This window comes from Scomber scombrus, chromosome 4, assembly GCF_963691925.1.
Source record: "Scomber scombrus chromosome 4, fScoSco1.1, whole genome shotgun sequence".
Lineage (NCBI taxonomy): Eukaryota > Metazoa > Chordata > Actinopteri > Scombriformes > Scombridae > Scomber > Scomber scombrus.
In genome coordinates this window covers 13,726,148-13,870,326 of record NC_084973.1, presented here as the reverse complement: position 1 = coordinate 13,870,326, position 144,179 = coordinate 13,726,148, and the positions used below count along the sequence as shown (strand labels likewise).

Below are 144,179 nucleotides of genomic sequence, written 5' to 3'. Positions count from 1 at the left end.
TTAAATCGTGCTACTTTTAAAACTCTACACACATCCTTGTGATGCATTGTATAATACTGTAACACTGGGAAACTGCTATGGTTTTCAGATCTTCAGAAGGAATAACCAGAGAGTTAAACATGTATATGTACATGTAAGGTAGTTTCAGTAAGACCTCATTTTTCTCATTGTGAAGTTTCCAGACTTGGAGTTCTGTATCTTGTCGTCTGTTGGGATCATGGGGCGGATAGTACTTGTGAATCCTCTCCCAAACAAAATAAGATAACACCAAGTCCTGCTATCTGTAGATAAAAGTGAAATACTGTGCCGTCTAGTGGAAAAAAGAGGAGAGAGACAAAGAAAGGAGCAAAAGAGAAAAAAAGTTATATCACATAATGGAGTTTAGAAGTTTCATTCTTTACTTTTCCTCGCCAGCAGCTACCAAGGTCATGTTCCTGGGCCAAAAAACACTTTAATGTAGACCAAAGGTTTTTTTTCAAAGCTATGTGTCAATAGTTGAATTCCTACATTTATTTTTTTACTGCCTTCAGAAGATCAAGTAAGTGCTGCGTAGAGGCATCTGAGATCTTTGTGGTTTCCAAGTGCTACTGGCTCAATCCAACTGTTCTGAAGGATGTCGACAGCTGCATTATGATTCCAGGAAGACTAGATTAGATTTTCCTTGACATTAATACACAAGCCAATACAAAATAATTCATGGTGACCATTCTTTTTCAAACATAATGCATACAAACGTTGTTTTTTTTTTTATTTTGTTTTTTTTTCAGCACATTTAGTTTGATGCTGGAACCTAGGCTAATTTAAAAGATATTAATATTGTCATCATGTCAGGAGAAACAGGCTTGCATCTTATTTTGGGTTCTGATTAAGATGTAAACAGAACATGATCCTAACCATTTTTAGCAGCTTAGAGAACAGCGAGTGAATAAATTACATTAATTAAGCATGATGGAAGCTTGGCATACATTATAAAATGTTTCATCTCTACTATTAGCATGTTATGTATCTTAAGGATTTGAAAAATGTGTTAAAACCGACAAGAAAACTCAATCCAGTGTGAGTCTGTGTTAACAAACACTTACATTATAACACACACTTTGTTTGCACATGGCACTATATTTGGACCAATATCTCACAGCTGATGTGAGTGATGTATAGTATGGAGGAAACTATGAGACACAGACTTTTCAATTGTGTACTCTGCTTTTCTGGAAGGAAAGTTAGCTCATCATTTATATGCAGTAACAGAAGAATTTAAGCATTTGTGAGGGAAAAAGTATATTCAAAGCAAGGCTCCAGCAGCTTTGTTATTGTGTAGATAGCATTTACCAGTGTATTCCAGTGTGTGTGAAAAATACTACCCTAAATAAAACAACATTTGCATACACAAAGATCAGGATCTACTTTTGAGTATGCAAGCATTTTGTCATTTGTTTTCAAAACTTCAGATCCCCATAGCGACACAATGTATATACACAAAAGTGAATACAGGGGCAACCATAAACACTGTGTGTGTGTGTGTGTGTGTGTGTGTGTGTGTGTGTGTGTGTGTGTGTGTGTGTGTGTGTGTGTGTGTGTGTGCCATCACAATATGACACTTTCTTTCACTTTTCTTTAATCTTTGCTTCTTCATTGTTGAATAGTGAACAGTTTCAGTTTTGCCTCCTCAGGCCTCCAAAAAGGATTCATATTAACCAGTCACTCTCACCAGTTAGATATCACTTCACATTAAATGGTTACAAATGAATTAGTTTAGGAACCACTTCTCTATTACATTACATACATAAAGGCTTGGTCAGCTGTATGATCACCATTACTCTGTAGTCGGTAACTGCTGTTTATATATCAGACCACACTACACAAGAGTCACTAAACATTAACCGTTTCTGTGCTCTAGTAATTATTTGACAAGTATGTTGTGTGAACATTTGCCCTTCCACAATTACATGATCATTAAGATTTAATTAAATGCAAGTGACAAAATGCTAACACAACTCATCAGCCAAAAATTAGGTTTGTTTGCAATTTGAGACTGTGAGAGAAAAGAAATTAAGATTGCGCAGATGTGTGGCAGTTGTAAAAGGCCTGTAAGCAAATACTCACACCATATGCTTGTCGATATGGATTCAGTTTTACATTGCACTTTTTAGGTGCGGCCTAATCTATGTCTTTGCCACCTATCTGGATGGAAGAGGTCATTGGAAAAGATGAACACAATATAAAACAGACGCATGATTGTATGGTTAACTGCATTTTGCCTCAGCATTTCGCACTTTGCCTCAGCAACTGGGATGTCTGGATAGTTCGCTTAAGATTTCATGTTGCATCCTTCAAATTGATGTAGAGACATGTTGTAGCTATTTCAGCACTCCTGAGACACTTTTTTTGTTGATGTTTCCTTTATTTTGCTGGTTACCTGTAGATGTGACACCGCTGGCTCCAGGGCATCCTTTGTCTCATCACAAAAGCCACCAGCAGTTGATACAAACATCATTGGACACTGCTGGAATACACACCATCTCACCTGTCACACTGTAACAATCACATCGACAACTTGGTGCAAACATGAGGTGTAAAAACGCACACAGACACAGCCATCAGGTTGGATTCCTGTCCCATACGACCACTGATGTGCGTGTTTCTGCAGTACACGTGTGTCTGTCTGTCTGTCTGTGAAGGAATAGGTGGAGGCCATCTTTCATCTCTTGCTGTGATCAGGTATTCTACATGATATGATGATACAGGCCCAATTATGGGATGGGGTTGTGTGAAAAATGTGATGACAGGGCAAGCTGAAGACTAGACTGTGATCTGACATCTGAGAGGGAGAGGAAGACAAGGGAGAGAGAGAGAAAAAGAGAGAGAAAGGTGGCAAGAGAATGAGTAAGGGCGGGGAAGGACGAGGGAAAGATGCAGGAAAGAAGGGAAGAGTGATGCTGGTAAAGGAAATGAAGACAGGGCAAGCGTGAGAAAAATGGTGAGACTGAATGTTAAGTAGAGAGAGATGGAGAAAATTAATATGATTAAGGAGGAGAGGGGAAGATGGAGATGTACATAAAGATGAATGGAGAGAAAATGGAAAAAAAAGCTTCTTTCTCATAAGAAACAATTTGTCGGAGGGAGATATGGATCCTACTTTTTATCCTTCTAGTAGACTCAACATATATATTTTTTATTTCAAAAACATAAACCTGACATGAAGTATACAATAAAAGTGAATGGAATTTGCTTCTATGTATCAACAATCTGTAGAAAATAAGCACAGAATAATCCTAGTTTTATATTTTACAAATGCAGGTACATTTGATTTTACAGATGCGGAGTAGTGCAGCACACAACAGTGGACAGAGTTGATTTTACACAGTGAGGCTGAAATGTTTCCCTACATTTCGTAAGTCTTTCCGGATAAACTACAACCGTGTCAGGTGTATGATTTTGATCGGGACACGTGGTGCTTTGATCACCCTGCCAGCTTTTATCATCACACACGCTCTTCTCATAACCAAATAGGACCCAATTATGTCAAGCACATTGTTCTTTACCTGGAGTGCCAAAGCACTGCTTAGAATGGAGGAAATAACTCACACTAAAACATCACTTAAAGGGAAAAAAATCTTTTATTTAGCTGTCAAATAATGTACTAGTTAGACTCAATCTATTACATGAAATAAATAAGTTTGAGTGTGTAGAATATTTTTAGCTTACTTTGGGAAGTATTCTCTAAAATAAAAATAAATAGATACATTGATGCTTATCACTTTAGGGTAACAATAAATGTTGGAATTACTATTTGCATATCATAGTGAAGAATACAATTTTCCAACCACATGACATTAATACAGAGATAAAGTAGAGCAGACTGCAGGTCCAAGCCTCACAGAGGGTACTGCACAGCTCTCACTTCAAGCCCCTTTCTCGATAAAATCCAGCCTCATATCCAGTTGATCGGGAACAATACACCTGAAAAGAGAAATATGAAAATGATTAAAACAATTAAAATATATTCCAGAAATATCAGCTTTACACTGGGTTACATATTAATACACTAGAGCACTGGAATACACTGGAAGCCTTTTTAGCATTTTTTCCTGTATAACACAACATTTCCAACATCAAATATTCAGAAACGTCAGTTTAAATTTGAGACTAATCCATCATTACAAGCCAGAGGGGATCTTACAGCAACCTGTTAGCTACAGTTCATACACAGCAAACACATAACCTCTGTGTGTACAGTTTGTTATTGCAAAAGCATGAGGGATAGCACTTGTTGTGGAGTTTCATCACATCCCAAAGAAAGATTCTTGAATGAAAGAAGTTCAGTGAGCTGTGAGTTCCGGGTGTACTTGAGGGCAACAAAGGCTTCGACAATAGCCGCTGACATTAGTCCCCCTCATATCACACTGCACTTTCCTCCCTTTGTTCCCCCTGCACTTCTCACATGTATTGTCTTACATGATATCCTTAGAACCTGATAAGATGCCCGATGAAGGTTTTTGTAGCTGAGGACACAGGCCTGGGAGTGTCTCAGGGTTACAGCTGCTTATTATTCTCTCATAGAGGAGACTGGGAGACTGTAGGGTCTGGGGAACGCCTTATCGGATCCCCTTTACACCCCGCCTAACCTGGGTTACCTGCACCTCCAGCCCTTCCACCATTACTCCCGCCATACCTGACACTCCCTTCCTCCAGAAAGACATTATGGTATCACATTTCCCCGAAACTATAGAGGTCGTTGACAAGCATGGGAGGTATTCTGGAGGCCAATATGAATGTGTAGGCTGAACAGAACAGCTGGGGTTATATGAGATCGATGTAAGGGTGACTGACTGGCTCAGTTAAATCTCTGATGTATGGTGTCATTGTCTGCATCAGACAACAAAGACAGAATAATACGTCATTTTAGGATCAAATGATTTCAACAGGGGTGTTTCCTAATGGTTTACTCAAAATGAAGTTCCCGTGATTTATCTTGTTAGATGCTTAAAATGTCTTGGAAGTCCCTTGCAAGTTGCTATACGTCAGCTACTCCCCTCAGTTGTTTTCCAGGAATTCAGAATGTATAAAAATAACGTTTTGGCCAGGCTGCCTTCTTCAACAAATTTCTCTGATGTTTGGCTGACAGTACAGAACAGTTCAGGGTTGGCAGGGGGTCCCTGGGCCATCAACAGCCAACTCAGCCCAACTCCAAAAGATGAAGGGAGGTGAATTCAGACAACTCATGCGCACCACCCTGCCTGCTCAGAGCACCTCAAGGGCAAACGCTGCCTGCCTGGCCTGCCTGTCTATCTGTGGCAGCTGATCTTAGTCAAAGCTACATGTGCCTCTCTCTGCATCCTCCTCATCCTCTCTGCTGACATTGCAGTTTAATGCCTATATATAAGGATGATGTCCGCAGTGTGTGAGTGTATGCATGCAGGTCCTGGGCCTCACTGATGGTTTTCAATATGTCTGATGTTTTAGGTACATCAGACAAAGCCTTTGACCATCACTAACTGAACAGAGAGATTAGAGTTGGGTGTGTATAAGGTACATTGAAATAACTGCAACACTAATCTTTGGAAGTTGAAACTCTAAAGCAAGCAGGGAAAAGGTATTTTCATGAAGTCAATTTGCTGTCTTTGTTCAAAGACCCTTTGCTCGTCTTCACACAGTCATTCTCAGTTATAATATAGTATTATCTTTCATTTTGTTTCTGTTTACATGGTCACATGTCAAACGTCACCTAAAGCCTGCTGACCAGGCTCCTCACTGACTGCATTGCTTTCTATAAGCTGCCAACATCACAACACCAGCTTTGGCATTACTAATTAATTCACCATTCTCATTTAAAATGACTTAAATATGGCTTATAAAACTTGTATTCTACAAGTTAGTAGTACAAAACTAGATGATCACCCATTTTTGCTTTGCTAGAAACTGTGTACTGAGATGTGTCTTAATCCTGGGGCCTGTGCAATCAAACTGGCAAAGATATATTATTACCAATGTCATCACCAATAGCAACAATAGCCAAAACATGGGGGAAAAAACACAAGCTGTAAAGAAAACTTAAAAAATCCTTAAAGAACAAATATTATGCAAAATTCACTTTTCATGTCTTTCCAACATACATTTGTGTCCCTGGTCCACGTAGAGACCCCCAGACTATGAAAAAAGATCATCCTCTCTATTTTTCTGAACATAGACTTCCCAGCAGGCTTACATAGTGACTGTGACTGACCAACCTCAAACTTAGAAGCTGTAAGTTTATGGTGACGAGACGTCCTGGTTTGTTTGGGATTGTCCTGATTTCAAGCTTGATGTCCTGAGTCCTGACAAATATCTTTGAAACACTAAAATGTCCTGGTTTTCAGCATTGACTACCAAATTTTCCAAGTTTTCACTACAAATTTAATATAATTATAATATTGTATTGGTTTTCAGTGCTTACACATTTATCATGTTCTGTCTCATTCATTATTACTTTACCCAATAAAAAACATTAACAATGCACCACATGTCTGAATTCAACAGTGATTCATCTATATGTGTGTCAATCAATGTTGTTATCAAAGCTATTGCTAGTCTATGACACTTGTAGCTCTTTCTGACATAACCTGCCACAATACTAATGGTTAGCTATCATGCTGAAGAGAAAGTCAGTCTTTTCTAAAGGACTCCAGGAGATTTACTCCTTCCAACGTAAAGTACCCAGCAATGAAAATGTTGCGTTCTCCATATACTGCAAGAGTACATTTTCAGTCGTGCATGGTGGAAATGCAGACAAAAAAGATCATATTAAGACAAACAAACATAAGCGGTGCCTACAGCAGGAAGTAGCACTGTTGCAACCTACTTCAGCAGGGCAAATGCAGGTGATAGCCATCTGAATACTTCTAGAAGGTATGCTAAACACTAACATAGTTGTCCCGCTCACATAGGTTGACAACTGTTTTACTGTTTATTTAGCAGGTTAGCCTGTTGAACTTGGTGTTATCATGTTGCACAGCTAATATGTTGGACTAACGTTATTGAGAGACAGTCAAGAGAAACTGTGTGAACGTCAAGGCTGAAGTAGGTTTGATGGTGGTAATTGTTTTTTCATGTTGCTTTTTGTAGACTGCTAGCTTTGTTGTTACATGTTAGCCCGTTCTGCTCTGTGATCCTACCTGGTGTACGCATGTTGCTGCTGTAAAGTTATATAAATGTAATAGACATGCTATGAAGGTAATGATGCACGTGTGAAAAGAAAAACAATTTAACTGCGGGAATTCCTTTGCAATGCTGTGTAACTTGGATTAGCATCCAACGGCTAACTTGCTCAGACCATAAAGCTGTAGCGGCCCACTACAGTGTGTAAAGTGTGTGTAAAGTCAAGTCACATCTGCAGCTCCGTTGCAGTTCCAGTATGAATATGAATGCTGTCATCAGCTCTTGGTCTCTCCTGTTGCAGTCATATAATCTTACCAAAAAAAAGTCACACCCAGGGGTGTGGGGAGTAGCAGCTTATTTGCATAGGCACACTAGAATGCATAATGTCAGTGCTATATTCAGCAAAAAACTTCAAAGTTTTGGGGACCTCATAGACTATTAGAGACTATATACAGACTATATAGAGACTATATTAAATTGTTGAAAAGGAGTATGATATGTGACCTCACTTTACAGTTCACCTCACTTTACATTATTTTTGTGGCACCCAGTAGCCATGTAATTGTCTGTAATGAAAAAGAAAAAAATAGTATAGTCTATTTTTTTCATTCTATGCTTGGGAATTCTTTATTGCCAGTATATTTTCCCAAACCAGATCTGCAAATTTGGATAGTTGTCATGCTCACTATCACAATGTGCATTTATGTGGAAAAATACAGGAATTTTTGGGAGTTGTCACCAGTCATCCACTAAAAAAGATTTCATGTCAGAGTGTCTCTTGAGAGATTGACAAAGGCAAAAAGTAGTGTCTGGTGTTGCCTTAAGTCTGATAACAGTGTGGATGAGTTGTACACCTTGCTCTCCTCCTACTAACTACTCCCTGTAGACTGCATTCAGATGCCTCCTCTCCCCATGAGGAGGAAACTGATGCTGCTGCTGATATGCAGAGAATACGACTCATCTAAAGCCTATCGGAACTGGAAGAGACTATACTTACATAGACACAGCGCAGGACAAATATTCTGCATACACATGCAGACAGTGGTAAAAACATGTGCTTGCACTATATAATCTAAATCTGAGGTGTGGACACATACTACTGTACATACAGATGCCAACAAACAGTCTGAGGGCAATAAATAGACACACATATGTAAAAAAAAAAAAAAATGCATAGACATGAATAGCAAACATACACAAATATATGAACAAACACAACACATCTCTCCACAGTTCGACTCTCTCTCCTTCTTTCTCTGTCTATCTGTCCATGCTTCTGAACCTTAGGGAGATATATTCTTTTTCATCTGTCAGTATGGATGGAAACAGACATGTTCAAAAAACACAACAATGGCCTTGCCAGCACCGAGGAGGCTCTATGTTTTGTATGCTTGAAGCACTGCATTATCTCCTAAGTGTCTAGCAACCCAGTATAGTAAATAATGGATGCTCCTCTTCCTTCTGAAAAAACCCTCTTTCACTTCAGGGACCAGTCATGGTTTACCTGTATAAATGCCCTTTCTGTGTCTTTGGAGAAATGGATAGCACTAAAGGATGTGGGTCAGACGATTTCATTAGCACAGCATTTCTCTCTGTGTCTCCTTCAATCAGCTGTTTGACAAAAACAATGTCACTCAAAATGTCTTACAGACACTTTTCATATAGAATTTTCTGAGAAAAAAAGATGCAGAGACCGCTGATCCATAGCAGGGAATTTGTGAAATATAGCCCATATAAGAAGAGGGCAGAAACATTAAGGCTTAGAGAGCGCAGTCACCTCTGAGAAAATCAGCTGAATATCCTTGAAGCCTGGAGACTCCAGTCATTATGCCATTTGTTTCTGGGTCACCATCTAGGAGGTCTTCACCCAACCTAAAAACACAGGAAAGACATAATGATTGGTGCTGTAGACGTATACACAAAAACGCACAGATAATACATGAGCATAAAAGGTATACATATGGCTGTATACATTTTACTAATGCTACAAGAACTGCTAATTACACTTTGATGGAGCATCTGAGTCATGTCTGACTGTTTTCTGCTTTTTTACCCACTTGTTTTTCTATAGTTTTGTACAGTTAATTACAATTGGACAGGACTGTAGTGTGCCACTGTGTTACTAAGTCTCTTTGGTCTCCTTCCCCCATTCACTCTGAGGTTACATCGAAAGAGTTTCAGCTATTGTGAATTATTTACTTGATTCACCATTCGGCCCTTTAACCCCTCAGCAAATGCACAGGCAGTTGGGGTTAAAAATACACCCCCACAGGATCTGTGTTTGACTCTACATGTGTGTGTGTGTGTGTGTGTGTGTGTGTGTGCGCGCGCGCACGAGGGCAAGGATGTGGGTTTAAAATATAAAACAGTTTATAACCCATGACACATAAAGTACCTTCCATTCCCTCTCTCTGTCTGTCTCAAACACACTCTCACACAGGACCTCATCAGAGCATCATTATGTGGGTACTTTCAGAGTGAAAATCCAGGCCGTCCCAGATGGGATTATTATAACACAGCTTGATCTGTGCAAGAGCTACGAGTGTGTCTTGTGTGTGTGTGTGTGTGTGTGTGTGTGTGTGTGTGTGTGTGTGTGTGTGTGTGTGTGTGTGTGTGTGTGTGTGTGTGTGTGTGTGTGTGTGTGTGTGTGTGTGTAAGAGAGTGTGTGTTAGTTTGTGTGCATGTTTGTCATAGAGTAAGGCAGCCCTGACCTGTGCTATATGACCTCAGTGAATGTGAGGGTGCACCTTTCTGTGTCTGTGAAAGTATAAACTGTATAGTACAAGCATAAAACTGTGCCATGCTGAACCATTAGCATGAAGGCATTTTCCTCGACAACTGTGTCAAACTACAGAAACTGACTTACATTCACTTATAAGAGGGTATGTATGCAGCTGACATATTGTTGACCAACGAGTCAAAGGCTGAAATGTGTCTTAGATACATGCCTGTCTAACAGCAAACTGATTGAGGCTGAGTTTGTCTGACAGGGTGACTATTAATGTCACTGAGAGACGTGGGCCTTAATGGATCCACACACACACACACACACACACACACACACACACACACACACACACACACACACACACACACACACACACACACACACACACACACACACACACACACACACACACACACACACACTGACACCAACTCTACTTGGCCATGTTGCCGTGGTATGTCCCTGGCATGCAGCAGTGTTGTCATGGATACTCCCAGACACATCCGCCATCCCATAAGCGGGTGGATGCTGAGCGCCTCAGAGGGGCTGGCGCCGAGGCCTCCCTCCCCTTCTGTCCCAAACCCTCAACCCCCATTCTCTACCCCTTCCCCCCAAAACTGAATCCTTATCCTTGTTCCTATTCTCCCCGAAAACCCGGCTCAGCCTCAAAAAGGCTCTGTGTGATTTGCTTGTCAACCGGGTAGGCCTGGAAGCACGCAGCACCTCCTTTGCTTCTAACTGGAAAGGGTTGTAATGTAATTGGAATATAATGGAACAATGGAGAGTAAGATATAGACAGAGAAAAATATGCTAGTGCCAGTTTAATTCTTGTCTGAAAAAAGCTAAAATAGATGTCGAACAGGGAAAATGAATGACATTTTATGTGTGTGTGTGTGTGTGTGTGTGTGTGTGTGTGTGTGTGTGTGTGTGTGTGTGTGTGTGTGTGTGTGTGTGTGTGTGTGTTAGCCTCGGGGCTCTGGTTAAGCCTGTAGTTCATCCTGAACTGATCCTTTTCATTAGCCATTATCAATAATTCAACATTGCACTTGCTTTAATGGTTTAATGTGGGCAAACCCTCAATCCACACACACACATCCATGCTGACACACACACATACACTCTACTAAATAGCACTCACCCTCTTGGCCTGCACCCAATGCCATTGAGGTGAATATAGATGTGTAAACGTGCACATAACCTAGTTAGAACACCTAAAGCTTTCAAAGGTAAAGTACCTATCAATCAGACACACCGTTTTGTTCCACCAGGCAGTCATTGGATCCCTTGATTTAGAGAAGAAATCATTTATTATTTTCCTACAAAAGTCTGTTTTAAGTTATATTTGCAATAAAAAGGCACATGAAATCCTCTTCTCTGAGATGAGGATATGAAAGGGTTAAGCTTTTATGACGTGTCCCCTCTTGTGCTCTCTTTTGCCCTCTTTTTCATATTCTCCAATATGGCAGTGCTCACTGCCTGCACATATGCTGAAAAAAATAATCCTCTTTGATTGGAAGGCTAATTTGAAGTGTCAATTATTCTTATGCAAATGAGGGTACAGTTTCTCACGTCTGAAATGGGTTGGGGGCACAGATGGGTGTGTGTGTGTGTGCGCACAAATACAGAAATCTCCCTGCAAAAACATACAGCGCCATTCCATCCCCCCGCCAACTCTTCATCTATACCTCTTAGAGAAGAAAGCTGACGTACAAAGACAGCCGGCATAATGGGACGAGGATATTTGCATGCACATTGTCCGCACTGAACGCCAAACAGATCATAAATTGAGAATACAATGCCAAAACAGTAACAAAGGCATAGAAGTGCAAGTCAGCGCCCGAAAAATTCGACAATACAGCGGCATAGTTCTATGTTGTAATGTAAATAATAAAATGATGCTGGGTAAACAGGAACACAACAAGACGTTGGATGTATCGCGGGAAGTATTGTGGGCGAACAAAACTATTTACTAAAGCTTTTGTCATCTAAACACTTTCCAGTAACATTTTCTTCTGCTATTACTATACCAGAGGTGCAAGTGAGAAATATAATCCCAGTGTCTGTGCAGAGGGAGAGGCACAAACAGATCCTGTTCAGAGCAAAAAGGGAGAGAGAAAGAGGCATAAATTGAGAGCAACAGCATGTGCCTGAAAGCATACATTTGTGTCTAAGTATAGTATGTGAACGAGTACACGCTCCTATTTATGGTAATTAAAGCTCTGTGCTCAAACTTAATCTGGATGAGAGATTTAGTCTGACAAAGAGAGACAAACTGAGGATGAAAAAGGAATTTAAAAAAAGAGGTAGACAGACAGAAGACTCTACAAATAGAGTCTGTTGTCTGACTCTCTCAGCTGATGTGGTGGTTCAAGTAAAAAAATAGGCTTTTCAGACCCAAAACAGGATCAAACAACCTGCTGTAGAGTCCGGTTACACCGTAACAATGGCTTACATTCACTCTCTGCCTCAACAGACAAGCTTTCACCTCAAAGGGTGTATAGGGAGAGAGTAAGTCTGGTTTGGAGGGTGGGTGCATGCAGGGTATGGAGGGGGAGTATAGCGATATCTTAGACGATAATGGTGTTCAACAGATTAGATGGTATCAGCCTACCATGTTTGTTTTCAACCGTCGACTTCTGCAGCTCTACTGAGATCTATGGTCAACCCCGCAGGCACTCTCAATCTCAAGGAAACCTTTAGATATTGACAGAGAAGGTGAAGTACTATGATAGATATCATTCAAAACTCTAAGATATAGTGGTGAAGAGAGAGAGCTGAGGACAGACCATCATCTATAAAGTGAAATACTGAGACGTCTCTGAAACCTGCCATTGTCAGAATCAGTTATTGTCTCCCTGATCAAATTAAACATTTGATAGACTTTTAATAGACTGTCGAATGAATACGTTGGTCTTCTACACTTCCTTTCATCAGCTCAGGATTTAAAACTCAGACATATTGACAGATTCCTAAAGATATCATATAGCCAACTACAACAGCTGTCTCCGTAAGCTTCTCTGTACACAGCAGACAATCTGATTAATCAGAGACACACAATAGACAACTGCTATCTGCTGACCACGTAAAACCCTGCTTCTCAAGCAATGAAGAGCAGCCCTGGCAATTTGTATTTGTTTTGCACTGGTTCAGTAGTTCTGGAGGAATTAGTATGCAGTCAGGGATGGGAGAGCTTGTCAAGATCAGGGGGGAACCTTTACCCACCCACTGGGTGGATCTACATTCATGAACAAAGTTTACAAGAAAGCTGACTAGTGTAAAGACAAGGAGCAAATAAAATGACAGTGAACAGCCTGAATATTCCTTTTCATATGAGTGCACTGAGAACACCTTCATAGACAGGACCTGTTCTCTATCTTGTCTGTCTTGTATGTCTGTTCATCTGTCAAGACACTCACTGTCTCTTTTTCTTTCTCACACCCTCCAGCCCCTTTCCTCTTTTCCAAAACTATGTGTCATGCACGTCAAAATGCTAAGGCCAGTCCTTTTGAGGGTGTTCTGCTGGACCATAGAGCGAATAAACATCCATGTCAGGAGAAAGCGATCTGGGGCCCTTCTCTCACTGAGCCCGAGCTCTCCTGGGAAACACACAGCTCGTACAATGGATAGAGGAGGCCTTTTGTTGAGTCTCTGGGAGCTGCAGGGCTAGCTCTGGATCAAACACGGGTGTGTGTGTACACACGCACGTACATACTCAAACACACATTGACACACACGATTGGGCACACACCTTCGTCTACACAGAGACACACACACACACACACACACACACACACACACACACACACACACACACACACACACACACACACACACACACACACACATCAAATCACATACTTTCCTCATCTCCCTCAACTCAGTGTGACTAAGTAAACTTCTTCACTCTTTTGCAGTAGTTACCGAGGGCAGTAGGACTGATTTAGACTGGTTTAGTGTCAGTCTAAAGGGGCTTGCTGTTGCACTATATACAAATCACAGTTCAAAGCCCTTGGCTGGGCTCCCTGCTGGGGTTCAGGCCAGGGAAATCCTGCAGGGAAGTGTCTAATGCTTGTGGGTAGCCTGTGTATGTGGCACAGTTATTTATTGCACAGGCTTGAGATGTTTCACAGATATATAATCCAATATTGGCATGTGATAGTGGAAGACAAAACAGAACTAACCAAAGCTTTATGGCTACACTATGCACATCAGCGTAATATATTACATTAGCAGTTCTTATGTGACCTGTGTCTATCATGGCTGAATAGTATGGGAAAATCTTGTGACAATAAAGACACTAAAATAAGTGGTACAGTTCCTCCACTCTTCAGAGAATGCATTTTAATACATTTCCATTCGAGCCACTGCCTTGCTTCTGGCCGTCTGGCCCTCGTGTTGGATCTATGGGAATTCTCCTCACTGAAATGAACTCACACCGTCTGACCCTATTCATCCCCAAGACTGCACTTTCTCTGGGACTCCCCCTTTTCCAGTCCCCCGGTTTCCCACAGACCCCCTCTTTCCTCTGTCCTTCTCTCCCGGCATCCTCCCTTATTTCTCCTTACCTTCCCACTGCCCCCTCCCCTCCCAAGTCTCTGCCTTGCTTTCAACTCCAATTTTGGGCACAATGAAGTTGTTCTGGCTGACAGTTTGGCCAGTAGAATAAGTTTTGTTTGAGCCTGCTGTGTGGCCCTGCAGTGGGCCCATTCTCCCCCTTGCCGGCTCAGTTACCGAGAGCCTTGTTGGTGGGACACGAAAGCCATCCGTCCCCACGCTCCCACCCTGACCCAAACGCCTCCTCTTTACATGCATCGGCAGATGTGCACACAAACACACAAAATTAGCTGCCCACAGCAATTAAATAGCACTTTTGCAACATGAGATTTGAGAAGTTTTGTCTTTCGTATTCTTCTCTATGTTGTGAGTTTGTCGTGAAACCATGTGGTCCTCTGCTACATTGCATCTGTTATGGCACTGTGTGCAGTGACACCAAAACCAGGTTGGCCTGATTTACTCAGTTACTCCATGTCTTGTAGGACGTGTCAGAAAGGATTCTGTATTGGGGTCAGCTGGAAAGACAAAGCCTGGAGCCCTCTCTCCTCTGTCGCTTTCAGTAAGTATCAGCCGGCCTCTCTTTCTATCTCCCCCTTTCACCTCCCCTCACCCCCTCTGTTTCTTTTCCAGTTTTCTGTTTCTTTGTTCCAATGAGTTATCAAGCAACTATAAAAATTCACATTATAAATATTCTTATTGTGTGTTTCGCCTCCGACACAGGCACACAAACACACAGACACACAGACACACACACGCACGCACAGAAGCCAGGACATGAGAAAGTGGCTGGGAGAGGCCCTGATGGGGGGACCATATGTCCAGGCGTTGTATATCAGTCAGCTCGCCCCCAGCGCTCTGCCAGACCACCATAACTTAGTTTGTCTTCAGCACAAAGTTTGGTCCAAGCTTGGCTGGGTTCATTAGGAACCTATTCTCTGGAGCCAATGAAGCTCAACAGACCTCCAACAAAGGAGCTAATCACACCCACTGCTGCTCTCTCTCTCTTCCTCACCTTTACTCTGTTTCTTAAGAAAAAAAAATGTATATATGTGTGTGTGTGTGTGTGTGTGTATCTGTATATAAGTATCTATCTATCTGTCTATCTCTATATCTATATCTATCTCTATCTCTCTCTCTCTCTCTCTCTCTCTCTCTCTCTCTCTCTCTCTCTCTCTCTCTCTCTTCTGTATATATATATGTTTGTATGTATGTATGTACGTATGTATATGTATACAATTTCTTCACAGTCTCACTCTATACTAAATAGAAACCAAATGTTGTTGCCTTCAATGGTACCTGCCAACCAGATTTTAGACAATAAAGCGCAATCTGTAAACTGCAGAGCATGAAGAATAAACCATTATGACAAAAAAAATAATGACTTGCAGGGTGGCTAAATGATGACAGAAAATAACAATTGCCCAGTAGTCATACCTTTCTTTTTCGGTAGTGAAATAAACATGGATAATTGTGTCTCCATTGAAGATTCACACCTGCGACTGTTTGTGTGTGTAAGTGGACTTACTAAGTGTCATGTTCTCACCTGACAGACACTTCACTGTCTCGGATGTGAGTGTTAGTGAGATGTGGTTTGTAGAATATTTGCCTACCTACAATGTGTTGTGCGTGCATTTCACTGTGGGTGCGTTTGAGTGCATGTGTGAGCAAAGGATGTGCTGCATTGACAATGGAAAGCCCCAGGCAGCTGAATACTTGAAATGACCTTGAACCCCAGCGTTCTCCATTCCCATGGCTGCAGGGACGGTGAGCATGTCTAGGTTTCTGCATGCGTGTGTGTATTTGGGAAGAAGAACAATGAGGCTTTGCACTTTGTCTGTGCACACAATTCAGTTACAGAAACAAAATATTCTATAGTGAATAATGAAGCTAGGATTTTATGGCCAATAAATGTATAAAAAAGTAGTGTTCTTTAAAAAAAGGACATTTTTGACAAAAGCAAGAAATATATTTTCAGATTATTATCCTCATTAGGATAGACTTTGTGTATTTGTATCATCTTATCACATCAGTGTAAGCTATCCACTATCACATGTGTGCTCCACTACCTCCCAGCATGCAATGGCTGTATTTGTTCACCCTGCATCCAGCAGAGAAAGAGGCTTACTCCATACCGTGTCCCCTACTGTGCACACAGGTTACTGGCAGGCATAAACGTGGCTGATCTGGACATGGCTTAAACACACAGACACTGTACACACAGGATGGTCCCACAGCACACACATACACACACTAACAAACACACATAAACGGGCACACTGATGAAGAGGACTTTGTGGGTTAACAGTGGCAGTAGGGGGTAGGGGTGGTGAAGGGAGACCCAGCGAGTTGTGGTAAAGGCCATGTCACCAGGCTCTGCTTGGACACAAATGTCACCAGCATGACTACCTGTACATGGAGACCCAGCGGTGTGAGAGTACAGGAAATGATCAAGGAGAAACAAGAAAAGGACAAGAATAGACATTACAGCCCAAAACCAACAAAGGTACGCAATGTACAGAAAACATTATGAAACCAATTGTCTTTTTATTTAAGATAATTCAGGATTTTAAAAAGTGAAGACCTAGCTGAAAGACATATTACAGTGCAGAAAACATGTTGCCTTTTAATCTTATATATTTTGTGTGATTTCTAAATTATTTCAGAAAACAGACAAACAGCAGGTGATTTTTTTATCATTAACTTCTTTTAACACTAATGGAATATTAATTGATCTGACTTTACTCATCAAAGCAAAGCTCTTTTCATATATCTCAACAAGAGATATTTCCCCAGCCCTCACCCGTTGTGTTGCATTACTCAGATGGATGCAACACTTGTGTGCTGTCCTCCCTCTCATGCCTTATGTTACCGTTCCTGCTCCCCATCCATTAGATGCTGAACATTTCAACTTTCAAGGTGGAGAGAGAACACAATAACCTCTGCAGCCTAAAAACACACACATATATATATATATATATATGGTTATAATACATTATAACCACCATAAATTATAACCATCATATATATATATATATATATATATATATATATATATATATATATATATATATATATATATATATATATATATATGGTTATAATACATTATAACCATTTTGCACTTGCACCTAAATGTTACAGCAGATACAAACATGCAAGCTCACATACAGTATACACTAAGCTTTAGAGGAAATTTCAGGGTTTTTTTCCCTCTCTTTGTGATAGGTCAAAACGTTACCCTGTACCATCCTGAGGCTCTTTGAAGACCAACAAAACACTTCTACACATGCACTCAATGTTAAAATAGATCAGTTCCACTTTACAGCTCCTCAGCTAACAACAGAACGTATGTATATTTTGATGCATTTTCTATCCACCCATGCATTAGCGAAAAGGCTCTTATAGACATTGCATGTGGACAATAAAACCAGGAGCCTTGTACTTCAAGTGCAATATAATCAATTTGTGTGTGTTTTTTTTTGTATAAGTACAAACAGCAAACAGTGAAGTGGGACTTAACTTGAAAATTGAATAAACAAACACACATATTCAAAGGCACACAACACATACACGCATGTGTTTTTTACTATTTATGAAGGTCTCTATGTTTTTATGAGACAATGTTTTGCATACAAGGTGAGAGGTGAAGGTAACTCTCCAGTAAGTCTTTCACTAAACATCACAGTATATGCTCTGTTATCAAAGTAAGCACATGTTGAGAAATATCCTGAAATTGCACTTTTCATTAAAAAAAAAGTTAATAGTGTCCACTATACACATCTTGTTGTTGAGAGCATAATTGTGTCTCATTATTGACAACACAGTCATTGCAAACGCTTTATTTCCAGCTTTTAGGTGAGAAAGGTTAAAACACTGAAAAATCATCATATCTATCATTTAGGAGGAAATGTGTACACTGATTATATAATAGATTGTGTTCAACACTACATTTTGTTCCATAGCATGGAGAGAAATGTGATTGAAATACATGGACACACACACACGCACACACACACACACACACACACACACACACACACACACACACACACACACACACACACACACACACACACACACACACACACACACACACACACACACACACACAATCTCCAGATGGCTATTGAGTGTGAATGCCCTGGAAAACACAGCGACAACAGATTTCCTGATCCAAAACCCAAGGCCATCTTCCTCTTGGCACAAACTGTCTTCTGAAAAAAATAAAAATAAAAAGAGAAAGTCCTACATCCTGACTCTTAATACATTTTCACCCCCTGTTCCTTAATTTCCCTTAGTTTTTCCCATTTCCAACCTCTATTTGAATCACAGCAAACTTCCTCAGTGAAAGCAGTGTGTTCTACTCATCACCAGCACTTTTACAGATCCTCAGCCAGACAGTGGTGATTTGTGCCTGTGTTAAGGCAGAACTACTCCTTCATTCTTTCACAATATAGATTGCTACCATTATCTAGAGCTATTCCTCTAGCTGACACAAAAGAAGAAGAAAACATGGGGGGGAAGGATGAAGGAATTTCACCCAACTGCTGTATGAATTGCTGATGGGACCTGAGTGACAATTTGGTATGCAATTGTCAGTGTCAGTCACAGAGATGGTGTCATGTCTGATTCCGGTCTTGTGAAGCCAAACTTTACTGGGTAGTGTTTTGTCAGGGGACAGTTTTCCATTGAGGAAGTCCAATCAGCATCACATGGCTTTTGATGGGGACTAAATGCAATTGGGGGACTAACCTTGGTTAACATATATATATACTTTTTACAGCATACACACATTCAAACACACACATTTTACATTGAGCCAGGACCTTTGACTGTCATGGAACTTGACTAATATTTCAACTAACATGGAGTGAATGTGGCGGAAATGCAAATTCAACGGTCCCCTTTCAAATTGAGGAATGAAATCAAATCTTTTGTGGCCGCTGCGCATTGAGGGTGGGAAAAAACGGTGAGGCGAGGGGGTTCCTTGGGTCACTCGTTTGGGTTGTGAATGAGCCAGTGCCCAAGCGGGAAAGATGGTGTGCCAATGGTGTGCTCCCTGCTAATTGATTGCCTCTACTAACAAGAGCATAATGTATTCTATTGTGATCATCCTTTGCCCATGTTCATTAAGGCAGGAAGCAGCGTGATCTTTTCTTTTTGTCTTGCTCCTGCCCCCCCACAACACACGCACACACAGACACACACACTCCCTTCTCCTTTCACCCCCCCTCCCAATCCTCTCTTTCTTTCTTGCTCCTTTTCTCTCTGCCCCTCTCTTCCGCACTCGATAGGAAAAGGTGATGCAAAGGTGGTATGACAGGCAAAGCATCCCTTACCATCCCGAATGCAAAAACAAAGAGGAACAAAGGACAGATGGAAGAAGTATGAGTAGGTGGCTCGTAGGATGCTGATATAAAGAAGTATGGATGAGAGGATGAGGGGAAAAGACAAGGAAGAGGTATGATGACTGGGAAGAAAGAAGGATATGGACACAGGAGGATGATGGTGGGAAAGTAAGATAAAATGAAAGTGAGAAAAAAATAAAGATCGGGATCAGAGAAGCACCTCTCCCCATTTCTCTCCATCCATCTGTTTTTTTTTTCCACCTCCACCTCCCCCTCCCCCTCCCCCTCCCACCCCATCTTCTGTTCCTGTCAGGTTCCCACTCGCTCCTGCACTCCCCCACACCTCTTCTTTTTTACCCCCCTTCTTTCCTCTTGCCCCTTTCTCCCCTCCCTGTTTCTCCTCCTCACCCCATCTCTGGTTCGCCTCTTAATGAGGGGTGGCGGGACAATGGTACCATTGTTGCCCATGTTTGGGAACCCTGGACTGAAACAATCGCTGTTTACCCAACCAGTGGCACAGCCTGGACCCTCTCCTTCATTACAGCCGGGCCAAGTCTGATTAAGTCTGTTCCACAAGTGCTACAATAAGCTACTGAGCCAGCCACTACGACTCATTCCCTCTCCTCTCCCTCAATCTCCTTCTCCAACACTATCTCCCTTGTCTCTCTTCTAGAGCCATAACTTCATTTAGATTATCTCTGTCTGTGCCTCATCCCTGCTTCCAGCTCCAGTCCCCCGCTTATTTACATATAGTTTATCACCAGTGACCAGGAGAATTGTATTTACTAGGAAGAGCATAAAAGAGAGGAAGATAAACATACACAGAGGAAAAAAAGATAGACACGAGATGGAGTATAAATGACAAATCTGATCTATTTTCAAAATGACCTTCATAATCTAGGACGAGGCTAATTTCTTTATTAAAAATTCCCACTAGGTTAGAACATGCTGCAGGCAGTAGCACTATGACTGACTGCAAGAAATAAGGGAAAACTCTCTTTCCATAATGGTCTCAGATCATAAAAAAAAAAATTGGCATGGCGGTAGTGTTATCAAGCTGATGCTTGTGGCGGAGACATACTGAATCAGTGGATTGAAAGCCTTTTCACTCAACCACATCCCTCAGCTCTGTGGCTTGTAACAGAAGTATGCTACCAGCACTATTCAAAACAGCATCATGAATATGCGTAATTAGGTGGGACTGGTGTAATTTTTCTGGGTTATGGGATGTGACATTTGTGGGGCAGGAGCATACATCAGCGTAAGCACGGCTGACAAATGCATAATCCCCTTCTCCGCAATAAGGCATTTTACACTTACAATACAAAATATACAGTTTGCCTTCATACACTTAACAGCTGCATGCAAAAGTGCACAAAATCATTCAGGTAAACATATATATATGGAGGCATGCATCTACACAATCACGCATGCATGCACATGCACTGTTAGACACATATGCTTTAAAGGAAAAAGCTAAAGGAAATCTGTGCATTTGAACTTAGATTACAAACTCAGTTTTTTTAAAAAGCCGACACATAAGAGAACAAAAGAGAGATTTGTGCATACTATGGAAAAAGGAGAAACTACTCTAACAGTAGAAGACTATAAGCGCACAATTACTCCGTAATAATGGAAACCTGAAATAAATACAAATAATAATAAAATATTGCCCAGCCTTAGAAGGCAGACGGATATAAAAGAGTGTCATTGCCAAGCAACAAGGTTAAAAGAGGGCCTATACACGTGGATGTTTATCATAATATGCTACTAGATTTCCGTTGGTAATGAGCTTTAGACATTGTTGTTGGTGACCAGGAAGTGCAACACAGCTGATGCGAGTCAGAACAAAATTCTCGACACGCTTAATTATATTGTTGAGAAATACCTGGAAGTCTAGGAAGATTTTCTGCTTTTTATGTTGAATTACTAAGCATCTATTATAATGTATGATTTTTTCTCTTCTGGCATTGGGACTCAATTTAGATGAACCTTCAAAGGAACTGAACATGTGAATGCACAAATAAGGACAGGCACATGGGCATAGGGATACTGACAAAAGCATCTATTAATAACTGGATCATATTCTTATACAACCAGACACACATGCACACACCTCACACACACATATGCATGCACACTTTCAACACACCTCTCTAGCTCTTCAGAGAGAGCCAATTTATAGACACTGTAGTGAACCCCCCCCCCCCCCCCCCCCCCCCCTGCCCCCACACCACCACCTCTCTCTTTGCCTTGCCATGCCCCTTTCCCTTTCCCCATTCACCCATACAGACACAGGCGCACACACACACACACACACACATATACACACCGGCGTGCACAGCACCCTGCCACAATCCACCGCCCTGCCACACATACCGAAGGGGAGGACACATCCCTCATAGCACCCAGGAAATTAACTTGACATTTGATGCAGACAGAAAAAATATATTTCGGTGGGGGGAGGAAAAAAAACAAAGTGTACCAAAGCAGAGATAGCATAAACCCATCCCTTGTTCATCCTTCCCCACCCCACCCCCCTTAAGCCCAGGGACGCATTCGAGGGGGATTTCAGCGATCTGCAATGCAGACGCCACTGGGTGCCCACGGAAAAATGAGCTTCATCTTTTGCCTGTCCTTCTCAGTGTATGCTGTCTGTCCCCCTTTGTTTCCATCTTTTATGATGCCTGCACTCCATTTTCATATTCACTTCCCCTCCCTTCGTGTTTGTGTCTCTCTATTTGGGAGGGAATGGGAAAAAAAAGAGAGTATTGAAGGATCACTTGATGGTGCTTGCCTTTGAAATTAAGGCAAACCCTTAAAGCCTTACTACTTGTAAAAACAATTAGTGAGGGTGAGGCTGTTTTAAATGTTTGTTGCAATGCCATTTCTTACCATTTAGCATTTGACTTGCTTGCTATTTTGTAGCAAGCAATAACAACAGCCCTTTTTGCTCTACATATTGCAGTGCGTATACAATTTCATGCGAGCAGACGAGAAAATGAAGTGCAGTGTGATCTTGCATATGTTTGATAAGATTAACGATGGCATCAAAGACCCTGTAGTAACCTCGGGAAGGAGCCCAAACACTACGAGCGCGAGCAGGCCACAATTAATACATCATTATGCACCACTTCAGTTTATACCCGTGAACACACACAACATGCAGCACGACCGCCAACCAGCTAGTGTCTGTCTCAATATCCTCTGCATTAGACATGCAGGAATGTTAACATCATTATGCACAATTGTGAATGTCTGTCTGTGCCCCCCCGCCCCGCCCCCCCCACCACCATATTGTGTCTGCGGGTAAGCCCACTTGTGTGTGCATGTGTGGTGTCTCAAAGAGGGCGGCATTATTTAAATATGATTTTGTGTATGCAACTTGAAACCAATTACCAATTGTTGTATGAAAGCCTCTGAATGTAATATTGTTAAACCATGTCTACATTAATATCAGCATTTTGTCAAGGGAAGAGTTACTGTAGAAATTAATTTCATGATAAAAAAACGTGCATTAGAAAATGATTCCATTTTGGTTCATTACAAATTTATTACAGGATTTTATGACACAATACTAGGATTTATCTAGTGATGAAACACATTTTAATCATTGTGTAACACTGTGTTGTATTATGAATGATATAAATGAAGATTATTTAGAATGGAAACAGTGATTTTTAACAAGCGTGCAAACAAATTTATTTTGCACATTCTGTGCTGATGCATCTGTAATATTTGCAGGTAACCCTACTAGTGTTTTAAATATTGATGGTGAGAACCAAAACACATCCCGGAAAATAAATGCAAACTTGTTTTTGTCTTTTTAGGGCTCGAGGAAAATGGAGACTGACATGGGTTGTCATCAGCAAATCCTCCCATTATTTAACACACTCGTGAAAATGTCACGTTTGATGCAGTTGAAGTGTTTACTGGAAAGGTGAGGAGGAAAGTTTCATTAGTGTCGGTGTTACTAATATCTGCTCTGCATTTCTCTGAGGTGGTACCGTCATACTATTGCATCATCCAAACACACATAGGCACGTTCATTTGCATTTTAGCATTGCCTCCTCAATGAACACAGTGCATTTTGTTGCACCATGAAAAAGAATAGAAGAAAAGAATAAAATAAAAGAATCAACACAAAGCTTCATATTATTTAAGCATTGTTTGTAAATAGACACATCCAGTCTTTATAAGCAAAGGAAACTATTTAAAGTCTTACATTTATGCCGAACACTGCAAGAAGAGATTTGAAATCAGATTCAAAACCAATACATTTTTAGTTAATAAGATTGTCCAGCAAGTGTTATATACAAAGTCCTTGGCATCCTTTTCTGCTTATACAAACTCCCCCTCTGCCACCTCGCTATTCCTTGCTGCCAGCGATTTGCATTCATTTGCATGATTTTACGATGTGCATATCCTTTGTTCTGACTGTATGATGATGCAGAGGAAACCCTCCCTACGCAGCGCTATTACACAGTCCACTGAAAGCTACTTGGATATTACTTTTTTTTTTTTTTTTGAACCCTGTAGTTTTATCTGTTTTAATTATAAATTGATAAGAGGAGATTTTCACAAATACCAGACTCATCCCCTGGTGGACCAATGATAATGTAGTGCATTAGAATGAGGGGGAAAAAAGGATATGTTCTAGTTTTGTGGAATTTTTGCAAAACCATGGAAAGGACATTGTGCCATCGCTAAAAGGCATGAGCATCGGCAATATATAGCATGGGGAAAGGATTGCATCCAAGCTTGAAATATGGAATTACTTGACAAATAGAAAATAGGAAAAAATTATAGATGGAAACTAAATCATTGGAAATAAAAAAAAAAAACCCTTTCATATATTTTCATAAATAAGGCACTATTTTCTCCCTCAGTTTACTCCCTGGTTTTAGAAAACATTTTTTCTAATTGGTTGCTACTGTATTACCTGATTGTATTGAATTAAACCTTTGCATTTAAGGTGCTGTCTATACTATGGAAATTGTTTATTTTGATGTTTGTGAATGGACCTACTGCAAAGTATTCCTGTATGCTGGCATATTTTGTTCTCTTTTGTTGTTTTATCTATGTAGACAACATGCGTGCACACACACACACACACACACACACACTAATGCTTTTGCGCTCCTTAATCATGCAGACACATGCAGACGACTTCATTAATCGCTGTGGGCTAGCATTGATGATACAGAAGCCGAGCTACAGGACTGGAGGGTTTATCTTTACAAATGCGGGTACAACATTATAAATACTTACTCCTGCTGTCAGCCTAATAGTAAGCAGCTGTACTGCAAATATCCATGTCTGATAGATGATTATGAGTATAGAATAAGCAATGAGGCGATGCAATGTACATAGACTATACTGTATAGTAAACAATCTGTGTTTTCTTAATATTCAGAAAAATGGTACTTAGTCAAAATGTACAGTGTAAATGTTTTGCCTGAGAAGAGAAAAATACTAATCATGATCATAGAAATTGTACTATTAAGAGAAAGCGAAAGAAAAATAATAATATTGTCCTCCAAAAAAAAAAAAAAAGAAAAGCACTTGCTCTCATTTCAAATGGGAACATTTCCTTATATTGTCAAAGTAAATCAGTATCTGTAAGGACAGAAATCTCCTAGTTTCCCGTTTCAGCTTCAATCCAGTGACCCTGTCATGCTTTGCACACATGCAGTGGCTGATGGTGAATTAGATGTTACTTGTAAAAATAAAAAAAAATAAAAAAAGCCCACCTTTCTAACTAAATAATGCAAAGTCAGATATAGGCGTTCAATGACCCTGACATAATTTAAGGGTTGGGCTTTTAGCTTAGAGAGTGAGGTCTACCTACTATAAGGTTTTGTATGTATAGAAAATGCTTGACATTGTTGCTGCATAGATATGTTTACTGTCTCTCATTGGGTCATCCAGTAAAAATTCAGACCATTGAAACTGATTAAACAAGATGTTTTTGAACCCAAAATGTTATCTTTTTAATACTGTTAAACAAAGTGTTGGCCCATCTGTATTATGCAGCGTAAGCGTGATTAACACTATCAACATCCTGGCCACACTCAATATGACCTATCACCGATAATGCAGCAATTCCTAAAGGCTTAGATGAAATGAATAACATAATATATACTTTTAATTCAGAAAAACACCAATGTTAAAGTTAAAATATATTCAATTTAAAGCACTTTTTAAGGTATTAAAGGTTTTAATTTTATACCAAAGATAATTTGCTATTTTATTCTATTCTGTGTTATAGTCAAGATGGCTACAGATTTGAGCACTGACTTTTCCTACCCAGTGACTTGCCCTTCCCTTCTAATTGGCCCTTCTGAGCAGCCCACCAAACATGTGTGAGTATTGGGAGTAATTAGGATCAGTAACACCATCGCACACTGAGGCCCATGGGTGCTGACATACCACCTTGTACCACTTCAATCCCTTTTTCTTTTTTTTTTCTTTTTTTTAAGCATCACCAAGAAATAAACTTTTGATTTTGAGAACTTTCATCACAGAACATGTAGAGTCACCGTAGTATTTTCATTTGTTTTTTTTGTTTTTTTCATACCATATGTGCCACTGTTTGGTATTGTTTCTTACCATCAGGAGAATAAGCATGGCACAGGCACCATAGTACAGTGATTGTGTCAATCATAGTTGCTAGCTGTGCACACTGTGTGCACCTAATATCCCTCCACTTTTACATGACCTCAGCCTCTCCAGAGGTCACTTAGTTGTAAGAAACATGGGGTCAAAGTTGAAATAAAGCATACACAGATGGAAATCAGTTGCTGCTGCCAGCTAATATAATAAGCATTTCCTTGCCATGAGAGCAGGATCAGCTCATTAAAATGTGTGTCTCTCTTCAATAACATAAAATGCCACATGTAATAATGCCTGGAGGTCTTATTGACAGAGCAAGATGTTCTCCATGCAACGCAAACAATGCCAGGGCCACGGGCAATTAGTGTTACTGCATGGGTTTCAATGGCTAGAGGAAATTGTTGAAATCACTTCCTGGTTGTAGCTACTCTTACATGTGTGTGTGTTGTGTGTTGTTGTTACGATGAACAGTGAACAGTAACCTCTGTTTCCTCTGTTCTTCTTGTCTTTGGTATGGACCACAGGGCAAAGAATAGGTCATGGGATTTGATATTGCCCACGATCACATCGCCTGAGCTCCCTTCAAACCACTGTTATTCTGTTTACTGTGTCCTCTGGACCACTACTAACATCTCTGCCTTTATCCAACACATACATGGGCTAACTTTGCTGCAGGCAAATAGACACACACAGACACAGACTCACACATCAGCAGAGATGGGCGCAGAGGGGAAACACAGTCAGTCAAAAACCTCATGCCAACAAAGAAATGGAGATGTTTTTGACAATTATCTGCAATGCTGAGTTTTTTTTCTTCTTTCCTTTAGATAATTACTAAAAGCTTCAAGAGACCATGACATGTATCCAGTAAATTATTCTGAGTTAAGTGATTCTGAATTGTGAATTTGCAAAGAAAAATATCATCACCTGCCAGCAAAAAAATCTTACTATGAGTTACAGTTAAATGATTTGTCCTTGAATTACCAGAGGTCACAGTAAACCCACAAATACCTAATAATACGGTTTAGGATTATGCTAACTCAGGGTAGTTTCTGCTGGATATAAAAATGGATAATAGGCAAATACTAAATATTGACATGGTGTTGCACTTGTGCACATTTATCCTGTATAGGCTAATACACATACACTGAGGGACACACACATTTTGGTTTATCAACCCAAGCTTACCTCATGTGGGTCCAGTGGAGAGCAAAATCTTAGAGATCTCGCATTGACCTCTACTTCCTGCTGCCTGCCGTCCTCCACAGCTCCTTTTCTCCATCACTGCAGCAGAGAGACACACACACACACACGCACGCACGCATGCACACACACACACACACACACACACACACACACACACACACACACACACAGTCAGGGTGTGAATACATTTTCCAAGAGGTAACCTTTACATGTTGAATAACCCTTCTTGAGCAAATCACAATTAACATGTATCCACTCAAAAGAAGGGAAAGCAAACGCACATTTATATGGTGGGAGAAGGAAACAGAGGTAGCATTTACCATAGCTAGGTTTACCTGCAGAATTTCAAATTGGCAATAACTTTGTGCAAATGTCTTCACAACCCTCTACACTTTGCCACAAATAGCAAGTCAAACATCACCTGAGACCTTCAGATCTATTTTACAGATCATTTGAAGGTCATGGCTTTTTCATACTTTCAAATATCAATATGAAACTTTGTTCATTTAGAAGGGTGAAGTTGGATTATTGAGATTATATTATAGGTAAATGTAAATTATAGATATTTAAACATTTCACATTGAAAATGAAAAGAGTTGTGATTATTTTAGTCTTAGAAATAAAGTCTTCCAGGCTTATTCTGGTGAATTCTGAAACTGTTTCAACAGCCATGTTGTTGAACCCAACCGCCCTTGACCTGTGCCTCCTCTCACTGGAGGGTGAGCGGGTCAAATGTCAAGGCTAAAGGACAAGTCCATTTGAGGTCAAAGGCAACCATAATAGATTGTAGCAGCCTGTAAGACCTGAAAGAACACTGGAACGTGCCGATGAACTTGAAGCAATGAATGTATCCTTCAACAATTGCAGGGTTATTTTTTCTTTTCTCTCTTTTTTTCATTTTGATTCTTTATCTCTGTAAATAGATGTGACTGCTGACATTCTCTTCATGTGAAGATAGGTCTAAAATTATCCAGGCAAAAACTGGTCAGATGTCAAAATACTATATTGTGATAAAAAAGTGCACTTTTGACATTACAAAAAATATTATTTAAATGTTTTTTCTTTGCTTTTTATCCGAAGTCACATTCGGGGGTGATTGAGGATATATGAAATACACAGTGTATGTAGTCCCTTTACTATGGATTTCTTTCCTTTTTGTGTTCCCAAGTGATCATGAGGCTCCTCTGACATGTCAATATGAAACCGACAGATGTCACGTTCTATTAGAGTTCCATATCAAAGCACACATGCACATACACAACCATATACTTGCACTCTTACACACACACACTGTCAGGATGCTAGCAAGAATTAAAAATGCAACCACACAAGAGTGTTATGATTTAGTTCTCTGTTTTATTCATGTTTTAGATCATCAAATACAAACTGCAAAAATGCATTAAAACATCAATCCTGGAAAAAAAAGGCATGAAGGCCAGACAGCTAAGACCTTTAAATTCAATGAACACATCATGAAAAATAAGAGTAACCAATACAAACAATTAGGATGTCTTAATCTAGGGCATATTCTCCTATTCCCAATTGCAATGTTCTACACAGTTTTAAGTGTGTCTTGTGGTTGTGTGGCAAACCAATGTGTGTGTACATGTGTGTGTTTCTAGCCCTACGGCAGGGTTTAGGGTAACTATACAACTCTCCCCCTCCACCTTCACCCCGTTCCCTTTGCGGCTTGTGTGGCTTGTCTCATCCCATCTCCCTCCTGCTTCTCTATCTCCCTCCTCCGCAGCGCTCCCTCCACCTTTCCCCACCACTACCCTGCTTCTAGCCTACATGTGTGGGGGATGGGGGTGGGGGTGGGGGACAACATCGGCAACGACAGTGCCAGGAATCAACTTCTGCTCTCCCCAAAGCATCAGCGTGGTGAGGCAGAGGATGCTAAACCTAATGCAAATTGCGCTCATGTATACAGTCAGACATAGACAGCCAATATTAGAGGAAAGAAGAAAAGAGGAATATATACAAATGTTAGACACCAAAAATAAAATTGGAAAAACCACACATATCTTGACCAATGTGGTACTGACTCTGCCTTTCTCACATTATGCGACTTCTCACCAATTGCACCTGATAAAATATGACAAAAAGAAATAGTCATAGAACAAAAGCGTTCCCTTTTACGAGAGGTTTGTCTACTCTCCACCCCAGTGGTTTACTGTGTTTCATTATCCAAAGTCAAGGTCTGCTTTGCCACCCAGCTCCCCCATGCTGCCTGTCTCATTTCCTCCCGGTAACAATCCATTAGCCAACGCCAGGCTCAAACACGCAGCCGTTTAATTATTCTCACTTCTTTGGCAGCACGCCGGAGCGTACCACTCATCAGAGGAAATGGGTAGGTAGGGAAGAGGAACAGCTGATATTGTATATGTACTTAATGCATCTAAAAAAGAAAACAGGTTGACTATGCAAGGACGCACAGCCCACGCAGACATATTTTACACATACACAGTCACACACTTCTATTATACGAAGTATAAATATAAATATAATTTTAACATCCATGTATGCAAACAAACAAATGTACACATCAACAACCAACATAAACAATCAGTCTAATTGTTACTGTATCAAATACATCCAATAACATAATAACAGGTGAACCACGTACATGTGTATAAATATATATATATATATATATATATATATATATATATACGTGTGTGGGTGTGTGTGTGTGTCTAGGTCCAAAAAATGGGGATGATATGTAGTATAATTCATCTTGAATAATTTCCTGCACATTCTTCTTCATGCTATGCCTCAGGAGCACTTCAGGATGAAAGGGAATGCTAATGCTGTGGCTGTATCTCACCGAACAATGTGTGTTCGTACGCTGTATGTGTGTGTATGTGCGTGCATGTATGTCTGTGTGTGTGTGTGTGTATGCTGCCTCACTAAGCACACTTATGATAATTAACAGATAGGAGAGGTCAGCTACAGTGTGTGTATGTGACAGAGTGACAGAGTGAGTAACAGAGAAGGAGACAGAAAATGATGAGGAGAAGAGTATAGTGCTGATTTACATAAATTGTTAATATTGTCACTGGCTTCCTTTCTGTGCTTTATAGAATTTGTATTGTCATTGTTTTGTGTTACAGTTTTAAGAGGGGTGTCATCTGCACTCTCACTAAAAGAAAATGTTTTATGACTAACTGCAAAGTGCTGTACCTTAATCCTTAAGGTATCAGGTAAATACCTATCCGATACATTTTCTTATATGATTTGCATTGCTTCTATGGTGTCAGGAACTTTAAAGTGACAAACTGGTTGAAAATTACAGTAACCAAATAATTTGATGAACAGTTTAAAACTATAAATAAACCCATAAATATATGCAACCTGAAATATTTTGCATTGTGTGCATTGTGTGTCCCATTACAGTGTTTTGTCTAATAATACTCAATAAAAGCCAACCTACAAATGCTCTCTAATTGGCTAAATGAAACCCTCAGAATATTAGAAAATATCAGTTTAGTTCTGATGGCCGTGGTGCAAGTATTAGCGCTGCACACCCAACAACCGGCGTGCATTAGAAAACTAAACACAGGCCGATCTCGTAGGTGACAGTAATCGAGGGCATTAATACATGCAAATGAAATGCTCAGCATGCATAGCTGCCGATGACAGTAATTGAATAATTGACTTTCAAAGCGCCGTATTCCTGTCCACATCCTGCACAGAAATTTGTATGCGTTAATGTGTATGCGTGCGCGTGTCTATGCCAGCGGACATTTTAGGTCTACCCTCCTCACACTCTCACTACTGCCAAACGCCTTAAGATGGTGGCACCTTGAGGCAGAGAGAGACACTCATACAGAAAGTCAACCTCCTCCTCTCTTTCCCCCTTCTTCCACCTCGGGTCCTCACGACAACACAGGACAGGCCCCCCTCCTAACCCTTAGCCCCCCTAATAAATATTTAATTCACCCCTCTCTAATAAGGATATTAGGCGAGTACACCCCAGTCCTTGCGTATATGCATGAATCCTTTCTCATCAAATTTACATAAAAGGGCCAGATGCTAATGTGAGTGTAGTAACTACTACTCACTCTTCTATATGCGCTGGTACTGGCCCCCAAGTCCGAGAGCCCATATAATTTAATTGTCGAACAGCATATATTTTTCAAATGGTCTACCGTATTCAAATTGCATCTAGGCCTCAATACCATATGATTTAAAAACAGCGGAAAGCCTGGCATATCTTAATTGCAGTGGTGAAGCGTCTACAGTATTTATGCTTATTTAATGTTTTCTGAAGCGCTTTCCCTTTTTTAAAAATGACACATAATACAGATGTGTTTATGCATAATGCACAAAAAAAAGAAATCTGGTTAGTAGCACAATAAATACGGAGGGGTTTACAGTCAGAGCTTGTTCACATATTAATTACCTTTTAAACTACAGAAGTCAATTAAGGAATATAAACTGTGTTATGCTTTGAGTACAGTAATGGGAGACTGACTGTGAATTCAGTAAGAGACCATTCGCATTAGAATTTACAACAACTACCTTGATATTGACAGATCATGGACATACACGCAGTATACTGTACCTAAAAAAACAACATCCAGACCACTTAAATGGAGAGTATCGCATGTTGCACATTGAGACTCTGTGCTCCAATGTTTGTAATTAATAGAGGATGAATAATGCAGTGACACGAAATATATTATTTACATCCTTCCATCTTCTAGGAAGATTCAAAGCATATTTCAGATGCAATTATACTAATTTATTTATACTGCATAGTATTTGCATAATCAAAAGTCAGCGGAGCACAGATATCCTAGAAGACAGGCTGACAGCCAGCTTTAGACCTGTAGTGCAAAAATAGCAGTTATACACACAGTCTGATTGTACACTGCTGCTGCCACAGTACTGATATCTCATCTTGCAGCTAAGTAGCTGAAAGTCTATTGTACTACTTGTTAGCATTATTATCATTCACAATAAAGGTAAAAAGTATATAATGTGGCATTTACTTCATATTCTAAATAAAGTTTTACAGTGTCTGCAGTTAAAGACATTTTTATATCAAAATATATGTATATATAAAAATGTTGACTGGTACTCATGCTTATGTCATCTGAATTATGTCTAAAGATGAACATATTTCAAAGCATAATTTGGCCAAATATTCCCCTCTAATCGAAATAGTTATAGGGTGGTTTTCTTTATCTCGAATCATTTCCTATTTTATTCATCCTTTTCTGTTCTCTTTTTACTGCCTCTAGACTGAGCCTTTTTGCCAATCAGTCATCAGGTTCTATGATCAGTGCTAAAAGGCAAGAGAAATATTGAGCTGCTGTGGCAGTCTGTCAGACAAGTATTCAAGGCAGGTCTAGGCAAAATATAGATGAAAGCCTCTATTGTGTCTAATTTAGGAGATTCAGATTTTGGCTTCACTCCAGCCTTACTTGTTGTAACTGTCACCTTGATGGACAATTAAGGGAATAAACCCATGCTTACAATTTTAAATAGGCCAATTATGTTTGTAGCCAATCATAAAATTAGTCTGAGAGCATCTGTGTCATGAGCGTAGTGTCTGTATACTGACACATTTCCTGGGACTAACTTTTAGTTCCAGGTTCACCTTGTGGCAAATACTGCTAAAGTTTGACTACTTATTGGCTGCATATTATTTTGTGTCATAACTACCAAAGAGATCATTTTAATACCATGAGAGCTGAGCAATCTCATTTTGCAAGATGACAACAAACCTGCACCGCACAGACAGCACAACGTTATCACTTTCGAGCACAATCATGTTGAGTTATGTATGGAAGTAGATCTTTAACAGCACAGAGACGGAGAGCAAGGTGCCTGTCTAACATGTCGGCCATGCATATCCACGCAGTTAGCTGAAGGGGAGGGTCGTACAGCGTGGCAGAGCACAGCATGCCCACTGCTCCCCACAAGATGCTCAAGTGGCCATGCATGATGTCATTAAAAAGGGCCCAACCATGACATTCCTCAGTGGATTATTGGCAAGTTATGGCTGGCTGATTTGTTGTGGAGGGAGGTCGATTAGATCCCTGTTAATCGGTGATGACACCATTAATGAAGCCAGTGACACCTTTACTATGTATAAACCACAACCTCAGACTCGTCACATTTCATGAAGCAGCTGAGAACATCATGACCTAAACTTATTAAGCTTATCAAACTAAATCAATTAAAAATCGGCTAATACATGTGAGAAATACCTTATAGGAAGCATACTTTAACATCCTAATGTGTGTACATTGAGCCATGGAGACAAGGAGTGGGTGGCATTCTAGGTTCATGCATACAGTACGCACGCACGCACACACGCACGCACGCACACACACACGCACGCACACGCACGCACGCACGCACGCACGCACGCACGCACGCACGCACGCACACACACACACACACAGAAACCAGGAACCAGTCCTGCATTGGCAGGGGCTGATGCTGCCATTCGCATGGTGATCTCACCTACCGTTGCCGTGGCGACACCAACCAGAGGGAAAAGCCTTATTGTGTGTGCGCATGCGTGTGTGTGTGTGCCTGTGATTGTGACAGAAGCTTGAGCTCGAGGAAGAGAAGGAGGAGGCGGAGAAGGAGGGCCTGCAGGAATTCACATTGTGCCTGGCTTGTTTAAGGTTTATGCCTCATTCATTTACTACCCTTTATCAGGGGAAATACTGAACCGGCCCTTTCAATTATCAAGGCAGTAAATTCAGCATGGCTCTGTCGTTAACATAGCAGACCAGTGCTTTATTAGGGAAAGTATGAGCATATGGGAAGGAAGGAGCTGCATGACAATTCATTTGCATGCACCAGATAGTGAAACAAAGACTTTTGATGTCCTTAAATAAAAACAAAGGCACTTAAAAACAACACTGCATACAGCTTATACCCATTGAGAAAACCCATAAAATGGAGGAAAAAAAATCACAGACAAAGATAAACAGTAGTTGGAAACATGCAAGGCTTCAAAATTCATTTTGTATGACAAGGCATGCATGCTCAAACACTGACAAGCAGACACATACATGCAAGCATACTGAACACACACATGTATACTTCACCACTACTGACACACCACTACTCTTATTTCTTGAAAGGCAAACAGCCAAAATAAACTCCCCTACCAGCTGGTATTGTTGAATTCTATTAGTGATGAAGAGCTAACTCAGACTATAGGGGTCATCTGCTCATCAATGGGTGGCGGTGGCCTAGGCTTGCACCACAGCCATGAATGCACTGAATTCATTACCCCTGGTGCACAGATGGTGTCTGGCTGCCTGTCTCAAGTTCAAGTTCATGTCCAGGAGACACACACACACAGTGAGAGAGAGAGAGAGACAGCCCAAGCCAGACAGACAGACGTTGTTGACTGAGACACAGCTATTGTTCCCTTTCATCAACATGATGTAGTAGCCTCACGAGCTATCCGAGACGCCTGGGTTAGTTAATCGTAGAGACAAATGCACATGACTACATACACACAATCTTGCAAACACGCAGACATACAAACGTAGAAACGCATGGAGCCAGTCAGCCTCAGCAGCATGAAAGCAGCCCTGCATTTCTGCTCAGTGAACCTGGATAAAATAGTTTGGCTTGTAGCTGGCTAATACTGAAAATGATGCTTCTGACAGCCTTTCCTACTGAAAAAGAACCCATATATCTAACCACTTTGTTATTGCAAAACAATCAGGGGGTAGACCACGATGAGTAACAAAATACAGCCATGCAACACATACTAACAAATTGCACCCGTATGACAAGTATATTCACATCCTTTGTCTGGCACACAAATTACCCAGGGCCAAAACATATTATAAACCTTCTACCACACCTGCCATACGCAGCACAGGGGCACAGAGGAAGCACATAAAAACCTCAGGCATGCTCACATAAAATATGCTGATTGCCCGTCCAATGAATATGAAAACACCTTCCATGGTCGCCATGGTTTTGTTACTCAACAAATCACGTGACCACAATGGCTGTGGAGCACTGTATATTTGAGCATGGAAGGAGGGCACAGCTAAGCGCGTAGCCCCCATTTACTGTGGAGAAGGAAGGGGGTCTGCCCTTTTCTGCACGCATAGTCAAATCACACGGCTATATTTATTTATATATACATATATATATATATATATATATATATATAGAAGTGGGGAGCTGGGAAATAAATGGCAGGGCCTTTCTACAAGGAAGTATAGAAATTCACCTTTACACTATAATGTAAATTTTAGATATGGAGGCCACGTCATCACTGATAGAGAACACAGTTGATTATTTTTAAAGACTGGTAACAGCAGTGATTGCCAGTGTTCATAAAAAGCAGTAAGGTAAATGAAGTTTGTGAGATTTACTCAGTCTCCAGAGACAGGCAGTAAAAGCAACGCAAACTGCTGCCGACCCACACTGCATCTCTCCTCCATGCAGTCCAGGAATACTGCAAGTGGCTGAGAAGGGAGATGCATGCAAGTGTGATTTGCAGCTGTGTGAGACAGGTGATGCTGCTCTCTCCTGGTAACAGTAAATCTCAGCATTGCATTGGATTTCTTATTGACAGGGTGGACTTTATTATATATTTGGACGCTTTGAAGGATAGGCCAAAAGATTAGTGCAGTGTAAGGACGAATATATAGTTTAGAGTTTATCTTGTGTATAGCCTCCAAACCTCCAAAAATATATTTTATCTGATACATTTAGGTTTAAATCTAAAGCTACAAGGGTGTGTTTTGTTTCAATTTGTGGTTTTAATGTATAATTAAGTACAAGCCATTCTAAAAAGATAAAGTAGGTAATAAAATACTAAATACTCAATGTGCTGTTGCAGTTTAGTGAATGAGAGGAGACGGTGGCTTAGTTACAGGCCCTCTTTTTTTTCTTACTCTGGGTTGACATTTAGTGTGGCCCCCAGATTAAAACACTGTTTCCTTTCATAAAGCTGGATGACGATTCCAATGGACTTAACCAAGGACAATAAGACTTATTTTATTCAGCGTTGCCCAAACTGTGTTCTCAGATTTTCTCCTGGGCAAACGACCTGATATTGTGTGCTGTCTTTGACAGAGGTCGGGAACAAGAGACACTAGTTTTGTCTGACAGTGTGAGAAAGTCCGCAAGAGACCTTTTCAGCAAAGGTGGAGTTGAATTCAGCCACTGTGGCTCTGTTTAACTCTGCACTTGAATAATATAATCCTCTGTTGCAAAATAGCTAGTATCACAGATTACTGAACATATGCTGTACTTGAACTATGACTTAATCGGTGGTGTAAAAAGACAAAAAAAGAGGAAATTAATACACATCTTTCAACAAAGGCACAATAGTCTAAAAATAGATACAAATCAATTCTAGGATGATCAAAATCTGTCATTAAACACTTGTTTTAAGCATGTGGTCTACACTAGAAACAGCCTCTCACCTGACAGATTCAGCAATCATCAAGTGCACAACAGTCACTTCAAGGTGTGTGTGTATAGGTTGAAAAACCTCAAAACTATTTATTACTATTTTATGTTAGACTTGGAAATTAACTTATCTATGAATGCAAAGCTTCTCGTTTACTCTTGAGCTTAGACAAAAAATTTGTTGTAAATATGTATTTAAAATATTTGAGGAAAGTCATGTCCACTGACCTGCTAAAATAGTTATATATGGATTTATAATACCAATATTCCACAGTATACTAATACTATGCCTAAACAATTGTCTCTCTAACAGACTTAATTTCAAACAATCATCCCGCACTCATGTTCAAGTTCAAATTCAAACAATACAAGAGATGTCACCCATTCAAACCCCAGATTTCTTTATTCAACATTATCTCCACTACTACTATTCTCAGGACAAGTATCTAACGCCTGGATCCGCGCGCTCAAGTGGAGCCATGCAGGATTATGGGGTTGCAGCACATCCCTTTCAAATTCATAAACCCGCATAGTTTTAAGATAATGACCCTAAATTCTCATTATCAGTACAATTGGCGAGACGTTAGGCATTCAAGACCGTTACTACTCCAAGTTTAGGAGCGCCGCGTCGGCTGGGGCTGGGAAACGTCGCCTCTTTCTTTGGGGATGCAGATGAGTCTGGTGCACTTGACGTCTTTTCATGACCCCTGTCGGCCCCCATCCCCCCCTCCCAGCCCTTCCTTACGGCGCTGTCTGTCATATTGGGACTGGGCATGGCATTGCCACTTGCCCCACCGAGCGTGGGAATGGGATCGTCCAGTCGTTCACATCTCCTGCACTGCGGTTAACGGAATCAATTAAGCAGGCCCGACCCCCCCATCTCCCCAATCCCCTCACTCACTCACTCACTCACACACTCCCCCTCCCTCTTCTGCCACCTCCCTCCTGCTCATAACCCCACTCCCCCACCTCGCTCTCTCCTCCTCTCTCTCTCGCTCTCTCTCTCTCACACACACACACACACACACACACACACACACACACACACACACACACACACACACACACACACACACACACACACACACACACACACACACTCTCTCTCTCTCTCTCTCTCCCCCTCCATTTTTTTCAGCTCACTATACGTCCTAATTATTACTGTTTGGGATGCCAGCGCCGTTTCCTGGCCGGACTCGATCATGCTCAAATAAGAAGCATGAAAGGGGTACACGTGGGTTTCTACAGAAGTCCTAAATGTCACTCTTTCATCCCCATAAAATGCTCATGTTGAAATTTCTTTCAGATTAAATACAATTTTAAAATCATACGTCGTTATGGATCAAATAGGCTATTAATATTAACATGCAATATCTGGCCTGAGAGGGAAGTTGTGTGTGTGTGTGTGTGTGTGTGTGTGTGTGTGTGTGTATGTGTGTGTGTGTGTGTGTGTGTGTGTGTGTGTGTGTGTGTGTGTGTGTGTGTGTGTGTGTGTGTGTGTTTAAAATGTGGATGAGTGATGGCGCATGTGTGTACAACAGTCATACATTACAACCCCTGAAAACGTTGTCAATTAAGTTAAATTAAGGAGTTGCACAAACTCGCCCCTCCTGGTGAACATATCTCAAAAGATAAACTTAAAAATACATTGTGGCAAAAATGACAAAAGAAATATAAATAAAGCCATATGAACAACATCTACAATCTCAGGTCCATGGGTGGAAAAAATTGAGTAGGCTAAACATATCATGAGTCTTCCACAAGTCCTCGATGAGTCTGGAAGTAGTTTTTACTTTCGGTTATCTAGCTTTATGACGAGCAGAACACTCATACAGCTAGATAACCAAAGATAACAACCCACTTCCCATTCTTCAGCAATAATCCACATGTACATTTCCTCTTCTGGTCTCCAAGTTTCCATCATTCAGAACTCAAATTTAGCAAAAGACTTCAGTGTCCTTTTTTAAATGTCACATTTTGCTTTATATTCCTTATATTCCCTTCTTGCCATTGATGGCCACTACTGCACAGCCCGAACTGTTAAACACCCGGCGTAAAAAAGCAGCAATTCTTCGAAAAAACGATATATAATCCCAATGTTAATGTCATATTCACTTGACATTAACCAATATTACTGAGTTGAAGTAGGCCTTGAAAATCGCGGTAAGGTGCAGCCATCCTTGCACAGGGGCCCTAATTTGCAATGCAAATACCTTCAATCCCACAAAAGGCTCTTTCGCCTCTATTAAGTGGTTGTGGCAGAAGCAATAGATATCCTGTGAGGCCGGCGGAGAAGGGGGGAAATCCGGTTTCCTGTGGAAAGTGCAATAACGGCACAGGGAATTACGACGCAAATGTTTCGGATTATGAAGAGAGGAGCTTGTTTTTTTGGCCAAAGAGTATCAAGTTGTCCGTTCACATCCAGCGTGTATTTAAGGAGAGGTAAAGCCGATGACTCTGAGCCAAAGGGTCCGTTCTGCGGGCTGCATGGTCGGTCGGTCTGAAAAGAGTGGGGGAATAGGGGCCATCCCCAAAGGACAGGGGGGCTGGGGGTGGCCAAAATATGGACCAACCCCGGTGAGGTCAAAGGCCTCGGACCACGACAATGTAACTGCGGTGATGTCATGAAAAAAATCGCAAATGCACCCTCCTATCCATGCACAATCTCCATCCATTACACTGCGCGCACTGGAGTAAGTCCGCCTTGCAGCGAGTAGTCTGCACGCCTTCTCTCACACAGGGATGAAAATGGATAGCAGGGAAACCATATGCTTTTGAAACAGAATGAGAGCGATTCAACTGCTTTTAATGGAAGACGTGACCAGATTTAGCAGCTATTAAACAATAAAAAAAATGAAACAAGTCAAAATGAAGAGAGCACCGTGGAGCTGCCTGAGCGCCAGCGTCTTCTGTCTATCCAATGTAGGCTATATTTTCTATTCGCAATAACACGCTACACGCTTTTTGCTCCCATTCACATATGAGGCTCACTAGGAGTTAAATTGCTCTCACGTACTCGGTTTTGCGTCGAAATCCCTACTAGCCTCGTATGTGTGTGTGTGTGTGTGTGTGTGTGTGTGTGTTTTGTCATCGTCGCATCCGAAGGGTAGACTACAATGGTCTATTCAGGTAAGCTGGCGATGTCGCCTCACACGGAACAAAACCAAAGCGCTTCACCGTAAAGCACACGTGTGTTAACCCGCTCACTTTCCCACAGACACGACAGAAGTTAAGCGACAGCTCAGCACATATGGGTCAATATATAGGGTCTGTGTAACTGAGTCAACAATACCAGGCAGTGAAACATGTAATGGATCATGCGCAGGAGCATGCAACTGCAGGTTACCGAGTCAGTTTATGGTACCTTGTGCACAACTTTGATTCTGTTCGGATTGTAAAACACCACCAATTAAAAAAAAGTTAGTCTCTGGCTGTCATTGACTCAATACCTGCTGTGTCTGCATGTGAGGGAGAGAGCTTGTGTGCATGTGTATACGTATGTGTGTGCGTTCTACCTGCTATGTGAACTGGTGGTGATGAATTTAAACCGTATTATTTAACAATGGCATCATCAACTTTTCTTTCCCCCTCAGGTGTCCCATTCACTGCCTCACAAGTTTACTCTGGTTTCGTAGGTGGGAGGGGCAAAGCAGCGGTGATTTAATGAGCAAATATGATTCACAAGGCCTGTGCATTTCCATAAGGGAGTACTATAAACAGCACTGTGTCCCTCATGTTCACAGCCACAGCCTTTGCATGGAATCTTTGATTCAGTCATCCCTTTCTAAATAACCTAAGTCTCACTGCAACATATGACAGAGCAGTTGCCTGGATGTATCCAAATGACACACCACTGGAAACATACTCAAAACGCACTAATTTACGCACACATTCTTCAATGTTCTTCTAATGAATCGCCAATTTTCTAGTGTCCGAAACCTGATCTACAATCACTCTGTCCCCCCTGATGTAGATCCGATGACTGGTAAACGGTAAGGCCACCTTGATATCATTAACATCAACATTATAAAGCAGACCTCATTAGGGTAAAGGAGGCTTCAGAATAGGCCTCCCACACAGAGGCCATGCTTTAATCACAGCACACCATTTAAAAAAAAAACTTACAACCTGCTGATCCTCTTGAAATGATCATTTTCGTGAAGGTTAATGATACAGTGTTGAGAAGCAAAAAAAGTGTCATACTGGTGCAATTCTGTTCGTGTTATCAGCCGCATTATTTTCAACCAATGATACTTTTGTGTGTGTTAACACACGAATAACAACACAATGATCACTTTGTTTTCAAGACATTGCGTGACGATTACGGTGACGTTACTCATTCAATATAATGAACTTCTTTTTTTTAACTTTTGTTTCGGCATAACATTTAAACTGCTTTTGTACAACAATTAAATAAACGTGTGATTTTATGTGAGTTGTTGCCGCTGATATTTTTCCTTTACGACTGAAATAATCTCACAATTTCACTTGTCACACTGTATCGAGTCCAAAAGCTTAAGAATGAGTGTCTTAGCGGTATTAAATGTTTCATGTCTTACACAGGCCTAATGAAAATAATTCAAGTAAAACACTTTTAAAGAGATGTTCGTTTTTTAACTTTCTGAATTAAAAGAAGGAAACTCCAGCCGAATAAACTGTGAAATTAACTTAACTGCAGAAGGTAGAATATTACGAGAGTAGCCGGCCATGAAGTGCAAAATATTAAAGCAAGCATTATTAATATATATCGTCACGTCTGTGTCACACTTTAATTAAGTTACTGGTCATTTGGAGTATACACATTTGCTTCTAAAAGATGTCTGAAATGTCTGTGCGCTCTAATTCTAAAATGTGCAAGGAAACATTCATTGTCACAATCTTCACATTTCCATATAAATACGTGGAACTTGACCAATTATGTTTGGTCTTTATCAACTCTTAATAAATCAATTACACAAAATATCAATGTCTTGTCGGTAGCCTGATATTTTAACTTTTACGCACAGGGAAACCTTTACGCACTCCACTGCCTCAACGTAACCTATTAAAGCAGGCACAAAAGTTGTACTTACTTTGTAAACGATGAGTCAAATCACTGCAATCGACCTGAAAGCGTCCCGAGCAGGAGAAGAGGAGCGGTGCTCAGTTGGGTCCGTGCGTAGCGTGATGTGGTATATGTTCCCCTCAAATATCCCAGCCGTATTATTTGGTGGGGGGGCATCACTTTAAAATTGCCGCGAACACTCTGTAGCCCTGCATTAGGCGTGCTTCAGCTGCTCTGTGCAAAGTATGATGATATCCCAAGCACATGATAGACGAAGAGAAGGAAGAAAGAGGGAGGGATGGGGCAAGGGAGTGAGGCAACTTTCCCATAACGTCTACCGTCTAGCAGCACCAAACAGAAAAGTGCATGCACAGTTGAGTTCTCAGAGTGTGCAAGTTTTTTCCCCCCTGTTGGTGGTGGGGTGGGATGAGCAGGGAGGGGGGGTGATGATGATGATGAGGAGGGGTGGGGTGGGGTGGGGGGTGGGGGGGTGGGGGGGCGGTGTAAAGTCCATCCTTCTGTGTGAGGAGAGGACGTGCTCTGAAATTCAAACAAGTTCCCTCGGTTCTTTTGTTGCACGCACGAACTGAGGCAGCATTGTTCGCGGTTTGGCGTGGACCTCTCCCTCCATTTCCCTGACCAGGTTACGAAGTGAGCCTCGCAGTTGGGTGGTAATGAATTTGCTGCAGGCGCTTCGCTAACACGCTTTGACAAACGGAACGCATTTACCGGTTTCCAGACAGAGGGGAAATGATTTGCTACATGCAATTCCCAAACTAAGTCTAGAATGAGGTCAACAATAAAAAACAGAAAAGGGGAAAAAACACAGCACTTTAAACTTCACTCAAAATGTTTTGATTGGATCTGTGTGTACAATATAGGCCTACACTAGACTTATGAATTCACCTTGCTCCCAGTAGCCTAATAGTCTTATAAGACTCGCCTCGCACACAAGAGCGCGTGCTCCCTCCCCAATTGGACACACACACACACACACACACACACACACACACACACACACACACACACACACACACACACACACACACACACACACACACACACACACACACACACACACACAGAGCCTAGAGAGAGAAGGGAAATAGAAGATAAGAAGAATCTTCCACAAAAAGTTAGAATGAGGTGACCTACTTGTCAGTAGCCTACAAGTAGCCCATGTCTTCAGTTAATTCTCTTGGTGATGGCAGACTTTTTTGTTTTTGTGAATATATAATAATGCTCGACTTTGACTTTGACTGCAGAACGACTTGGTGCGCTTCACTCTGCTAAAAAAACATTTCTCTCTCGGTGTCTGGCGCAGAAAAACAACCAGCTCCATTATTTTTTCACCGGTCACAATTTCCAAATCATTTTTCAAAACGATATCTATTAAGTATTTGAGTGTCTCACACAACCCCCTCAGATCTCAGAAAAGAAAAACATCATGTGACTGAAAAGACATCAAACTGGGTACGCAAAGCAAAGAAAAAATCTTCTCTCATATTGTGCCCCCCACCCCTACTCCCCCTTTTGCCTAATTGCAGGCGTATCCATTAGATTCTACCGGATTCACGTTTTAGTTTAACAGCGAGGGCACGTTCAATGACGTAGACAAGCATATCAGCTACGTGCAGCCATATTTAAATACATCAAGGCAATTAGCGCATCAAAATATGCAAATCCCGCTTACTACATAGTCCGCCCGGCCGCAGTCGGAGTAATTTCCCCCCAGCCAGTTCTTGGGTGTTTGAATTGCCGTTTTGAAAGCCAACATAGCCTTATTTGTTTTTCCAAGAGGCTTCGTTAATGTGAACGGGACAGAAGGGAGACATGAAGAGAAGGGGAACCGTGGCTCCTGCGTGGAAAACCGCCCATGCGTAATGAGACGACCCGCTTCAACATTCTCAATTCTCCGACGCCGTTGGCTCTGGTGTGCGTATTATTTTTAATATTGATGCATATTCAGTGGATAGATTTGCATTGTATACTTCTTCAATTATGGTTGATTTTGACCTAGTTTTACATGCGTTTGGGTTTATAAAACCCCTGCGTATCCTGTTCGCGATGACATTTATTACTTCAAATCTCTTCGTGTTCATAGGATAACCTAATATTGACTGCAGTGACAGGATATCGACGACATTAGCTGTCTGAGTAATTAAGATGGTCTTTAATATGGATGATGTAAATGCCCGATATCCTTTGAATACTCAAATAGCTACAGTATGCGTGAACAAAGAGCTCCGTGCTGGGCAAACAATAGAGGAGATTCATAGGTAATACTGAGCAGGTGATTTAAGATCGACACGGCTGGCTCATAACAGTTGAGGACGTAGTCTGTGTGAAAACTAATAACCAAAAAGTCCCCTGCCCAGTTTGTAAGAAATCCAGTGACGCAGCGCTGACATTTAGGCTACAATTGCTCTGGCTGTCTCCTCCGCGTCCGTGCACGCGCTCAGTGGTGCTAGGGAGGAGCGCGCAAAAGCAAGTGCCTTGTGCATAGAGAAAACAGAAATCTACATGATCACAGAATATAAAATAGAAATATCGACACACAGAGCTATCTCTATCATTATTTCTCTATAAACAATTGCGCTTGCTGCATCTTTGTGATCCTCACAGAGAAAGTGGCTTAAATCAGACATATCAACTTACCATCAATTAACAAAATCCAATGATGCTGCTGCTGCTGCTGCTGCTGCTGATGCTGTGTTTGGCTACGTGCGAGGTTTTCTATCAAGTTTGCGGGACCTTTTCCAGGCATTGAAACTTTCTGCTGGCAGACAAAACAGATGCAGCTCCTATAAGCTACTCCCCTCGTCATTGAACCTTGCTCTTAAACTGCTCGTGGCTCAACACCAGTGGTCAGGCTGGCTCACCTAAAGATATTCAAAGCCACAGAAGTCCGTTACCCCACCTATGCTGGGCTCCTCACTCTCACTCATCATCTCTTGTCTTATTGCCCACTATTTATTATTTTGTTATTTTTTTTTTTACAACTTACTAAAAATATGAAGGTTACACACACACACACACACACACACACACACACACACACACACACACACACACACACACACACACACACATACACATACACACACACACACACACACACACACACACACACACACACACACACACACACACACACACACACACCTTAAAAATGATTAACCCTGCTCTTAATGATTGGCAAAATCTTATTGATTCACGCGTCTATCCAGAATTAAACTTCTAAAATGCTACAGCGTTTTTTCATAAGAGGCCTGTGTGGGGTTTTAATTGGAAGGTTGAGGTAATAATTGGACAAAGCGGATGTGCTCTTTAGATTGGCGAGTGTTATTTTGTCATTGAAACAGAGTCAGGGTGGAGTATTTCGTTAACATCACTTCTTTTTGGGGAAAATGAAGTATTTTTACATTAATATAGTAAATCACTGACAGCTTGTCTTAACTTACCTTCGTGATCACAGTCTTATTGATACTCAGTCTGTAAGAGAGCAGTAGGCTGTTCATTGTTCCTCAATTTCAATCATGTACAGGAGAATAAGCTCATAGACATAGTTTGCTCGTTGCTGATAAAATAACTTGGTTGCGTTAAAGTTAAAGGTGTGTCTGTGATCACACCATTCATTACATCAGGCCGCTGATCGAGCCAAATAAAACGACAGTTTTACCGATAATAACTATTGATCACTGCAATGGTTAAAAACAATGACGAACTAAACAATACAGGTAGTTTTTTTAATCTTATAATGTCGTTGCTATTTTAAAATGTTACATGAAGTAGTGTTGTAAGACAATAGCCTAGTTTATCTACCAGCCAATTAAATATCTCATTTAAAACGACACAAGCAAAATCATCCCATTTTCAGAGGGTTTTGCTGAGGCAAAAATCATATATTAAAATACACCTTTTTTCCATGTAAGGCCAGTCAGCAGGCTACGATACAGTCTGTTATAGGAAGAGGTGAGCCTCCTCTGCCACTGGAAACAATATCATGGAATTGGTCAAATGAAAATTCTTAAGTTAAAGAGGCCAAGAGGCCTCCTAGCTGTTTAAAAAAAAAAAAAAAATAGCATACCTGTAGTTGTCAAGATGTCAGGTATCTCCTGTACACGTACACTAATGAACTCTGTTTTACTGCTTTGAGATACAAATGACAAACACAAGTCTGTAATCCAGCCCTCTGTGAATGTGAAAACGTACATTGTTTTTTTATTAATATAATTATAATAATCATAACCATCATTATCAACATCATCAGTATAATATGTTGCTGTTGTTTGTAGGTTACCAAAGTATTCCTCTTTTAAAACTGATCTTAAACAGAGTGTGTTTCACATAAATGAATTAATGATTAATTGATGAGGGACAAATCTTCCACAAAGCTTCCACAATGTTCGTGAAGCACTTACAGGAATACACTGGCTTATTTAGCGTTGCTCCACCTACATGAATTGCTTTGGAGGCTGAGGATGAGGATGCGCAGGATGAAGGTTGGGGGGTGTTTACACTAGACGACTAAATGGTGACATCTGGTGGTAGTCGTGGAGAATGTCGATAATGGAAACGTGGCCAACCTTCACCGTCAATGAGGCGCATGTAAACCGGCTCGCCCCAACACCCCACCCACCTCATGCTCCAATCAACCGAATTAAAACGTGTAAAAACGTCGTGTATATTTGCAGTGTTAAAGATTACAATATGATTAAGCAGCTGGTTTTTTTTTGAAGAGTTGAACGTTTTTATTGCCGAAGTTGAGTTGGATAAGATATTACACTTGACTGACGTTTACAGATGCATCACAATGCGGCATTTACAGCACACACTGGACTGAAAACTGCAGTTATTTTCTTTTCTGCATCGTCAAAACGTTTGTTTCACTATTAGTTTATTTGCTTTCTTGATTTCTTTCTTTTTTTAAATGTAAAGTTAAGATTTTATGTTTGTTCTCATATGTACTCACTTTTTTTTTTACACAAGTCTTGGTTTTTATTTTCCTCCTCATTTTATTTTTATTTCAACAAGACATCGATCAGATTTAGTCAGTCTGACCTTTTGCGAAACTGTGAGAACTGTTGTCACAATAGATTATTTCTGACAGATAATAAATGACACTGTGCCTATAGTGACTTTATCAGCGTTTGAATTCTTCACCGCAGGCCGCTGGAATTAACCCTTCAAATTCACTACAACGGATACAGGCTTAATTTGATGAAACAGCAGGGGGACTTCACTGTAGTGCGGCCTAATTAAAACCTACCGCTACGCACCCCAGTAACCTTTATTACAATGACATTTTAGACATTTATCAAACATAAGCACGTGCAGGAATATCGTCGAAATCAAATCAAATCACGAAAGTCGCTCTATAGAAACACAAACTCGCAATGCGACCCTGTGTGTGGACTACAGTAATAAGGCAGATGAATGACACCTTTACAGTAAGGTAAACTGCAGTCCTGAGTGTCACACCGTAAATTTACACCACAAATCATCACAGGAGCATCATGAAGCGGGTTTAATAGAATTGTAATAAAACGCTCAGCATTCATGTGTAGTATAAAAACATGAAAGATTTCCCCCTTTATTATGTTTTCGTTATTTCAAATTCTTTTAATTTTTGTTTTCTTTTGGTGCAAAATATGTCAATGAAAACTGTGCGTTTAACTTGTTAGTTCAAATAAAACAAAATCCTGGTTGAGCCTACGTCGTTGAAGCAGCATTATAATGTAAACATTATGACACCATATTTATTCTAATTGTTTATTTTCGTTCAAAAATAAAATGAGTCAACTCTACTTTAACATGAAGCTTGAAAAATATGACTATTTTTTTCTAACTCACATACTGTACAAATTATTTCATAGGAAGAGACTTAAACAGTAAATTCATTGAAATGGTGTGCTTTAAAGTTGAGTGTTGCATTTAAAATAGAGGATATAATTATATTTAATACGCGCTTAGATGGATTTCATCCTACATGCAGGCCTACACTGACAGCGTGTTTGCAGCCAACGTATTATTATGACGACACACTTTCTTCTTTAAAACATTTAATCTAATTAACGGCGCTTAATGAATGAGTGTTTTGTTTGTTTTTTAAACTTGTATCCCGAAACTGAAATGACTGAGCAGATTAACTTTCCTTCACTTGAAACTCGGTTTGTTCTCTGAGGAGTCAGTCAGCCTGTCAGGAGAAAGCTCTGATTTGAAAAAGCACCTTTTACTGAGCCTGCTCTTTCCAAATTGCATTATATAGCCTAAAGCTTAACGAAAAAAAATAAACAATAATCCAATCAAAATCAAAGAGGGATATTTTATAGTACAGAAGTTGCTACAGTGATACACTTAAAGGAAACCGAATAAATCCTGAAAGCTCTATCGAATCTGACACAATGGACATTTTTTGGTGGGATTTCCTTTTTTGTTTGCCCGCTTGTTTTTTTTAATCTTTCTTACTATATGCTATGTGGTGTGAGATTATCTCAGAAGAAATACCTGATTATTCTGAGATAAAGTAAAAGCGAGCCACGCTAAAAATCAAACAAAAAAGCGCATTTAGGAAAAGAAACACAAAGGCCTGAAGAGAGACGCTGAAATATCCAGTTGTGGTAAAATGTGTTTTTTTGATCAGATCAGAAAAATGATATTTGAATGTTGGCAGCGAGCTGCAATTACACAACCATCTACTAATACACGTGGAACTAGGGGTTACTGATTATTGCTTTTTCAGAAGTCAGAAAAACGTTACCATTCACTGCCATTATTATTTAATATGCAGTTCTTTTATTCATAACAAAGCTGTGCTACAGTTTCTTTCTATAAGACATGTCTACATGCTTGTTGCAAAACAACAAAACAACAACAAAAAAAACAAAAAATAAATTCATGTGTTTTAATGAATGACCTTTTCTTTCTTGCTTGTTTTCTTTCTCACATTGTGGAAAAATAGCAATACCTGAGGTAGGCCTGTAGACATTGTTTAGGAGGAGGTGTGTGTGTTTGTGTGTTGGGGGATTTTCTCTGATTTGTTGGAGCAAATCACAGTGTTTGCATTGTTTATAATCATGTTTTTTCTTGTGAATTCAAGATCCATGTGCACTGTCTGTAGCATCACTGGAAGATGTTGCCACTGTAATGTTAATTGAGATAAACCTTGTGTATGTCAAATGAATGTCTTCAGTATTAATATTTATGTTAAAATGCTGTATTTCTTTCAATGTGAATGGAAAGCAGCAAGTGTAACAATAATGCCAATGTCCTTATTTCAATATCATGCAGTTTCTATTGTTTGTTTAAGAGAAGTTTCTACTGTATGGCACCAAGCTTTGACCTCCTTTATGGAAGAACGTCATGTTGATATATGATTTTTGACATAAAACATTTTTGGGACGCATGGAGAAAAAAAAACAAGTCAAACACAATGAAATCACACCAAGTCACAATCAGGATAACTAAAAAAGCCAGTAACTTTACTGAAATCTCTGCAAAATACAAATAGCCTTTCCCTCCAGCAGAGGAGACTTTTTATTTCAACCCCATACGTTTTCACTACATACAGCTGAATCAAGTCCCTTGAGTTACAGAGATGTGGATTTAATTTAATACCATTTTAGTCTCAAGTGGCGACAAAGGCCAGCTTATGCCGCTGAAAGCCGCTCTTGCGTTCCAGAAAACATTATTTCCAAACCTCCCCCATTTTAAGGTTTATACAAGCTACATTTGATACTACAGACTGACTTTTTAAGCATTTTAACATATTATTCTTTTTTTTTTTTTTTTCTACTCCTTTTCAGATTTTGAATACAATTTAAATAAACCACAAACACAGTGGAGCAACAAAGAGTCCCATGTGAATGTAGGGACCTTAAGCAATGGTATGTTATTACAAATGGCTGTACAGGTGTATGGTCTCCCCTTTTGCTCTGCAAGTGACTTATCAAAACATCAGCTGAGGTACTGTTAGGGTGAATTTTTGAGGTACCAACATTTGAATCTATCATTATAATGACAAAGAACAACTGATCAACAGATGATGAAAAAGAATGGCTTCAAATTTAACAAACACAAAAAGAAAGAAAAAGATATAAAGACACGTTTGCTCATTGTCTTTGGTTAAAAATACTTTTCCAAACTACAGCACTCTAATTAAGAATCAGGACATGTTGGCATTACTTCAATCAGTAAGTAGATAGCATGAGAATTTGCGTGTAAAGTGATTTGATCAAGTGGACAACAAGTATGCGTTTCACATGATCAGGCCTGATTGATTTGGAGTGAATAAAACATTATTAATACAAAGTACGATATTTTTTTCTATGTAACTGTTTGGATGCATTGCACAGGGGGACAAAATGAGCAACAGAACAGGTAAACTACTGTGACTGGTACTGACAATGCAGCTTGGTTTCTAAAGCTACATCTGACTGACTGAAATTGAAATGTGAAACCAATTGTACATTTGAGCAAATTCTTTTATTGTCTTGTTTCAATGCTTGCAAAAAACCATAATGAATGTGAAAATAAAAGTTGAGTTTACAACACAGAAATGCCACTGGCTTTGGTTTCTCCACACTTATGCTGCCTGAAACATCATTTTTATTATTTTTCTCAGCCTTTTTGTATTGAATTTAAAAAAAAGAGAAGAACACCGTTATAGAGGCTCTGCCCCTGTTTGACTACACAGACTGTATACAGTAACAACATAGTGAACCTGCATGAAATATGCACATAGAAATATCATAACACTTAAGTGACAGCAGATACGGGAGTTGGAGGCAGAGAGATATGTGGCTAGTTTCATTGTTTAAAAAAGAGAAAATCAAAACAGCTATTTATCTAAAATAAACAATTGTGCTTCTCCCATACCAGCATGATCAATTTTTCCTTGTGTGTCTGATGCTGAGCTGTCGGTGACATGCGCTGACTGATGTGGAACGTTGTTTTTAAAAGTGGAACATGAGGAGTCACAGAATCAAATTAGGTCTGCAAATGATCAGGTGTAATTCATGACAATACACTTGCAAAATTATATTACATAAATGATTCAAGGGAAATTGTACAGACTGGACAGGGACTCATGCGCCATCTTGAACGCAAAATTGTGCAGATTTGAATTAGAAGAGAAAAAAAGGGTAATGTCAAACAAGTATGTTTTGTAAGATTAAACGTACTGAATAAGATAATGAAGGTTAAGAATGAATTATGGCATACATAAAAACATGTATCTTGACATGGATTGTGGGTTCAGCTATATTTCCACATCAGTATGAACATTGCATACATCATGTGTCAACGTTTATTCCTGTGTCATCCTCAGTTCCAGCCTTCTGACATTTTCCACTAACAGGTAGTTTTTTTCAGCATTCAGGCCTGTTTTTCGTCTGTCACACAAAGCTTTGCTTCCAGCTGGTTTTTAAGTTTAGACTAAATACACCCCTTAACAGCACTGTTCAGGGCTCAAATTAAACAAACCAGACAACATGTGCAACTGCACATAGAAACTCCACTAAGAAACCAACAAAAAAGTCATTATTATATATATTTATATATTAGAAAGCTATACACAAGCATGTTAATTTCACAGATTTTTTTTTAAAGATTCTTAATATTACCATTATTATATATAATTAGAAATACACGTTTAAAAACAAACCTCTACAAAGATAAAACAGTTCAGCAAAGCATTGGATCTCAGTCTGTTTTTCATGGCTTAGGGCTTCAAAGCCCTGTCATTTCCCCTCTGGGTGAACTATCCATCTCTTATTAGCAAAGCTATCAAAAAACACATTCTGGCTTATAGAAACTACAAAAAGCCACAAAAATGCTTTGCATTGTATTCCTTTCATATGAAAATATAAGCAAGTGTATCGTACAATTGTTTTTTATTTTTCCTTTTTTGTTTATTAATACTGAATAGTTAATACTAGATCCAGAGTTTTCTTGATTATACTAATGTAGCTCTTAGATCAAAGGGTGGTCCTCGCTCTGCTCCATTCTCGGGGAGTGCTAAAACCATCAAAGGTTCGACATGTCTAGGATTGGGTCTGCCTGGTTACCTGTACAATCCTTCAAATGTTGCATAATAGCTTTTTCATTTAGTGAGTAAATAAATCTTGTAATGTCTGGCAACTTTTTGACCCCTGCCCTTCCCCCATTGACCCTCTATTTACATAAATACGTTGAACCTGCAACATGACATCATCTAATGTTAATACACATTTTTGCAAGGGAGAACTGCAGAGAAGGTATATAGCAATGAAACTGACACTGTACACATGTATTGTTTGTTTGTCAAGTGCTAAGGTGTTTTCCACTGGACACACTCACTCTCATGTTAATGTTTTTTTTGTTGCTTTTGTTGTTTTTTTTTTCATCTCTAGTCACTGATATATCGCTGAGGCAAATTGTAAGTACGTTTTATGAAACAGAGTACCTGACTATTTTTTTGTTTATTTGTTGATATGCATATATTCACACATACACACACGTGTAAAGATATATGCATACGTGATTCTTTTTATCCACACACAATACAATTTATGCATAGTTCCCCAACAAAGTAAACCCCTGATCCCATCCCAACGAACATCCACCCTCCCAAACCCCATTACAAGACCCCACTGGTTTATATAATGTCAATATGTATAGCACACACACACTCAGCAAAAAAAAGAAATGAAAAATAAAGGAAAAGAAATAACAAATAGATTTTTGAAAAGGGCTGTCCCTTTCCTTCAGCGTTAAGGAGATAAAAGGAGAGAGGCCAATGCGTTGGGTGGTGAGTGACTCGTGATATCGAGTGTGAGGAGTAAGAGGGAGCTGACATGTGGGGCATCGTAACGCTGCGTTGGTGGGGGCTCAGGGCAACTTGGGGCACTGCCAGGGAGAGGACAGAGCTATCATGTCGCCCATCCTTCTGACAGACGCACCCGTTTGATGGAGGGGCTCTCGCGCTCGTCCAGTGCGGGCCGGGCCAGTCCCAGAGGTGAGTGGAACTCATTCCTGTGCTCATCGCGGTCACTGCCCTCGTGGGAGCTGCTACAACTGCTCAGGCTATCAACAGGGGAGCGTCCCGAGTCCTGGCGGGACGAGGGGTTTTGGGGATTGGGTACCCCACCACCGTAGCCCCCCGGTGTGCTGCTGGTGCGATCTCTAGGAGGAGAAACAGGTTCGGACTTGATGTGCAGGCTTTGAGCAGAGGGCAGGGATAGATTTGAACCCTGACATAAGTGAGAGCTAGAGCAATTTCTGTAGGAAGGAAAGGAAACGCAAGGGGTTACAGAGTTACAGAGCAAGAAACAAAGTGATTTTAAAGTCTACCACACGCAAACATGCATGCAAGCACACATTTTCACACATAGATAAAGTATAACCACACAAACACATGAAAACAGAGAGGTGTCATATTTGTGCTGGACCTTGCAAGTGAAGGTTGTAAACAGTTAAGGACTCTGAGTGTGGCATCTCAGAAAAATCTCTAGTGATAATTTATGTGATACATCATGCATTTCACAACAACACAACACCTCAAATGAAGTTCTATGTGCTCACCCTAGCTGGCCGAGGGCTGAATGCTGCATGTTCTGAAGGTGTTGCTGTTGCCACCCACTCATTGAGCCGAGGTGAAGGGAGCTGCCGCTATTGAAGCCAGACAGAGAGGATAGGTCTGCGCTATTCAGGGAATACTCTGTGTACACACAAACAGAGAAAGAGGGAATACAAAGATGTAGATTATTGGTAGTTCAGAGCAGTTCAAACAAAGTTGGAAGACAGTTCAGCTCTGATTAATGTTGATGTGATGTTACATGACTGCAATCTGTGTTAGTGTGACAATAGCACCCTCTGCTGTTCAACTGATGCATAACACTTCAAAATGAGAAGGCACATTAACTTCAAACCAGTCAAATTGTAAAACATGATTTTTTCAGTTTATACTTGTATCAAATTTATCTGAGGATAGGACAAGCTAAATGAAAAAATATTACATTTACTAAAACATATTCAACAGAGATAACGCCTGTTTTTATGGACATGAAAATTTGATAAATGACAAACACAAACTACATACTGTGATACATACCGGTACCATAAGAAGTAGAGATGGCAGATGGGTAACCACCCATGCCTTGTCCTGGTAGAGTGGGAGTTGCTACTGATACCACTGGGGTGGCCAATGACTGAGCAGACTGGGAGTTGTTTATTCTCTGGTTCTGTGACAGAGAAAGGTAAAACAGACAGTGGGAGAGATGAGAGGGGCTTGAGAACGTAAAGATCAACTCCAGACAAAACAAACAGAAAATGCAATAAACCATGAAAGTTTTTTTTTCTTCTTCTTGATTTTCTTTCATTTCTTTCTTTCATTCAACTGATGCTGAGAAAATGAATGTGATGCCAACTTCTGGGGAAATTAATCACTTGACATGCGGCACGGCTGAACCCTGCCAACCCTATCATTTACCACCCTTTCCGAGAGCCCACTGTCGCTATAGTAACACCATCGGTCTCCACGGCAACACAGGGTAGCAAAGGGAGAGGCACTTTATTGTGGCAGAGGGGAGGGTTTGGCAGAAAATAATGGTTTGATGCAAAAATGAAAGTCTACTCTTTTGTTGCCCCTCATTTCCACATTCTGAGTAATAAACGCTGTGATGCTGTATTTGTGTGTCACAGGACTCTATATGCAAGCGAATTGATAAAAGGAAGGAAAGGAGGAGTAGATACACAAGGACTGAGGCTGAAAAGAGGCCACGTTGCTTTTACCCTGACACACCACTGGATGGCACTATGTGCCCTCAGAAAATGTCATATTAGGTGACATTCGAGCCTTCAGCACAGTCAGCAACAATAAAAGTGAAAGTTACTCTAGAGTCAAAAATGTTGTATCTAGCTTTAATAATCTCAGTATTGGGGCAAAAATTTAACACAAATCAAGTGGTTAGACTCAGGAGACTGCAATGCTCTCAGTTCTACAAGGCACATTATGCTCTTGAGAACCATCATAACCAGATTCTGATAAGAAAACCTCTCAAGTTACAGATTTTTAAGCCCATTTAAGGTTGCTTTCATTTCTAAATTTGAGTGGCAGTCTGACTTACCAATAGCAGATCGACATCCTCAGACTGACGGCATTAAAAGGGGGAGGGTAATAGATTGAAATTAGTGAGTGTGAGTGAGAATATAGAAGTGGTGGCTAAGCCCGGATCTAAGGATGGGGTTGCTGTAGGATTGAGCCAATGGAAACAAAACTAATGTGAAAAGATGCTAAGAATAATATCTACTCTACTACTTTAGCACACCTTAACATAAAGACAGAAGAAAGAAATGTCACGGCCTGCAGTATAAGTGCCAACATACACAGACAGGCACAGCAGAACAAATATATTTAACAGTATGGTATATCAGACTTAGGCCAAATGTAAAATCTAAACTACTTTAAGAAGCTGCAAAGACACATTTGAAATTTACAAAAATGTCATGTGCCTATATTCAAGCTCATCAAAAACATCATCAACCCAAGTCTGATATATGCAAGATAGAAACAGCAGGGAGGACATGAAAGGAAATAAACAATAGCGAACAAACTAAAAGAGCCGCCCATAGATAGGGATATATAGTAAGTAAAAGGGGTTGGGCAATAGAGGAATGATGGTGTAGAGAGATTACTCACAATGGAGGGCATGTTATTCTTGGCGCCAGGGGGGATGAGCACACGTAGGTCAGGTTTGCGATTGTTCATGCCTAAGTTCATGGGTGGGGGAGACTTTGCCTGCATGTTCTTGTTCATACCACCTGGAGAGACCAGCAGACCAGGCGAGTTGCGGTGGTTCCCATATCCATTTCCTGTGAAAGCAAAGAAAGGTTGAGGAGATAAGGATTGAATATACATGTGCATTTGAAATGTCTGTGAAGCAAAGACACTTTTATGTGTTATTAAACCTGTTTCCAAAGTTTAATGAATCTTGGAAATAATGCTATCCATGACACTGTTGCCTAATTAAGAACAACACGAATCAGTCACCTTGTGCTCTTTTTCCGGTGTTTCTATCTCATCTCTATTTCCTGTGTTAGAAATTATATTAACCGACTAGTCTGAGGAGACTTGTAAATGGTGCTTCATGAAAGTGGCGCACGCTGGCAGAGCAGATAGTCAAACAGACTGTACAATACTGTTTTTGCCTTGATGATTACCGCTGTTTGTTTGGCAGCCATACAATGAAGGCATCCACTTGAGAGGACCTCACCCTCCACCTCTGTCACTGTCAGTTAAGGCTACATGTGCCCAGCAACAGCCAGTGAATCGTGTAAAAAACATCTAATTACGGGTAGCAAGACCACAGAGGGATGGGACCCATCATTTGGCCATCAGAGCTAAACACATGTGTGGTTCTTCCAGACAAAGACCCTGCCTTGGGGTTACCACCAGATCTGCGTTCCCCTAAGTACGGAGGACCAAGTGCAACACACATTACTCCCTCAAAAACCAGTGGGGCGAGATCCTAGCAACATCATTAAAAAACTGAGAGTGAAGCATTCTTACAAGTAACATAGTCTTTGTTTCTAATCCAATCCCGCAGGCTGTTTTTCCCCTTACTTCTCCTTCCTTCTTCCAAGGGGTAGAACACAGGGCACTGTGTGGACGTTCCCACTTGAAAGACAGGCAGGAATTATACGTTAGACATAAATGAATTTCCTAATCATATACTCCAGGGGAAAATGAGTCGCAGATGTCTTCCTGGGCAATTTCCCTTGCTGATCTTTGTTTAATTTGAGAGCGAGGTTTTTGTTGTTTGGAAATGAAAAGTCTCAAAAGCTCAATTTGAACAATCTGAAGAGTAAACGACCGCTAGCGGTGAGAGAAAATGAGGCCGCTTGACAGAAAACGAGAAAAACAGTGTGTGTGACTGCTGGTGTGTGCATTTGTGTTTGTGCCTCTTCTGGCATGTGTGATGTGTGAGCATCCATAGGCTTATGTTAACAACTCAGACTTTGTGTGTTCTTGGGGGGTTTTGCTGTATGCAGTTTTGCATGTAGATGGGTCTATATAAGCATCGTTCTTCTGTCCCAGTGAGTGTACATAAGTACAGCATGAATTGAGACGCTATGAGACATGCTGTATGACTGCTTAGGCGTGAGCCATGCATATGGATGCACGTGTGTGTTTTGTATTGGACCCTCTTAGTTCCAGTGTCAATCTCACATTAGCAAAGAGGCAGCTGCCTCTTCAGTTTTCCCGCTCTCTCATTCTCATGGGCTGGCCCTTTGTGAGATTGAGTGGGTGCATGTGGAGATAGATGAATGAGACCTCACACACGCATAAAACACACACGCACACCACACATACACACACTTTAGTAAATAACCCAGCAGGAAATACATCAGTGTTTCTGTACAAATGAATAAAAACTCTGAGCTACAGAGAGACATTAATACACACTTTGGTCAAGATGACACAGACTTCATCTTGGTGACAGTTAATCAGACATCTGTGTGTTGCCACGCTGTGGAGATGGCTGCCGTCCAGTCAATTATCTGCTATATGACTATGATCATGAGTGGCATAGGCCAGTCCTTAAGTACTACAAAAGTAAAATCATGAGCTAATTAAGCTAATGAAACAAGAACTGTGACTCACATCTTTCTATTCTGTAGCTTGATCAATCTGATTTTAGGACAGTTGCATTCAATAGCGACACATTGACTGGACTACTAGATGAGAGAGACATGATATCTAGAGTTAATTTCCACTCCTCCTCAACGCTACTTTACACGGTCGAGCTGCGGCGCACGCTGGCGTCAACCGTTTAGAGGAAGTACCAAAATTAAACACAGGCCAGCCAGGAGTCTGTTTTGCTGCTGTATAAAACTCAGACATAGAAAAGCAACATCTGATCTGAGATTCAGATAAACAACTTTTTGCTATTTCTGAGGTGTGGGGGAGACGGCTGGAGTCAAAGCTAAAGGACTGCAATCTGTCTCCGATAGGTGCCATGGTTTTGACCCAGCACACTTCGAGATGCATGTGTTTGACAAGACCTCCCAGAGTGTTTGTTCTGTCTCTCTCCCTCACACAAGCACAGACACACACACACACACACACACACACACACACACACACACACACACACACACACACACACACACACACACACACACACACACACACACACACACACACAGGAGAGGTGTGGTTAAACTCATGTACATTTTACTGTTACTGAACGAATTTCTGATGTCCTGTTGTGGTCTAACAGGCGCGCTCCATTCTATTCCCCATACACACACACTCTTCCGTTGCGGTTTGGCCAAATGTGCTTTCAACCCTGAATTCTCCAACTGAACCAAGGTGTCACACTCAAGCTTACAACTTGTACAGTTGGTGTGAGGTTCAGCCAAACATGAGACACACATTGTTTAATCTACTGAACTTGACTTCTTGTTTTGACTTATATGTACAGTATGCAAGATTTTTTTTAGCTAGTATTGCTATGTGATTTTGACCGGAGATGTCTTAAAGATGTACTTCATAAGTAAGTCATTTTAGAGAGTAATTGGTGTGTGATCAAGGTAGGAGGTGACGAGAGTTTCTCATTAATGCCTGTGCTTTGGTGAGCAGAGTGCTGATCGGAGGAGAGATGACAGCAACATAATTGCACAAATGGAGGTGGGAGGTTTTCACAAGCTGGGGCCCTGGTCCGGAGGTTCCTTTATCAGCTTCTCTTTCTTTCTTTCTTTCACTCACGTTCTGTTCCTCACCTTGCTCTCTCTCTCCTCCCCAGCAGAGGAGTTGACAGATTGAACACATACTGTATATAAATGAGTGAACATACACATGCACGTACACACTTCCCACAATATTTCCATAGACGAGACATGATGACTCAGCCTTTCAGTAACATGGCCTATTTGCACTGGACTAGAATTATCTGGGGACCTTGTGTGATTTAGCAGAGTACTCATGCACAGGTTAAACAAATGTGTTTCAATTAGATTTACAAGCCAAATCCAGAGGATTATCTCCAGATATGATGCAATGAAAAGGAATTATTGAGTTTATATTTTCAACATGGGAGGCAGAGTACACATATGTTTTGAGTGGTCATGAAACACTGTTACTAGGCAACTAACAAAAAATGGACTCTGCCTTGTTCTGTTTTTTTGTTTTAAATGGGAAATTATATTGTGTCTATTGTAATGTCATGATAGAGGATAAAAAAATAGTTCACACACAAATTTGAATTTAACTTACATGGGCTTCAACATTAGAACATTTTTTAATTATGTCACGACTTCTGAAGTCGGAACTATTAGGTAACTATGACTTCAAGGAACCACATGTAGGTACATGAGCCTGCTTAATTTGTACTATAATGCTATCAAATCTCTTCTTTCTAGTGTAATTTTCATAGCCCACAAAATAAAAAAGACTTATTTTTGCAAAATCAAAAGAAAAATATATAAGAATTAAATTTACTGAGATGACAATTTACACTTAATTCATATTATCAGAAGACCTGTCTTTGGCTAAAAATGGTAGGTAATCAGCATTGGAATTATAACTTTACAGATGGTAGATTTGTGTGAGACTTAGACACAAAAAACATCTGAAATCCATCAACACTACAGGGGGACCCCAGGTAATTCTAGTCCCATGAGTAGAGCTTTAAAAGCTGTCATTTTCTCTCTTTACAGACAGTAGAACCATGACATCTGAGAAACAAAAGGAGGTGTTGTGTGCATGTGCATATCTGAAACACACATCCACACACATGCACACACATAAGGCTCCTTCTTTGTTACTTAGACTACGACACTTAAGACGTTCATACATAGGTCCAGACAATTACTTATATAGTCTGCTTATCAAAACTTACAGTGAGGAGAAGAAGAACAGTCTTTGTGGTGCCACAGTGGCTGGGCTACCTCACACTGAGTCAGCAGGAGGAACATCATTAAAATGGCTGACCAAGTTCACAGAACACTTCCATCTGTGTTAACCCACTGTTTCTCCTTTGCACACATGCTTCTACCACCAGTGGATATTCATCACTGGGGTTTCCCCCCACTCGTTCTTTCTCTCTCCCTCTACATGAGATTTAAGGGAGCTTTGAATGGAATCTTTTAGCTTCCACAAGACTCTCTCTCCACATCGTGTTTTTCGCTGCTGCTGAGCGACGCGCAGCTCTCACAGAGCGCCTCTGTTCCTTCGCCACGGTGACACAAAGACTACATTTGAAGCATGCTCTGCAGCACGCCGTCGATGAAACACACGCCGCAACAAATGGTCTAGTTGTGTGTGTGTACGTGTTTGTGTGTGTGATGAGTGACCAGACAGAGAAACCAGGCATTGACCCCAATGATAGAGCCCTAGGGGCCAGACAGGGCTGCCCAGCTGTGCCCCAACTGACCCCCCCATTCTCCATTTTTACACTGTAACTGACGTTAAGGCTTTAAAATTTCACCCTTTAGAAGGGAGTCTCTTTGCCATAAACTTTGGACTGACATGTCCCGAGGACAAACCATCTGACACAGAAGTTAACACATGTTCCTTAAACATGGCTTGCTCCACTCTCCACAGGCCTGTTATGGCATGGTGAAGCACTCAAAACACTGAATAAATTTGGTTCCAGGCATACAGTATGATAGCAGATACTGTGTAGAATTTGTGTGGCAAAACAAAGCTATGGGTGTTGTCATTTTGAGTTTACATCAAAATCCAAGAGGTGGTAGAAATAAGGGGATGGCTAATAGTACAGAGAATATTTGACTGGGCATTCAAAAGTCCATTATCTCCTCTAACTGCCTGTCAGTCAATCTGCTGCTTCACTGCATAGTGAAATTTTATTTCTCTCCGTCCACTTGTTCTACCATTTTATAGCTGAACACAGGCAGGATGTGTCACAGCCTCAGCACTGGGCAAACATTCCCAGATGAACTCCACGACCACTAACATCAACACATCATGGACAAAATCTCCACTTGGGTTTGGGTTACTATTAGTCATGCATTTTATGGCCCAGAGTGGGTGAGTGGGTGCAATGTGTGTGTGGGTGTGTGTGTTTGTGAGGGGGGTGGTGTATGCGTGTGTGCATGTTAGCAGACAACTGCGTGCGAGAAGAGGCCACTGTTCTTACCAGCACTGGTGCCTGCGCCAGTGGTGAGGTCAGCACCCATGAGGCCACCTGAAAGATGAAAGAGAGAGGAGAGCAAAAGAGAGAAAACCATTAGAGGATAGACACCCACATAGCGTCCACTCAGCCTCCTGTCTCTTACCTTACTGGCCTTTCAGAAGCAAACTCAATTTAATCACAATCCACTGTGAGTGTGCGTGCGTGTGTGTATAAGTGTGCGTTTCAGTATCATATGTGTACTGATACCAAGAGTAATACTCCCTCCCACTCAAACCGTAACACTCTAAGCAACTGGACACTGTGAGTGGATACATGTAGCTGCCATCCAAGAAAAATGACACATTATTATTTTTAAGCCATATGAGGTGGAAGAGTGGGAGGGTCCAGAACGTGTGCGGTTTGGTGTGGATGCTGTGAGCGCCAAAACTCATATTTAGTTTGTGCTGGCGCTCCTAGCATCCAGTTGTAATGACAGGGTGAGGGTGTGGGCAGCAGCCTTCAGACCAGTGGGACAGAAAAAGGACTTTGGACAACAATAACAAACCAACAGGCCTGATTTGCTTATGTCATCAGCAACTCAATGCCTATACATAGGGCCAGACATCCAGTGTGTAGAACCTCAACTTAAATCAACGAGAATGCGTGCTCAAGTTTAATGTGATACTAAATCACGAACTTACTCTGAAATGGGGCATTTGGTGTGTGTGTGTGTGTGTGTGTGTGTGTGTGTGTGTGTGTGTGTGTGAGACAGACAGGTACACACAGAGATGAGAAGATAAACAGATGGGATAACAGCGTGTACATGGGTGCATGACTGCATGTGAGGCCCAACCTGTGTTACCTGCACTGGGGGGTCTGTGTGTCACTCCGGGAGACATGCTGTTTCTCTGTAGACCATGGTGCGCCAATGGCAACAGGTTGTGGTTTCCTAGGGAACCACCAGGATGGCTGTAAATGAGATTGTTCTGGTTGCTAACGGGAATGGACACGGGCATGTCGTAGTTCGATTGGGGCATGGCCTGCTGAAAAAGAGAGGGAAACAGAGAGAGACAGACACAAGAGGCGAGTTTGATTAGGTTAAAGATACTAAAGATTTCAGTGAGTGAAGAAACTAAAACTAGACCATAGTGTAGAGGAATGGACACAGTAAAAAAGAGACGTGACACATCATTTAAATTCTTTGTGTTTCTACAGAGTTCCTCTAGAACGAGTCAAACACTGAGAAAGAAAGACAGAGATACTGAAGTTCAGAACGATACATATGTACAAATAACAGTTGACAGCCATGCACAACTGAATGGTAGAAAAGAACTTAGAGAAAAGACTATAAAAAATAAGAAAGTATGGATGGTGAAGGGGAGTGGGTGGTGAAACGTCCTCCATCAAACTCCTCCCAAGATGATATATGGGTTGGCAGCATTTTGTTTTCTAAGCTTGATCCAGTACAGGTAGGTTAGTTTGAATATTACTCATACCTCTCTGGAAGTTACTTAAGTTTTGACCTGACATTCATCACTGTGAAAGAAAAAGGTTGACCTGAGGGAGTATTGTGCTGCGGTCGCTGCATTTATATTCTCAGAAATACATTCCTGGTTTATTACATTAAAGAAATAAGAAGAATATGGTTTACTAGGACTAAAGCCAATGGCATTCCACTGTTCTAAGACAGCTAAAGATCATTCACTCTGTCTTCACCTCTGTGAAAAAGTCAGCAGTATTTCTTGCAAAAGTAGCTTTGTGACTGGAGAACTGAATGCAACCAGGAATAATTTATTTTTCCATCACATGGAGCTAATGCAAAGTATTTTTAAGTGGTAGACTCAGATCAGTCAGCAGCCCCATCAGGAATATGAGTAGAGGTAGCCTGCTGGCCCCAGGCGTCTAGTTTGTCATGTTTATTGTGTCACTTGGCAGAGGGGCTTAACCTTGGGAGTGCCCTGGAAGTGGTTGATCCTGCATGTTAGCTTTAGGAAGTAGAAAATAGGGCCCTAAATTACTGCCATGTGTCTCAGGGCAATGGAGGCAGCTCATCAGGGGGAACATCAGCATGGCTTACGTACAAGCACTGCCTCGTCTTCTTCAATTATCTCCCCTTTGCTAACGCTTTGTGCTTTTTGCAGGCCAAGTATTATTTCAAAGATGGCTACTTAAAACATATTGTATGGCAGGCCTCTGCACATTTTGGGCTAGTCTAAAGCTATGGATGCTTTCTTTTATAACCGGCGAGATTTATTGCAGATTTTCTGTAATTTCTTCTATCTTTTTGTACCCCATGACCTCTCTGTTGCAGTATTTTTTAAGACTGGGGGGAGTTATAGATGTGTGTGTCTGTGTGCACATATTTGCGTGTACACACAACCCCATTGCTGGGTGTAAGGGCCCCGCCTGTAAGCTGTCCTTTAACCGGTGCCATCCTTCCTGTTTTCACTCATCTTCCTCCTCCGCCTCTCCCCACAGTCCCCTGAACAGTCCCCTGCAATCCAGAGGCCCAGTGCTTGGCAGCCACCCTGACCACACACTGAACTGCCACTTGTTGTGTGCAAAGTCCCCTTCCCCACCACCTCCTCCCCTGCTGCTCTACACCCCACAATCCCCACCCTGCTCCAATCCCAAAGCCACCCCACCCCAGCTCACCAACCCCTGCCTTGCTTCAAACCACATCTCCCCCTGCTCCACGCGGCTTTGTCAGACACTACTGTTCTTCTCTGAATTATCTACTGTGGAATTATCTCTTTCTCTGTATGGCTAGTTTGCTAACCATTTCAATATGGTACTTTTTGTATGGAGGGCAGGCTCGGTTTACATAGAAAGCAGCTTTTACTTTGTGGTTTTCTAGCAGCTGGCTATAGATTATACTCTTCTGTAAAATTAACGCTATATAATATAAATCCAGTAGCTGACATGTCTTTACATATCTAAGTCCATCAGCAAATATGTTGTTATAAAAGATATCACTTTGCCTTCAGTAGCCTAATTGTTTCAGCAAGGATGAGAGATAGCTGAGTTTTGTGAGGTATGCGTGCTTACAGTAAGAGTTTTTGAATGTCTGCTGCTGTTTCATTCACAGTATCGGTCCTTGTTGTTGCGGGTGACTGAGCGCTGTGTTTTGGAGCAGGAAAAGGAAAAGCACATGCAGACCACACCTCCCCCGAGAGCTGGACAAGGCATTCTGGGTAACGGGTTCAAGGTGGGAACCCAGTAAGGTTAAAATTTGTCACGAGAGAGAGTCTGCAATTACTATAGCAAAAAGTGCCTGCTAGTTGTGGTTGCAGTTATGTTAAATTAGAGGACTGTTACTCAACTGTAATCAAGCAAAATCAAAGAACTGTAATTTTTTTCATTGTAAGTATACAATGTAATCTTTAGCCTTACTCTCAATCTCACTTTGTGTATTTAGTCTAGTGGCAAACAATGGTGGTTAGCTGGGTTAGCGTTATTGGACAGCCAGCACTTTGTTAGCCTGCTGAGGATGCTGCGTAGTGTCAACCCAGTACTTACAGGTATCTTATGACTTTTAATCATGTGATCAAACTCTTCGTTAATCTGTTTGTATTTCTCCTCAGTGCGTGGGGTGAGGATGAGAGCAGACTCGAGCTCCGGGCTCTCGCCGCCTTTGTTCTCCTTCTTGCTCAATGCCTGCCAGGTCCCACAACCACAGAGATGGACGAAGGGTGACACAGATGAAGGGGCGGAGGGATGGATGGTAGCAAACAGATGACGGAAATGAGGAGACAAGGACGAAATGACAGAAAGCACAGGGGGAAAAAAGAGGGAGAGAGAGGAAAGAAAGGTGAGAGGAAGGTTTAGGGTTTGACAAGAGGTACTTACACACAGTCTCTGTCTGCTGATCATCAGATCAATGTCCTCGTTTATTTTCCTGTACTTGTCCTCAGACTCGGGGCTGTGGCCGACCGAGTCGTCTGCGTCGGGGTCTGGGCTGTCACAGCCATTTAGGCCCTTCTTTCTCAATGTCTGCAAACAGAGTAGTTGCACAATACAGTTGAAGGACTTTGGGGTGGGGAACAGTGCACCAGGTGAACAGTTTGGGATAGGCAAATGGTGATGAACTGTGAGGAGGTACCTTTTAGAAATTGACCCTGACAAAAGACAAGTCCGATTAGGAAGACTTTGGAAAACCATTTATAGATTTCTTCAGCAAAGAGCATTAACTTTTTTCAAATGAATAGATTTCTAAAGTAATTTTCACTCTATTAGAGAATTGAGTCTGTTTCTGAGAAATTGTTCTACAAAAGATCTTTAACCGTTACAATGAATCACTTTGGAGGGCTCCAATCTAACATCCAGCAACACGGGGTGACGTGAGAATACACTGGCTGGTTTGTGAACAAGTAAACATGCAGCTAAACACTCAGGATGGCACAGAGGATTTAATAGCATCCTGTAACAACACATAACAAATTATCAAACTCTTGACCAAATGACAAATCACCGGACCTTAAAACCTCATAATTACACAGGAAAGGAGAATGTCATGAAAGTAAAAAACATTTTAACAATAATGACCAGTGGGTAAAAAAAATGAATTAAGATACCCACGTTCATGAGATCATGTCTGTGATATTATGCAATATTAAATGTGGCAGTTTCTTTTTTGGCCACCTGATGGCCACCTGCCCCCATTAGAATGGCCAGGAAAAAGCAGACGGGCAGAAAAGCTCACTCTTAACTCGCTCACCACTCCCTCAGAGTGGAAGAGAGACAGACAAAGAGAGCGTGAGAGAGTGAGAAAGAGAGAGAGAGCTGCCTCTGTCCTTTTTTAGATATTGTTGACAACCATAACAACAGGGATAAGTTTCATAGCACATTACTGTGTGTGATAGCATAAGGGTATGTTTGCTTGAGCAAGTAGGCATGTACCGATAGGTGCTGTGTTCATTTGCCTCGTAAAGTGAGACAAAGACAGAGTGGGAGAGAAGAAAAGTACAGTAGCTGACAGTTAGAGATCTCATCAAAGGCACCCCTCCTCCCCCTCCGCTCTCTTCAACACCCCCCCCCCCCCCTCCTCCTGGCTTTAATAAAGGGAGATTAGTCTACAGGAGGAATATCACGGGCCTGCTCCTGTCTGTGCAGTCGTCGCTTCACACTGCGCTCTCCTACTTTCATCTGAAGCTCCATATCAGACAGACGTAATTAAATTTACTTTAGCACACCCTGTATTTGATGCTGATCAAGTGTGTGTCTCTCTCTTTCTGTATATGTTGTAGTGTGCGTATGTGTCTGCTGGTGTGAGTGTGTGTCTGTGTGTGGGAGGGGAAAGAGGGGAATGAGTCTGTGTTTGTGTGTGCATGTGTGGGTGTGTGAGAGTGGGTGTTAGCGTCAAGAAAAAAGAAAGAAAGAGAGACTGAGCAGCAGAAAGGAGGAGGATCGATGCTAAGATAAGTTAATCTCAGTGAACTTCTTCGTCTCATTTGTTTGTCTCCATCAGTACTCACTCACGCAAGAGATACAAGTGCTAGCCACTCTATCACAACCGGCAGCAGAAGTGACAGGGAGCGATCTGCCTGCTTAGAAAACAAATAACAATCCAGTCATCTCTCATGTCATCACAACAAAGGCCTGTTTTCAGTGTGGTTTTAGTGAACTTAGAGGGCTTCTTTTGTGTGTGTGATAACTGTTTGATTCCTGAGGCGTCTCGTGGCGAGGCAGCTACTGTAAGCGTGTCAACATTTGCTGGCTCTCCTCCTCTCTCTCTGAATCCTCACTTGGCCCCCAGAGTGGAAATCTGGAATTCTGAATTTGAAAGCGTCTCTCACATCTTTGACAGTCTTCAGGAAATACACCAAACATATCAACCAAGGCAATGCAGGAGATCTGACTTCTAACAGCCCTACAGTGAATCAGGCACTCTTGCTCTATCTGAGGTGGATGAGTCAAAAGAACAAAGGGGTTACGGAGGTTTAGCATGCTGTCTTTTTTGGCAAAGGCGTGAGATGTAAAACTTTTGCTGTTTCTTTTGTGTAGTTTCATTCTGGCCTTGGCGATGCATCATATCGAACTGACAAGAGCTGAACCACTGGCCTTTCCCTGTTCACATGAGAATCTTTGCAAGAAAAAGCAACTTTTCTTTCTACTTCCACAGATTTTCACCACCCACCGCCACCAGCACAGAGTGCATGAGAGATTCACTTCCATTCTAGGAAGAACAGCAGTGGGGCATTGCTGGGAGCATGGAATGGGAGCTGGGGTAAAGGTGACACCCATATGGGGTAACTAAGCTGGTGGTCTGGCAGGGGGTAGGGTAGTGGTTGCGTTGAGTGTTGATGGGTTGCAAGGAACCAGGGTGTGAGTGTTATATGACTTTGAGGCATTCGGGCCAGGCTTAGCTTTCCAGCAGGGCTCAGCACATCGAGGGTGCGGTACAAGGACACTATGCCACTCATCCCAGTTATGCCCACCTGTTTAAAGACATCACACCTGTTGCCAAAGGCTGACACACAGCCCAATAACCAATGAGATCCTTTGGAGTGTACATACAACCATAGAAGGCCCTCTCGCTCTTGTGCTCTCCACCCCACCACCCCACCGCCCTCTCATCATCCTGTTAGTAATAGCACATTGCTTTATCTGTGCCCTGAATTTGTTATGTGTCTCATGGCTCTGCTCCATAGTCATCTTCGAAGAAAAAATAACAAGGCAGTGTTTCCTATACTTACACTTTAACTGTTATAGCTCAACACGATAGAAAATGTGATGTAATGTGGACACACTATGAAGTAAGACACAAGTAATCAGTGAAAAACACTGGTGGAGAAAAGCAGTTAGAGAACCAAAATGCTAAACACCTACAAACTACTACATGTTGAAAAAGAGAGAGCACATGAGGGAGAAAAGAAGGAGAAAAAAGTAAATGGATGGAGAGGAAAGACTGCAAAAAAGCTGTGTATGCTTGCTTGGCTCTGTGTCTTTCTCTGTGGCCCATTTGGAGGCTTGCTCCTAATTAAACTCCTTCTTCATGATGCTCCCTCATGACTCGACTTGTCACAGGGCCTGTGTGAAGCAGGCACGGCATAGACACGGCGTCCTACATACTTAGACACCCGTCTCATCAGTACCCTTCAGCTCTTCACACACAGCTAGGCTGGCCTAGACTGGGCTGGGTTAAAATGGACTACAGGACTACCGTGAGCAAGGCTTAGTTAGGTGACCTGGGCTAGATTGAAAACAGATGTTAAGTGACACAGAATTGAGCCACAAGGGAACTGAGTCACACTATCTATTGCTTGGTGTTGTATCAGTCAAATCTTTGAGTCTTCTGGGCTTTTTATTTCTAGATTAAATGCAGCTTTTACTCATAGTTTGGGGTGTGGGTGATAACTTCATGGAGCTCTCGAGAAAAACTGAGCAGGATATTTGGGTGTGAATTCTTGGTGGCCCCAGGGGGTCTGCTAGGGACAGCTGACGCCTGCCCAGAGCTCCTGCCATACCAGGATCCGTCTGCTCGGCATTCTGCCACACTGCTCACCCTCTCTATCCCTCTATCTGTCTTTCTGCCCCCATCTTTCTGTCTCAGTCTGCTGCTCAGTCTGTCTCTGTCTCCCAGCCTTTGTCCTCTTCCCCTCATTTTCTGCAATACTACTACATCTCAACAGAAGCTTAGTCAAAACATTGTTGGCTTGATGGATAAGTCTTTATTTCTGATAGTCTAGGGCCAGTTGATGGGCTTTGTTTGGAAAGAGCTTCAATGCTGATCATTCCCCTCTACAGTTATCTTGGCAGTGGCTGAAGGGTACGACATATTCAATATTGTGTTTATGGCTATTGGCGACAGCCAGGCCAGTGAATGTTTCTCAATGTCTTCAACCCAATGGCTGACAGCATCAGTGCAACAACCCTCTACAAAACAGCCTGTTTATAATGGGCCTTTTATATCTTTGCCAACACTGTATGGTCTTCAGAATACACACTATTGTAAGCAAAACCAAGAGTTATAAAATAAGATAGTGTAGGACCAGGGCACAAAGAATTTTCCCCAATAAATGCAGCAGTTTATGGTTTTGCAGCATATTTCAGCACAATATAAAGGAATTAATCACTCTGCCACTTATGGTTAATCATGTTTGCAAGGTTTCAGGCTCTGTTTGTAAAACGTAAAAAATGGTACATAGCAGATTGATTAACATTGATCAGACACCGTGATAGTATGCCAGCAGTGCACACTTGTGTACAGTTTATTTGTGACCTCTTGGTGCAACTACAGTGTGTACTTGTATGTGCAATCAATCTAAAAAGGCTAAAAAGACATACTATCTAAAGGTAGTAGCTACAATAGTTAAATTGAGGTTCACGTTGTGCACAAAATCTGAATGGCACAGTAAAGGCTTAATCTACAAAAATAAATACATAAATATATATAAATATATATATATACACACACACACATATATATATATATATATATATATATATATATATATATATATATCTCACTGGCCTTTAAACTAATTAAAATATGATTTGGATCATAATTAAGGTGACAAAAGGAGAAAGAAAGACTTCAGAAAAGTACAGGACAGCAGGGAGCTCCCGTGCTTTTACCAATTGACAAACTCAATTTTGTCAGAGCAGATTGGTAAGGACCAATGTGGCTCAGTGTCAATAGGGGAGAGTCAATGGGGAGAAACATTGTCCCTTTCCATCACAAATAACAAGATGGAGGTGGCCATGAAGTGGACCCACTGTGGATTAAGACCCCCCCAGCACAGCTGTACAATAAGCACACTCAGGGTGGCCTTGCTGGCGGCAGGAATGGACTCACAGTATGTTTGGGATGTGCTCTCATTCTTATTCTTCTTATTCATATTTCTTTTTCTGTCTGCCATGCTATCATTTTTGTCTCACCCCTCACTCTCGCTGTCTCTCTTTCTCACTCTTTCTCTCTGCTTTTCGGAGTGGAGGGAACATCAGAGGGATCAGGCTGGCTTAGCTTATTGGAAGCAGATGGCAGACCAAAGGCAAGAAGGCCACAGTTTCATGAAGCTTGGTTTGAACATGCCAGGACCATGTCGAGGGGCATGCCCATGGATGATGGCTACATAGTGTGTGTGTGTGTGTGTGAGTGAGCATTTGAGGGGAGATGGTTGATTTTTGTAGGTTAGTGATCTGAGGAATGGGACCCCCAAATCACAGTCTGTCCCAGCCTGCTTTTTTTCAGTCATCATCTGTGCATCCCTATGCACTGGTTGAGGCACCGTTTGAAAAACTATCACGTCAATGACTTTTCAGTGATTTGGTGGCTTTGAAGCCCCTTACTCCTGGTGCCCTGCTACACTATAATCAGGAATCAAAGGCTGGCGCCTGGGATCATTCATCCCTGGACAAAGTGGTTGTGTGTTGTGTAATAAACCTGCCTAACTGTGTAATTACTAACTGTCTAGTAATAACTAGATTGACTAAACATAAAAAGGGAAAAAGTGAGAACTAGACCAAAAATAGAGAAAATGTGTTAGAGTAAGTGAGGGAGACAGAAAGTGAGACGAAGAGAAAGGCTACTGTGCGCAACAAGGTCCCTCCACATATCTCCAAACTGTGACATTGTGATGGCGCATGTGCTAAAATCACCATTAAGAAGAGCCCAATGCAGACGAGAGCCCACTCACAGACAGTCTTAGCTAGCCAGTACACAGCACAATACCAGATGGTGCAGTGCTTCCCATATGGAAGAGACACACACTAAGCACATGTCAGAATCCAACACTGTTTGCTACAGCAGCATCCCAGCCCTGGGAACAAAGTGGTCATTCAGACTAGTCACTACACTGCATAATTACCCAGATAGACATTATGAGACACAATGCCAGCTCAGTGAAACTGGATAAAGAGGGCACTTGTGTCTGCACCCTCAGTCTACCATCTTTCATCCCGTCTACACACCAGTTGCATAATACAATTCTATTTAAATGATAGAAAGAGAATGTGTCTATATGTATTTCTGATTCAACATAAAAATCAATTTGCCAAGGCTAAATCATGTGTGGAAAACAAGTTGTTACTTTACTTAGATACACTTTAATGCTATCTGAGCATTTTATGTAATGTCACAGTCATGACACTATGTTACTGCACTGTGATATTATCAATTACATACTTTAAGTTATCATCAAATAGTAACAGTGTAGCCTCAGCAAAATGACCCTAGTTCCCTGAAGATGGCAGTGGGTGAAACTTCAAGTCCCCCTCCAGCCACCCTCTATTCCTTCTTTGTCCCCCCCCCCCCCACACACACACTAATCATCACTTATCGTCTTTTGTCTCTCTGTCTCTTATCGCGTGGTGCCACAGCAGGAAAAGGGAGCCTGAGGGAGGCCTTGAGTAACAATGACCAGCCGGTTGACCTCTATAGTGTGACCTTGAGTTTCCACACCCTGCCCAAAGCAGCAATCATGGCAGGGGAGGGGCTGAGGCCAGGGGGGACGCTCCAGGCAGGGCAGGGAATGCCATTTATAAAAATAGATCTTCATTATTCTGAATTTTCCACAAATAGTTTCAAAGAACAAGACATCATTTCATCTTAATGGCTGGCGTGAATTGTTTTGGGCTGTGTAGTGGAAAAGCCTTGCCTTTTGGCAGCGTGGCCTCAGAAGTGGCCTGCCTTTTTCACCGCTCCACACCACAGGGACCACATATTGGCACATTTCAAACAGTCTATTTTTAAAACCTCCTTTTGTTGTTGTGTGAGTACCTCAGACTTCCGCTTCACTATATTGACCTTAAAAAACACCTCTGACAGAGTTCCAAATGCTACTTAGTTTCTTGTTTGAGGTTCTGCCTTTCTGGGCAGCGGGTGTCTGATGTGGAATAAAATGCTGAGCCTTTAGATCACATACATTATCTGTCATCTTGTTTTTAGCCTCTATTATGAAGTCAAAGAGGCATATAGTCTATAAAATAGGAACTCAGTAAACTTGCTCTCTTTATGTCTGAAGCTGGCGCCGCAGACAGATGTGTCCTAGTGTGCCAACCTAAAGTTTAGAACAGACGATGTTCAGCTGTGTGTGGAGACTGACTTGGTCATGTGAGGGTGAAACCTCTCAGGGTTTATCAGTAGTACCATGGGCTGACCTGCCAATAAAAAAATCCCTTAAATGTACGACATGAAAGATCTAACCTATGTAAGAGAATATAACTTTCTCTCCTGATGTGTTTTCTCTGTTTTTAATTATTTTTTTTTTAAATGGGGGAGAAAAACAAGTGAAATAAATAATAAGCATCTTTATCCAAGGGACGAAATGTTTAGGGGCAGTGCAGGGTCTCAGACCAACGGTCTCATGCATGTGGTTGCTGAGGGCAACTCTTCATGGTTGATCCTCAGAAAGAGAGAGCGAGAGGGAAACGGAGGCTGAATGAATACCCTAACACTTCGCTTACTCACTCCTCTGTTTCAAAAACAACCCCCACCCACACTGTTCCAAACACGAGAGAGAGAGAGAGAGAGAGAGAAATAGAAAGAGAGAGAGAGAGAGAGAGAGAGAAATAGAAAGAGAGAGAGAGAGAGAGAGAGAGAGAGAGAGAGAGAGAGAGAGAGAGAGAGAGAGAGAGAGAGAGAGAGAGAGAGAGAGAGAGAGAGAGAGAGAGGCCTATTCTTCTACCCTCTCCCAGCAAGGACCGCCAGCAAGGCAACTATTTTTAGCTTCACCACACACTATTTTTAGACCACTACCAGTTTTTGAGGCATTTATTAGAAAAAGAGTACATCAAATAAAAGAGAGCGGTGGTGGTGGTTGTTTGGGGGTGGGGATGGGGGGAGGCTGTGCTTTATTTTGACCATCTAACAAACTAGTTTTTATGTGGTGAATTCAGAATATGTTGCCAATCACATGGAAGTGTTAGAGAAATCTAGTGACTAAAAGTGAACACATTTTGAAGAAAACATATTCCGTATTTCTTTGCTGTCTACTTTTTGCCTTAATACTCTGGTAGAGCAAATATTATATCTGAAGCTCCAAGTCCAAACTGATGAAGACGTAGCGGGTGTAGACAGGAAGTGAGGAAGACAAAGGCATGCCTCTGTTAATGGGATTTGTGACGCTTTAAACACCATAAAGTGTTCCTATGCATATGCTATATGTGGTAGCCTGTTTGTTTTTTTACACCAACCTTTAAGCAAATGTGTAACTCTGTGAAAGAGTTCCAGAGTCAACTTTGCTATTGTTGTTAACACAGTGAACATGAAGTATGAACAGAAGGTGGAGGTGTGTGAAATGTTATTGACAGTGGCACAATTTCTTTCGCCAACCCTTTAATGTACAATTACGCTCAACACCATGTACGATTTTGCAAGAAACCTTCTTTGAAGATGTGCTTTACTCAGGCTGTCATCAGACTCTTTGTTTTAACAAACTGCTATACTGTTAGCTTGCCAATGTCATAAGGTTAATTTACTTAGTCAGTCAAAGCAGCTTCAGACCTTAATCCTCAGCTCACAAGGAAAAGCAAGCCATGTTGTCGATCTCTCCGCCGCTAGTAAACACTGAAGTACTGTGATCACTGTGGCAACCCCACCCCTTACTTCCCACCCATGTCACACCACATGTACCCAATCTTAACACCTCAAAACAACTCCACACAAAATTACTGTGGACAACTGTAGGACAGGAGATATGATATGGTTCCCCTATTTTGTTGGATGCTGACACATGTAAAAGTCGTAGAGGATAAATTAGTGATGGCATTCAAACCAGAATAATTATAAAGTCTTTGAAAGCCATGAGAAGAAGTCATTCAGTGAGCTGATCAACACAGAAAACTCCTTAAGGCTAATGTTCTCCATGCTGTTTAGAAACCAAATAAGCACATAGAATAGCACACATGCTGGAAAATATTTTCACAAGAGCAAGGCAGAACATGAGCACACTGGCACTTCAGAGAGGGAGATCACATGTCCTGTTGACTCGCAAGAGTATTATGAGAAAGCAGAAAAAAAGCATAACGGTTAATAAAGAAGTAATTTTTGAGGTAAATTAGTCTCTGTAGTATTTAGAATGTGTTGGAAATCATATTGTATTGCCAAATAAAACACTGTGCAAGGCATCCAGTAAACTGACATGGAAATGCTATATACATTACACTTTTTCTTTTTGTTGTCTCGTAGACATAACCGCTTTAAGTTCCCTTTGTGTTGCTTTATTTTCATCTCCCCTCTTCCTCCCCCCAACCTCTCCCTCCAGTGGACTGTCACTGGGCTGAAATCACACCTGTGCCTCTCACACATCTCAGCACACGGGTGAAACATACGCAGGGTGAAACATGGTGAGGGAGCTTTGCTGAATCTCATTAGCCAAGCGGGTAGTCATTAACAGAATGACCTTTGGAAATAATTACCAGCCTTCCTCCCTCCATCCCTCCCTCCTCCTCTTCTCACACTCATCCATCCCTCCCCCCACCCCCACCCCCCTTCTCTCTCATTGAGTAGTTCCTTCTAGGTGAGGACAGAGGGAGAGAAAAGAGAAAAAGAAGGGAGGGAAATGAATTGAGGATAGGTGGGGAGGCAGTCTCCTGCTGCTGCTGTTTAAGATTACAGGGTGAGCTGAACTTTCAGATTAGGTTAATCTGCTGGAAATGGGATTGGCCAACAGCCTTTCCTCTGGCAGGTAGGCGAGCAGGCAGGCAGACAGGCGGGTCAGCTCAGTACCAAGAGCCATGTGCCATGCCATGTGATACTTGAACCAATGGCATAAGAGTGTGCTGTACTGGCTGAGGTCATCACAATGCTGTAAGCTTTGCAGGGTTCGAGCCAATTGTCACCATGTATTTACGCATGCACACACCCATGCAGTGCAGTCATAACAAGTGCACTTACATGCTCAATAGATTATTCATATGCACAGACTGGACACACATTATAGGATCCTTAACCTCCTTCTACTCATGTATTTCCACGTATTAAGTAGATATACCCTATCACAGCTAGCTCTTTAAAAATGTACTGGTTTCACAAACCTGTGTTCTTTGTTTCAACAGAGGGGAAAACAAACACACTGTGGAACAGGGATTTGGCACAGCCCAAGTGTGTTGTTGGATTTGGGGCCGTTCAATCACACAGCAAGAGCCAGCCAGCACCGCTTAGGTTTGAGCTTGATCTCCAATCATCGGGAGGAGAAAGAAAGGACTCTTTCATATGCTATTGAAATGAAAAACCCCCATACTGGCATAATAAGTCACCAATAAGAGCTCAAAGTGATTGTTCTTGAGAACGAATAAAAAGAGAGTAAAAAAGAGAGATGGATCTATTTTCTTGTCATTTCCCAACACGGCTTCCCATTCCTCCTCTAATGTCGTTCACATGTCCAGGAAACCGGCCTGGCAGACAGCGAGTATAGGAAATCTATCTGCGTGTTTGACTGTTTTATCTGGAGCCAGACTCAGAGTGTACTGTAGACCTGCCAGGACGACACACTTGGACCCCGTTTGGACATTCAGCGACGGAGTATCTGCCTGTGTTTGCTCTCAACAAGCTATGAGAGACTGCATGAGCTTAGATGTCTCTTTGAGCAATTAGCATTTAATTGATTGTATAAAACTTGTTTGTGTAACAGCTGATAATGCTGTTAGGTGCATGTTGTATTACAGTCTCTTGTAATAAAATTGGAGTCTCTGAATGTGCAGATACTACTGCATCAATACATGTAGTTTAAGATTAAATGGAAGCAAAAATGCCCTTAATTTTAATTTGTGTTTTAAATTGCAACTGTATGCATGTTATTATTATGGCTTACTGATCATGCATTGTGAATGCGGCAATAATTAATAACTTGTAGCCATTTTGATTAGTAATGCCTTTTTTTGTTTTACCACGTGTACTCAGAAGAAGGTTAGCTTTGATATCTTGGTCTTTTGCGTTCACGGATATTTGTGGAAGTGTCATCCCCGACTGAGGCAGTTTTCAAGTGAGTCATCAAGACCTTCTTAACCACTCCTCTCTCTATCTATCTCTCTTTCTCTACCTTTCTGTCCCCTTATATGTCTCACACAAACATACATTAGTTGACCCATAGTTTCAACATAAAGCAAAACATTCTGTACGTTCAATGAACAACTACATAAAAAAATAGAAAGACAGAAATAGAGAGAGCGAAAAAGCGAGAGAGAGAGCAAGAGAGAGAGAAAAGCCCTCCAGCCTCTTGTAAACATGCTGTAGCTAGAGAGGCTGTGCAACGCTCTCAGTGCCACTCTCTCAACAACGCTAATTATCAACCAAAGACATGCTAATTACATAGAGCTTTATTGCTAATGTAGCAGGCCTCTATGCCAGCCGCCCACACTCTGAGCTCCGCTCCCCTACCTCTGCCTCTCCTCCCACTACACCTTCAGGCACAGCAGCAACAGAGGGAGAGAGATGCATGCATTTCTGTATACGTCTAAAGACAAGTCCTACAAATTTGAAATTAGATATGTCCCATATCAGATGTCATATTTAAGGTCTTATTGTTCCTCTGTGGGTGAACTCAGATTTGTCAACACCCCTAAATCCAGCCCTTCATTTTGTTGTTGACCTCCCCCTTATCATCCTGCCATCTCAACAGGAAGTCCACTTCACTCTTGCCCCCCCCCAAACGCAACAACCCGCCCACGTTCCTGCACCTGTGACGTAGCCTAGCAGCGGCACACAAGGCTCGGCAGGAGAGATTCGACCCCTGTCCCCCCTCGCTCCCCCTCCCTCTCCACCCCCCCCGACCCATGCTAAACGTGCTAGTGTCAGCCCTGTGGCCAATCCCGTTAGCATGCTGCAGCTAAGGCTGAAGGCCCCTTCAGATCGATTTCTCCCGCTGTGAGTTGTTCAGAGAGCACAGAGTCCTCCAGGGATCACAGTGTAGGTAATGCCCCACAGCTCTCTTCCCCACTAGGCTCTTTAGCGTCTTCCCCTGACACAGCTGTTTACACGTTAGCCATCCTCTGCTCTCTAATGGAGACACAGTTTAAGAGAGAGCTTCAAAGCAGGGAGCTCTCGTCACAGGCACTTGCTGAAACATGTGACAACTCTTCATCGGGTTCAGCTGGGGCAGGGTAATACACTGACTATACAGTGGCTGAAGGGCTTGGTGTATAAAGGATACTAGTGCTTATAGCACTCTTGGGATACGAGAGGATGCTAAATGGATTAATGTAAATGATACGATGCATAGGGGATTATTTTTCATCCCTTCTGATTTACTTTGATACTTTGCCACAAACTGTGGCAATGTGTATTTCTAATCAAATTCAAACTTAGCTTTGGGGTCACAGAATAGAAATAGAGTTGCTGTTTATTTACTGTTTGTCATAGATACATACATAGTATGTATCTATACATACAAGAATCTAAGCTTACAAAGTTACAGCCTCAGTCACATTAACACTTTGAAAAAAGCTTAATTATTTGAATATAGGAAGGGAGTAAGAGCACATGCTACACTGCAAACAAAAGCTGTCATGCTGTGTATAGTTGATTTATTGGTATTCTAAATACTACACATTATAATGCGCCCAGTCCACTCTCTTTGTCTGCTTGTTTTCGTCATTGAGGTTATCCATTTGTTGAGTGCTGTATCATTGATGTATGAGAAACATTAAGACACTACATATCTGACTTCACCAAATGGAAATAGCCATGGAACAAAAGCAAAGTACTCTTAAGTTCGTAATATATTTATTTATGCTGTTTTTTAACCATTAAACATGTAATATGAAAGAAGAGGAAATTATGTAAAGGATGGGAATAATGAAAAGCCAAATTTCTTCAGAAGCAGAAGACATTTGATATACATGTGCAAATTCAAATGGTTTGTAGTCAGGGGCAGAGTGCCATCTGGAATAGCAGGAGTGTTCCCGGTGGGCCTGTCCACCCGTGGGCGGGCAACAAGCCCAGCAACACCCATATGAAAAGATAAAAACATGTCCCATGCTGTTTGATCCAGTGTTAGACTGGCCAGCCAGATCCATATGCGTGTGTGTGGCGGGAGTATACATTCATTAAATCTCATTGGTCACCATTTTTCTTTGGTACATTCTGTCTTTTTAAATGCTGAGATGACAATGACAGACTGATGTTGTTGTGCATAATTTGTGACCGAGCAGAACTACCACATTACCATTATGCTGCCATCAGGTGCCTGTTTAATTACATACTGAGCATGCATGAACAACAAAAACAAGGGAGAACATATGGACACATTTAAGATATTCTATGACCTCTAAGTTGTTGAACAATATACATACAACACAGTATAATGGAGATGTAATAAATGTATAATTAAAGCTTGTTTTAAATATTCTAAAACCTAGGCTATGTCTAATAATTACCCACTTGTGTTTAAATTGTGAGGCAACCGCTGGAGTCTTTCTATTGTGAATCATGAAACAAACTATTTTAATGCTGAATTATAGAAAATGTATGTAATGTGCAAGGCATCAAACATGTTCTATTTAATGTAATATAGCAGGCATTTAAATGATTGGATTTGTGTATACAAAACATTATAAATATCATAATGTTTCAAAGATTCTAGAATACTGAAATACTACATGTGACATTTTCATATAGTTGAAAACTATTATTTATTCAACATTACTTTGTGGGGCAGGTGCAGTTTTGATCTGCAAGCAAGTCGTGGGTTTACATGTGTGTGTGCAAAGGGATAAACTCTGCATGAATGCATGCATGTCTGTGTGTGTGGCCCACCAGGTTTGTCAGATATCCAGCGTGAATGTTGCGTAACAGGTTCACATTGGGAGCTTAAAGATCCTGGAGGGAACCAGCATCATTTCCTGCTTTATCTACCTGCCTACTGGCTGGCCTGACAGTGCTGTTTACGATTACCTAGAGCCACACTAACGACATGTGCCTAAAGCAAGTCAGATCAACATCCTACTATGAGAGCCACATCAATGCTGACATCAGGGGCAGGTGGCACACAGTGTCTAAAAGGTCCAGATCAATGAGAGGCTTTACCTCTTTTATGTTAGAAAGTACAACACAAGGATGCATTTCAAATAAACACTATTTTCTCTGAGATAATGAAATACTGTCAGTCTTTAAATATCTTTTTTGAAAGTCATTGATACTTGGACTGAACCCTTAGGGAAGACCGGCAAACTATGGGAGCAATTATTTCTTGCTCTATGGTAGGTGTGAGGACCAAAAGAGAGAAGTAAAGGGTTGCTGAATGAGTCACAAATGCTGTAACCATCTGTCTGCTTTTGTGTTCCTGTGTGTTTGCATGAGTGTGCGTGTGTCTGTGCATGCGTGTGTGTTCCCGTGCATCTGTGTGCACATGCATGTGTGGCGTCTGTGTTTTTTTGTAACCTACCTCCACGATATCTGAGTTGGTCCTGCTCTCGTGGGGCTCGTTGTACTCAGTGTATTTAAGCAGGACCTTGTCCATGTCTGTGCTGGCATACTGGAACAGCTTGTTGGTGCTATTGAAGATAATCAGGGCAATCTCACAGTCACACAGCACACTCAGCTCATACGCCTTCTTCATCAGGCCAAACTTTCGCTTTGTAAATGTCACCTAAGAGAAAGAATGAGATGAAAAAAAGGTTAAGGATCATGATTATTTCAGGTAATAACAAAAGATTGGAGATTTGTTTTCACTCACACAGTGTCCCTGAATGTAATTTTTTTTAGTGGCACCCCTCTAATCAAATCAACCTATTTTTCTGACTTCTAGTAATCATTCAATTATAACAAAAAAATCCCCCACCCTAGACCTTCATGCTGTAATGAGGGAATAAGTAGGAATCTGACATAATGTGTTCTCTCTGTGGAATGAGTTGTTCTCAGGGAAACAGTATTAAAAGAAAGTGAAGTCTGCTGATGGTACAACACCCCCTGACTGTAACAGTCCATCCACTATACCAGGAAAAAGAAGAAAAAAAAAGAAGCTGGGTTTACATTTAAGGAACTGAAAATACTCTGTCTCAGACAGATAACGGTTAAGAAGATCAGTTATTGCTTTTACATCAAAGCACACAGAGGTTCATCATGGAACATATGTCAAGTTAAAATAACCCAAATATGCTTGATCTCCCTCCCTCCTTTATAAACAAGAAATACACATACCTGTAACTATTTTAATCTAAGTAATAGCTGAGGCATAGTATTTTTTCACAATGACGGTAACAAACATTGTTCCGTTGCCGTGTTGCCCAATTACCTGCCTCTTATGGTGAATAACAAGCCATTGATATAAATAACGGATGGGTTCCCTGACTGTGAAAGTGTTTGTAAGTGCTCAAATACTGACAATGTGCTCAACTTAAACCGCAAAAATTGTCTTCCTTAATGGGGACTTTTTTCTCTCTGTGTGTGTTTGTGGGCGTGTGCATGTGTTTGTGTGTGAGAGAAGGCCAAACACCGGTACCTCTGATAACAGAGCATACAATTGCCCACATTGTCAAAATAGAACAGCCCTTATTCCTCTATTGTTTGGATCAAAACTAGAGCAGTGAAAGTGAGTTAATTCCAGTGAGCTGCACCTGGTTTCTTTTTCAAGCCATGTGTGCGCGAGCTCTTTGGCTGTATGGGAAAATGAGAAAATGTGGCACTGTGAGCTTCCCTCTCCAAGCAACACTCCTTTTTTATTGAAATTTCTTTTATTTTCTTCTGTGACTGTGTGTATTATTTACATCGGAGATCTGTATTGACAAAGCTTTTTAAAGAGAGGAAACACAGCCAGAACTGTGCCCAGCTGGAATGATCTCAGTTTGTTGATTAACTGCATGTTTGTCTATTCTCTTCTGACACTTAAGTGGGCCAAAAAAACACAATGAAAATCTTCCAAAACTCAGTTAAAGTGTTCTGCTCTGAATACAATACTAAAGACTATAACTGCAGGCTATAAAGACCCTCACAAAGTAAGCCTGTAAAGAAGAGATCTCCGTGTGTGTTAGATCAGGGTAATACATGAATAGATTTGTGGCATAAATCTATCATGCATTGCCCTTCACGTTTTGTCTTTACAACTTCGAGAACTGAAAGGGGAGATGGGCTTGAATGGATATTGATAGATAGTTTTGGATTTCCTGAAATCGTATCTCCCAGGATGCACCAGGGAAACTAAATATCAAACTATCTCTCACATCCACCCTGTCTATCTCTCCGTCTCCCTCTCTTTTAAGAGTGGGTAAAACCTTGCATGAACTGCTGTATCACCAGCTTCCCTCCTAAAACTTTTCCAGTGATGTCACCAAGCCATGCCGAGCTATCTGTCAAAAAACAGAAGCTGAAACCAGAGATTTGGACGGCCTTCTAAGTCTTGACAAACCAGTGTGCGCAATGTCAGGTTCTGTACCTCGGCACAAACATTCATCTGATTCACTGACGACGTAAGGAGAAAAAGCTCCCCTGGGCTCTAAATACCATGCTGACATTTACACAGTCATACTGAAATGTGAAAAAAACAAGCCTCATTCTTAACGCTGTAAGATCAAAAGGCATCTTGTGACAATAAGAGTAATTGTCATATACAACCCACTTTGAGCTGCACTATCCAAAACTGAAATGCAAGCATGCTAAAGGGGCTCGCCAGCCTTGCAACTGCAGGGCTTCAGTAAAAATCGTACATGTGCAAGTAAATAGGATGACAGGGCTGTAGGACATAAGGTCAAAGCAGACTATTCAGGAACATGACTTGTAGAGTGTTGTCTTCCCCTGGTGTTTTGATGCAAGGGGCACAAGGGGCAGACACAGGACACAGCTAGCTGCCGGCCCAGCTCCGTTATCACCCACTCACACAGTCGCTCACTCTGCTGGAGCTATTAATGTTTCAAAAGGTGGCACGTGGCACACACAGTGGGCTGGGTGTGAGTCCCTGAGGTCCGGAGCTGCAAGCAGTGTTGCCAGATCTCGCGAGAGAAACAAGCAACCAGGTCTATGAAAACAAGCCCAAAAGCAGTGATTTGGCTTAGAGAAAAAAAGGAAAAGAAAGACAATATGTGAGAGAAAGGCCACAATTTTATATATTTAAGTATGCATTTATTGTGCATTTCATAAGCAATGAATTTCAACTCTAACTAAGTTGAACAAAACCAGCCAAAGAACGAGGAATGTATGAAAACATATGAATGTAATAATATCAGTGAAGAGAAAAACAAAAATATCTTGTTGGCCTTTTAAACAATTATTAAAATACAGATACTGGCCTTCTGACTGGCCATCACAATCAATGTAGCTATGAAAAAAATGTGTCTCTTGTCCTTGTCCTCCTTCCCTTGTCATCAGCTCTGTTCCTCTGTTACACACACATCATACACACGCATACACACCTTAATAACTTTTAGCCTAGTTCTGTTCCTGTTTGTTAAATTGGGAAGGAAAAAATTCCTTCTTGCCATCCTACTTTGGCACCAATAAAAAAGGTGCAGTGACAACACTTTTTTTTAAACTTTTGGGATATAGAGAGAGGGGATGACAAGCAGCAAAGGGTCTGGGTTAGAATCAAACTTGGGCTGCTGCGGCAAGCACTCAGCCTTATGTTACGTGGTACGTGCACTAACCTGCAAACCACTTGGGTGCAGCTAAGGATTTTAACATTGACTAGTAAACATGTGGTTCTGACAGCAGGTAGTGATATTTGACAATTTAGATAGTGAGCAAGCCCACATAAGCAGCTACACTTTAGAAACAAGCCCAAAAAACTGCAATGCATGACTACCAATATTTGTAAGCGCCTTTACAGAAAAACAAGCATGAAGCCTAAACTGTGGCTGCTGTCTCAAAGGGGAAGGGCTACATGCTGAACAGACTGCTCACATATTAGTGGACCAATCACAAACACCACAAACATCGTCAATAACAGTTTTTCACTGTTTTACTGTCCTCTAACTGAAACAAATATGTAACCACCAGAAACATTTATGTCTGAAGAAATGTTTACATTGAGTTTTCAGCACCACACTGACGTGTCAAATAAAAGTAATCTTAAATTGAATGTTCATGTTAATTTAATGTTACTGTTACTTAATGTTAGATAGGAGAAAGGACCAGACATCTTGATATATAGAGATAACTTGAAGCTCTGTGTGTGTGTGTGTGTGTGTGTGTGTGTGTGTGTGTGTGTGTGTGTGTGTGTGTGTGTGTGTGTGTGTGTGTATATATGAGTGAGAGAAGTGAGTGGGTGAGAGAAAGAAACATCTGAATTTAAATGTTCCCTTATTTGACCTCGCAGGTACAGAAGACCTCTGATGACAAGGATGGGCCACTGAGTGCAAATAAAGCTAGTGAATCCCGGCAGAATATTTCAACAGCCCTTCTAAGTGCTTCTATGCACAAAAGTGACTCTAAAGAACAACATACCAATGAGGAGGGCAGAGCAAAATTAATGGAGCACACAGAAATACTAGTAAGGACTTTGCTCTAATGATGGAGATGGTAAAGTATAATATTATTTCATTTCAAGTTTTATATCCCATTTCAAAATGACTACTGTTCCATTCAGTAAACAGATGTATTATTATTATTATTATTATTATTATTATTATTATTATTATTATTATTATTATTATTATTATTATTATTATTATTATTATTATTATTTTACATTATTTATTATTCTTCTGTGTGTTTTTGGGAGCAAAACTCAGGAGACATTCTTTGTATGCTTGCATTAGCTGATAAAACTAAAAATCATAAAGATACACAAAAGACCGCCAGAGTCATGTGAATAGTAGCCTATACACAAGTTGATATTTGATGTCCTGGCAATGAGAATGGCTTCGTCTTTTCAGGCCTAACCACAACCAAAGGACTTTTAGCCCCTAAGCCTGTAGTAATGCCTTGATTGTCAGCAGTATTGTAATCTCTGAAAGTGACTCATTTTGGTCACTATTTCCACTAAAGAACAAAGAAACAAACAGCTCATACTGGATCTTCAACATGCTTTCTGAAACTAGGCCTGAGATGGCTTGTGTTCATGAAATGAGAAAGTTTAAACATTTGTTGTAAACTTAAAATAAATACATCATTGAAAGGCCTCAACTTGGAGAATAACATATATGTCAGTATGAAGATTCTACATTGCTCCTGCTTTGAAATGCTGACCTTTGAACCTTGACCATGTTGTATTAAGGCTTATAATTCAGCAACAAAAGGAGCTATAAACATAGGACCAACTGCCAACACAACTCTTGGCCTCAGCTATTATGTAGGTAATGGTCAACAACTGGGGGCACTGTCAAATATGGGTAAAAACCAAGGTATTTAAAAATCGAATTACACAAATGTGTATCCCCTTAAACCATCCCTTCAACTCCTCTGTACATGTATTTATAATTCACACATAGATTGACTTAAACAACACCCCAGAAAGAGAATGAGTGTGATTATGAAAAGCTTTAAATGACAGTAACAAACAATAACACCTACATTTAATTTAATCACCACACTCCCACATCTCGATCTGACATGTACAAAATCACATACATTAATAATTCAATGTACATACAGTAATTGCTACAAATACACAGGCATGCAGTGCATGCTTGCTTGAACAAGTAAAAATGCACACATTTGAAAAGAGAATTGGCTTGTACATAAATCCTGTCTTGGTATACTGGTACATACATCATATAGGATCTGCTAATTTGTATCTCAGCTGTGCAATTTTTTATGTTCAGCTTTTAATTTCACTGTTTGAGGTAAAGACTTCATGGCCTCACATGATGATGTCATGTGACCCTTTTAGCCCATCAACATTCAAGCTGTTGATGTCACCACTGGTCCTTCCTGTGCAAGCTTAAAACACATCTCTCAGCCCACACAGCAGCTGTAAAGTAGTGCTCTGGACCTGAATTCTAGGAGCCACTGTTCTGCACTCTGAACAGGTAAAAACAGATGCTATGAATGGCACATTATTAGCATATTTATAATTATTTGCCAGTGACAGGCAGTGGATGCCTCTCTTTGCACTACAAATGTAAATGATTAAAAAAAACTGAGAAAGTTTCTATATTCGTATAATATTGACATTTAACTTATTTTGTAAGCATCACAGTAAATGACAGAAAAGTTTTACTGTGTTTAGTTATTCCAAATATTTTGTATGTAAGGGCACTAAAAATAAGCTGAAATCACAATTATTTATATATTATTTCTAATTTGAATTTGCGCCTATAATTCTGATGCCTATGGATTAAATTGAATAACATTGATTTATTTCACTGAATGAGGTTTCTGTCCTCGTTAGACCAAAAAACTCATTAAGAAGCATCCATATGTCAGTGTGGGAGTGATCTTTGTTTCCTTGGTCAGTGGGTGCTGTTAGACACGCCACCATGTTAACAACAGAGAGCATGCACATTTGCAACTGTGTGTGCTGGTAAAAGGGACCAATGTGAGTGTTTGCCCAACTGTCTTGCCACAGTAAATTGGTAACTGGAGTATGAAACTTTTCACATGCAAAACACACACACAGAGGGACATTTTTTAGACTACTTTTGAAGATTGTTGAGATAAAAATTTAAATCATCATGATAATAAGTGTTTGTTTCTAAGACTTATTTGTGATGTGATTATTAGCTACACACTTTTTTCTGATAAAGATCTCAATATTCGGCCAACACTGTTCATTCTGGCTCTGCACCTATAGCAAGAATTTCCCTCAGAATTTTGAAAGGTTCCTTCAATATTGGTGCTCGGAAACCCTTTAGCTATCAACACAAAGATCAACCTTCGAACAGATAGCTCTATTATGGACAAGCTTGGGGGCAGAGACAACTCAGGGACGTAAGAGACAGTACAGTTTTTTTCTTCAAAATATTAGAGCATCAATATCTACTCGTAATACATAAAAGCACGTTGTTAGTATATGCATATATTACTCTCTACTTTGGCACATAAAGAGCACTAACTGATGGGGTAAGAATAGTGAACATACACTGTAGACTCATAGTGACACCAAAGCTCTTTTCGTTCACTCCTCCTATCCTCCTCCATAACCCCATCCCAAGAGAGATTCAGATGCATTCACAAACAAATGCATTCATACATCTCCTATACACTGTAAACACCTGAACATGTTACTAATTACACCCTATCCCCTAACAGAGGCTCTTCCTTGCATACTTGTTTACTTTTTATTTTTCCTCCAATTTTAATAATTTAATTCATCTTTCTTTTGTTCTGGTTCACTTTTTTAAGATCTTGTACATGTATGTATGTATGTGTATTCATATGTAATTATATGCACACAAATAGTATGAAAAGAATCAGTTTTGCTTGGCCCAAATGACGTGTCACATTTCCTCTTGCAAAAAGAGGAGAAAAACGCCCAGGATAAACAGAGGGACAAGAAGAAAGGAGGGATAGTGGCTGATTCTCTGCCACATGGGTGAGAGGGGAGACAGAGAAAGGGGAGGAGGGAGGAGAGAGGGGGTGGACGCACAGGAAGCACATTTGTATGCATTTCCTCTCATAACAGGAAGAGGCCAGTGGCTTCCCCTTCACAATGGCTTCGCTTCTGCTTCCCACCTCCTGCCTGCTTCCCTGGGGGAGGAGGAGGTGGAGGAAGAGGAGGAGTGGAGAGACAGGCACCAAAAACTGCTGGTTAGAAAACCAAACATGGCCGTGTGGACACACACACACGCAAGCGCACACATACACATACATGTCATTCAGCTATGGAGCAGCACAATTTGTATTGAGACAAACACTTATCCCATTGTCAGGGGCCAAGCAGGAAGACATGGGCTTACGCAAAAGGAATAAGGGGAGCCCAAGACCTGGGCCTGAACTCTGCCTCACAGCCAAAGAAGCTGTTAAGAGGGGCATTACGACAAAGGAGGCTTTGTCCCACCTCTAATATATGCTATGCTCTTCTCTCTCTTCAAAACCCCACTTATCATCCTTTTCAGTGTGCCTTCATTATACAGTAGGAGCAAGAGGCAGCAGACTCCAGACATATCTTCATTCAGTGACTGAAACGAAAGTGTCCACTTTGAGTAGTTAAGAGCTAACCTGTGGAATTGATTTAGTGGTGTCTTAATCATGCTAATTTTTGTATAGATGTCTTAAAATACATGCCAACTTAAATTGTTCTACTTATCAAAGGTGGTAATTACAATTCAGTACAGCACTGTAATGGCTATGCTCCTTTGCTGTATGTTCCTGTTTATGCTAAAAAAATAAAATAAAAACCACAACTGGAAAAGGATATGCCCACTGACTGAAAAAAAGTGAATGTTGCATCGCAAGGCCAAAGTTAGTGGCCGGAATGACAAAAATAACTTGTTGTCAGTCATTTGCGGTGGATAAACTTTTGTCGTGGCACTGAGGCTAACACTGTATAAGGAGCATTGTTTTCGCTTTTTACCAATTTTCACAAAAAAAGCTTCTTAAAAAAAAAAAAAAAAAGGAACAGATTGGTTTAAACTGATTTTCACACAGATTGTATGTCCCCACACAACTAATTGTTTTAGTGATTTCTGCTGCAAGAAAACCCTATTAACCCCAATTTTCACTAAATGAAGTTTTCGTAGGACAAGCACAGCTCAGAAAAATAGAGAAAATGTAAATGAGCTGAAGATTATGAGCCAGAGTTCCTAAGAGTGAGATTTAAAATAATCAATAAATAGCTAAACAACAGACTACAGACTGTTTTTCTAAATACATTTTTAATATTTTTTTAATATTAAAAATGTTATAAAATTATATTTAAAAAAAAAAAAAAAAAAATATATATATATATATATATATATGCACATATATAATAAATATGCACAGATTTTCATTTAAAAAAATAAAATAATGAGCCATATTGCAGACAAGGGAAGTAAAAGAGAGGAAGCTAGACAAACCATTAAGAGGTTCTGGTGAGAGGGGGAAAATTAGAGAGTGAGGTGAGAAGAACATGTGAATGAGAAGCGAAACAAGGAGTAAGGCGAAAAAGGCAAAAGAGAATAAAAATACAGCAGAGAGGTGAGAGCTTAGTGAGCCCTTTACAGGTGAGGTCTCGCAGCACTGAACATATGACAGAGAGGAGTGCCACTTGCTGTGGTAAAAGAAGGAGACAGTAGAAGGTGGGAAACAGGGAATTAGAGGAGGGGTGCAGGGGTGAGGAGCTATCCTGTGGGCCTCATTATTTTCCTGCTGTTAATTTCACTCGCACATTTTCTCACCCCAGTGCTGTTGATTGGAGAGAGGAATGCTTTGTCGTAGAAACAAAAGGGCCCCTTATTTCAGCTGCAGCTAACATTGTGAAGGAAGAAAGTAGGCATATGCAGGAAGACATTACAACATGTATATGTATATTTTTTATCTTGTGTTAGTGCAACTTTTGTTTGGGGGAACTGAGAGATCCTGTTGTTTTACTTCCTGTCACTGATGACCTGATCCACATTTAACCTTTGGCCCTGGGTCCCTTCCCCCTCGGAACCCACATGTCCCACACACACACACACACACGCACACGCACACGCACACACACTCACACTCACACAAATTCACACAAACAAGTCATCCTAAATTAAGCCCACTGAGTGTACTGGCTGGAGAGGTAACACTAATTAGAGCCAATTGCAGTAAATTAGTCGATCCCCAACACTATCTACTACTACTATCTACCCTGGAGAGATAGATGTGTTTTAGATGTGTACGTGTATTTACAAGCTTGCATTTGTGTATGCATAAACAAGACACTAAATGCACCATCTAAGTAAGTGTCTGAATGTATAATTTGCTACATCTCAATTCTATGCCACTGTGTGTACGCATACACACACACACAAACACACACACCTGTGCCCATATCTTGTACTGTAGGTGTGTGCCTTGTGTGCTGGGGCAAGAGAGTCTGCTCTCTGTGTGCAGCCCATGAGTTATGGCACAGGGGGCTCTTTCATGTGCCCGAGGCTGGGAGAGGGTCTGAGTGGTCGGGAGGCTTGGAGCCAGGGCTCACACACTGCTGCCCACTGTCCAGAGCTCCGGGCAGCCAGTCAACACCAGGGAGGCCTGGCCCTTCTGCCCCTGCTCTGGGGAAGTGTTTCGGTGCCTGGGGTGGCAGCCCAAAGTGGCCGCCCAGAGAGAGTCAGGTCCTGTGCCCACTGTGATGCTGCCGCTACAGGGAGGGCAAGGGTGGGGGTGGTGGGTCAGTGTAGCCCTGTAGGTGGCAAGGTAGTGCTGACAGCCCTACAGACTGGTGCCATTTCATCAAAGCTTATAGCGTAGAGTGTAGACAGGTTAGATTCAGGGGGAAATTTTAAATTAAGTTCACCGCCATTTTTAGACAGAAACACATATTGTGCCATGTTCTGTATATTAACCTTTTAAGACATTATTATTGTGTTAAGTCATCATTTCCAAACAAAGATCACTGAAGAGTTTTAAGAGGACAGCAATACTTTTTAGATATAAAACAGTAAAAGAATTTAAAGAATGTGAGGTTGAAAAGCAACACTATATAAACTCCTCTGGTGTTTATTTGGCTTTGGCTGTGGGACATTTTCTCAAAAAGGAAGTGAAAATATGCAAAACCAAAGCTTCCGTTTTTTTGTTTTTTTTTCTTTTAAGAAGAACATTTTCTGTCTGTCTCTGTCTTTGTCTTGTGATGTACGCCTCTCTAAATGTGGTGATGTCATTTATTTGGGCCGTAGGTTGAATGACACCAAGTGCAATATCCACAGAGCATGTGGTGTTTTCCACATGACTTGATTACATCATATTGGTAGGCATCATCATTCGCCTAAAATAACATCTAAATAAGTAATCTATCATTTTAAAGATCAAAACAACAAAATCCAGTGGTATATTGATTCTCCTTTCCCTGAACCCTTACTCTCTCCTCCCTCTCCTCCCCTCCCTTTTCTCCCTGTAAGTAAAGCCCGGATATCTCAGGCATCGATTCCCCTCAGGTGTCCTTCCTGTCTCCCTCTTTCCCTCCTTATCCTCAGGAGCCGGAGTGCCTGGTGCAACTGGCGGGCCCAGTCTAAGGTAGGATGAGAGAGAAGGGCTGAGATAACAATAAGGAGGAAGTGTGGGTGCTGCTGCAAGATGATAGCTTTAGTCCTCATCTAAAACTCTGTGACCTCCTCCTTGCTCTTGCTCTGTGTCTCTGTCTGTCTGTCTTTCTTTCAATAACAAATACATAAATTAGAATACAGAGCAGATAGGTACATACAGTCACACACCCTCTGTGTTTTTGTATATATATCTATACCTGTGTATCTCTCCTACTCTCCTGTTTGTGCTGCAGCTGTGTATCATAAACAATAAAAATCATGATTACTAAAAGTCGCTTCTTTATCTCAAGTGCATTCACATTCTCACTCCCCTCCCACTATCCTCTTAACTACATTCACACTCACTAGGCACAGTCAGAAAAGGGGTCAAAATCTGCTTCAATTACTCCTAGAGTATTGTCCGATCGATTCCTCGAGCCTCTTTATGTCACATTACTCTGGCCACAAATGACTGTGATGAAGAGCACTGTGGAAAATGGTTGAAAGCATTACTGTGGATGTCAGATGATAAAGACGTGGAAAAAGCAATGAAATGGGCCTGTGTGCAGACAAGGTGTGTGCGCCTGCTTGTGTGTTTGACCTGTGATCCAGGGGCCACGTTAGCAGCGTATGGATCCAATTGGGCTGCCAGGAAGCTGACAAAGTGTCAGTGGTCAGTTGTGCCACAGGAAGTGATCGATTGTGGGCCTCGAGGGCAGTGAGGGAGCTCTGTCTTTATCTATTTCCTGCCACAGACCATAGTGTCTGCTTGAATCACATTGTTGACAATTTATTATGTCTCTCTCAAGTGATGCCAGCTGTTAAAAAGTGTCTTGCAAGAATTCTGTTGGTTTAATGTTTGCTGTTTCACTGGGGTTTTTCTCAAATGACTATGTATCACTGGTTTAAAAAGGTATATTTTGTGCTGAGAGGAAAGCTACAGAAGTCCAACTGTTACTGATTTAGCTCAAGAAAAATACTGTTTCAGTATTTGTCTCCCAGGCTGTCCCTCATCTCCACCCTGTTGGCCCAGTCCAGTTCACTTTAGACCATCCTATCTCTGTTTGGTTATTTGTTTGTTTTCTCTCACCCTGCCTCTCAGATGTTACCACCCTGTGCCTGGTAATATTCCACTGCCAGTGAGCTAAACTGGGTGGCATGTTGTGGGCAGTTGGGTGTGAAGGGTGCTAAAGTTGTGTGTAGGCCGCAGCCCTCAGAGCATGCAGTGATATGCAGAATGGGTTTTGAGAATTACAAATATTCTCATGCAAATCCCTTTTTGGAAAAATTCTCCAAGTGCCCTCACACTGCTTCGTTAGATTGAGGGGAAACAAACCTGCCATTATAAGCCAATGGAACACTTCTACCCAAAGCAATAACTGTTCTATCCCCGCTTACACTCCTCTGTCCCTCAGTTCATATTGCCCAGACTCCCAGAAGACCTTCATTGTTGAGGGCTGTGCGGGGTGTAGGGTGTCCCCCCCACCACCTTTCTTTCCCCCACCCCTATACTCATCCATCCTCCCACCCCCCAGGGACTTACCTGTCTGTTGCGTTCATCCATAATCCGCGTGATCTGAATCTTTTTCCTCCCCATCGTCCCCGTCTCTTTCTTTCTCTCCTCTTTCTAAAGAACTTTATGCTTTATTCTCTCTCCTCTTTCTTCTTCTTCACTCTTCTGCTCTTCCTTTATCTGTCTTTTTTTCTGCTTTCTATTTGTTCCAATCAACTCAAAGATTCCAGCATCCGTACCTGCAAGAAAAGAAAGAAAGAGGGAGGGGGGAGAAGAGGATGAGCCTTAAATGAAATGAAATATGGCAAAATACTGAGAGAAAAAAATAAATAAAAGTGGCATCATGGCAGCCACAAGGGAGGGTGAAGAAAGACAAAGAATCTGTCAACAATGTTGTGAGAACTGCTGTGTTTTTCACTGTCGATATCATGCAAATCAGTTTTTGCATTTTTTTCCCAGGCACCGACTATGAGAGGAGACAGCGCTGTCAGGATCTCGCCTCGTTCACAGAGAGTTTGACAGTGTTTTGGAAGTGCCGCTAACTTAAACGCTCTAATCACCAACACTGTAACATTACCTCCAGACTGAGAAATACATTTTGTTTCTTCCCACGAAACTGCACTGTATTGACAGAGGAACTGCCAGACGTTTTCTACTCTATCTGCAGCTCATCTCCAAAATGGCAGACAGGAGTCGCAGGATGGAATACAGATGTAAAACTCAGCTCAGACTTGCCACGTTTTGGCACAACAAAGCCATAAAAAAAAAGAAAGGAAAGACAAAAATGCCACGAGTGATCTTTTGAAACATGGTAGACGGACAGTTTGTAGCGACAGAAATCAAACAAAATTCCAACATGAATTTTATCCAGCTGGAGACATTGCATGTCAATGAGGGCATCTGAGGAGCATTTGAATACACACACTTGTCTTTGTGTGCACGACTTAGTGTGTATGTGTGTGTGTGTGTGTGTGTGTGTGTGTGTGTGTGTGTGTGTGTGCGTGTGTGTGTGTGTGTGTGTGTGTGTGTACCTGTGTTTGAGGAGTGGAGGCCAACAGCTGATGAGCTGGACTGCATGTGCAAAGAAGAAAGCTGCGCTCCAAAAAGTTTGCGTCAGTGTTTGTCCGTGTATGTGTAAGTGTGTAAGTGTGCACATGTGTGTGTGTGTGTGTGTGTGTTCTTGTGTGAGCTTGGCTAAGCCAGTGCATCTCTCCAGAGTGCTAAAGTAGGCCAACCCAATCTATCTCAGGGAGGAGCAGAAGAACTGTTGTTGTGTTTTCTTTTGACAGTAGAGGTGATAACGTCCCTCGTTATGCAAATGAGCATCCCATTATTTAAGCTCAGTGCAATGCAGGGGAGCTGTCAGCGCCGTCACATAAAAAAAAATCCTCCATCTACCCTGCCTTTTTTTCTCTACTTTCCCCTTCTTCTCTCTTCTCTCCTCTCTGAACCAGATTTCCGGCACCTGGCAGCACAAGCATCAGACATTGATGTGGAAGACGACACTGCTTCACCAAAAGACATGTCAGTCTCAGTCTCTCTCTCTATCACTCTCTCTCCCTCTCTTTTCTCCCATACACCCTTGCTCTCTTCCTCACTCTCTCATATTCTCTCTTTTTCACGCTGCCGCACAAATACATGCACATTGTACTGCACTTCCTTTCGCCTCCTTTCCTTTTTTTATATCTTCCCCTAACCTGAATCCATGTATTTATTGAGTAACATGCATGAGAAAGCACAAGAAAGCTCTAAACCCCTGAGGTGAGCGCAGCACATTGCTGTGCACTTGACCTCTTTCTTCTAGAGAGTAGGACATTGATAATGAAAGCGCGTAATAGGGACATCCAGATACTGTGGCTCTTAGTGACAGACCAGGGCCAGTAACAGTAGTACATGACTCGAGATCTTTTCATTTGCAACAGAAAACACAGGCTGTGCACTTCCTGCCTGGCTCTTTTAAAATCTGTAGTACAGTATGGGTGTCAAGTTGTGTTAAGTGTTATGTGTAGTTAGGGCTGAAACTAGTATGGCCCTTATGAATAAACTGATTTGGTAAATATATTCACATTTAAAGAATTAAAACTTCATCAACTATTATAAGCCACTCTGCCACAAAACCTCCATCACACAAAAAAGGGAAACAAAGTGAAACAAAACAATTTGAACAATGATTACATGCATGACAAAAAACTTCCTGAGTTGATGGTTTGGAATACACCCACTTATGGAAGAAATGAGATACAGACATAAATGCATCTTTTGGCAGTTAGGACAACAGCCGGACTGCACCACCATAATAATCACAAGATCTAAAATAACTCTGTGGCAGCTCTGAAGAGGCTATCCAAAACATTTTAGCATTGCTCTGTGCAAACACACCCATCTGTAGACAGAAAAACAAAGAGCTGCCCTCTAGAAGAAAACAAAGAAGGATGTTGTCAGACAAACTAGGATTACAAGCCAACACTGAGGAGCTTAGCACAAGACAGCCAGACAAGGATATCAATCAAGCCGGCGTACCTCAATCACAGGCTGACAGCATCATCCCCTCCCAGTCTTTGTACTCAACACTACCCAGCCCGGGCATCGCTCCAAACAAGGAGGCGTTACCTCTGTGATCCCTGCCTCCTGGCCTCCACCTCCTCCTCGTTCCTCCCACAGCCCACTGAGCAGAGCTGAACCTCTCAATGTCAACACCCGCTGGGGCAACACCTTAGGCCTTACGTAACATTAACGTTAAGACTAAGCCCGTGTCCTGAACATTTAATCCCTGCTTTTGGCTCCAAGCACCAGCCAACGCTCCCCGAGGTGAGGCTCTGCTGCCGCTTAGCCCCGTGTCAGTGACTCCCCTACTCAGCCACCTCCCCTTCCCATCCCTTCTCACTCTTGCCTCCTCTACCTCCTCCTACACAACGATGCAAGTTCCCTTCCCTCCGTCCCCACTCCATTCCCCCCCCAACACACACACACACACACACACACATCCCCCCTCCCCTTTCCTCACACCCGCCCCCGTCCCATATGAGTGCCAGGCAGTTCCTGGATAAGAACTGAATGCCCACCTCCTCATCGGGCTCTCTTCCCTCTTCTTCCCTTGTGTTGGATAGAGCATCAGTTAACTCAACAGATTACCACTGAATCACTCAATCCAATTTAGCCTCATGACGCCAAGACAGTGAAATGGAGAGAAATGCAGGAAACAAATACTGTGTATTGAACATGGTCAAGCGGCACAAGGCAGTAATCCTCAGCAAGAATTTTTCACAAGAGACTGACACTGACATCTGACCTTGAGAGGGCAAACAAGGTGAGAAAGTAGCAAGGGGCAAAATGAAGACACACACAGGGAGACAGATAGAAAGAACTAACAAGCTTGTACTCATTAAGCCAATTTACTAATCCCAAAATAAGGCATGGGGAGAGAGGGAACGGCATATGGAGAAGGAAAAATACACACAAGAGTTTCTTTATCTTCTCTGCCGAGCCTGACTAATGGCATGCTTGCATTCACACTAGCCTGGTAACTGGAAGGAGGCCGGAGCGGGCGACTGCTAAGGTCAGAGAGCAGCCTGGCACCATGCAGACAGAAGGACAACGGTTGCTCCTCTGCTTGTTTTATATCCTGGGTCCCAACTCTCTGTGCTTTGAGTTGGAGAGGTGACAATGAGAAGGAGAGTGGAGAGAGGAAAACAGATAAATGGAGAGAAGAGAGGGAAATGGAGTGAAGCATAAAGAGGGATCTTTTGAACAGGCACCAGGCCTCTCCGGGGGGAGGGGAAGAGCTGTACCCACGACCCTCCCATCTGTTAAGCAGACGGACAGAGAGAGAGAGAGAGAGAGAGAGAGGGATGAAGGTTGGGGGAGGATGGGAGAAATGGAGAGGGAGCAGCAATTCAGCACATAGATCTAATGAGCATTCTCTCTCTCTGTGTCTCAGAAGTGGAGCTGAGAGGACGATGAGAACATATACACTCAGTGCACCACAAGGCTTGATTCTAGGTCGCCTCTCTCCCAAGTGTTTAGTCACTAAAAACTAATATACAGCACATGGTGCTTTTTCACATTCTAATAGATGGTCTGTAGGGTGCTTGTTAATGTGGCTTTGTTATTGAGGACAGACACTGAAGACGACTCCTCTGAATCAAGGGGCCGACAAAAAGAGGAACTTTACCTTGACTCATGCACAAGATGAATTCATCATTATGAAAGACAGCTACATAGTTTTGTTTGCGAATCAGGAGAAAAGATGTGACATGAGGAGAAATGCACATGATGAAGTCAAGTTCCAAGAACAAAAGTTGCACACATTCGTCTATCATTTTATTTCTGCATTCGGAGAATTGTGAGGGAAAAAAGACCGAAACCGGCAGTCCTGTAAATGCAGCATGTGCAGAATTGTGCTGATGCTGATATTCTCGAATCCTAATTCTACACGTTATAGCAAATTGGGGAAGGTGATTTATCATGACAGGATTGGTGATGTTTTTCCAAGAAACCCCACCTCGGCAGCACAGCCGCGGCCCATGGTACATCTGCAACACATTTGGTAATAGCATGTGTCCTGAAATATATATATATATATATATATATAACACTAGTATCCCCTATCCTCCTAGGAAATGTGGTTGTGAGGATTTGAAATAACATATTACACTGCAGTAAGTAAACCTTTTAGGAGGTGTATGGTACATTAAATAAACGCTCTCTCTTTTTAAATAAACTCCCATTTCCTTGAAGAGGAGGATGAAAAAAAGCGCTTTAATATAGTTTTCCAAATACAATCTGAATGTCAGTACACACTCACAGTGTTCTGTTTTTACTTGTGCATATCTGTCATGTAGAAGATTTTTTTCCTTGAGAACATTTAAATTTTTTTCTTTCTTTTTTTTCCGGATGTGGAGATGTTTAGAGGTTTCTTCTTTGTGTTTCTTCTGTAGTTGTTTGTGCGTGTGCCCGTATAAATGTGGGTGCATTTGAGTACATTTGCAGTATGTGTGTATGTGCTTTTTGATTTGAACATAGTGGTACACAGCACTTTATCGCCTGTAAGGATGGATCGAGATATAACAGGAGAAATGAGAGGAGGGGAAGGATCAAGCAAAAGAGCAAGTCAATGGCCAGGCAGGATGGGAACAGAAAAATGTGTATCAGGTCTCATTGTGCCTCTAATGTCATTACAGGCAGTGACTCCTCTATGTGGCACACCGCACTCCCCATCTGTCAGAGCGAGATAGGCAGGGTGACGAATGGCTATCACTGCTACTTCCCTCAACCACCCCCCACACACACACACACGCGCACACACACACTCTCTAATGTCTGTATCTTTTTCGGATGCTGGGGGAGAAGAGTGACCTAAACCTGGGCGGTAGCCCACGCGTAGGTGGGCCTCTATGGCTCTGAATCTCAGCAGATATTAGGGCTAATTTAACATGTTAGCAGCTAAGGAGATTAGCAACATGTACATCTGGGGATTAGAGCGATAGTGGTGGATCATCTTATAATGTGTTCATTCCTTTTTTTTTCAGTGAGGGTTCGAGCTAAACTTGAATGTGAGAGGCTGCAGTGTGTGTGTGTTCTTCTGTGTGTGTGTTGGAGGATAAGTCTTCACCTGTCTCTCTCTATTAGCTCACGGTTTAGTTGGATCATTAGCAAGACAGAGATGGTTTCACATGTATTCTATTTTCAATCTCTGTGTGCCTTAGAACTGAGACACCTGTCTATTGATGAGGAGGAAAGTGAGCCAATAGCCTGTGGTTGGCATACGTTTTATGCACTCTGTCAAGCGCTCATAAGTGTGACTGACATTGTGGAACAAAGTATACTGTTATAAGTAGTGGCTCAAATTCTACAAGATGAGCTCTCAATACCTTGCCAACTCTAGTTAAACCAATATCTCAACATAAAACTTAATACTTCAACTCTAAACTTAATTGATTTTCATACTAATGAGACTCTGCTAGTACTGTTTCCCCTCTTATCCTTCAATCCAACAGCTCTGCCCCAGGGTTTTGGAGGACAGAAAGACAGGAAACACACACACACACACACACACGCACACACACACACACACACACACACACACACACACACACACACACACACACACACACACACACACACACACACACACACACACACACACACACACAAACACACACACACACAGCTCAGCGGAAGGATGTGACATCAGCAGGCAAAGACAATCAAAGGTGCTAAAGGTGCTTCCTTCCCTAAATCATTCTGTTCACAGAGAATACATTGGGAATCAAAACCTAATCGCCACTCTTCCCTTAAATCTGCAACAACAGATAATGAGAACTGAAGCAATACGACTTCGGTATTTGTATTATTATATAGTAGGCTTGAATTTGACTTCCCTTTAAAATGTCTTTGGCTTAACATTTTTCCATGAACCAACAGACATGTTGTTAAAACACTAAATTGGAAAATGGTTAAAAAACTAAGAATTCTGATTTTTACACATATTAGTACATACAAAATAGAGCTGATAAAACAGCAAAGACAATACATTAGATTTTCATGTTAAATGGAATGTAAAGGTATACATATGAATTCCAGCCATGAAACAGCTTATAGTGTCATATTTAATTGTTCAACATTTGACTAGTCTTCAATGAAATGGAAATAATATTTCCTCAGCTGTGGCATTTCATTACAGGTGAAAAGAATATCCATCCTCTACTCAGTGTGCTGTCTGTTTGCCATTGTGTTTTTACAGAAAACTATCACATATATAATTTCCTGTCATAGACGTAAAAACACTTCAGATTTTAAGATAAACAAGATTTCTATATTTCAGTCGGGTATGTATTTTTTGATTTAGATATTTTATTCTGCATGTAAAAGAGAATGTACTCCTATGTAATATCCGGTAATTGTAATGCAGGTAGAAGTGGAGGTAAAAGAGTATGCAGCCCTGCCTTCGTTTGGCCAGCTGCACGTCTCAATCAGCACCAGTAAACAGGGGCCTTGGGCCATCAGAGCTGCAATGGAGACAGGTAGCCATCCGTCAGAGCCAGTATGGAGACAGGTGAGAGCCATCTTTCCATCGCCCATTGCTGACTTCCCCAAGGACAAAATGACTTGACACAATGCGTCAACCCCCTCTTTGAAAGGAGGCCAAGGGCTGTAAAGCCGCAGCTGCTAGGCCAAAAGCAGACAAGCAAGAGGGCACACATGGACGCGTGGCTAATGTTGGTTAAAGAGGCATTCCCTGCCGATTGTTGCCGAGGTTTTGTTGTGACAGTGGCTTAGCATGATGAGTGATAAACAAATAAACTTAAACCACAATGACAAATTTACCACACACGTACCCTTGTGCCAAGGTGGAAAAAATGGTATCAGAAAAAAGGAGAAGAAAAGAAAAAGCAGAAGCAAAGGCGAGCCACAATTTGGAGAGGCCCCGGAAAGGCTGGAATGAATCACCATTTAGTGCATTCAGTTTTTCCATGTCATGAGCATAAGGAGGGGCAATGGATGCATTCAAGTATGAAGCAGAGATAAAGATGATAGAGAGAGAAAAAATCAACTTAATAGAAGTAAAATAGTACAAGGTACCAACACAAAGATAGTTAGGTACAAGAGGAAAAAACGAAAGGCTTTGAAATGATTTTGAATATGGAAGTGGTACAGATGGTGGCAATACACACATCTGATGTTTAAACACAAATAACTGCACTTAAGTTTCACTTTATCAGCACGGCCACAATTTCTTTCACTTCTTCCTCTCTTTCTCTATCCCTCACCCTCTGTCTGTCTCTCTTGCTTTCCAGTCAGTGTAAAGTCAGTTACAAAGCTCTGCCGCAGGTCATGTTTTCCAGAGAGTGTAAACCACTGTCTCATTTCACATGTTGCCCAGTGCACCACAGGACCCAGGTGGGATGGGAACCGAAAATGAATGCACACAGGTACGTGTTCATTCACTCACAGGTGCACCTCTATGTCTCACAGATAGTTATTCCCTGCTTATCTATTGTGTAAAAAAACAAAACAATGTAATAAAAAATTACAATTGCAGTGGAATTACAGCATAAACCCTTCAATGAGTGTACCCTGCCCCCACAGGAACAGCCGGGAGTCATGTCAGTAAGAACACAAAGCACTGACATACGGTATTCACCCAATTATGTTCCCTGCCGAGTATGACAATGTCTCAGGATGTTAGCAATGTTCTCCAGTGGGGGGGGAGAAGGGCAGAGTGTGTGTGTACATGTGTGCATGTGTGTGTCAGAGGCTGGAAACTGAGGCTAAGGGTTCATTGCTGCATGGGCCACACTTACTTAAGTTCAAGCACAGCTAACTTTCCAGTAGTCGCATGTCCCCCCCACCCCCCAGTCACATACACACTGACACATACACACACACACACACACACACACACACACACATACACCAGACCACACTGTATCAACACCAGACATCATGGTTAAGACGATCCACTGATGATTTCATCACACCCCCACCCTTTTACTCTTTTTTCTTTGCCGCAGCATTCTAATCACCCTAATTAAAAGCTTTGTTCATTTAGAAATCTCTGATGACAATTTGTTTCACTCTACCCTACAGCAGTGGTGGCTGTGAAGAGAAGAGAATTAAATTTGATCTTCTGACAGCAATTATTAAATGCTCCCTCCTGGCCTCAATTAAGGCCCGCAGGCTAATGCTAACATGGCTAACCCTCATGCAACCACGAGGTGCCGGCGCACTTCCTTTTTCTTCACCAGCTTCATTTTGTCACCCATTTCAGCCAGTGCGTATCTGTGCACGTCTGTCATCTTGGTAGGTATATGGAAATGCTTGAGTGCTTATGGGTTGCTATCTATTTTGCATATTTGCTGATGGGAAGAGGTAAATAATATGATTTCCTTTTTTCGTGTATTTGTTGTAACTAAGTCAGCATGTTGGGACTGGCAGATCTATGAGGAAGTTGTGGAATTCACTATGTTTTCTTTTCTCGCTTGATCAGCAAGTTTGGATTCCACAATAATATAATTACGTGAAGTGATGATTTTTACCACAACAAGCAAACACTGAAAGTGTTGATACATTAAAGATGATCTTGTTGAGGCCCTCGAGCACATACAAATGTGTATGTGTACAAATGTCATAATTTACATCGTTTTTTTATTTGACAGTCTATTCAGGTTCAACTGCGTATGTGTTTATGTAACAAAGTTAACCCCTAAAAAGCAAAAGACTATTTAATTCTAAACAGCTGACACCTTATACGACACTGCCTTTCCCTGTGGTTGTGACACTCCAACAGAATTACATGTCATGGTCACAGCCTTGCTGAGCTGAAGTGAGAGCCACAGCTCTGCTTTGAGTCTATGCACAGCGTGTGGGTAATTTGCAGAGAAGTAGAAGGTTGCACACTTCAACAAGGATGTCCTTCATAGATTCGACCTTCTGGTTTTTTTTTTTCTTTCTCTGGTCCCTGTGCTCTGCTAGGAAACCGAGTAACCTAGATCGTGGAGTATGGAGAGAGGGGGATTGTGACAGAGAAAGAGAGAGAGAGACAGAGGCAGAGAGAGAAACTGAGCAAAAGAAACAGTGGGATAAATTGAGGGGAGAAAGAGTCAGACTTGGCCACTCCACCACCCCACCCAACATTTAAAAAGGAAACAACAAAAAAACTCTACTAGGATGATGTCAGGTTCACTCCTCTTTTTTCTGGTTACCACAAGCTGATTGTGCTGATTATTGGTGAGCATTGTTTTCCTGTTGACGCTGCGCATCATTAAACAGAGATTGTTCCACTGTTGGTGTTTGTTTAAGCAAGGCTGGTATAATGTTTCCAGGCACTGTCTCCTCACCACAGACACACACACACACACACACATGCACAGCCCCCCACACACAATGTAAACTTCAGACAGAAGTTGTATGCACTGCATCTATAATTTATGTTACTCATGTGCTTTGTTTCAAATCAAATGTGGGTACTTTTGTCCAATCGCTACAGTGATAAATAGACTTAGCAAATACAAAGTTGGTAAAATTATAAATATTTTTCAGCACATAGCTTATATTCTTCTACTGCTGAAGTGCTTTACAGTTCCCAGGGGAGCGCTGGTGGTGGGGTGTATGAGACGAAAGGTTGTATGGAGTGTGGAGGGCGTGTGGCGGCATACGGTACCTACAGATCAGCCTCTGTTTAGGGGAGCGGCCCCACCAAGGCCAGAGCCGGGCCAGACCCAGTCCAAGCCTCTCATTAGTCATCGGCTGGGTGCCGCTCTCCTTTTTGGAGTGGTAAAGGGGGAACCGGCTAGGGTCTGGCAGTTCCACTGTACTCCACTCCCAGCACCATCACAACCCGACCTCATCAAAGCGAGCGCTCGTAATTTGTCACAGAAAGCAGCCAATTAACATATGTTAAGGGAGGAGGGAGGACTTGAAGAAGGGAGGAGAGGAGGGGAGGGTGAGAGAAAAAAGATAGCGTATGATTAAAGAGTCTGCACAGCTGCACAAAATCAAGATGGCAAAGAGAGGTTTGAAAGAGACCTCAGACCCAGTAATCTGATAAAGCTTACTGTTACTTAACCCCCATAAGCGAAAGAGAGGGAGAAAGAGAGAGGTGGAGAATGAAATAATAGAGACAAACAAATATTAAATTACTGCTGTGAAGCTACAAGCTTTGGCAGAGTGCCTCTGCTCTCGATATGTGGCTACAGTGAAGGCCACTGTATCACACGGAGATGACCCCTCTCACCAAAGCACTACTGCTGTTTGATCACGCTCTATTTATAGCTCAGCGCTCACCATTGTGTTTGACGTAGTTCACAGTTAAGCTAAAACTGGCAGGAACTTCTTTTTTTCTACTATTTTTTCATACCTTTCGAATGTATGGTGCTCCACAGCAATTTAGCTCCCTTTCTCTTGAAACTAAAGGTGTTTTTCTTTTCATTTTTCATTTATTTCTATGTAACAAAGACTCAGACAAGTTGCTTACATTCTGACTTGTTTGTTTGCTTTCAAATTCTTGTTCCTCATGGTTGGTTTTTAACATTCTGTGTGTGGTTATTTATGCATGTGTGCACAAATGTGTGAGACTACATGTCTGTGTGTGTGTGTGTGTGTGTGTGTGTGTGTGTGTGTGTGTGTGCGCGCACATTTATATGCCTGTTATTGTTGATGTTGTTGTTGTAGGAACACCTTGTGAAGTGAGTTGTGTGATATTTTGCCTTGTTGTTGGATACGGTGGCAGGTTGAATGCATTAACAGTGCACGCCGTTGCCATTCTGTGTTCTGTCGTCTCTCAGCCACCTCTGCCTTGTCTCTCTACAGCGACTGATCACACGAGCTGACAAGCAGGTTTGGGTCTTCGTCTGCCGTGCCATCCTTTCCTTCACTACGTGGGCTCCGACTCTTTCAGCAAGCAAAATAAGAGAGGCACGGGGAGGACGCTTTAAACAAATTTGAGTGATTTTGGAATTGTACGTCAAGTCATGGGGAAATCCCCCAAACAAAAAGTCAGAAAATTTAAACAATGGTTCCTTATTTCTAATTCAGTTATGTGCATATTAAAATTATTATTATTGTTATTATTAGAAAGTGAGAACTATTTTGACCGAAATCAGAGAAAAAGGAAAGTAAAACCACAAATGGTCGGCTGAGAAGCATACCATACACTGTATATATAAATCATGACATTGGTTTTTTCCTCCTCTTCCTCTCTCTTGCACTCTTATCCTTACCATCAAGCATCAATCGTTATTTATTTATTTTTCCTATTTGGGAAGTAAAGGGCTGGAGTGGAGGAGCGGAGGAGTGAAGGAGTGGGGGATGGAGGGACGGCGGACAGAGGGGGTGGTGGCGAGTTGTGCTTGGTTCACAAGCTCTGCTGCTTGGTTGAATTTTTCTCTTCTCTTCTCTGCATTGCTAGCTGGTGGTTCAGTGAAGGACCTGGCTGCCTGGAGTTCCCCCCCTCCACTCAAATCCCTCTGCTGCGAGCACAGCTGCACCGTTCACATAACCTCGCCTGCCCCCTCCTATTCCCCCCCCCCCCCCCAGCTAATGATAGCAGAGCACGTCCCCTCCACAAGGCAACAGCTTTTTCCACTTCATGTACATACATACACACACACACACACACACACACACACACACACACACACACACACACACACACACACACACATACACAAAAACTTGGTGCGCACACACACATTGGACACACACACAGACTAGTGGGCACAACATATCTCTTTTCCTTGTCTTGGTTCCTTCACTTCATTTTTTCTCATATCATTCAATTTCTTCCCCTTTCTCTTCACCCTGAGAAAAATTCCCCGGCCTTATGACCTAGAGAAGGTCTGAGAACGTTAGCCTCCCCCCCACCCACACACACACACACTCACACATACACACACACTTAACCCTCCCCTCCAAATACAAACTCCCCGTTTTTCTCCCTCTGTACAACCCTGCACAGCAAGTGACCTGCATCACAGCTGTGTGTGGGAATTTGTATGGGTGGGTGTGTTTGTAGGAGGGTTAAGTGTGTGAATGTATGTATTTGCACATACCTGCGCATGTCAGTGTTCACACTGTATATGCCGCCTGTACATTGCTGCATAACTGCATAACTGCATGTGTTGTATACATATTTCTATTGTGTATGTGTCTATGTGAACAGAGTTGGGGGAGTGTGTGTGTGTAATGGGGCGGGGGGGCTCTGGGCAGCTCTGGGCTTCTGCTGCGCCTACTGTGCATTATCCCAAATAAACAACTCATTACACGTGTACTTAACCAAGGGGAGCTGGTGAGCATTGGAAGCTAATCCCTGTTATCGTTCCCAGCGTTTCTCTTCCGATTAGGCTACAGGGAAGAGGAGCCCAAGAAGGTAGGCTGCTCAGTGCAGGAGGAGGAAGAGCGAGGAGGAGGCGAGAGGGAGAGAGAAAGAAAAAAGAAAAGCATTTGAGTTAACTTCCCACAAGTGCCTTTCTTACTTATAGTATACCTTCTCACTCTATCTTTCTCTCTCGCTCTCCCACTACCCTCTTGCCTTCTCTCCTTCCTTCTCCCTGTGGATTTTATACTGCTCTTCCTTGTTTTCGACCATCTCTCAGAACTGGGTCATCGACAGACTGTGCGGCAGCATTTTGAAGAACATGGGAGGGAAAAAAAGCGTGTTCTTTCTATGAGAACAATTCAAGGCTTCTTTAACAAGTAGCCCGCTTATCAAATTATGCTGTCAAAAGCACATTAATAACAGACAGCACAATTCCCTTCACAGAGAAAGGGAGGAAAAAAGCACATAAAAAAATGAGGAATGATTTCTCTTTTTACTGTGTAGAGATACCAAGGGCATTGATGATTTTCAAAGATTTTTCCCTCTCTATATCTCTCTCTACATTTCTTTTTCTCTGTCCCACTCTTAATATGAATATGGGGCCCGTATTATGAGGGGCCAAGATTCAGAGTGTCACTTGTTTAAAGGGTGGACAATATCTCTGACTAACTTACAGCAGGGAGGATGCTCATGTTTACTAGAATTACAGGCTTTACTGTACTGTCTTTTCACTTTCTACAAGACAGATTCAAACACTTGTGTTGGATGACAGTTAAACAGATAAAAGAGCATCGCAGAGTGATAATGCGGATTCAAGACCAAATAAGAAGATTGTTTGATGGAGGAATAGGAAGCCAAATAACCACCTAAATATAAAAAATTAGTTTGACCCTGGATAATCTGGATCTTTTCATGAATAGATAACTGTTACATTGTAAAGTGTAAACAACAAAATAAGTCCATTCTGCTCCCAAGCCTAATAATATCATTATCAGTAAACCAATAATTTGTTCACACTTTTTTTTTTTTTTTGAATGCGTGAGTCGTTCCAAAATTCTCATTACTCTCAAATATGTAGAGCCAGATCATCCTGTAAGAAAGTGAGAGCAGAATGTGAGGGAAACAGTGTACAGCACCAAGGCAAAGAGAGAAAGTTAACACTCTCGATGCTGTTCACATGGCATATGCCTGAGATGTAGAAATGAAATTAACAAGACACCTCGGCAAACAGTTGGCAGTGAGGAGAGAAATGCACCCTTTGACCTTACACTAATAGACTGTCGCAAAAACACAGTTCTCATTTTGAGGACATTCTATTGTGTTGCCATCTTAACACTCCTCTTAAAGCCTCACATTGTGCTTTGTGTTTGTGAAAATAAATTAACTTGTGGTTTTCTTAAATGTTTTACCAAATCAGACAGTGTCCGTAAAGGCTGCTCATGCCGAAGTGCAAGCCCTTTTGTATTTGACTCCAGAGACTGATTTTCTCACACCCTTAATTTGAGTCCCATCCTGTTTGCTTGGCCCCTGAGGGGGCTGCTCTGAGTGGGCCGGCAGTGGATGGATGTGACGTGGAGGCACTGGGACTCTGCTGTAGGGAGGCTGGAGCCACGACAGGTATCCCCCGCACTTCCTCGGCTATTTATAAAACCATGAGTCCAGCACAGGGCCAAAAATAAGACGGAGGCCATTTTTATCCCAAATAATAAAGGCGGCTCACTCCCTTAATAACACACTTTAATGCTCACACACGGCAGAAAAATATCTATCCATGCTGCACAAAGTCCTGCATACAAAACACTTAACAACTAGTGAAGAACTCCTTTCTAGACAATGAAACCATCTCTGTCTTTGTAATGAGCATGCTCAAACACACAGACACACAGACACAGACACACACACACACACACACACACACACACACACACACACACACACACACACACACACACACACACACACACACACACACATGCATCCAGCAGACAAAAGTCAATATCAAGGCTGAGCTATTTCTGTAGAGAGCACTATTTAGGAAGTGCGGGCTGGGTGCCAGTATTCTCCTCAGTATCGTCTGGGCGTCATTGCGCTGCTGCTGTTATACAAACTCACCTCTTTCCTCTCTCACCCGCTCCTCACCCTTTCCACCCAACCCTTGTTCCATTGTCAGTACACTCTCTCTCTCTCTCTCTCTCTCTCTCTCTCTCTCTCTCTCTCTCTCTCTCTCTCTCTCTCTCTCTCTCTCTCTCTCTCTCCCTCTCTCTCTGTGTTTCTCTTATACACACACACAAGGTTATTTGTTTTTCCACTGGGTCGAACCACAGTGCCAGGTGAAAGCATCTATTGGCAGGATAAAGAGAGTGGCTGGTTTGAGATCACAAGGCCCCACTCTGCCCAGCAAACCTTGAAGTGAAGCGCCGGGCTGGAGTTTCAAACAAAGTGCCCCCTCATTCATTATACATGCAACTGCACTGAAAATCTCCTTCCGCAACACCATCTCTTCTCCTCTCTCTCTCTCTCTCTCTTTCTTTCTCCCTCACTCTGCCTCTCTAGACCGCTCTCTTTCTCTCTATCTTCCTCCCTCTCTCCTCACATCGTTCCTCTCCCCTTTCTCTCGTTTTTTTCCAGACAGAGCATTCATAAAGTATGAATAAAATTAATGACATCACGAGCTGCACTTTGGAAGAGCCACTGTAGGAAAAAGCCATACATCACAGGGCAGAAGGAGTCTGGCCGAAAAAAAAAAAAAAGAAAAATTGACAGAGAGGGAGAAAAGGGGTGTGTGTGTAGGGGGGGTGCTTCACCCATCTACGTCCTCAGGGCACTTCATATTGCTGTATGTTATTGTGTGTTATTAAGTTTCATTTCAAATGCACTTTAGCTGAAAAGTTTGAACATGCTCAAAGAAATCGAATTCTTTTTGGAATTTCTTCTAGCAGCTCCCTTTTTCTTTTTCTACACGTCTTTCTTTGTCCTGCTTTCTCCTGACTTTTTTTGGTCAGCTGAGTAATGTAAGTGTTTGAGACAGTCCTGTGCTGCGCATTCTTTTACAGGCTGGCCTTTGGTGTGGGAATGGCACAGATGACAGTGGAAAGGAACACTGGTGTGGACTTTGGCAGGACACTGGCTGGTTAAGCTGTGTGCTCTACGAAAGAGGGAGAGCATTGAGCGTGGATTCTTATATAGCTTTTTCTCGACTTAGACGGTGTTAACAGCATTTTCAACAGCGCGGTCCCCTTGGAGTTGAACAGCGAACGTCCTGATGTTGGAGACTTTACTCAGATATCACTGGCTCTATAGTGAAAAATACGCGTCACATTTAAGACTGTAATATTCCTCCTTAGAGCAGTAAAACAGCTATATCAATCATACTGCCTATTATTGGAAATTTAGTTTGACACTGTTTCAGTATAAGAGCAACATCCAGCAAAAGCCTGACTGGGTAAAAATGTAGTACTTATTCTTCTAAATGCACATGTGAACACAAGATCTGCTAAAAATACCAGATAGCAGTGTGACGTTCACCAGCAGCGTGGATGGGGAGCAGTGGCGGCAGCGGCGCAGATTGTGGCAGCCGAGTGAGCAGGGGTTTCAGATGGATGTGAGCTTGTGTGAGGCCAAGGCACAGAGCTACCTCTGTGCGTCTCACCTGACTATGTTGCAGAATGACTCGGCTATGTTGCCGTCGTGACAAAGATAAATTACAGCCGCTGGAAAATATTTCTACTTTTTTTTCTCACTCTCTCTCCTTCTCTACACCTCTTTTCTTTTTTTTGCCATTGGGTGTAGTCCAAATGTGTGCCACACCAAAGGGAGATGGTGAAGAGGGGTGGGGGTGAAGGGTTCTCTCTGAAAAAATATATTAGGGGGTAAAAAGTTGCCCCTCACCATTCACAGGTCAGGTACTGTGTTTTATCATGAAATATACCTTCCGTCGCCAGCCTTATGTACATGGACGGTAAATACTTCTCCCTCGAACTAACTCCTAAAACTCACTTAAAAGGAATTCCCACTTAATCCCTGATATTGAACAGGTATCACAGATTTACACTGTATCTGGTATTATAGACTATATTGCCTGGTTACATGGATACTGAATAAAAATGAAAAATCTCACAGAAAGGCAGCTAAAGTAAGTGTCTGAGTGACTAGTGGGAAAGTTAATTAACTTATTTGTGAACATGTTAACTTTGATTTAACTCTCATTTTAACATTTTAGATGCTGAGGCATTCAGCCTAAACCAAACTATTCAATGTTTAGACAAAGAAAGACAAACTTTGTTCTACTTTAAATGTTTTCTATTTGTCTTATCATTCAAAGTCCTCAGCTCCCTGCACTCCTGCAGCATTCTCGCCTCCCAGGACTCTCTCCTTGTCCAAATATTTCAGGGAGCAGGCCTCAAGTATGGCGAGGTGTTTTGGGTGTCTCTTTAGGTGGGCTGCAGCTGACGATATGATTGTGTGGTCAGAACTGCTGAGCACAGACCACCCAGCAGGCAGCTGCTGCCATAATGACCAACAGGCCGAGCAGGAAACAGGAAGAAGAAGGCAGGATATCCTGTTCATCTAGATCAGTGTGTTAAGCATGACATCACAACAGCATTACTCTGTAATAAAGGATACCTGATCAGAGGTTAAATATTTTCTCTTTCTGCTCTCAACTCACCTCAGCTCAAATACATTTCTATCTAGTTTCTATGTGTGTGTCTCTCTCCCTGTCTTTCTGTGCATCTGTCTTCTCAGTTTGCCTCTTCAGCCCTCACACTGACACTGTTTTCCAGACTGCTCCATCATCCCAGACATCAAATCCTTCCCTCTTCAGTGTGAGAATAAAGGAGAATAAGAAATACACGCATTTTCATTTGAATATACACCAGCAACAACCTCACAAAACTCAGACAAAAAAACCCAAAAAAAACACGAAAGCACAAACATTCCAATGCGCAAACAGACACACAAACACACGCACACACACACACACACACCAACCCACCTCCCAGACACACGGCACATACTGACAAACACACAAAGAAACAGCAAACACAAAGCACAACACAGCCAGAAGTCTACTTTATGCAGAAATATTCTAAAGTGTGTTTTACAATACAATTAAACATCAAAGGCTGATATATTCCGGCTGATATATTCCTCTGTGATCTTTAACACCCCAGTGAACAAACCCCATACCCCCCCATCCACTTACAGCGTACAGAGAAAGTTGCTGAACGTCACTGCTAATTACTAGATAGAGACAGAAGAAGACTTTGCATCATTATGCAAAAACCAGGACATATTCAAATATCTGCATTAAATCCACTATAAACCATTCAAGGACTGTGTTATTTACTTTAGATTATTATTTAGTTTTGCAAGTAATTGCAGCTCTTATGAAGATATACAGACAGTGCTCCTAAGGCAAAAGAAAGATTTGGCTAAATATTTCCAACATGCAGAGCAGGAAAATGAAAGTGAGATCTGTTCGGAATAATTAAATAAATACATAGAGAGGTCAAGGCAGATGTTTTTCATTAGTACTATAAAAATGTGTGAAAAGCAAAAGAAAGAGGACATTTCCTCCCATGTAGCGAAAGAGGGAGCACCTGCTTTGTGCAACAAAGAAGAACACAACTAGCCCTTGAGTTATTATAAAACATAAGTATTTTCATCTGCTTATAAACAGGCGAGGAAAAAAGTGAACACGTTTACACTGTTTGTGCCAGATAAATTTGCTTAAAAGAGATCTTTATTGTATTGTATCACATTTAGATTTTACGTGTCCTGTGTAACATTTATTTGAGAGTACTAAACCAAAATATACTGCATTTTTTAAAGGATATACAAGGATGTCTCTTGACAGTTTAAGATATTATATTCTCCCTGTATAGATGAGGTAAATATGATTCCCTACAATTGACTCTTATATTACCTTCTCGTTTGAGCCAAAGGGCAAGAAGTCCAATTACAGTACTTCAATATCTACCTCCAGATCTTGCCAACCTGCAATCTGCAAATGAGTGTTTTACTGATGTTTAACTGAGCAAACTCTGCAAACCCCTTCCAAAATATTTGAAACCATTAGTGAAAAAAAACTTTAAAGCATAGCAAAAGGGGCTATTAAATTATTTGCTTAAACATAAATGCTTCTGATGTTTCCATTAAGAATAATGTTTTCATAGATCTGGTTTTCCATAAGGAGGGAATCTTGAAATGTGCCTTTTGTACAGTATTAAATATCTATGCTCTGAGGCAGCACTGTGGTATACTTTACCCCTTCTTTTTTTAAGATACAAGTAGATAGCTTACATTTTACAGCACTCTGAGGCTATTTCTCTCTCTCTGGTCATGCTTGTCACAGCCTGCCAGTAAAACTAAGTATTCACACATTTATAGACATTATATTAGACATTTATTATTAAAGACATTAGCAACAGTCCCTCCTATGCTGATTTTGTCTGACCGCTTTTATAAAACACATGGCAAAACCCTGACCATGGCACACAATGTGTCCCTTCCCTTCACTTAACTAAAGCTTTACTGAGCCCCTGGTGTACAGTAAAGTGCCCTGACAATCGGCTCAATGCCCTGGCCAATCACATGGACACGTGACCTTCTAATCCCTCTCTGTGAGAAGGGTAAGAGTGTGTTGTCACTGTTGGTTTTGTGAATCAGTGCCCAAAATCCCAAATGATTTGTCAAGAGGGAGAGGGCTTAAGAGAATAAGAGAAACAAAAGTAGCGCAGGCCAGATAGTGTGGGTGTTAGTGTGTGCATGTGTGTGTCTGCATAACAGCAAGACATAGAGGAAAATGATACAGACCATGCTTTTGTCTATGTGTGTGTGTGTGTGTGTGTGTGTGTGTATGTGTGTGTGCGCGCGTGCGTGCGCGCATTTGCCTGCAACTGCATACGTGCGTGTGCATGTTTGTGTGTGTTTGTACAGGGTCTCTGAGATTACAGAGCTTGGCTGACAGAGTCCTCTGTGTGTAATCGTGGGTCCACATGCGAGCGCTCACCTTCCTCTGAGCGGATTAACCTAACGCTAAATCCCAAGAGAGCAACAGGCCAGACAGGCCACACAGAACAACTTCATTGACGATGGGCAAAAGAGAGAAGGGATGTGTAAAACCTTTTTATAGAATAAAACACTTTTAAATATTTTTTCATGAGTAAACAACTGATATAAAACGGCATAAAAGATTACAAAAGTAGTGTGACAGTGCACAGTACACTACATCCTCTGAAATGTTTAAATGTATCTCAATTGTTGTATAAACGCATGTTATAGAGAGGTATCTTCTTTTTTCAAATGGAACTAACTGTGAAATGTAATCAAGCTAAATCACGAGTGCATGCACCTCGCTTTTCACAGAGTCACAAATTAGGTTGATATGCTGTAGCAGACAGCAACACTTTATCACTTTAAAAAATCGACATTTCCAAAGTGCCTTCAAAATTCCTAACTAATATACTGTATTTCCAATTTAATAGTGCTTGTAGATCTCAAAATGTGGTGTGACTATAATATCAGTATTATCAATTCTAAAAAACTTCAGCTATCTCTAATTTAAGAGCATTTATTGGGTTTAAAATGGACAGTTATTTTACTTATGTATTTATCAAAGTGGTAAAAAAAATTCTGTTTAACAAAAACTATTTCACAAATATGAGAAAAAGGCTATACTTTTATGCTCATGTCAGTGAGCATGAATTAAATGTACACAGTTTAGTCAGTTGTAGAACCGATCTAAATTAAATGAACAGTGCAGTGGAAATTTTAAAACGTAGGCTATAAGCCTTCATACTTCATCTTCACATTTCATCAGTAGGCCTGATATCCAGACTTCTAGTATAAAACAAATAAATACAATTTTATTTCTAAAGCTGCAGTCTGTGAAAGTTGCCACAGGTTAATTACGGTGTCATTATTAATCCTCTCACTGCAACAGGTTCAGCTGCCACAGAAGACTAAACTAAACTCACTATATAAATAAATCATTCTCGCTGTAGTGAAATAAGTTTAAACAATTCTCAGAGAAGAAATTATAATTCAGCCTGAAAATGACAAACCATCTCTGAAACACTGATTTACAGTACAGTTATCACTGTCACTCTGGTCTGCATGAATTAACATTTAAATAGGTTGGATAAACTGAATCTCATCTGTATTTTTGAATAAAAATGTTTAATTTTAAACATCTTTTCCATTGTATTTAAGAAAGATGCCAGGTTATCCTGGTTTAATCCAAAGTGACAAAGAGTTATGGTTCATCAGTGCAGCTTAGTTCAGTACATTTAACTAATAGTTCAAAAGTAGCATACATCCAAACAAAGACTGCCTCAAGTGTTGTGAGTTTTCCTACATTTTGTTGCTTTAATGTAACAAATTATCTGATATTTAAAAACTTCTGAGTTGGATGTATTTGTATGATTTTCCATTTTCTTAACTGAGTTCCTAAGTTTCTAATCAGATTACTTGACTGACTAGAATATTGGGTAAATTGAACGCAGCATGTTAAACTACAAGTGTAACTTTTCAAACGCCATCCCATAGCGCAGAAAAGTGTAACATATTCTGTATGATATTAAGAAGGGCAGTCTATTCAGTAGCTGTGGCTTTGGGACTGTTCGCCTGCATGTGGACATGATAAAGCTACACAAGGTCGACACAGCACTAACACTAAAACACGAGACAGACCTTGACTCTCCTAATAGACCATAAACAGCTATTTGATGTCAGCCTGTAATTATATGACATAGTTGTCACCGGCATAAGTCGATCGGGGTCACAACAAATCAATAGACGTAGTTACTGTACTTTGTTGAGGAGGCAGCGCGCATCAAAATAGACCCTCAAGTTTCCCTCCGGAAGATTAAAAATAAAGATCATCTGATACAACTTGTCTTGTGGATGTTTTAACGAGTGAGTGGCGAATAGTGTGAGCGCGGCACTTACTTTATTTCGCATGAAATCTTGTCCGGGTGAAGTGTGAGATAGGAGCAAGCGGTCCGCCGGTTGTTTGGTCCGGCCGACTGATGGGATGTTGAAGCCGCTGGTTGGTGAAGACGGACTTCGCCAAGACGCACTTAAAATCCAGGAGCGCAACTTAGCAGAGGACGTCGCCGGGAGGGAAAAAAAGTAACCTACAGTGCGCAGTAGGAGTCTCTATAATGTCATGGAGAAGTACAATCTCTCTCTCTCTCTCTCTCTCTCTCTCTCTCTCTCTCTCCCCCTCTCGCTCTCCCCTCTCTCTCTCTCTCTCTCTCTCTCTCTCTCTCTCTCTCTCTCACTCTCTCTCTCTCTCTCTCTCTCTCTCTCTCTTCTCTCTCTCTTTGTGATCGGACAGTGTCTGCCCAGAAGGCGCTGAGGACTGGTCTCTCAGCGTGGTGCCGGTGAGCAGTGAGAGAGACCCGGTGGAGCTGTGTGTGGCGGCGGAGGTGGAGGTGCTGCTGGTATACTGCTGGACGTCTGGAGCTTGATGGTGATGTTGAGAGGCTGTTTCTGTTCCTTCCCACAGTCCTGACCGAGTCTTTCCCTTAAACCCTCTCCTCTCTCTGTACAAGGAGAAATAATCGATTTTTTTTCCTTTTCTTTTTTTTTTTGACTCCTGAAAAGGGGCGTGCTCACATTTCCTAACTCTAATGAAAGAGGCACGGCTCCTAATGCTTTATTATCGCGCCAGCCCCGATAGAGTGGACGCACAATTAACTGCTCAGAGAGGACCACTAGAGGAAGATGATGGGGAATGTGCTCTTTAACTAATGAACCAACGGAGAGCACGTTAAGCATCATCAGTCCACTTTACACAGCTAAATCTGAGCTGCCAAAGTTAATGTTTTTTTTTGTTGTGGCACATTCAGTTCGTTGTTTCGTGCATGTCCCATCAAATGGCACGTAGGCTGAAACTTAACTGACAGGACATTTAGAAAATTCACAGCTTTACTTGTTTCAGGGAATTTTTAGCAACACTGAATATCTTGGAATCGACAGAAAAAGGCAAGTTACTAAGTTAACTCCAATGAGGACTAAATTAGATTATCTCATTACAAAAGTGGATGTCATTATACACTTTTTGCAATTTGATGACAATAAAATGTAAAGTCGGCTCATAAATCTGATTCAGTAACCCTTAAACAATTCAGTTGTCAGTACATTTCTTCCAGCCTGTGCAGCATGAACGCAGCTTCCTTTCTCAGTCACTGCAAACTTTCCACCTCCTGCATGCCACCAATCATCCTCCAGGACCTAGCTATCTCCAACAGATAAGCTCTGACACAGACAGTAAGCATGGGGAATTACCAAGCCTTTATCCATCCGACCAAATGATTTCAAAACATCCACTCTATTAGTGTGAAGATAACAATTAGAACAGCAAGTTTGCCACTTCAGATAAGACTCAGACAGGCAGTGCAATGGCTTTATGTACAGAGATGTATCCCAGATAGGCCTTGTAATACTGCAGCTCTATTATACTAACATTATACGGCTGCTATGTCAGTTTAAAGATTTGGATGTCTTAAATGAAGCCTGTTCTAATACAACACCAGGCCTCACACTTGAGTTTTCATCACTCCATCTTCATTAAACAAAAATATACAATTATAGGGTTTTATTAGTGTCATTTTGGAAGGTCAAAGTTTTATAAAAAGAATCTTTATGAATTCATTCCAAACAACTAAACACACAGTATTCCACCTCTGTTAATCTGTTAATCATATCCTCACCTCATTGTATTTGATGTGTGGAAATATCCACTTTTTACTTAGAAGTTCACATCAGCCTGATATTCCAGCTAACTAAATAGTCTTTAAACTTTTTTTTTTTTGTCTTAATGCAGTCAAATAAGCATTTTCCCTATTACCTTACCTTTGCTGTGCACACTTGTTACTACAGACTGTGTAAAGTGTAAGTGGACACCAAGCAGTGTAGAATCTTTCCTCCCTTTGAAGTTCACCTGTGAAGCGCAAGCTATGTTCTGTATGCAGCCAGTCAGTCAGAGGAGGAAATGGTGGGACATGAAATCAGTTAAATAAATCAAGCTGGCTAATCTGCCTGACGGGTGGACATTACAGTTCGTAACTGAACCCGCTGGTGTCTGATGACTCGGGATACCACCTTCACATCACCTGACCCTTTAATCTTTAATAGCATTTCCTCTGGCCCCCAGACCTCCATAATAATCAATAAGGTGCAGTCTGTTAGACATAGGGTTCATAAATGCAACATGGCAGATATCAATGGCATCAGATATCAGAGTGTATGAAACATTGAGTGTACAGATATGACACCCTCAACAGACACAAATCCTCCTCTCAGACCTCTTAGTGTGTGCTACCGCCACCTGCCTTAAATCTGTCACTGAAATATGGACGCCTATGGTGTCTGCATCATCATACATACGTTCAATGTTCCTTCGTCTGCCGTATTGCAGTCTTGTAGCTTTCTATGCTGTCTGTCAGTGATTCATCAGAGAGGTCCTTTCAGTGTTCGCAATGCTTGAGGTTGTCTTTGGTTGCACCTGGGAAGAGAAGTAACATAGGGAAGCATAAGGAGGAGAAGCGAAGGTGAATCCGCATGTGAAATGGTAATTGTTTGCATTTATGTGCATGCACTTTGCACATAGTGTGCAGGATCCATGTTAACATCTATGTTTGTGTGTGTGTGTGTGTGTGTGTGTGTGTGTGTGTGTGTAATGGCCATATGAAATATAGAGGAATAAATGGGGGGAGGTGGATTGAATATATTTGAATGGTGAAAAATCATTAAATGAGGCAAACACTGATTCATGCATATTCATAAATGACTGTCTGACTCGTCTACAGGGATAAACTTATAGTGAAGGCATACTAACAGCCTCATTCTATGCTCATAATGCAAAGTAGGGAAGACCTACTGTATATTTTGCTCTTGAGAGTGCTGAGTGGGGGTCTTGGCTAAATCTAAATAGTGGAAACAGCTTAGAACATTATAGCCAGATTATTATTACATTGTATTGTGTCGATCAGAGTGTTTAACATTGTGCTTTTTTACAGCTGATAAATTTAGAGTTAGATACATAGGGGAATGCAAACAAGACAAGTGTGTTGGAAGTTGAATATTGTAGGTTGTGGCATTTGTATTATCTTGAGCCAAAGTATTTTCTCCTTAATTAAAACTAACTGCATTATTAGTTTCTTGCCATCTGAAACTTTTCCTGCCTAACTCATTAACCATTGTCCCTTTAGGTGTTTGTGTGTGTGTTCAAGAGTAGGTTGACAGCCTCATCAAAACCTGGTGAGGAAAATCAACAGTTTGCCAAAACAATTATGTAATTTCAAATATGTCACAGTGTGTATACACACACTTTAGGCTTTTGGGCAAATGCAATTTTTGTGAGGTTTGGCATCAGCAGTGCATAAAAAGAGAACGGGGAAACTGCGACTGGATGTTAAGTCAAACACATAAGTGCGGTTTGCTGATATTGATCTTGCTTGGACTATTTCTTAAGCCTCTTTCTGGCAGTCACTTCACAGCATGTGTCACACACACACACACACACACACACACACACACACACACACACACACACACACACACACACACATGCAGAACAGCTCGCCTGAAAATGTGTGTTTTTTTGTAACGGAGGCAGAAAGAAAGGAATGCCTCTCTCAAGCAGAAGATAAACACAAACACATTTCCAGGGCAAACAGGAACAGCCCGGGCTCAGTGCAATCTGTTGTCGATCATGCACACGTGAAAACACAATCTGCCTGTCACACTAGATGATGTTGTCAAGCACTCTGCCTCACTGCTCCTGAGAATTAGCCAGCTATTACAGAAGCGAGACACATGAAGTATTCCTTGTATGGCAGACATGTCTGAAGATGCTTCCAGCTTTATGTGGTATTTACCGCTTTCTGTCATTCTTTCTCTGTTCATCCCCTAATGAATTTGAGAGACATTTGGTGTTCTGACACAAGGTTGATGCTACATGATGTGACGACCAAACTCTTCACAGGGGGCACAGCAAGACCTGCAGGCCAATTTAAGTCACAGGCTCAGCTGGGGATCTTACTTTTGCACTTCTGTGTACTGAATGTATGTGTAGGTGTTTGTGTCTGCCTTTCTCTTTATCTAGCTGTCTTTCACTTAGACCAAAATGGGTGTTTGAAGAGCAATTCCAATGCCTGTATTTTTAGACTGAAGTCTCACTACATCATGCTGATATTTAATTGAGATTAGATTCATCCTTAGATTTTGTGGTATACATTGAATTAGTTATGGTTTCAGTTTTTCCTTAACTGAAGATATATGTAGAAAGAAAGAAATAGTTTTAATAGTCATTAATTCACGAATATAATATCACAGTAGTAACTAGGTAACTGCTCTGTTTAATATTTTTAATTGCTAGTATGATAAACCATGTTGGAATGATGTAGATGTAAGTGGCATGCACCTGTGCTATATTACAGATGTGTGAATATGATGTGATGTGTTATTTCACTAATATTTACAAAAAATGAACTCAAATTTAAACCACTTAAATCACCATTTTATATCTAATTTTGTATTCATGTTAACAGATTATATCCACATTGACCTGATCAGCCTGAAGATCTGAACATCAACCTGTCCTAAAAGCCATCTCACACTTTGCCACCACACATCTGTGTTTGGTCTGTGTAAGTCATCCAAAGCATTATATTACACATGATTTGGAGCTCCTTATTAATAAGGTTTATAATGAAACTCAGAGGGCAATATCATCAGTAATTACAGTCGCGGGAATTGTACTACTGTACGGTATAATTAGGGGAGCAAAGGTGAGAGAATCACTTTTAATTAAGTGAAATCATATGTCGTCTTATTACAAAATATATAAAACAAAGAAATTCAGGATCAGATTCAGTGTTTATTTGTACACTCAAATGAGCTTTTGTAATATAAAGGTGCCATTCCCCTTCCTAAATTTTGCTTGCAGGCAAGGCAATATTACCTTGATAATTCTACCACTGAAAGAAAGATGTTTGTTCAACCTGTCAAGACCCTATGCACTAGCACCTAGTTGTAATCACCTTTATGATAATATGTCATGAATATATGCATCTTAATTGTAAATAGGTTATAATGTAATCTGTGTCAATGACAAAGCCTTATACTCGAATTACAGCAGTAATTAAATCATATTTACTTTTTCCCTTCCCATCTGAATCTCATTAAATCAGTAAAAAGATGAAAATCATATGATGTTTTACAGCTTTGGTCAGCTGCAAAAAATAGACAGCTGCAATAAATAGGCAGGAAAAAAAAATTATGTTTGTTTATCATTAGATGCTGTGTCCTATAATAGTATGACTCATTTTTCAATGAAACCATACAGAGCGTTAATTTCAATAACACAGTATTTCTGTGTGGTTTGGCCATTAACTCTGTCTGGCTAGCATGAAATTCACTGTACCATTTCATACACTTCTTTGTCCTTACAGTTCAGTTTCAGAACAGTTGGATCGAACCACACAAAACAGACCTAAATGCAATAATAACAAAGTCAGATGGCCTCTGAAACCGTAATGGCCACATAACGACCCCTTGCCGAGCAGTGTCAAACGAGAGACAGCACTGGTGATTTGCATGTGTCGTGTTTAACCAACAGGATTCTGTCTGTACACCTTTTATGCATTATGGATGAGGCACAAGCTGAACAACAAGCTCTCCCTTTGTTCTGCCTGATGCTCCAGTTACATCATAGGAAAAGCCCCATGGTCCTGTGACTGCACTGACTGGCTGAGACACAGTCCCGCTGGGCGAGTTGTTGATCGGACCTGTTGCTCACTTTGTGATCCTATCATGTATGCAGTATGTGAACATATAGATATGAATGAACACACACACACACACACACACACACACACACACACACACACACACACACACACACACACACACACACACACACACACACACACACACACACACACACACACACACACACACACACATTTATAATGCTGCCTGTGTCTGTGCTGAAAACTTTTGACTGTCAAAATACATGAGATGCATCCAAAACATTTGGATGTGTAGGGGATTACAATTACATGTTGATATCAGTATATTATTTGATTATTCAGGTTTAATATCCATATATTTTCTGCACTCTGCACAGTTAATTAAGTTGATAAAACTGTCAAAACTGCCTACTGATCTTTTAGTCAAAATACTTTAATATCATGTATGTCATGAATGCAAAACGCTGCCTGTCACATACAGTATGAAAAGCACACTGTGCTTATAGACATGCCTTTGGACACTGCTGTGTAATTAAATGTTCTGTCTGCAGGGGAGCTCTGCACCCTTCTCAGGATAGAATAAACTGGTTTATTGCATGATTTAACTGGAGGTATCCCCATAAAAAGTTCAAACAATTTTTAACCCAACATTATTCCAATTTGCTTGTTAGCATAATACTGTTTTCATTTAGAGGAGTCATCTCCAAGGAAAGTCATTTTATTTCAGCAGAATTAAATACTAGTCATCATTATCACACATGCAAACATTTAAATTATTTAGGTTTAATTCTAATCCCTGCCACTCCCTGACTGCTCTCTCCCTGTCTATTCTATGCTGTAGCAAGTGTAATTGCCATACATTTTGTCTGTGTATCAGGGGCTCAAAGTTCTTTTTGTCTCTACTAGATTGCTTCATGTGAGGGAAAAAAGAAACTCACTTTCTGCTAATGATTTTTCCTCCTTTTGAATGGGTGGAAAGTAATTCCCTATGAACTGCTCCAACACAGGCACAGTAATTCATTGTTCTTGCTGCCCTTTCTCTAATTGTGCCCATAAAGGCGAGATGCCAATGTTACATTTTTTTGTCTCTGTTCAAAGGGTGCTCACCGGTGTTTCCTGAAGTGGTGCAAAAGCTGCGTGTGAAACATTATTAGTGTTAAATATGTGGCAGTGGAAAAAGATCTCATGTCTCAACAATGATCCATGATCAACTCATCAAAGCATTGATGACATGAAAAACTGTTACAAACTTGATTAATGCAAAATTTGGATTCACAGTTACATATTGCTACACTTTATACATCTTTTTTTTATTAGTAATTTGATCACAAATTGATCTCATCAGTGATTTCAGTGTTTTAATAACACAACACAACGTTTATTAAGTTACTTTTTTGATCACTACTTTACCAATGACATGTTTGATGATAATTAATTATTAAGAATGTATTACAACATAAGGTTAAGCATGTTGTAATACATTCAAATATAGGAACAAACAGTGATGACAAACCTATAGTCATCACTGTTTATAATTCCCATAGTAACCATTACACAGCAGTCCCTCCTGTAGCTGTTGACCTTAGCCAATTCCTTTGAAAATTAAAGATCACTCAGCATGGCAATGCAACTTCTCCCACACTCTCAACAAGCAGCTAATAGCATCTCACTGTGAAGAAAAGCAAGTGGAGCGGAATATAATGTGTGTCTAAATGAGGCTTCCCCAGTTCTGATGTGTGATAGCGAAGCCTAGCGACCATCAGCACAGGCCTTTTTTTACACGGTGGATCTCGACAGACGAGCGGCAGTGTCTAAAGCTCTTTGTGCCTCCAGGATCACCCCCGACTCATTCTTATTCAGACATGATCAGAGGGGAGGCAGGCAACTGAGATTAGCTGCAGATCAAAAGAGCTGCCTCGCGCCAGCACTCGTGTTTTGTAGATTTAGGCGGCCCCGGCACACAGGCGTTGTATAGTGGCAGAGGAGCGTCATACTGTTTTCTGGCCTTGACAGTGCTCAGGGGGGTAGATGGAAAGAGAGTTTTTATACAGAAGGTTGGACCGCTGCTGGAAATCTTCCAAAATTAAATAATAAAGAAGACAGATGAGAGTGAAAGGAAAAATAAGAGCAAAATTGCTATGCTGTTACTGTAAACCATTACAGTGAAACAAAGATACTCGTACTTTACATGCTGTTGCGAATCAAATTGCTTCCATGTGTGTAAGAGTTCTTGGTTCAGTGATAATTTGTTTAAAAATGAAATGCCCTTTCTGCAGTAACATAATTTAAGTACCTCAAGAGCATCTGGATCAGTGGTACCCACCAAATAACCATGGAAACTAACTACTACCCAGCTTTCTGTCAGCGGCCCTTACACAATAAACAAACAACTAATTACTTCTACACTGTATCTTAACCTTCCTGTTCATTTACAGAAGAACACTAGTCAAAATCTTTTTAAAAAAGCATTAAATAACATTCCACTTGATCTAAGCAAACTGAAACAAGCAGAAACCACACGTCTCTTTGTCTTTGATGATACATTTCAGCAAGTTTCAGTTTTTGTCATCAATATAACTTTTAATAAAATTAAATGTCACCTATATTTACATTTCAGGCATCACCAGTGAGGATAAACAAACACCTGCCTATTATTCATACTACATAAAGAACAGCGACAATGCAACTAATAGCAGAGTGTGAAGGTAAAATGACAGGACGAGGTGAGTTTCAAAGGCAGAGAGGCAACTGCGTAAGAGCGCTCGCCACCCTACAGAGAACAAAAACAACGCGTTTCCTCAACTCTGCTGACCATCAAAGCAGTGGAATTCAGGGGCAGAAAAGCTAATAAGTGTGGACTGAGCAGTTCCTGTAAACTGGGTCAAAGTTTCTCAGGTCCTGCCCCTTTGGGTTAACAGCAAGAGGGACAGTAACTCTCCGACAGGTATGAAACAAGTGACCTAAGTGCACAACAAAAAGCCTTGTACTGTAGTGACTACTTGCATCTATTGTATATTAATTTCCACTATTTCAGCTTGCTAAACTTGAAGTAAAGCTTTGATCTGAAATGTTGGAATTCAAATTGTCAAAATATTTTCATTTTCATTATCAGTGTTAACTGCCATTGTGATAGCAAATATTACAATAGAAAATATCAGATGGAAAATTAAGTATAAACCATATTTTAAACCATGAAATACACGGATATCAAATTTAGGAATAACATTACTTCTTATTTTAGCCAAAAGCTACAGTTACATCAAAAGTTCAAGGAAAATATCTGATAAAGCCATTCACCGCTCATTTAAATCAAACAAAGCTTTTGCTTTATAATGAAATTCCATTAGGTTGTTTTGGGACAAGTGCCCTGCACTAGAGACCCTCTCTTATGTGTCCCACAAAACCATTTGGTTAGGAACAAAACATTCGCAGTTCCTTTAATGTGTCAAAGATTTCTCCTTTGTCTCAAAAGTTTGCCCAGTATGTCTTACTTAAACACTGAACTCTGTGATATATATTGCTACTGAAGTGTGTATTTGCCACTTAGGTAGCTACCTTGAGGGAATGAATCATTTTCAAAGCAAACAGCATGTTATGGCCATGCTCTTTTCTCTCACTGATAATTCCAGTCTGTGCAATCAGATGTTCTAAGCAATTACCCTTAAAAGTACCAGTAACCTAAACTGACTGTGAAGAATTAGAAACAGAGAAACAACACGATATAAAGTTCCACTTTAGCAACTCAAACAATTTGTCTTGCCTTGGAGAAATAAAAATGTAGACTTTAAAAACTTAAACACACACACACACACACACACACACACACAGGCGCCTCAATCAGCTATTCCCCAAGTGCTGAACAGAGATGATTGGCAACAGCTGGGACATGACTCCTCCTTCAACGGTGGAGCGTCTCTTTGTACTTAGTTCAGGTGTAAGGAAAACTCAAAGTAAACACCAATTAAATGTATCTTTTGGCTTTGTTCACACTGGTATAGCCATTGCTGTATTTGACTGCATAACAAAGACATCATTCACCAAATCCAGGAAGGCTGTAATGATACAATTAGACAGCAACACTTCCAAATTAATTCTGGCAAAAGAGGCTCAAATATCAACATTATGGCTTAATCTGTTAAACATGTCATGACCTACTGAGTCTGGTTTGAAATCCTAATGGAGAGTGAGAAAAAAGGAGAGGAGAGAGGGGGGGGGAGGAGGAAAGGGAATAGGTGTACTGCGAAAACTCACCCGTGCCGTTTTTCTCTGCTTCCCCAGGAAGTTACACCCTGCAGCACCAGCTGAGGCCCAGCTCAATCAAATAGTTAAAAAAAAAAAGTTTTTAAAAGAAAGAAAGTAAAACAAAAAAGATAGTCGACAAACAGAAAACAAAAAAATACCCACAAAATGCCTAAAATAAATGTCCTGCATGTAATAAAGCCAGACCAGCTGGCTTTGAATAGAATCCCCCGATTTGGGTTGTGTGTTTTCCCCCAATCCCTGTCTGTATCTGAACTGAAACCTGGTCTAGTACTTTCCAGTGAACCCCCCACCCCCCAACCCCTACCCCTCTGTACCAGCTGAAACCACCTGTCCCCATCACTCCTGGGTAAATTTAGCCTTCTGAGGGATCAGTGACACACACACGTTAGCACACACACCCCAGACCTTTGTCAGCACTGGCATATATGCCCTGGATTATTGCCACCCCAAGAATGCTGCCATCTTCAGAGTGGCAAAAAAAGACACCCCTCCCCTTTTCCCCCTTCACACATCCCCAATTTATGGACAACATTCTTCTCATTTACTCATGTGTCCTTTAGAAACCGAACTGTGGGGCTAAATATCCTGAATATCCAACAAACTTTCAATGTGTTTCCTTAACCTTGTTGTACACATTTGACAGAATAGATAGCATACTACATTAAATGAGGCAAAACTCTTATGGATTGAAAGCCCATTTAAATATTATTATTTTCTATTTTTGATGACCTAGGATATCACAGCTGCAAAACACATTAAATAAACTTTGCTGTAACAAAACACTATTACTCCTTTCATAACCGGCATCAGTGAAATCTATGTGATTCATAAATAAATTATCCAAGGGAGGAGATTAGCCAGCATTGATAGCATCTTGTTTAATGTCAAAATACCAGGTGCAATGGTATACACCTATAATTTGGTAATTATAAGCTCATTTAACTAAGTATACCTATGACTAAAATCCGCCCACAGTCTTGTTTTTTCAAAGAACCACAATGCTCAGGAAATGTAGTTTTTCCATTAGTACCTGATAAAAATCACACGTCTCCATCCAAGAGAGAAGTTTTCAGTTTCCATAAGCTGCTGGCATCCTGACTTTGAGTCTTTTTTTTCCATCCTTCATTTCTCCTTCTAAATGATACATTCAGTAGAATGTAAGTATCAACAAGCTTAAGTCCTAATATCCTCTGTGACTGTTTTCACATTAGCTGAGTTTTGTGGGGGTGGCTCAGAGGTAATTGTATTTTTATCAAGTATTTTCCAGTCAGCGTCTTATACCTGCTGCCAAAAGCCAATGTAGATAATGACAGTGAATGATGCACGCAAATTAATGTCTTATATATCCCTCTTAAATCAGCCAATTTGCTAATGTGGAGATTGATGATATAAAGGAAAGATGAGTAGAATATAGATTGGTATTTTTCCCAGAATACATCCAAAAGAGGAAATCCACCGTAAGAGGAGATAAAACAGTGGTGTTCCCTTGATGATAGGTATTCACACTCTTCTGACAGTGAAATATATTTTGTATTGATCTGGCTGTATTGTTTACATGTTTCTGGGCACAGGTAATCAAGTAATCTGTTTATTTTTGGAAATTTCTGTCACCATGACTACCAGTTACCCCTATACATTTAGGAATGAGTGCCTGGCCACAATGACCTCATGGACAGGAATTCAGTAATCTTTTGGGGTGGGGCTACGATAAGGGGGGTTGATGGATAGTGGTAGAAGTTAATTTAATTATGACATCCCCAGATGAGAGAGGGGTTCGGTGTCTTGATCAAAGTAACTTTCACATGGTGGTTACTGTAACAACTTATGCTTTTGATACCACAAAGCCTGAATAATACACAACCATTTGCATGTACACACACATCCACATTGTTCTGCATCTGTTCGTGCATTGGCCTGTGTTTTTTGGCTGAAGGTTTCTCCTGAATACACTGCCTTGCCAGTAGAGGCCTGGTGAGAGGGCATTTTAGCTGTCTCCGTTTTAATGGGGAGGTGGAGGGACTAAGTGGAGGGACAGTCTTTTTATGAGTGTGCCAGGGTCAAGGAGGGGAAAAACAGAGAGAAGCGTGGTAGTCTGTGCCACACTGTTCACCAAGAGAATCAGGTCATAGTACAGTGAGTAAACTTGAAGAGTACATCCTGTCCTAATCAAATGAGGAGGGAAAATTCTGGTTTGGTTGTAAGGATAGTGGTGTATTTATTTACGTGCATATCGGTGCATTTGAATTGTAGTGCAATGTAAGCATAGAATTAACTAACATGTACTACATTTGTGTGTGCTTGTGCATGATAGTGTGTGTCACTGAGGGCACGGCTGTGTGTCCATACTATGGCTCACAACACTGTGGGCTATGCCAGCGGTGAAACACAAAATGTTCTGTCAGCTGAGAGGTGACAGGCGCTCAACAGGAAACATGGCATGGCGTCTCCTCTGAAAACTCCTTTCACTGTTTTATTTTCTCTTTTTTTTCTGTTGCTTTATCATTAAATCATCAACACAAAATTAAAGTAATTATTGTAATGAACCCACTGACAGGTTTATGTAACTCTGGGTGGATTTATGAGTGCTTTTATAACAACTCTACAGTAGTCTGGTGCAACCCTACAGTCTGGCTTGGACCTGATAATTATGAGAATCGCTTATGAGAACGCATGCATGTTTGTTTCCTAATATTCTTTTAAAATAATAACAATGCAATACACCATTGTAGAAACATTGCTTTAAGTGAATATTTGTGTATAGCCCAGAGGGATCTTTTATTCTTTTGCCTATACAGTGCACTCTGTGGCGTGAGCTGACTTCAGCGTGTCTGCCCAGCCCTCCTCTCCACACAAGGTCGCTCTGTGTGTGTTCGGCTTCGGAGAATGAGGGGAGGCAGCGGCACAATCACCACTAAGCACATACCTTTCTGCCCCACAGCCCCACCAGCCCAGACACAAACTCAGGGACTGTATGTTTATCAAGCGTCTCAGGGTAAGACTGCTGATTTAGGACCACTGCTCAGGTACCCTTAACCATCGTTTTCATCACGAATCACTCTCGGTAAAAAGGATTTGAAGTGCTGACTTTAAATCAGCACTCCAAATCTGATATGCTTGGTAAATACCAGTTGAGGCCTAAACCCAACCTGGATCGCAGTAGATTAACAAGGGTTGACCGAACTGGTCCTCTGTAGCGCTATCCTGATGAGCTCTGTTGGTTTTATAAGAGGCCCCCTGTGACAGGATCTGATAAAACACAGCAGGAGGAGGGTTACAAAGAGAGCTGGAGAGTACCAGAGAGAAAGATTGAAAAAGACAAGGACATAGAAAGATTGAGAGAGTGCGAGAGTCAGAGTGAGCACACACCTCAATCCAAAAACAATATTTTGACTGAAACCTTACCCTCTCCATCTGGCTCTTTTGAAGGGTGGATTATGACTGGTGCCATGGTTAACTCTTTATCCCACACTGTTCCTTCTGTAAGTCAAAAATGTCAGACTGGACAACTGTATAACTGTAGGAAATAAATGTATGGCTACTATCAGGCACATACATGTTGTGAATGATCTTTAATTGAGTGACTCAAATAAATGTTGGTATGGCCCTTTCTGATGCAAGATTTAATGTAAACCTTACAAGAGATTGTAATTGAAATATCTTCATATATAATCTGTGTAATCTTTAATGAAATCAAATAGCATTCTGATCTGTCAGACATATTTTTTCCTTCTGCTTCCATATCTGTTCATCCTATCTTGCTCTAGAGAAAAACACAAAGCATTTTCAGGTGGCCATGGTAACAAAGCGAAGCACTTACCCTTGCACTCTCTGCTCTGTGTTCACCTTAACTTTCAAATAAATCTCCCTTCATGTTTTTCCCTGTTTCCAGGGTCTGAGTGCAAATTGGGATGGAGGGCTCTTTTTTGTCACAATAACAAATATGAGGTGTGTTTGCTATATGTAAATATAATAAAAAAGACTGAAACACATATAAAATGGTGATTTCTGAACTCTTATGGGGATTTTATGTGGTAGTAGAAGCTCCCCTTCCCTGTCTTCCTCTCCTTTCTTCTCATACTGGAATGCAAACTATGGCTTAAGGCACCATCTTTAAATTGAAACGTCAGCATCATATCTGCAATTTAGGAGAAACGTCAACGATATTAGCAAAGGGCAAAAATAGGATGACGTCTTGATTAACCACATCTCATAAGCTTTAACCTATACCGTAGATTGGACCAAACTCACAATATCAGAAATGAGCACTTGGTTAATATTCACGCTTTAAGTTTTAATCATTGGCGTTGGATACAGTACAACCACATCACCCAATTAAATCTCAATGCTTTAACTCTCATTTTCTTCATATATTGCTCTTTGAGTGTTGTCACCCTCAAGTAAACCTCCATGGCAGATATTTTGACTTGAAAGAAATAAGATAGTGATGAACTTGTGATGCCATTTGAACCCAACTTAACAACATACCATAGTATATTTAATAATGCCATATTAACTCAGTATATTATACCGACTTACTTTGAAAGCATGCCAAGCAAGAAATTGCCTATTAGTGTATTTTTCAAAGCAAGGCTATATTTAGCATCAACGCATAAGGAGTTGATCCTCAGCTTGTTGAATCAGAGCATTACATACTTTACTATTATCAGATATGTTTGTCACATCAGTGAATTTACTGTAACCACAGAGAGCATCTTTGTATAAGAAACAATTAAATTTGGATGTACACATCCACTGTAGGTTATTGAAATCTAAGCAAGATAAAGCAGCACTGTTTGAGATATCCTTCAGCAGTATATTTACTTAATGGACTATGCATTAGTACATATGTGTACAATTAATATTATATAACTCATATGTATACATTATCATGTTCTACTTTGTCCTTTTATGTGGCATGCTTACTGTAGGTCCATATGTTGAACCTCTTGGCTGGCAAAAACTGACCACATGAAGAATCCTTAAATATAGGGAAAATCTCATTCTCTTAAATGATCCTGTATGTTTTCAGATTTAAGCAAAATGGGGAGTCACATGCAATGAGAGATTATGGTTCTTCTGCAGTAACTGACTCACAGTTATCCCAACCACCAATGTCTTTACCTGTGCTGACAAAAATATCCTCTTTTCTAAAATATTTTGCCAACTCTGTCAACATGTATTATTCATTCATACATTTTACAAATTGCAGATTTGTTTCATGTTTTTTGCATTAACGTCTTTAGTTAGAGAGGAGTTTGTGTGTTTTTACAGTTTTACAGTAATGGAGTGTTGATTTAAGCAGCTGCAGTAAAAAAAAATAATATACCAAATTAACATTTTATGTGGTTATATTGAGGGGGAAAAAAATACTTCATGGATTATTGACATGCTCCAGGGGGGGGGGGGAATAATTTGCCCTCTTATTCATCATTACTCCTTATTACACACCTCCCTCCTGGAAACATGATATTTCCGTTTTTTTTCTTTTTCTTTTAAACTGACATATAAGTTTCAAGCAGATTTGCTCCTTTTTTCTAGTACTATTACTGTAAAGTACTGACTTTACTGAGTTAAGTCAGTCAACCACCAACATCAGATGTGTTAATCACCATCAACAGCCAAGGTTTTTTCCGTGTTAGGTCTATTTATTTCAATATAACTATAAATCCCACTGCTCAGATTTCAGAGGTCGATTTTCAATTCAGCTCGATTCATGCAGCCCGCTGTGGGTGAGACAGTTTCAACTGACAAAAAAAAAATCCGGAATTTTTGTTTGGATCAGTTGGACCAGTTCAACATTTTAATAGCATAGATTAAATTTCCAAGTAGATATTTGAAGGTAAAATTTCTATAATTGACTTGCACACTCATTCACAACATTCAAATGTAAATTTCAAGAAGGTATTGTCAGTAATAGAGAGTGCAGTGATAACTAGCTGGTGTTGAGCCATACCCTGCTACACCCTTTGTGAGTATGACCAATGAGTGTAACACTCACTTATATGTATGACAAGAGCGTATATAGCAAAAGAGCCACAGCCTGCAGTTTACAGACTAAAGCCTGAGGGAGTACAGTGCTTTGGTGCCCAGGGAAAACAAAGTCTCAGGCCAGAGGTTTAGGGTGTTGCCTGGCTCTTCTGTCAACTGCATTTAACATGACAGAACACAACTCTGACTCAGACCACATAGATAGAAAAACTTCTGACTATGTCAGGGGAAAAAGTGATATGTCAGTTTCATTGTGGCATATACAGTATTACTGCCACGCATGCAACACAGTGGAATTTATAACTTCTACAAAATACAGAAGGAATTTCAAGAAAGTCATTGTTGAAAATTCGTGTACCAATGAATCTATACAAGTGACAACTGAAAGATGTTGTTTGTGTTATCTTTATATACCTAGACCAAAACAGCACTGATTGTTTTGTTGTGCTACTTTGATTTTATATGTGTGTGCCTCTGCTGGAAAGTGAAAACAGAGATTTACACTTACATTCGGTAAAGATCATTATCTACACAGACATATACAGTACATGATCAAAATCTTTAATTTATACATTTTTTACCTACAGTGTATGCTATGAGAGATCATTGTGACTATATGTTGGTTTGGCAATATATCTATAAGTTTTATTATCCTGTTTCTCCCTGACCTGTTGCCACTCTCTGAGTGGCTGTGTGTGTCTGATTGTGTGAATGGAGACAGGTGTGCTGGAGTCAGAGCAGAGCCACACCAGCTGCACCTCATCACTGTTATCAAGCTCTCTACAAATACCCGGCTCTGCCACTACCACACTGCCATATCGTAGACTCTTACCGTTTACTATGCTTCAAGCCACTTCTCATGCATTTATCCTGGTTTCCTGCTTTGTTTCACCTAACCTTCTCTCCTGTTTCCTTATGATGTGGCTCCAGCCCCTGTTTCCACGCCCTCATTTTGTCTCATCAGTCCTGTTTCCTGCCCTGGACCCCCATTCTTCTCAGCATCCAGCCCGCGCCTCAGCCCCAGGTTACCAACCTCCGACCCAGGACTCCCAGATTCCCAGGGCCTGGTGCTGTCCAAACTTCCCCAAGCCTGCATCACTTTCCCCAGCCTTTATAATAAATATATTTTATTTATTATAAATATAATTTATAGAAATATCCCTGTCTGCACTTGGGTTCATCCTACACAACAATACAATCTGGCCAAAGACCTGGACCCAGCAGATCTAGCTTTTGCACTGCAGGAGGTATATTACATTTGATATGCTGTGGTACAATTCTCTGCCTACTGGAGACCTCCAGCATTGAGCGGAAGGATGCAGCTCTTTCTCTGGCACTCCGTTCTGTTTCATCCAAGCCGTGGCCGCTGGAACTACTGCCTGATCTGGCAGAAATTGTGACCACTTATGCTGCAGATCCTGTTTCACTTTCCAGCTAGTACCCTGCCTAGATGTCCTGCACCTGATTTGCCATACCCCATGCCTGGATCCACTATGTACGTGGTCAAGCAACCCAGCTTGCTACTCTGTCTGCCAACTTTGGGCCTCCTAGTCACCAGCTAGTCTCCTTGTCTTTTAGCTACGGGCCTCCTAGTCTTCAGCCTGCTTCCCAGCTAACCTGCAGCATCCACCAGCACCCTAAACTCTGTCTACATCCCACACTGCTCACAAACGACCTGCAATGCAAGTCGATTAGGCTTGGTTTCATGAGCCTGCAGCTTTCCTATCCTGAGTTGGCAAGCCCGCTTCCTGCCTTACCTGATCCTGCCTTCCCTGAACTTCAGGAGCCTAATATGGACCAGCTGAAGAGTCACCCTGATGTCCAGCAGTCCCCCTTTGAAGGAATTCACCTTGCCATTTTCACAGGGTACCATGGAGTCTACAAAAAGAGGCATGGTCCCCATGGCTACTGACACCACTAGCTATCTCAGCTCAGCACCACTACTGAGGCCCAGCCTTTTCCTGAGCTGTAGCAGCCCCCTGTTCCTGCTACCAGACTCTGATCCTGTACTTAGCTTATCTGGTTGACCTCCTGAGCAGTTCTGCCCAAGGGTTAAAGTGGTCCAGAATGATCTGGAATGGCATTCTGGCACCTTAGATTAATAAGTAAATAAATCTGGCAGTTTCATATATAATAATGAAAAGTGAGTTTTTTTTTCTTTCTTGTTTTCTTTTTCTGGAGAAGGGTCTGGCAGGGGGCATAGCAGAAAAGGGCGCAACATAAGCCTCCAGTTAAACCCACGGATGTAATCCCCCCTCTGACAACATTGCAATGACAGAGTTGCACTGTCCATCTTTAAGGTCATTAACCTTGCGGGAAGTGAAGAAGCTAAAGCAATGATTCAAAGACTCACTTTGCTGAAAGTTTTAGCCAAAATATGGGATATTTGTGTGTTATGATTGTGGTGAATGAAACTCACTAAACTTGTCTTTGTTTGAATTGATATTCATCCATTGGCCTTCAGCAAGCTTGTTTCTGATGTTTATTTAGCTGTTTCTCTGCTGTAGTGCTTGATTAACAGTAAGAGACAATGTTGTTTTATCGCCCAATCTCTCCACACAATAACATTAGTCATAGTAATCTGTTATAACAACAATGAACAATTGCAAATGACCATAATACTCCTCCTGTACCTCCTGTATTTGTGACTGACAGTAAACCACTGTAGCATTAATGTCTTTCATGTAGTCAGGCAGATACACTGATTCATATAAACAAGCCATGCCAGGCTTTGTCTGATAAACGGTAGACACGGGTGTGCACGATGTAACTCAGTAATATTTGAAGTGTGAGTTATATAAATGACTTGTGTGGGAATTCTGCACCTTGCTGTCGGAGCTGTCAGAAAGTGATCTGGAACCTTTCCAGACTGATGCTGATAAAAGACAGAAGATTTAGTTTGTTTTTCCTTTTTTGGAATACATGTGCACACTGAGATTTCACTAAGTTATTGACCTTTCACACTGTAATATGTTGTTTCCATGTAATTTCTCTCACGCTTACACCATAGCTCCTAATCCTGTCTGTCTCCTGTGTTCTGATAACAGGCTGCAGGTTCAGTAAAAGGAGATTTGTGTTTGTTCTGCCTTACTCTGCCTGAAATCAGTGCAGTTCAGGTCCATCCAGTTGCTGAAGAACTATGGGGCACCATGTGGAGCAGCAGAACTGATAGATATGTTAGCGGATGTATTAATGTATTTATATCTTACATCTATATTTTTTTTCTGAAAAGAAGAGCAGCAGATACCAGCTCAGCTTTATTGTCATCACCTCTGACCCCCAGCAATGGCCTTCACTCGGGCCTCACCTTCTCCAGGTCTGATGGCTACAGACTGAGGATAGTACATTGGGTGAGTACATAGCTTCAGTTTAGCATCATGCTTTTTTGACGGCTGATGTGATGAGTTCCAGTATTCTCACTGGCCCATGCCTCAACTCCTGGTTCCCAGCTTTCAGCCCAAGCTCCAGCCCCAGCTTCCCTGCAACCTGCCCAAGCTTCTCCAGGCCTGCATTCCCTGTCTTCTTACCACCATCCCACATAACAATATGACTTGCTTATTTAGTTTTTTTTTTTTTTTTAAGTAATCATTTCTAATGGAAAAAATAATAATTTGATACAATTTAGTATTGAATTAAAACTAAATAAGAGAATATGTCTTTGTGTCAGGCTATGCCATCCCTTGACTGTTACATCTTCATCTGATTTATATTTATATTTCTGATTTATGTTTTAGAGCACAGTGTGATATTTCTTAAATTAGTGTCTTCATTAAAAGGTGTCTTGTTTCTTCCATTAGAGGCTGTCATGGCTGCAGTGCTTTAATCTGTCTGATGCAAATTCTCTCTGCTTTTATGGTGGATCTGCGTAAGGAACTCCACAGGGCTTGTACATTTGCCCACTGGCCATATTACATGCACACTCACACGTTCTGATAAACGCACATACTGTAGGCAAAGACACACAGATATTTATACAGTACACATACACACTCATGCAATGCACAAGCACATATATGCATACATAAACTGACACGGTATAGGTTCACAGGAAGAGACAGGGCGAGAGCGAGACTTGTCATCCACCTGTCAGAAGCAGTAATCATTTCAAACTGTTTCTCTCGGTGGCCTCTGCCACACGCCCTCTATGTTGAACACTGAAGAATAATCATTTAAATGTCTCCCAATCAGCCCTTTTGCCATCTTCAATTACACCTTTCCACCCTCACATTTGTATAATTTTCTAATCTAGCCAAGGCGTGGGGCTGTCAAATGTGCCAGGGAAAGCAGCAAAGCACCAGCAAAGACTGACAGATGGATCCACCAAGATGGAGAGGCATGTCTCTGGATCTTCCATATGCCCTGGCACTGCTGGTGGATTATGGTCACATCCGCTTGGATTTTCACTCTCATTATGGGAAGCGCTGGTGGTTGTTTTCTGACTGTTAACACCCATGTATTTCTTCTTACAATAAAGGCAAAGCTAAAATACATGTTTCTGGTGGAACAAGAAGCTCAGGATGGAAAATATATATAATAAATAAGTTATGAATTTATACAGAAAAGTGACAGAATAGAAAATGCTTATTTTAAATATTACTTTATTGAACAGTAGTTTATCATTGCACATGTTGGCTAGTTACTTGGATCTAAGTATTACTGAGTGATTACTTGTTGCTTACAGCAACTCTGACTTTACTTACCATTGATTTTCTGTCATTTCATAAGTCCAGAACTTACTACCTTTGTGAAAGGCAGCTAAGGGGTAAAAGCATTTTTGAAAGGGCAGCTCTAGACTGGGCTTAGTATCTAGTAGTGCTGTTCTGAGTAGATGGATGTGGAGTGCCACTATAATCCTGACTTGTCACCCATTACAGTGTTTTAAGTTAAAGTGCCCAACTGCCCACCACTCTTGTAACTGAAAAAAGCACCTTAAAGGATGGCGAATGTTAGAGGGCCCCCCTGCTTCTCTCTTTTTTCTTTTTGGATCTGAAATTAATTGAAAAAATATACTGTATGATTAGATATTTTATAGACATACAATATGCTCTCTCTTTTTCTCATAGTAGCAGTATTTACTTGTACATGTAAATGTACTTATTCACTATACCACTTATTATGTAATTACATTTTTACAGCAAATAACTAGGATAAACAAGTCTTAAGTTGTTACCTGCAAAGAGTTTCCAAAGCATCATTTGGTGGACAAAATGTAATCAGTGTGATTACCTGGCAGTGACAATGAAAATAGCATTTTAAATGCTTCCCCAAGGACAAAAGTAATCAATCACTGCCACAGTAATTTTCTAAGACTGGTCAAACGCACATACCCATGCACAGAGAGACTGATTAGTTAATGCAGCTTGTTATGAACAAATGTGATGCTTCAATTCTGCTGGCAAATCAAACAGCTTTGGCTCATGGTTTCAGACTCATTTCAATAGATCTAAGAGTTCTGTTCAAATTGAACATGTGTCCTTGGTTCTCACTCAAATACCTGATCCAATTCATCAGCTCTCAAAGTGAGTTGCAGCCAAGGACTGCACATCAAGACACATTCATCTGGTCTAAGAGTGGAAATGGAAAATTATGTAAGGGATTTTATTCCTAGGGAAAAAATAAAACACTTTCTATGGAACACATATCTGTAATATAATATGCAAATGTGTACAGTATATATGTAATACAATATACAATTTGTAATAATCCTTTATAAATCATGTATAAAGTCATGAGGGATTATATGCATATAACCATATTTTTCATTGCTGCCACATAGTTTTTCTGTTTTGTAATTTTTGTGATACAGTAACAAAGGAGAAGCTATAACCCATTAACATATTCTCAGGAATTATACATTTAGTTTTAGAAACATTGTAACAATAAGACTGGAGGATAAAGGCACAAGATTTTATGAGGTTTCCGAGACAGTGATGTCTGTAAGTGATGGTAAATGGTAAATGGCCTGTACTTATATAGCGCCTTTCTAGTCTTTTCGACCACTCAAAGCGCTTTACAATACATTTCATTCACCCCATTCACACACATTCATACACTGATGGCAGGAGCTACCACGCAGGGTGCCAACCTGCACATCAGGGGAAGCTAATCATTCATACACATTCATACACCGTTGGCACAGCAACGGGAGCAATTTGGGGTTAAGTGTCTTGCCCAAGGACACATCGACATGTGGACTGGAGGAGCCGGGAATCGAACCGCCAATCTTCCAATTGGTGGACGACCGCTCTACCTCCTGAGCCACAGCCGCCGTGATGATAAGCCTTTAATAACAACTGACCTAAGTCAAAAACCTTGTATTGTCATGTCTGACATAATGTGTCCCTCTAATTTGTTAAGAAGGTAATATTTAAATATGGGCATTTAGATATTTAGATATGGGCTTCAAGTAAAAACAAAAGGGCTAAATGCATAGGAAAGCTAGAGCAATCCACACACAAGAATAAACTAATTGTGGGCAATTACATTTTTATAACTCAGCAACATCTCACAATTACAATTCACTTGGATCTATTAATCTGTTTGCAAGAGAAAACGTCAGTTTTCAGGATAGTCACCACTTGACATATCCACCCTTAATACTAAACACCTAAGAGCCACTCTTACAAACATTTAAATTTTTCTTGTATTCAGTGGAGTCTGTGGATTTTTCTGAAAGTGTAGGGCATCTGCTGATATTCTTACATCTTTCATTTCTCTTCCTCTGAACTCCACTTCCTTGTGATTTTGATTAGATTCTAAGGAGCAGGTTTGGCTGCAGCTGTACAACACAGATGTGACAATTTAATAAGGCAAACATGTGGTCTCCCCATTAGAAAACAGCCCCCTCTTTTGTATTCATCTGTTTAGGATAGTTTGAACCAATGCTTCATGCTATATTAATTGTCTTTCCTCATTTCTCACAGGCAGTTTGATATTTCTGAGTGACAAGTGTAATTTTGACAATTTTGTTTGTGTTTTTGTTGAAAAGTGAAACGTGAAAATAAATAAAAGAGCAGAATATGAACAGGTAAATGGAAATAGTAATTTACAGTATTAACCACACAAATGTTCAGCAGCTGTGTAAGATGCATATGCAGCCTGCAAAAGAGAGACAAAGAAAAAGGCAAACATTGCCTGGGGCCATTTTGCATAAAAACCAAGCACTTCAATGATCTCATTCTTGTCAAAACTTTTATTTTATTTTTTATTTTATTTTACCATTACTCCAGTCCTCAGATCCTGTACACATGCAGTCCTGGGTTGTTAAGCTTCCTGTCATTGAGGACAAGTGTAGCTGTTCAGATTTTTCCAACTGGACTTTTGACAGACACTTACACAAACAGAAATGCAACACCTCTGCATCAGATTCCTCACCACGGCTGAAGGAGGGAGTGAGAAACAGAGAGAGAGAGAGAGAGAGAGAGAGAGAGAGAGAGAGAGAGAGAGAGAGAGAGAGAGAGAGAGAGAGAGAGAGAGAGAGAGAGAAGGAAGGGGGCAGACAGACAGTGCAGTACTATATTCTGTAAATATATATACATGAATATACGATAATGTTATTACCTGTCTATTCAGGAAATACACGGAATCAGTACACTGATGAACATTTTGTTCTTGCACTGTTCAAAACACCCTCTGACTAGCTAGGAATAAGAGTCATCCGTCAACACTATTTTCAGACTCACTCTCCTGTGAGTATCAAAACTAAACTGGGCTTTCCTTTCAGAAATCAGGAGAGAAAGTTTACACAAATCACACAATATAATCTTTATGTTTAAAGACAGCTGTACTAAATCCTTAATTGAAAGTAGGAATCAAATGTACCATGAATGATCTCCTTTACAAGTTTAAGGAAGCACACAGACATGGGAAGTAATCCATTGGGGCTGTCTTGTGTGTTAAAGCATAGCGAGGCACTTTTATGCTTTTCCAATAATATAAAATGACACTAAAACAGCAAACCCAATGTTTAACACTGACATGTGGAGGCTGAATATTGTTCTTTACATGAATTTTACATTGCAGGGTAGTCATAGTGACTCATCGAGCAACACGGTCTCCTGCTGTTTAGCACAAAACCTGTCAAGTGGTGAGTGTTTTTTTTTAAATCCATATATTCTTAAGCTTAACTTGCAATTCAGCTCAGAAGCATAATAATGTTCCGTTCCTCATCCAATCAAAAACTTAAAAATGTCAGTAATGTGTCCAGATTTTTAAACATAGGGTTTAGCTTGTACAAGGCAGTAGTTCTCACTTAAAAAAAAACCCCTTCCTTCTGTCAATCAGTTTTTTTAAAAAGTTGAAAAAATGACTATATTTTCACGTTTAAGGCCATTCATAATTAGTGCACCAAAAAATAAAAATGGTGTCACTTTTTTCTAAGGGAAATTTAGTTTTGCTTGTGCACAGAGGTACAATGGCAGCTTCACAACCATAAAGAAGAGAGTTATGCAAATTTTAGGATAAGCCAGTGTTTTCCTTTCTCCCTCCATGCATCATAAGCTACTCCATCCATGTAACCCTTCATGCAGCCTGCAGAAAGGGGTGGAGTTGGAAATGGGTGGAGTCAGATCTCCTGTCCCTCTTCTAGGTTAACTTGTCTTTTTTCTTTGTTTTGAAGAGATACAACATCATACTGAGTTTTCTGTCCATATTCATAAATTCTTCTGCAGAAGTTACCAACTACAAATGATAAGGTTTTATAATTAATTATAAGGTTTTGACTGTGCGTTTGTGACTGATTTATGAGATATAATGTTGCTGAATGCTACAAAATGTTTTATCCTTAATCAAATGCATTGTGTTAATGTAACTATAACATGCATGGATAGTAGCTCATAAAACTTGAAGTTAAACTTTTTTGGAGATTTAATGTTACTGTTACCGAATTTCATTTGATCATAAACACCATTCCAATATCATGTAACCAAATAAAATAGCTGTGTAACAAATATAACCTTATTGAAGCTCATAATATATGTGCTCTATTGATAAAAATATACATACTCTTATAATTGTAACCTTGTGCTGCAAACAATATTGTTAGAAACAAAAGGGTTACTAAAGAAAAGTTAGAAATGTGTTAAAACAACCTGAATTAAAATCATTATTCATACAAAATGCACATAATTATAAAATACAAAGAGGAAAGAAAAAGAAAAAGAAAATCTACTCGTCCTCATCTAACATATAAAAATAGAAAAGAAATCACAAAAATCTAGGGGCGACTGAGCACAAATTTCTCTATAATATAGGTACTGGAACACAGATACATTTGTTGCGTACTGGTTGCAGACTGTCACATGAGCATCTGATGTGAAATGATGGTGCATACCCTGCACTGAACACCACAGAGTTGTGAGGAAACTGAAAGGATAATTGAATTGAATTGTAAAACATTTTTGCACAATTGTCTTGATGCAATGCATTCACTGTAATTATAATTTAACACCAAATGTATTTCCTGTTTGACATCAACCTTTTATATTCAATATTTCACAATTTTACACATATTTCAATATTATACATAGAACAAAATACAACCGTACAGAACCTTTTTTCTTTTTTTTTCATTAATTCAAAATCTTGAATACCTTTGCTAATGTTTAGATGTTGGATTTCTTAGTATGGTTATGTGTACACAGTAAGTACTTTAAAAGAATTGTTTTATTTTACAGTTTATAGATAATAATGTCTCTTATAAGGTGCATGAAAAAATTAAGCAGATAAAATGAAAAGAGCTTTGCCTTTACAGACTTGTTCTAGCTTGTATGAAAAACAAAATATGATGCAAAAACAAGCACACAAACTGACACTACACAGGGCAGAAATCATCTGCTAGTAATTGTCTCTGCAAAACTTCCCTCTTAAGCTGAAAAGCAAGAGCTTGGACCTCCGTTGCAGCTGATAAGGCTTTGTGTGGAGTTAGTTATTATTTGGGGGAGTGGTGCAACCCGACTAAGACACTTTATTGATTCAAATTAATTAATCCACTTATAGAGGAAGGGGATTCTGTGGCTCTGAAGCGACTTAAATAGTCCACAAATTAAACTGTAAATTTGTTGCCTTTAATTATATTCCCAATTAATTGAATTGCAGGAATATTTCAAAATATGTGGCATTAAAATGCAAAAACCATGTGTTTTAGCAATGGATAACCCAAATAAATTTGATATTAATTAATTTTTGATACGGTTCAAGCCTATTTAGTGTGATTGTAATTACCATCACTGCGGTGAAGTAAAAGAATGTGGGTTTTAGTAAGGAAGAGCAGATAAAGCTAATACAAATTCATGTTTCAGATGTTAGCAAATAATATACAGAAAAATAATGTTAAAAGACAGTATGTTTTGTATATTATTTCAGTTTCTCTAACATCAATTGTTAGTGCAGCATTCCAAGATGTGTTTTATTTAATAGTCGCACTGGTGTGCAATGAAAATGCAAACCGATATTTTGAGGAGGCGTAATATTTTTTTTAAAACTTTTTTGTTGTTGTCATATGGGTCAATGACGTATAAGGATTTAGAACAACTCAATTGTAGAATAATAAAAAACAAGCATATCTAATGCAGTAGTTCAAACATTCAGAATGTTGTGTAACTGAAGATCCATATTATACATTTGAAATTAAGTGATTTTAGTGGGGGGTTTTCAAGATTAATTGGCACTGGCCTTAAAAAGAGTCATGTGGTGCGACCATGATTCATCTTGAAATAAATCAATTTACTTAACACGCTTCACATCTTTTTTTACAAGTTTTCAGTAATATAAAGTGTTTGGAAACAAAGTATTTGATTTTTTTTTTTAAATTTTTGTAAATGATGATCTTTTATTTAGAAAAGATATTTCAAGATGAATCATGGTCGCACCAAATGACTTTTTTTTCAGGCCAGTGCCAATTAATCTTGAAAAACCCCCACTAAAATCACTTTCAAATTGTAATATGAATTGTCAGGTACACAACATTCTGAATGTTTGAACTACTGCATTAGATATGCTTTTTTTTAATTCTAAAATTGAGTTGTTGAAAATCCTTATACGTCATTGACCCATATACTGAATTTGGTCTGGAAGTTAAGTTGTAGGTGTCCCATATTGCTCCTGTTCCTCTTTTTTCCTCAGTAATACTTTGTGACAGCCATACCACAGCATCCTTTGCTAATCCCAACAGGAAAGGCATAGATTAGACATTTTGTACCTGCACAGATGATTTTACATGCACTCTATTACAACTGCCACAAACCATTGCCAAAAGCAAAAAAACTGAAAAAGATAGACAAGGTAGAAAAATAAGTACGACATAATTATCCCTTTCTAATTTACTGAGCGAAGTTGGTGGGATAATTGATGCAGCGTTGTTCCTCACACATCTGTTTTATGTGACACATGCCTCAGTGTGTATATGCATCTGCGTATATGTGTGTATGTCAGTCTGCACATGTTTGATATGCTTCCGGCTTGAGACAGGTGAGAGTGCCTTCACACCTTTGCTGTGGATGCTTTTGTCACACACAAAGCAGTGATACAGTTTTTTAACTACAGATAGTTAGCTCTCAAAAACAAAAAAACAAAAAACAAAATGTCATCCCAGCCTAATTGTGTTTATGAATCCAGTGTGCATTGCATATATTGTGGAATAAAGTACATGTAGTAACTCACGGTATGTTACAAACATGAACGCTATAATGTGAATACAGCCCATATTTGTAATCACATTTATTCTGCCACTTAAATCTCTATGTGTCTCAAAATTGTAACTGAAACCCCCTAACAAGAGTTTCCTGCAGCACACATTGCAAGAACAAGCACACAAGGGACGGAAGAACATTTCCTGCTATTTTATATAGTTCAGGGTGTTGACAACTCTGCCTTCAATAAATTAGGATGAACACATAACATCTTTATTATTCTCCAATGCTTAAATTGTTTACAAAAAATGTCATATGATTTTGACAAAGTGTAGAATTTTACATGATCTTACATGGTTGTAATAAGCTGTAGTTCTGTAAAAATGGATTATCTCCACATCTACATTATTACGCTACACTTCAAGTCACATACTTGCACTAAATATATTCACTTAAAAGAGCATCATTAACAGTTTATAGTCATATATAAAATACCATTTTCAATCAAATCATGGAATAAATCTTTCATCGTAAAAAATATTTATTCCAGGGTTCCGATTCCACAAAAATTCCATTGAAAAACAATTTCATAATGTTAAAATATACCAACTGGTCATTCATTTGTGGGCAGGCAGAAAAGTTGAACTCTTTTCAACCCATCTGCTTTTTAAAGTTCATAGCACTCAGATATGACTGGTGAGGCTTGAGTCTGTATGTGTGTAAAAAGCATTTTTCACTTGGCTTCATTTGTCACAAGCCTATAGAATTCCTGTTATGAGTATTGAACCATTTCCTACTGAGATGTCGCAGTTTTCTGTGGAGATGCTGTGCCTAATGTATTTTCGTCAACAATGCTGAATCACAGTTGATGGCATGCCATTATAGCTGATGAAACAGGATGACCTCCCCCAGTCAAAGCTTAAACTCTCCTTCTTTATAAGGACCCTATGGTGAGGGCTAATGAAATGCAACTCCTCTCCAGCTCCCCAGTGAGTGGAAGAGGATTTTTCTGATTGAAAACTTCCTGGAGGTGTCTTGCTTGGTTTGTGAAACGTTGTAATTACTGCTGGGGGTCTCCTCCCGCTCTGTTTGCAGGGGGGCTGAGCAGCGTTTGCTCGCGCTCCAGGGTTCTCCCTCAGTTCAGCACACTTAGGCCCGTCTAATTAGAGTCTCTGCCACGTCTCCGTACTGCTGTCTCCATGCGCAGCTGGGGACAACCCCCAAATCAAACTGTGGCGCACAAACGCTCACCAACCGATGTTCTGCAAGCAACAACAGGCGACACTCTCAATGCGATGTGAACATTAGCTCCTTCCCTCTCTCTCTCATTCATCCCCTCCCTTCTCCTCCACCACCACCTCAGTCCTCTTTTCTCCATCCTTCTTTTTTCCCTCGCTTTGTACTCCCTGTTCTCCTCACCAAGCTCAGGCACAGCGGCTACAAAGAGCCCCACATAGGAAGATGAGAGGGAGCAGAGAGTGAAGTGGGTTCAGATGCTGCACAGCGCCTGTGTGTTCATATATGTGTTTGTGTTTTTTTCCGTGTGTGTGAAAGTCTGAGAGTGTGAGGCGGCAGGAGATCGCCAGGGTAGTGAGAGTCGGTAGTGCACCCAGAGGCACTGAGAGAGAACAGAGAGAACACTTGCCCCCCCATCAAGAGCAGTTGTTCAACCCCCTGAGGCGAGGTGATGCAGGAATGGGGGGGGGACCACGAAGGGCAGGGAGGTGGCGGGCAAAGCTACACTCGTCTGCTTTTCTCTTTCACCTGTTCACCTTTACAGTCTCTTCAAACTCTCCCCACCTATTCCTTATACCCTGTGGGTTCGTGGAGACTGTTGGTGTAGATTTTTTTTCACTTCTCCTTGTCTTAGATAAAGTTGAGAAAACACTAGCTGCCTGTATACTTGCAAATCTATGAGATACAAGCAGATGTGCTAATCTCTTGCACAGGTGAAATTCCCAGGGATATGACGATGTGTCTGTGTGTATGTTTTTGCACTGAGCCTGTAAGTACTATTCAATGCAATACAAATAAACTCTTGGATTGTCCATTTGCTTTTCTATGCTGTGAGTATTTAATTATACTCTGTGACCTTTGATACTGGGGAGCTCGGAAGGTTTGGAACGGCTGTTGTCAAACCTCACCTTCTGAACCCAGAGAGGAGGATGTTGTCTTACTCAAAGACTCTGTGTTCATTATGTATACTGCTTGAATGTTTCTATGCATGTATGCATGTGAATGTGTGTGCGTGTGTGCATGTGTGCGTTTGCATCTAATGAGGTTGTGTTTGTTTCGAGAGGGAGGGGTGCATAAACACAGACAGAACAGCAGTCTTTGAGTCATATACAATGAAGGATGAAACAGTGTGCAACATGGAGTATGATGTACCCTCTGGGACTCATACGCACACATGCATGTGCACACAAACACACAGACACTGAATCCTTGCATTCTAATCAACTGGGGAAAACAACATGTATCCAAAACCAAAAAGGGACATGTATTAAAGAGGGCCTTGCTCTGATCTGTTGGAGCAATGCATACGTATGCATATATATGCATTTTTCTCTCTTTTAAATATACAGGTATAAAAACCAGGACCTTGTTTTCCTCCAACAATATGATCTTGCACCTGGAGAGTTGAGGGAAGTGACCATATCTACCAAGTACATTCACAGTTCTGCTCTGGCTTTCTTTCCATTTCTCTCTCCCTCTGTCTCTCGTGTTTGAGAACACACACCTGCAGTCAGCCTCTAACCACACGCCATGCTTCAGTAATCTGCTGACTCCCCCTGATTTACAGCTTTATGTCTGGTGAGTAGCCAAAGAACCCTGGCTGCCTGGTAACAGGATACTGTAGACTATTTATTAGACCTACTTGCCTACACCATACCAGAAGGACAGCAACAAACAACTTGTGTTTCATGGCTGAAAGACTATCTCTGTGAATATTTTGATAACAGGAACTGTGTAAAATGACACACTTTTTATAGCTCTGGTTTGGATGCGATTTGACATATTTGAAGTGTCAGTGCCTCCGGCTGCTGGAAATACCACATTTTTTTGAATGCTTTTGTTTTCCAAGAATGTTT

General features: G+C 40.8%; 1 protein-coding gene across 2 annotated transcripts; it reads right to left on the bottom strand.

Annotated features, from left to right (window-relative positions):
* Positions 1-49,503: 49,503 nt before the first annotated feature.
* mef2cb (myocyte enhancer factor 2cb) lies at positions 49,504-123,752 on the bottom strand. 2 transcript variants are annotated; one of them, XM_062417341.1, is made up of 12 exons: positions 123,461-123,752; positions 115,842-115,959; positions 91,658-91,866; positions 79,491-79,694; positions 65,017-65,160; positions 64,687-64,824; positions 62,030-62,207; positions 61,192-61,239; positions 55,728-55,900; positions 54,141-54,270; positions 53,612-53,747; positions 49,504-53,308 (listed from the first exon to the last, which is right to left on the bottom strand). In XM_062417341.1, exons 3-12 carry the CDS (start codon positions 91,709-91,711, stop codon positions 52,960-52,962), a joined length of 1,554 nt encoding a protein of 517 aa, XP_062273325.1. In that variant the 5' UTR covers positions 91,712-91,866; positions 115,842-115,959; positions 123,461-123,752; the 3' UTR covers positions 49,504-52,959. The 2 variants fall into 2 exon arrangements, with proteins under 2 accessions (XP_062273325.1, XP_062273324.1); XM_062417340.1 differs by lacking the exons at positions 64,687-64,824; positions 115,842-115,959; positions 123,461-123,752 and adding an exon at positions 113,397-113,527 and having other exon boundaries at positions 62,030-62,210.
* Between the last annotated feature and the right edge of the window lie 20,427 nt (positions 123,753-144,179).

Coding starts and splice junctions, on each gene's coding strand:
- mef2cb (XM_062417341.1), bottom strand. CDS start 91,711: ATGGGGAGGAAAAAGATTCAGATCACGCGGATTATGGATGAACGCAAC. Junction 64,825..65,016: donor TCAGCAGACAGAGACTGTGT/GTAAGTACCTCT, acceptor GGGACCTGGCAG/GCATTGAGCAAGAAGGAGAA. Junction 62,208..64,686: donor TTAAAAGTCATAAGATACCT/GTAAGTACTGGG, acceptor CTTTTTCAGCAG/GCCATGCCCCAATCGAACTA.